The sequence below is a fragment of the Garra rufa genome, chromosome 24 (genome assembly GCF_049309525.1).
Source record: "Garra rufa chromosome 24, GarRuf1.0, whole genome shotgun sequence".
NCBI classification, from domain to species: Eukaryota; Metazoa; Chordata; class Actinopteri; order Cypriniformes; family Cyprinidae; genus Garra; species Garra rufa.
This window is the reverse complement of record NC_133384.1, coordinates 11,026,412-11,170,590: the sequence shown is the minus strand read 5'-3', so window position 1 is coordinate 11,170,590 and position 144,179 is coordinate 11,026,412. Positions and strand designations below refer to the sequence as shown.

At 39.9% G+C, this 144,179-nt stretch overlaps 2 protein-coding genes across 2 annotated transcripts in view; one reads left to right on the top strand and one right to left on the bottom strand.

Moving 5' to 3' along the window:
• The window catches only part of LOC141300202 (cadherin-7), a 159,573-nt gene extending 113,077 nt beyond the window's left edge, over nt 1–46,496 (top strand). The window contains exon 11 of the mRNA XM_073830536.1: nt 45,979–46,496. Coding sequence (XP_073686637.1) covers nt 45,979–46,496 — 518 coding nt within the window. The remainder of the gene's footprint in view (nt 1–45,978) is intronic.
• A 7,710-nt stretch (nt 46,497–54,206) lies between these two features.
• On the bottom strand, nt 54,207–135,451 carry cdh19 (cadherin 19, type 2). Its single transcript, XM_073830439.1, has 12 exons — nt 135,339–135,451; nt 131,635–131,972; nt 118,085–118,379; nt 112,903–113,022; nt 79,784–79,951; nt 77,201–77,388; nt 70,874–71,127; nt 68,781–68,917; nt 63,397–63,518; nt 62,833–62,950; nt 61,538–61,780; nt 54,207–58,018 (listed from the first exon to the last, which is right to left on the bottom strand). Exons 2-12 carry the CDS (start codon nt 131,839–131,841, stop codon nt 57,531–57,533), a joined length of 2,340 nt encoding a protein of 779 aa, XP_073686540.1. The 5' UTR covers nt 131,842–131,972; nt 135,339–135,451; the 3' UTR covers nt 54,207–57,530.
• Nucleotides 135,452–144,179: the final 8,728 nt, after the last annotated feature.

Here is a 144,179-nt window from a genome sequence, read left to right as displayed (position 1 = left end):
TGAGTCGCTGACAGATGCAGAGCCTGAGTGACAACTCGATGAAGCAGGAGTGAATCCACACACGTATTTAATAAATTTAAAGCAGGAGATACACTGACAACATGACGCAATGACACAAAAGGGCAAATAACTTATAAAGGGTAACTAAAGATTGAACACAGGTGATACAGATGACACTAAACAAGGACTAAACCAAATGATCACAGAGACAGGGGGAAACCAGAAGGGAGAAACCAAAACAGAAACAGTGCAAAACCAAGGCAGACAAGGATACGTGTAACATTACTCCCCCCTCCCGGTAGGCGCATCCCGCGCCGTGACAATACTACCGGCGAGGGAGGGTGGGCGCCCTGGAGGCTGATATGGGACCAGGATGACATAAACAGGGAGAGCCTCCAGGGCGGATCAGGGAGACAAGGCAGGTCAGGGGGATCAGGAGGCCCTGGCCAGGTAGACAGTTCACTTGGCCATGGCGGGTCAGGAGGCCACGACCGGGTAGACGTTTCACGTGGCCATGGTGGGTCAGGAGGCCACGGCCGAGCAGACAGTTCTCGTGGCCATGGTGGGTCAGGAGACCACGGCCGAGCAGACAGTTCTCGTGGCCATGGTGGGTCAGGAGACCACGGCCGAGCAGACAGTTCTCGTTGCCATGGTGGGTCACTCTGGCAGAGTGGGCTCTGGAGGAAGTTCTGGAGGGAGCTCTGAAGGAGTGGTCACTGGAGGCTCTGGATGGCTGGGCGGAACCATCGGAGGCTCTGGACAGCTGGGCGGAACCAGTGGAGGCTCTGGACGGCTGGGTGGAACCATTGGAGGCTCTGGACGGCTGGGCAGGACCAGCGGAGATTCTGGACAGAGGACAGGTGCGGAGAACTCCAGAAGGAGCGCCATGTCCATAATATTAATCGCACCGCTCTTGGCCGGATACTCAGGAACAGCAGCCATCTTGGCCGGGAACTCAGGAATAGCGGCCCTCTTGGCCAGGAATTCAGGAATAGCGGCCCTCTTGGCCGGAAACTCAGGAACAGCAGCCATCTTGGCCGGAAACTCAGGAACATCGGCCATCTTGGCCGGAAACTCAGGAACAGCAGCCATCTCAGACGGGAAAACAGGAACAGAGGCCATCTTGGCCGGGAAATCAGGAACAGAGGCCATCTTGGCCGGGAAATCAGGAACAGCGGCCATCTCGGCCGGGAAAACAGGAACAGAGGCCATCTTGCATACTGACTGGGGCGTTGCAGCCATCTTGCATACTGACTGGGGCGTTGCAGCCATCTTGCATACTGACTCGGGCGTTGCAGCCATCTTGCATACTGACTCAGGCGTTGCAGCCATCTTGCATACTGACTCGGGCATTGCAGCCATCTTGCATGCAGACTCAGGCTTTGCCGCCATCTTGCGTGCGGACTCGGGCATTGCAGCCATCTTGCGTGCAGACTCGGGCATTGCAGCCATCTTGCGTGCAGACTCGGGCATTCCAGCCATCTTGCATACTGACTCAGGCGTTGCATCCATCTTGCATACTGACTCTGGTGTTGCAGCCATCTTGCATGCAGACTAAGGCTTTGCCGCCATCTTGCGTGCGGACTCGGGCATTGCAGCCATCTTGCGTGCAGACTCGGGCATTGCAGCCATCTTGCATGCAGACTCGGGCATTGCAGCCATCTTGAGTGCAGTCTCGGGCATTGCAGCCATCTTGCGTGCAGACTCGGGCGTTCCAGCCGTCTTAAGTGCAGACTCGGGCGTTGCTGCCATCTTGCATACTGACTCTGGTGTTGCAGCCATCTTGCATGCAGACTCAGGCTTTGCTGCCATCTTGCGTGCGGACTCGGGCGTTGCAGCCATCTTGCGTGCGGACTCGGGCGTTGCAGCCATCTTGCGCGCAGACTCGGGCGTTGCAGCCATCTTGCGTGCAGACTCGGGCATTGCAGCCATCTTGCGTGCAGACTCGGGCATTCCAGCCATCTTAAGTGCAGACTCGGGCGTTGCTGCCATCTTGCATGTAGGCACCGGCGTGGCGGCAGGTGTCGTCTTCTGTTATGAGTCGCTGACAGATGCAGAGCCTGAGTGACAACTCGATGAAGCAGGAGTGAATCCACACACTTATTCAATAAATTTAAAGTAGGAGATACACTGACAACATAACTTCAAGACGACTCAATGACACAAAAGGGCAAATGACTTATAAAGGGTAACTAAAGATTGAACACAGGTGATACAGATGACACTAAACAAGGACTAAACCAAATGATCACAGAGACAGGGGGAAACCAGAAGGGAGAAACCAAAACAGAAACAGTGCAAAACCAAGGCAGACAAGGATACATGTAACAACATGAGATAATGTATATATTATTGCTTGAATAAAGGTTTAAAAATAGTGCTAGAAATTTTATAATTAAGGAAATTAAAAAGACCTAGGCATTTGAAAAGACAGTGAAATGTGTCAAATAATTCCAAAAAGAAAGAGAAGCATTGGACATAATCAAAATATTTGAGACATTTATTAGGAATACCATTTTTTTTAACAATTAAGATGCTGCATGTGTTTATCCAGTCTAATCGAAGTGTGCGTCTCTCCCCCGACTTTCCCAACAAAAATCACACCCCCTCTCAGAAAATACATAAAGCTGACATTACTGAGCGATATGCGTTTAAAAGTAGCCTATTAAAATGGTACAGTGGCATTGCTCAGTTCAACGTGTTGGGAAATCGGGCATTTTGTCCCACGAAAGCATTTATTCAACAGTTAATAACACTCAACATTCAAAAGGTACATATTATTCAGCCAAAAAAGTGTAGGCCTATGTATTTCATAGAGAAGTGTCTAGTAGCATACCATATAAATTACAAAGGTTTAATTGGCCTCTTTATTTCAAACGACCCGACCGACCGCGACCCGAATATCATTAAAAATATTTTCGGATGACCGCAGGCACCCGCTCATTTTGGATCAACCCGCGCATCACTGGCTCACGTACCTCTGTAATTCGGCACAAATCCAAGTGTTTCCATATTCCCAATGTATTTGAATGATAAACTGTTATTTATAATGTATACTAGGCTTTGTATTGTACGTTCGTATTTCGATGGAAAAAAATATATTCTCTTGTTTTTTTGTTCCAAGCTCTGTTCGTTATGGTAAAACCATGAAAAGTGCATATTTGGAGTAGTTTATTTAATCTAATTTAATTAAAATTATTTTGACTTTTTTCTGCTGTTTTTGTATGCCTCATTTATTAATGTAAACGAACTAGTTCATGTAATTCGTCTGGAGTTCACTGTAATTTGTATTGTGATCGCTAACAACTTCCTTGTTATTATTTCCTCATAATAATAATAATAAAATATGTAAAGATGCGGAAATTGAAAGCATGCATTTCATTTGGCTATATAGTGTGATTAAGTGTGTGTTTTTTGCAAGCGGGTTGCTGCGGGGGCAGGGCAGAGGATCTCACCTCAGTTGTGGTGTTGATGGTGGAGAGAGTGCTGTACATTCACTCCCCCCACCTACAATCCCTGCCGGACCTGAGACTCGAACCCGTAACCTTTGGGTTACAAGTCTGACTCTCTAACCATTAGGCTGCCCCCGTAAAGTGTTTGAAGCGTTTGTGTGTGCAACAGTCACGCAAATGGTTTGCTGGAGCCTAACAGGTTGTGTGATTATGAGGAATGTATGTCGGTATGCAATATTCCCTATTGCTCGCGTGCCAGTGATTATCCATAGATTGCCAACCCCTGGCATACTGTGCCTAGTTACAAAAATGTGACACCAACAACTAGATTTTGTTCCTGTTTGTCTAATAATTCTCAGACATGTTATCCAGCACCAACATTTCTTAATGGGAACTCTGTTGCAGAAACAATCCATTCTACCCTGCATTCCTTATCCTGGATTGATTTAAAAATAGTGGAGAGATCAATTCAACTGATTTAACTCAGTATTATAACAGACATCTGTCTTCTTTTTAGTCTGCCAAAAGTATTGATTAGTTAGAGTTATTTTTTCTTAGTTTGGGTACTAGTAATAATGGGGAAGGGGGAGGATCTGAGCCTCACTTCATTTTAATTATGTACACGTGACACAAAGATAGAAACCTAAACATTTACCCATTTCTTATTGATTGCTCATGATGGATCATTTGCACAATTTAATTACAGCAATTGCTCAGTAAAAAAATATCATGGATGCAAATAAAGATGCAAAATCAATGGCAAGGGAGAGTTTTTGCACAATTTTACATTTAATAAACAAGGTAATAAATGACTGTAGAAGATAAACTGATGGATACAGTTAAGATTAGAGCATTGTTCTTTTTTTAATCTCCATAATCTTGTGTAAATGCATTCCTTACTATCTAGAAGCTTCAGTTTCCACTAAAACATTGCAGTGAAATATTGCTTTCACTGAGTAATATTTCACTCTCCCAGCTGGGACATTGATGGATGGTGGATCATTAGGCATTTGCTGGTTGACATTTGGTTGTTGATTATTTTCAGCTGTAATGTATGAGAAGGGATGTAGCAGAATGAGTGAGATGTCGATGGGGGCTTACAAGAAATGTTACTATAAAAATTCCACAAGAGGCTTTTACTAATTTCTCAATGTCTCTAAAATGCAATTAGATGGATTTGTGTTTCTACTGAGAAAAAAATATGTATGCCTTAGAACTTCTGAATTTCTTATGTGAAAATCAGAAATTCTCTTCCTGTATAGGTGGGTGGTTCTTGATCAAAAAAAGCTGTAGTCCTCATTTCATGTTGCAGGTCTCGCTGCACGAGACTAGTAAATACCAGCGTGCTGCTACTCTGTATCTATCGCACAATTTCACACTTTATGCTCTTTATATTCCATTATTAAATTTTTTTTTTTTTTCTGAACATGAAACATAAAGACAATTATGCTGGTTAAAAGTCTCTTCACATCCCCGATAGCAATCACGAAGTTAAGTGGTCTAGATTTATTCATGAGACAGGTTAGTTTTACCCTGCTGTGTGTGCTTGTCTGAGGAGCCACTGGTACGAAGCTACCATTAGTGAAATTATAACTTTAAGTCAGAATTCCCCTCAAAAATGCAGCCATACAGAGTGTAGTGTTTTCTCTCACACCGTGATCAGTTGGTACAGGGTTTCTCTCACTGGTGTGAGAGTGTAACTGTGGCCATTTGTTAACAGATTTTTGAGCAGGGGAGGGGACATTTGTTTACCTATATTTAACCAAGCAGATCATGTACAAGTTGGGATGTCTAATCCTGTTCCTTTTTGGAGAAACTTGCTCCACAACACCTGTCTGGACGGTTCTAATAATCCTGTACTTTGATTAGCTAGTTCAGGTATGTTTAATTGACACCGGCATTACTTCATATTAATTACTTGTTTACAGTTGAATGTTAACCCTTACCCCTAACCCACTCTGATGGGCTTAAAGCTCCCTCTTTGTTACAACCATCTCTCTACCAGTAGCATGTGTCTGTTTGTCTACTTTGTTTCTCCCATTGTCTCCCCCCGTCGATCTGTCTAGTTTGCTTTAGTCCTTGTTAGCGTAATCTGGTTCACCTGTCTGTCATTATTAGTTAGCCTTTATAAGTCTGTCTTTGTCATGAGTTCCCTGTCGGGTAAAACTGAGTGGTTGTAATGATGCATTTCCAGCAAGGTGTCTGTTGAAAGAGGTTGATGGAAATAGGAAATATAATAATTTTTTTGTAAATGTAAATCAATGGGTTAGGAAGATGGGAGTGGAAAAAGGAGATCTTGCAAAGCATACAAGATGGTTACCTATGCCATACTGGGTAATGCCTGAGTTGAAAATTGAGTTTGCTTTTCTCCATGAAAAAGATAAGACGGAAATGATACCAAAAATAGTTAAATATCTTGATTCAATTAATCCGAACAATATAATCATTTTTACAGATGGGTCTAGAGATCCAGTTAATGGAAGATCTGGGTTTGGGGTGTATGTAGAGAAACTAGGAATGAAAATTGGACGATGTATTTCAAATGGTAGCTCTGTTCTTGCTGCTGAGCTAATGGCAATTCTGTGGGCATTATGGTGGATTGAAGAAGCCAGCCGGAGAGAAGCTCTTATCTGTTCTGACTCTGCAGCAGCCCTGGAAACTTTAAGAGCAGGAAAATCTGAAGCTCGCCCTGATATTGTAAATTACATATTAAGTGTTTTCTTTAGAGTTGGGTTTGCTTGCAATATCACTTTCTGTTGGGTGCCTGGGCATGCTGGGGTGTTAGGGAATGAGCAAGCAGACTACATAGCCAAAGAGAGCCTAGGAACAGAAATAGATATTCATATACCCTTGGGGAGGGTGGATCTGAGGGAAAGGGTTAAAGAATGCTTAATAAAAGAATGGCAGAAAGGATGGGAAAAGGAAATCAAGGGTAGACTCAGGCTGCATCCGAAATGGCATACTTAATGAGTAGGTACTTAATTTCAATAAGTAGGTACTTAACAAGCGCTAAAAGAGTACCTACTCTACAGCCAAATCTCATTGAGTATGAATGCGATCCGCCATGATGACGTTATCATGTGATCTACGACGTTAAAACAAGAGCAACAATTTAAAAGATATGAGCGACAGGTTTAATTTATCTATTTGTATATATTATGATGTTGATCAAATTTCTCAATTTGTGGTCTTCTAGAAGAAACAGATACCTTTATGATTGTAGTACGTTTTTAGGCTATAACCCAGTTTAATCCTTAAAGATGTTATTTTTTATTACGAAAACCTAAAATCGTAACCACTTGAATATGTTTTTAATTTATTTATGTGCAAAATTGTTTATCCACGTGCAAAACTGGCTCGAAATCTCCTTTGTTTTCCTCTTTTTATTGTTGGATTTCTCTTGTTTCATCCCCGAGGATTATAAATAGCAAAAAACAACACATGCAATTTTAATGCATTATGATTAAATGAATATTACGATAATTTAAAGATATTTAATCTTTTTTTTCACGTGTAGAGAATCACATATACGCAAACCCTTTACAGTTTTTTCTGTCATTATGATTTTTTACTGATAAAACAGCCTACTATCTTTTCCTGCGGTTGTATGTACTTATAAGTTCTGCAGTGATAATAAAATAAAATAAAGGCGACAGATGCACAGAACACCCAATGGCATCACGACAACCCTACCTAGTACGTTGCCCTCCTTGTTTGCAATGTTTGCAATATCTGCACAAAGGAGACGTCAATCAGCTGCTGGAAGATCATGTCTTTGGAGAAGACTTTTGATTTTACACTCGAAAGATTTAAGTATTACTTAGAAATTAAAGATGACCTCGGAATGCATTGCTAGACAACACCAACTCTTATGAACAATAATACTGATAAATGCTAACCACTAATTAATTATATTTTTAGTCAAATGAACTACATGCATTTTTTAATACACCATATGCATGACATATTCATGACTATGCAGTCAATGTGAATACATCTCAATTCACAGTCAAGTAATGAATTAATGCTATATTTTATTAACTGACAACAAGAAACATGAATACATTTGTAAAAGAATAAATAAAAGTAACCTTGATGTTAAATAAATACAAGTCAAAGACACATTAAACAAAGCTTTATTCAAAGTAATTGTTCTGACAATCATGTGTTCACAGCCTGTAAATAACAACTGCCATCAACAGCTGTGCCAATTGACCATATGCACGGATTACTTCCTTGTTCAGTCAAGCCAGCTAAGTCATTTCCGGTCAACTGTACTCTGCCGTAATATGAGCATACTTTGTTCGTTTTCTCTACATAATCGATTCGCAATAGGTGAAAAGTGTTGTTTGTCTTAAGAGGACCAAACATCCATGTATACCGTTTCAAGAATGACAAATGCCAGTTTAAAAAAAATTGGAGTAAATCGCGGCTAAATATGCGCGAGTCATTGCTATGATTGACAGTAATAACCGGACCAAACAGCTGACAAACTGATGTCAAAAAAGAGCTTAAATGATTCAGACTTAATTCAGATAACAAAACTACAGCAGTAACAAATTTGTGTTGGTTAAATATAGGCTATTTGATAGATTTTACAGTTCAAGATAAAACTTAAAAGATGTAGTTGTTCAATTTAAGAAAATATTTCAAATTCCTATCGATTCATAATTAGTGCATTTTTTTAAATTATTATAGCCTACCATAAATATTTAACGTATTTGTAGTGAACTATATATTAGTATTTACATAATTCACCCTTATAGGCTGTTTGTGTGTGAGCTTAATGACTTTCTGCACTTGCTATACTATAAAAGTAAAAGGTAAAAGTACTACAATTTATTATACTAGTATTTTATAATAAATCGAAAGCAAGACGTCTTGAAAAATATAGGGAGACAGCTGCATAATAAATAAATCCTCTGCTGCCATCTATTGGTTATATGGGGTAATTCCATATTAATTTAGCCAAAAATAGACGGTGTTTTCCGTGAAAAGTCATTTTTTCCGATGCCCTTTTTATGAATGAAAAGTGAGTCCTTGAAATACATTTTATTTCACAGCTGTGGAGTTAGAAAATAATAAAGGCTTTGAAATATTGCAAGATTTTAAAAATGTGTTCATGACTATGAAGGCAAGTTAGTGATTATCAAGAATACGATTAAAATGTCCTTGAAGAGAAATATGATAGCTAGCTAACGTTAGCTTAAACAAGTTATGATAGTGTTTAGCTGTCAGCATTTAAATGTACAACTATGCATATAGGGTAAGTAACGTTATGGTATTGCCAGGCTCCGCATTTAAATTGTTGTTAAATAATATGAAACTGAATGTTCATGCCGCTAACATTGTTTATAATTGCAATTATAATTTTTCTCAGTTTCTGATAAGAACGAGGCACTAGATCAGTCTCAAGAGTGTCCACCTAATATATAGCACATATAAAATGAGCTTCAGCGGAAGTTTACGAGCTGGCTTATCTTTATGCGGAAGTTCTAAAGAACGCTCCGTGCATAAGGTCAATTCTGCAGCTTTATTCTGATGAAGCAGCTGACCACCGTGTCCACCTTCACCTGTCTCTGCCGTCCATCACGTCCTGTCCCTGTAACATCTAGAAAACGTTCAAGTCACCTCTGTGATTCATGTGCTCAACACTGCATTTTATCCAACACAAATGCTCCTCTATTTATCTATTTATTTATATTAATAAAGAGCGTTTATTTACATTCCATTCATATAAAGTAAACAGTGTTGACAACAGTGAATTCTACTGTAACAGCACACAACACTCATATGTCTATTACGTGCTCATCAGCAATTCTTTTTGAACTTTTTCCTGTCACATATTAAATAGACATTTAACAATCATCTTTAAGATGTATGTGGTTTATGTACATTCACTTTGGAAATATACGTGTGTTTACTGGATCTCCCCTGTTTGCTATACATATAAAACATGTTTTTACAGAACAATCACAAATATACTATACTGTTACACCTTAAGCGATTTAACAGTTTGTTCTACGCGATTGTGACACAAGGAACAGCGTAAGGTTACTCACTTTTGAAAACACCCTTGTTGCTGTTCTCCATCACGTTTGATGATGACGTATTGATCTCCCGCGGGCTTCTGGGATAGAAAAGTAGAAAAGTATCCCTCGATCGGTACTTCGAAATCCGGGCGGGACGCAGTAGGCATCCGGGGATCTCTCGCTTACTCTTTTGTGGTTACTCTTCTCACGTACCCATTTCGCCTACTATATAGTAGGTAAGTAGGCATATTCGAACGATATTTAGGTATACGCACACCTGAATCTCGCGAGAAATAGTGCTTCATCCAGGTAAATCTCGCCTACTCTTTTGTGGTTTTTGAGATTTCATGCATACTTTTTCTTCGCCTACTGCTTTTTGCCTACTAAATAGTATGGAAATATGCGATTTCGGATGCAGCCACTATTTTTCTATTCAACCAAAAGTTAGGAAAAAATGTTTTTGTACCTTTCCGTCCCGTAGCAGATTGAGGGTGGGACATTGTGGGTTAAATTATTTTTTGCATATTATAGGAAAGCACATTTCTGGTCTATGTGAATGTGGGAATATGGAAACAATAGGCCATGTTTTTTTTTAGAATGCAGGAAGTATAATGTAGAAAGGAGAACACTTTTTTGTAAATTGTCAGAACTTGGACTTAAAGTCTTTTCTGTTGTTACTTTATTTGGACACAGTGACAAGCATAAACAGATCTCTGATGCAGTCATCCAGTTCTTGCATGATACAGGACTGTATATAAGAATTTAGTTTAAGTTGACCTGTGGAGGGCAGTAATACGCCCAGTAGCGTCTACACTGCCGGAAAGAGAAGAAGAAGAAGAAGAGTTCCCTGTCGGTCTTTATTGTTGTATAAGTTTCAGTGTGTGTGGATGTCTCTCTGTGCTCCGGCCTGTTCTACTGAAAGATCTTTAAATATACTATTTGTTTCGTACGTCGTATCCTGTCTTCCATCCAGCACCAGCAACTGTAACAATCATAGGGGTATCAATTTAAGTGCTATATATCTGTAAAGGTTCTCTATAGCACCTTTGTCATGGCACTATGTAGACCCATAAGAGGAACCCCATTCTCCTTCTTTGATTTTAGATATGTTACTCCACTCTCATATGTTTACCACAATGGCAATAACTAAACTAGAGACTAAGAGAGAGTTAGAGAACCTTTAAAGGGGTCATCCGGTGCCACATGCACTTTTACAAGCTGTTTGAACTGAAATGTGTCTAGAATGACAAAGATCCACCCAGTAGTTTTCTTTTAATTAAAGGTGCCATAGAATGGAAAACTGAATTTACCTTGGCATAGTTAAATAATAATAACAGTTCAGTACATGGACATGACATACCATGAGTCTCAAACACCATCGTTTCCTCCTTCTTATATAAATCTATATAAATATTTGCAAAAGACCACCGAAAAATAGGTCAATTCCAACATAACAGACTGTTACGCAACATCCCCGAGATCGTTAATAGTTACGCCTCCAACATTTGCATCACCCAATCATCACTAACAATAGTACATCAGTTAAACAAGGCAAGCCACTAAAGGGACACTGTTAGCTTAAAGGTTGTATCAGCGATTTCTAGCCTAAAACATAAGTGTCAATTTCAGCTTACCTTTCTTCAGGATCCGCTCGCTGCCTGCCCCATAAATTGTCTGTGAAAAAACCGCGTCTCTCTGGTCAGCCTAGGGTCCGAGATATGCCAAAAAAACAATCGGCACTACCAACCTTTCCACACAAAAACAAACAGTGTTCCAACCAATCAGCGTCAGGGATTTGGTGTTGTGGACTTTCGCTCCGCCTCCCTCACATCCCTGCACCAGTAGGAAAGTCCACAACACCAAACCCCTGACGCTGATTGGTTGGAACACTGTTTGGTTATCTGTGGTGTGTTGATAGCGCCGATTGTTTTTTTTGGCATATCTCGGACCCTAGGCTGACCAGAGAGACGCGGTTTTTTCACAGACAATTTATGGGGCAGGCAGCGAGCGGATCGTGATGAAAGGTAAGCTGAAATCGACACTTTATGTTTTAGGCTAGAAATCGCTGATACAACCTTTAATGCTAGCGCAAGCCTGTTACATTGCAATACATAGGATTTCACTTCCCACATAAACAGAGAGATGACTGCGCTGATGATGGCCAATGATTTACAGATCTTGAGAATCACTGAAGAGCAGCTCAACTTGTGTGGTAGGAAGCACTCCCTCTGCATTGTAACTTTACACAGAGCACATGCGATCACAGTAATCATACTAAAATATCCGCGATTCAAAACGGCAGATTCAACAAAACGCATATTAAAAGCGGTTTGAGCTCCTAATTAAAACTATATTTTTATCCATGTGCGAGCTATTGAGCTCTGTGAAACAGCCAATCAGAGTGGAGCTCATTAATATTCATGAGGCTTCCAAATAACAGAGCATTTCATTCTAGGGGCAAATCCTAGGTTGTAAATGGACCTGTAAAACCATTTCTGGAGATTTTATGCCCTTTCCTATGCCATATACCTTCTATGTAGATATCAGAGAACAATTAAAATATTCTCTCAATGCATTCTATGGCACCTTTAATTAAAATAATTTGTCTCTTCTCATATCGAGCCGTTCTCAGATGCCTGTCGTTGTGGCGTAACACCAACAGAGGCAGCTCCTGCAATAGTTGATAGACAGCAGTGTTTTAGCATAGACCCGCCCTGAGTGAGAAGTAAACTGACAGCACTGAGGGAATGTGACCGCCGATCTATCTAAATGGGTTCATGTTTACTCGAATCATTTCTCACCATACTGCTTTATAAACGAGGGTCAGTACAAAGCTGAGCTTTGTAACGCTGGATAGTTTAAAACGGTGTCTGTTAATGATTAAGATGTAACCTTAACGCAATACCTGCAAAAGTGTTTACAGCCCGCAAATGGATATGAGTGAAGACTATAACACTCACATTTATGTATTTCAATATAAGGATTCGCATTCGTCTCTTTACCACAGTAAACACACTGCGTTCGTCTCCACAGTAAACACACCGCATTCGTCTCTTTACCACAGTAAACACAGTGCGTTCGTCTCTTTACCACAGCAAACACACCGCATTCATCTCTTTACCACAGTAAACACAGTAAACACACCGCATTCGTCTCTTTACCACAGTAAACACACCGCATTCGTCTCTTTACCACAGTAAACACACCGCATTCGTCTCTTTACCACAGTAAACACACCATGTTCTTCTCTTTACCACAGTAAACACACCACGTTCGTCTCTTTACCACAGTAAACACACTGCGTTTGTCTCCACAGTAAACACACCGCATTCGTCTCTTTACCACAGTAAACACACCGCATTCGTCTCTTTACCACAGTAAACACAGTAAACACACCGCATTCGTATCTTCACCACAGCAAACACACTGCGTTTGTCTCCACAGTAAACACACCGCATTCGTCTCTTTACCACAGTAAACACAGTAAACACACCATGTTCTTCTCTTTACCACAGTAAACACACCGCATTCGTCTCTTTACCACAGTAAACACACCACGTTCGTCTCTTTACCACAGTAAACACACTTCGTTTGTCTCCACAGTAAACACACCGCATTCGTCTCTTTACCACAGTAAACACACCGCATTCGTCTCTTTACCACAGTAAACACAGTAAACACACCACATTCGTCTCTTTACCACAGTAAACACAGTAAACACACCGCATTCGTCTCTTTACCACAGTAAACACACCATGTTCGTCTCTTTACCACAGTAAACACACCATGTTCGTCTCTTTACCACAGTAAACACACCGCATTCGTCTCTTTACAACAGTAAACACAGTAAACACACCGCATTCGTATCTTCACCACAGCAAACACACTGCGTTTGTCTCCACAGTAAACACACCGCATTCGTCTCTTTACCACAGTAAACACAGTAAACACACCACGTTTGTCTCTTTACCACAGTAAACACACTTCGTTTGTCTCCACAGTAAACACACCGCATTCGTCTCTTTACCACAGTAAACACACCGCATTCGTCTCTTTACCACAGTAAACACACCGCATTCGTCTCTTTACCACAGTAAACACAGTAAACACACCGCATTCGTCTCTTTACCACAGTAAACACACCATGTTCGTCTCTTTACCGCAGTAAACACACCGCATTCGTCTCTTTACCACAGCAAACACACCGCATTCGTCTCTTTACCACAGTAAACACACCATGTTCGTCTCTTTACCACAGTAAACACACCGCATTCGTCTCTTTACCACAGTAAACACACCGCATTCGTCTCTTTACCACAGTAAACACAGTAAACACACCACGTTCGTCTCTTTACCACAGTAAACACACTTCGTTTGTCTCCACAGTAAACACACCGCATTCATCTCTTTACCACAGTAAACACACCGCATTCGTCTCTTTACCACAGTAAACACAGTAAACACACCGCATTCGTATCTTCACCACAGCAAACACACTGCGTTTGTCTCCACAGTAAACACACCGCATTCGTCTCTTTACCACAGTAAACACAGTAAACACACCATGTTCTTCTCTTTACCACAGTAAACACACCGCATTCGTCTCTTTACCACAGTAAACACAGTAAACACACCACGTTCGTCTCTTTACCACAGTAAACACACTTCGTTTGTCTCCAGAGTAAACACACCGCATTCGTCTCTTTACCACAGTAAACACACCGCATTCGTCTCTTTACCACAGTAAACACAGTAAACACACCACATTCGTCTCTTTACCACAGTAAACACAGTAAACACACCGCATTCGTCTCTTTACCACAGTAAACACACCATGTCCGTCTCTTTACCACAGTAAACACACCATGTTCGTCTCTTTACCACAGTAAACACACCGCATTCGTCTCTTTACCACAGTAAACACACCGCATTCGTCTCTTTACCACAGTAAACACACCACATTCGTCTCTTTACCACAGTAAACACACCATTCGTCTCTTTACCACAGTAAACACACCATATTCGTCTCTTTACCACAGTAAACACACCACATTCGTCTCTTTACCACAGTAAACACACCGCATTCGTCTCTTTACAACAGTAAACACAGTAAACACACCGCATTCGTATCTTCACCACATTAAACACACTGCGTTTGTCTCCACAGTAAACACACCGCATTCGTCTCTTTACCACAGTAAACACAGTAAACACACCACGTTTGTCTCTTTACCACAGTAAACACACTTCGTTTGTCTCCACAGTAAACACACCGCATTCGTCTCTTTACCACAGTAAACACACCGCATTCGTCTCTTCACCACAGTAAACACACCGCATTCGTCTCTTTACCACAGTAAACACAGTAAACACACCGCATTCGTCTCTTTACCACAGTAAACACACCATGTTCGTCTCTTTACCACAGTAAACACACCGCATTCGTCTCTTTACCACAGTAAACACAGTAAACACACCGCATTCGTATCTTCACCACAGCAAACACACTGCGTTTGTCTCCACAGTAAACACACCGCATTCGTCTCTTTACCACAGTAAACACAGTAAACACACCACGTTTGTCTCTTTACCACAGTAAACACACTTCGTTTGTCTCCACAGTAAACACACCGCATTCGTCTCTTTACCACAGTAAACACACCGCATTCGTCTCTTTACCACAGTAAACACACCGCATTCGTCTCTTTACCACAGTAAACACAGTAAACACACCGCATTTGTCTCTTTACCACAGTAAACACACCATGTTCGTCTCTTTACCACAGTAAACACACCGCATTCGTCTCTTTACCACAGTAAACACACCGCATTCGTCTCTTTACCACAGTAAACACAGTAAACACACCGCATTCGTATCTTCACCACAGCAAACACACTGCGTTTGACTCCACAGTAAACACACCGCATTCGTCTCTTTACCACAGTAAACACAGTAAACACACCATGTTCTTCTCGTTTGTCTCCACAGTAAACACACCGCATTCGTCTCTTTACCACAGTAAACACAGTAAACACACCACGTTCGTCTCTTTACCACAGTAAACACACTTCGTTTGTCTCCACAGTAAACACACCGCATTCATCTCTTTACCACAGTAAACACACCACATTCGTCTCTTTACCACAGTAAACACAGTAAACACACCGCATTCGTCTCTTTACCACAGTAAACACACCATGTCCGTCTCTTTACCACAGTAAACACACCATGTTCGTCTCTTTACCACAGTAAACACACCGCATTCGTCTCTTTACCACAGTAAACACACCGCATTCGTCTCTTTACCACAGTAAACACAGTAAACACACCACATTTGTCTCTTTACCACAGTAAACACAGTAAACACACCGCATTCGTCTCTTTACCACAGTAAACACACCATGTTCGTCTCTTTACCACAGTAAACACACCATGTTCGTCTCTTTACCACAGTAAACACACCGCATTCGTCTCTTTACCACAGTAAACAAACCGCATTCTTCTCTTTACAACAGTAAACACAGTAAACACACCGCATTCGTATCTTCACCACATTAAACACACTGCGTTTGTCTCCACAGTAAACACACCGCATTCGTCTCTTTACCACAGTAAACACAGTAAACACACCACGTTTGTCTCTTTACCACAGTAAACACACTTCGTTTGTCTCCACAGTAAACACACCGCATTCGTCTCTTTACCACAGTAAACACACCGCATTCGTCTCTTTACCACAGTAAACACAGTAAACACACCGCATTCGTCTCTTTACCACAGTAAACACACCATGTTCGTCTCTTTACCACAGTAAACACACCGCATTCGTCTCTTTACCACAGTAAACACACCGCATTCGTCTCTTTACCACAGTAAACACAGTAAACACACCACGTTCGTCTCTTTACCACAGTAAACACACTTCGTTTGTCTCCACAGTAAACACACCGCATTCGTCTCTTTACCACAGTAAACACACCGCATTCGTCTCTTTACCACAGTAAACACAGTAAACACACCGCATTCGTATCTTCACCACAGCAAACACACTGCGTTTGTCTCCACAGTAAACACACCGCATTCGTCTCTTTACCACAGTAAACACAGTAAACACACCACGTTCGTCTCTTTACCACAGTAAACACACTTCGTTTGTCTCCACAGTAAACACACCGCATTCGTCTCTTTACCACAGTAAACACACCGCATTCGTCTCTTTACCACAGTAAACACAGTAAACACACCACATTTGTCTCTTTACCACAGTAAACACAGTAAACACACCACATTTGTCTCTTTACCACAGTAAACACAGTAAACACACCGCATTCGTCTCTTTACCACAGTAAACACACCATGTTCGTCTCTTTACCACAGTAAACACACCATGTTCGTCTCTTTACCACAGTAAACACACCGCATTCGTCTCTTTACCACAGTAAACACACCGCATTCGTCTCTTTACCACAGTAAACACAGTAAACACACCGCATTCGTCTCTTTACCACAGTAAACACACCATGTTCGTCTCTTTACCACAGTAAACACACCGCATTCGTCTCTTTACCACAGTAAACACACCATGTTCGTCTCTTTACCACAGTAAACACAGTAAACACACCACGTTCGTCTCTTTACCACAGTAAACACACTTCGTTTGTCTCCACAGTAAACACACCGCATTCGTCTCTTTACCACAGTAAACACACCGCATTCGTCTCTTTACCACAGTAAACACACCGCATTCGTCTCTTTACCACAGTAAACACAGTAAACACACCACGTTCGTCTCTTTACCACAGTAAACACACTTCGTTTGTCTCCACAGTAAACAGACCGCATTCGTCTCTTTACCACAGTAAACACACCGCATTCGTCTCTTTACCACAGTAAACACACCGCATTCGTCTCTTTACCACAGTAAACACAGTAAACACACCGCATTCGTCTCTTTACCACAGTAAACACACCATGTTCGTCTCTTTACCACAGTAAACACACCGCGTTCGTCTCTTTACCACAGTAAACACACCGCATTCGTCTCTTTACCACAGTAAACACACCACGTTCGTCTCTTTACCACAGTAAACACACTTCGTTTGTCTCCACAGTAAACACACCGCATTCGTCTCTTTACCACAGTAAACACACCGCATTCGTCTCTTTACCACAGTAAACACAGTAAACACACCGCATTCGTCTCTTTACCACAGTAAACACACCATGTTCGTCTCTTTACCACAGTAAACACACCGAATTCGTCTCTTTACCACAGTAAACACACCGCATTCGTCTCTTTACCACAGTAAACACAGTAAACACACCACGTTCGTCTCTTTACCACAGTAAACACACCGCATTCGTCTCTTTACCACAGTAAACACAGTAAACACACCGCATTCGTATCTTCACCACAGCAAACACACTGCGTTTGACTCCACAGTAAACACACCGCATTCGTCTCTTTACCACAGTAAACACAGTAAACACACCATGTTCTTCTCGTTTGTCTCCACAGTAAACACACCGCATTCGTCTCTTTACCACAGTAAACACAGTAAACACACCACGTTCGTCTCTTTACCACAGTAAACACACTTCGTTTGTCTCCACAGTAAACACACCGCATTCATCTCTTTACCACAGTAAACACACCACATTCGTCTCTTTACCACAGTAAACACAGTAAACACACCGCATTCGTCTCTTTACCACAGTAAACACACCATGTCCGTCTCTTTACCACAGTAAACACACCATGTTCGTCTCTTTACCACAGTAAACACACCGCATTCGTCTCTTTACCACAGTAAACACACCGCATTCGTCTCTTTACCACAGTAAACACAGTAAACACACCACATTTGTCTCTTTACCACAGTAAACACAGTAAACACACCGCATTCGTCTCTTTACCACAGTAAACACACCATGTTCGTCTCTTTACCACAGTAAACACACCATGTTCGTCTCTTTACCACAGTAAACACACCGCATTCGTCTCTTTACCACAGTAAACAAACCGCATTCTTCTCTTTACAACAGTAAACACAGTAAACACACCGCATTCGTATCTTCACCACATTAAACACACTGCGTTTGTCTCCACAGTAAACACACCGCATTCGTCTCTTTACCACAGTAAACACAGTAAACACACCACGTTTGTCTCTTTACCACAGTAAACACACTTCGTTTGTCTCCACAGTAAACACACCGCATTCGTCTCTTTACCACAGTAAACACACCGCATTCGTCTCTTTACCACAGTAAACACAGTAAACACACCGCATTCGTCTCTTTACCACAGTAAACACACCATGTTCGTCTCTTTACCACAGTAAACACACCGCATTCGTCTCTTTACCACAGTAAACACACCGCATTCGTCTCTTTAGCACAGTAAACACAGTAAACACACCACGTTCGTCTCTTTACCACAGTAAACACACTTCGTTTGTCTCCACAGTAAACACACCGCATTCGTCTCTTTACCACAGTAAACACACCGCATTCGTCTCTTTACCACAGTAAACACAGTAAACACACCGCATTCGTATCTTCACCACAGCAAACACACTGCGTTTGTCTCCACAGTAAACACACCGCATTCGTCTCTTTACCACAGTAAACACAGTAAACACACCACGTTCGTCTCTTTACCACAGTAAACACACTTCGTTTGTCTCCACAGTAAACACACCGCATTCGTCTCTTTACCACAGTAAACACACCGCATTCGTCTCTTTACCACAGTAAACACAGTAAACACACCACATTTGTCTCTTTACCACAGTAAACACAGTAAACACACCACATTTGTCTCTTTACCACAGTAAACACAGTAAACACACCGCATTCGTCTCTTTACCACAGTAAACACACCATGTTCGTCTCTTTACCACAGTAAACACACCATGTTCGTCTCTTTACCACAGTAAACACACCGCATTCGTCTCTTTACTACAGTAAACACACCGCATTCGTCTCTTTACCACAGTAAACACAGTAAACACACCGCATTCGTCTCTTTACCACAGTAAACACACCATGTTCGTCTCTTTACCACAGTAAACACACCGCATTCGTCTCTTTACCACAGTAAACACACCATGTTCGTCTCTTTACCACAGTAAACACAGTAAACACACCACGTTCGTCTCTTTACCACAGTAAACACACTTCGTTTGTCTCCACAGTAAACACACCGCATTCGTCTCTTTACCACAGTAAACACACCGCATTCGTCTCTTTACCACAGTAAACACACCGCATTCGTCTCTTTACCACAGTAAACACAGTAAACACACCACGTTCGTCTCTTTACCACAGTAAACACACTTCGTTTGTCTCCACAGTAAACAGACCGCATTCGTCTCTTTACCACAGTAAACACACCGCATTCGTCTCTTTACCACAGTAAACACACCGCATTCGTCTCTTTACCACAGTAAACACAGTAAACACACCGCATTCGTCTCTTTACCACAGTAAACACACCATGTTCGTCTCTTTACCACAGTAAACACACCGCGTTCGTCTCTTTACCACAGTAAACACACCGCATTCGTCTCTTTACCACAGTAAACACACCACGTTCGTCTCTTTACCACAGTAAACACACTTCGTTTGTCTCCACAGTAAACACACCGCATTCGTCTCTTTACCACAGTAAACACACCGCATTCGTCTCTTTACCACAGTAAACACAGTAAACACACCGCATTCGTCTCTTTACCACAGTAAACACACCATGTTCGTCTCTTTACCACAGTAAACACACCGAATTCGTCTCTTTACCACAGTAAACACACCGCATTCGTCTCTTTACCACAGTAAACACACCGCATTCGTCACTTTACCACAGTAAACACAGTAAACACACCGCATTCGTATCTTCACCACAGCAAACACACTGCATTTGTCTCCACAGTAAACACACCGCATTCTTCTCTTTACCACAGTAAACACAGTAAACACACCACGTTCGTCTCTTTACCACAGTAAACACACTTTGTTTGTCTCCACAGTAAACACACCGCATTTGTCTCTTTACCACAGTAAACACACCGCATTCGTCTCTTTACCACAGTAAACACACCGCATTCGTCTCTTTACCACAGTAAACACACCATGTTCATCTCTTTACCACAGTAAACACACCGCATTCGTCTCTTTACCACAGTAAACACACCGCATTCGTCTCTTTACCACAGTAAACACACTGCATTCGTCTCTTTACCACAGTAAACACACCGCATTTGTCTCTTTACCACAGTAAACACACCGCATTCGTCTCTTTACCACAGTAAACACAGTAAACACACCACGTTCATCTTTTTACCACAGTAAACACACTGCGTTTGTCTCCGCAGTAAACACACCGCATTCGTCTCTTTACCACAGTAAACACACCGCGTTCGTCTCTTTACCACAGTAAACACACCGCATTCGTCCTTTTTACCACAGTAAACACATCGCATTCGTCTCTTTACCACAGTAAACACACCGCATTCGTATCTTTACCACAGTAAACACACTGCGTTTGTCTCCACAGTAAACACACCGCATTTGTCTCTTTACCACAGTAAACACAGTAAACACACCATGTTCTTCTCTTTACCACAGTAAACACACCGCATTCGTCTCTTTACCACAGTAAACACACCGCATTCGTCTCTTTACCACAGTGAACACACCATGTTCTTCTCTTTACCACAGTAAACACACCGCATTCGTCTCTTTACCACAGTAAACACACCATGTTCTTCTCTTTACCACAGTAAACACACCGCATTCGTCTCTTTACCACAGTAAACACAGTAAACACACCACGTTCGTCTCTTTACCACAATAAACACACTTCGTTTGTCTCCACAGTAAACACACCGCATTCGTCTCTTTACCACAGTAAACACAGTAAACACACCGCATTTGTCTCTTTACCACAGTAAATACAGTAAACACACCGCATTCGTCTCTTTACCACAGTAAACACACCATGTTCGTCTCTTTACCACAGTAAACACACCGCATTCGTCTCTTTACCACAGTAAACACACCGCATTCGTCTCTTTACCACAGTAAACACACTGCGTTTGTCTCCACAGTAAACACACCACATTCGTCTCTTTACCACAGTAAACACAGTAAACACACCATGTTCTTCTCTTTACCACAGTAAACACATCGCGTTCGTCTCTTTACCACAGTAAACACACTGCATTCGTCTCTTTACCACAGTAAACACATCTCGTTTTTCTCTTTACCACAGTAAACACATCTCGTTCGTCTCTTTACCACAGTAAACACATCTCGTTCTTCTCTTTACCACAGTAAACACAGTAAACACACCACGTTCTTCTCTTTACTACAGTAAACACATCTCGTTCTTCTCTTTACCACAGTAAACACACCACGTTCTTCTCTTTACCACAGTAAACACATCTCGTTCTTCTCTTTACCACAGTAAACACACCACGTTATTCTCTTTACTACAGTAAACACATCTCGTTCTTCTCTTTACCACAGTAAACACATCTCGTTCTTCTCTTTACCACAGTAAACACACCACATTCTTCTCTTTACCACAGTAAACACATCTCGTTCTTCTCTTTACCACAGTAAACACCGTAAACACACGACGTTCGTCTCTTTACCACAGTAAACGCATCGCGTTCATCTCTTTACCACAGTAAACGCATCGCGTTCATCTCTTTACCACAGTAAGCACATCTCGTTCTTCTCTTTACCACAGTAAGCACATCTCGTTCTTCTCTTTACCACAGTAAACACAGTAAACACATCTCGCTCTTCTCTTTACCACAGTAAGCACATCTCGTTCTTCTCTTTACCACAGTAAACACACCGCATTCGTCTCTTTACCACAGTAAACACACCATGTTCTTCTCTTTACCACAGTAAACACACCGCATTCGTCTCTTTACCACAGTAAACACAGTAAACACACCACGTTCGTCTCTTTACCACAATAAACACACTTCGTTTGTCTCCACAGTAAACACACCGCATTCGTCTCTTTACCACAGTAAACACACCGCATTCGTCTCTTTACCACAGTAAACACAGTAAACACACCGCATTTGTCTCTTTACCACAGTAAATACAGTAAACACACCGCATCGTCTCTTTACCACAGTAAACACACCATGTTCGTCTCTTTACCACAGTAAACACACCGCATTCGTCTCTTTACCACAGTAAACACACCGCATTCGTCTCTTTACCACAGTAAACACACTGCGTTTGTCTCCACAGTAAATACACCGCATTCGTCTCTTTACCACAGTAAACACACTGCGTTTGTCTCCACAGTAAACACAGTAAACACACCATGTTCTTCTCTTTACCACAGTAAACACATCGCGTTCGTCTCTTTACCACAGTAAACACACTGCATTCGTCTCTTTACCACAGTAAACACATCTCGTTCTTCTCTTTACCACAGTAAACACATCTCGTTCGTCTCTTTACCACAGTAAACACATCTCGTTCTTCTCTTTACCACAGTAAACACAGTAAACACACCACGTTCTTCTCTTTACTACAGTAAACACATCTCGTTCTTCTCTTTACCACAGTAAACACACCACGTTCTTCTCTTTACCACAGTAAACACATCTCGTTCTTCTCTTTACCACAATAAACACACTTCGTTTGTCTCCACAGTAAACACACCGCATTCGTCTCTTTACCACAGTAAACACACCGCATTCGTCTCTTTACCACAGTAAACACAGTAAACACACCATGTTCGTCTCTTTACCACAGTAAACACACCGCATTCGTCTCTTTACCACAGTAAACACACCGCATTCGTCTCTTTACCACAGTAAACACACTGCGTTTGTCTCCACAGTAAACACACCGCATTCGTCTCTTTACCACAGTAAACACACTGCGTTTGTCTCCACAGTAAACACACCACATTCGTCTCTTTACCACAGTAAACACAGTAAACACACCATGTTCTTCTCTTTACCACAGTAAACACATCGCGTTCGTCTCTTTACCACAGTAAACACACTGCATTCGTCTCTTTACCACAGTAAACACATCTCGTTCTTCTCTTTACCACAGTAAACACATCTCGTTCGTCTCTTTACCACAGTAAACACATCTCGTTCTTCTCTTTACCACAGTAAACACAGTAAACACACCACGTTCTTCTCTTTACTACAGTAAACACATCTCGTTCTTCTCTTTACCACAGTAAACACACCACGTTCTTCTCTTTACCACAGTAAACACATCTCGTTCTTCTCTTTACCACAGTAAACACACCACGTTATTCTCTTTACTACAGTAAACACATCTCGTTCTTCTCTTTACCACAGTAAACACATCTCGTTCTTCTCTTTACCACAGTAAACACACCACATTCTTCTCTTTACCACAGTAAACACATCTCGTTCTTCTCTTTACCACAGTAAACACATCTCATTCTTCTCTTTACCACAGTAAACACCGTAAACACACCACGTTCGTCTCTTTACCACAGTAAACACATCTCGTTCTTCTCTTTACCACAGTAAACACAGTAAACACACCACATTCTTCTCTTTACCACAGTAAACACATCTCGTTCTTCTCTTTACCACAGTAAACACAGTAAACACACCACGTTCTTCTCTTTACCACAGTAAACACACCACGTTCTTCTCTTTACCACAGTAAACACACCGCGTTCATCTCTTTACCACAGTAAACACACCACATTCTTCTCTTTACCACAGTAAACACCGTAAACACACCACGTTCTTCTCTTTACTACAGTAAACACATCTCGTTCTTCTCTTTACCACAGTAAACACACCACGTTCTTCTCTTTACCACAGTAAACACATCTCGTTCTTCTCTTTACCACAGTAAACACATCTCATTCTTCTCTTTACCACAGTAAACACCGTAAACACACCACGTTCGTCTCTTTACCACAGTAAACACATCCCGTTCTTCTCTTTACCACAGTAAACACACCACGTCCGTCTCTTTTCCACAGTAAACACATCTCGTTCTTCTCTTTACCACAGTAAACACATCGCGTTCATCTCTTTATCACAGTAAACACATCTCGTTCTTCTCTTTACCACAGTAAACACATTGCGTTCATCTCTTTACCACAGTAAACACACCACATTCTTCTCTTTACCACAGTAAACACACCACATTCTTCTCTTTACCACAGTAAACACACCACGTTTGTCTCTTTACCACAGTAAACACACCGCGTTCATCTCTTTACCACAGTAAACACATCGCGTTCATCTCTTTACCACAGTAAACACATTGCGTTCATCTCTTTATCACAGTAAACACATCTCGTTCTTCTCTTTATCACAGTAAACACATCTCGTTCTTCTCTTTACCACAGTAAACACATCGCGTTCATCTCTTTACCACAGTAAATACATTGCGTTCATCTCTTTACCACAGTAAACATATCTCGTTCTTCTCTTTACCACAGTAAACACAGTAAACACATCTCGTTCTTCTCTTTACCACAGTAAACACCGTAAACACACCACGTTCGTCTCTTTACCACAGTAAACACATCGCGTCCATCTCTTTACCACAGTAAACACATCTCGTTCTTCTCTTTACCACAGTAAACACATCTCGTTCTTCTCTTTACCACAGTAAACACACCACGTTCTTCTCTTTACCACAGTAAACACACCACGTTCTTCTCTTTACCACAGTAAACACACCGCGTTCATCTCTTTACCACAGTAAACACATCTTGTTCTTCTCTTTACCACAGTAAACACATCTCGTTCTTCTCTTTACCACAGTAAACACCGTAAACACACGACGTTCGTCTCTTTACCACAGTAAACGCATCGCGTTCATCTCTTTACCACAGTAAACGCATCGCGTTCATCTCTTTACCACAGTAAGCACATCTCGTTCTTCTCTTTACCACAGTAAACACAGTAAACACATCTCGCTCTTCTCTTTACCACAGTAAGCACATCTCGTTCTTCTCTTTACCACAGTAAACACACCATGTTCATCTCTTTACCACAGTAAACACACCACGTTCTTCTCTTTACCACAGTAAACACACCGTGTTCATCTCTTTACCACAGTAAACACAGTAAACACATCTCGTTCTTCTCTTTACCACAGTAAGCACATCTCGTTCTTCTCTTTACCACAGTAAACACAGTAAACATCTCGCTCTTCTCTTTAACACAGTAAGCACATCTCGTTCTTCTCTTTACCACCGTAAACACACCACGTTCGTCTCTTTACCACAGTAAACACACCACATTCTTCTCTTTACCACAGTAAACACACCACGTTCGTCTCTTTACCACAGTAAACACACCGCGTTCATCTCTTTACCACAGTAAACACATCTCGTTCTTCTCTTTACCACAGTAAACACATCTCGTTCTTCTCTTTATCACAGTAAACACATCTCGTTCTTCTCTTTACCACAGTAAACACATCGCGTTCATCTCTTTACCACAGTAAATACATTGCGTTCATCTCTTTACCACAGTAAACATATCTCGTTCTTCTCTTTACCACAGTAAACACAGTAAACACATCTCGTTCTTCTCTTTACCACAGTAAACACCGTAAACACACCACGTTCGTCTCTTTACCACAGTAAACACATCGCGTCCATCTCTTTACCACAGTAAACACATCTCGTTCTTCTCTTTACCACAGTAAACACACCACGTTCTTCTCTTTACCACAGTAAACACACCACGTTCTTCTCTTTACCACAGTAAACACACCGCGTTCATCTCTTTACCACAGTAAACACACCGCGTTCATCTCTTTACCACAGTAAACACATCTTGTTCTTCTCTTTACCACAGTAAACACATCTCGTTCTTCTCTTTACCACAGTAAACGCATCGCGTTCATCTCTTTACCACAGTAAACGTATCGCGTTCATCTCTTTACCACAGTAAGCACATCTCGTTCTTCTCTTTACCACAGTAAGCACATCTCGTTCTTCTCTTTACCACAGTAAACACAGTAAACACATCTCGCTCTTCTCTTTACCACAGTAAGCACATCTCGTTCTTCTCTTTACCACAGTAAACACACCATGTTCATCTCTTTACCACAGTAAACACACCACATTCTTCTCTTTACCACAGTAAACACACCGTGTTCATCTCTTTACCACAGTAAACACACCACGTTCTTCTCTTTACCACAGTAAACACACCGTGTTCATCTCTTTACCACAGTAAACACAGTAAACACATCTCGTTCGTCTCTTTACCACAGTAAACACATCTCGTTCTTCTCTTTACCACAGTAAACACAGTAAACACACCACATTCTTCTCTTTACCACAGTAAACACATCTCGTTCTTCTCTTTACCACAGTAAACACAGTAAACACACCACGTTCTTCTCTTTACCACAGTAAACACACCACGTTCTTCTCTTTACCACAGTAAACACACCGCGTTCATCTCTTTACCACAGTAAACACACCACATTCTTCTCTTTACCACAGTAAACACCGTAAACACACCACGTTCTTCTCTTTACTACAGTAAACACATCTCGTTCTTCTCTTTACCACAGTAAACACACCACGTTCTTCTCTTTACCACAGTAAACACATCTCGTTCTTCTCTTTACCACAGTAAACACATCTCATTCTTCTCTTTACCACAGTAAACACCGTAAACACACCACGTTCGTCTCTTTACCACAGTAAACACATCCCGTTCTTCTCTTTACCACAGTAAACACACCACGTCCGTCTCTTTTCCACAGTAAACACATCTCGTTCTTCTCTTTACCACAGTAAACACATCGCGTTCATCTCTTTATCACAGTAAACACATCTCGTTCTTCTCTTTACCACAGTAAACACATTGCGTTCATCTCTTTACCACAGTAAACACACCACATTCTTCTCTTTACCACAGTAAACACACCACATTCTTCTCTTTACCACAGTAAACACACCACGTTTGTCTCTTTACCACAGTAAACACACCGCGTTCATCTCTTTACCACAGTAAACACATCGCGTTCATCTCTTTACCACAGTAAACACATTGCGTTCATCTCTTTATCACAGTAAACACATCTCGTTCTTCTCTTTATCACAGTAAACACATCTCGTTCTTCTCTTTACCACAGTAAACACATCGCGTTCATCTCTTTACCACAGTAAATACATTGCGTTCATCTCTTTACCACAGTAAACATATCTCGTTCTTCTCTTTACCACAGTAAACACAGTAAACACATCTCGTTCTTCTCTTTACCACAGTAAACACCGTAAACACACCACGTTCGTCTCTTTACCACAGTAAACACATCGCGTCCATCTCTTTACCACAGTAAACACATCTCGTTCTTCTCTTTACCACAGTAAACACATCTCGTTCTTCTCTTTACCACAGTAAACACACCACGTTCTTCTCTTTACCACAGTAAACACACCACGTTCTTCTCTTTACCACAGTAAACACACCGCGTTCATCTCTTTACCACAGTAAACACATCTTGTTCTTCTCTTTACCACAGTAAACACATCTCGTTCTTCTCTTTACCACAGTAAACACCGTAAACACACGACGTTCGTCTCTTTACCACAGTAAACGCATCGCGTTCATCTCTTTACCACAGTAAACGCATCGCGTTCATCTCTTTACCACAGTAAGCACATCTCGTTCTTCTCTTTACCACAGTAAGCACATCTCGTTCTTCTCTTTACCACAGTAAACACAGTAAACACATCTCGCTCTTCTCTTTACCACAGTAAGCACATCTCGTTCTTCTCTTTACCACAGTAAACACACCACGTTCTTCTCTTTACCACAGTAAACACACCACGTTCTTCTCTTTACCACAGTAAACACACCGCGTTCATCTCTTTACCACAGTAAACACACCGCGTTCATCTCTTTACCACAGTAAACACATCTTGTTCTTCTCTTTACCACAGTAAACACATCTCGTTCTTCTCTTTACCACAGTAAACGCATCGCGTTCATCTCTTTACCACAGTAAACGTATCGCGTTCATCTCTTTACCACAGTAAGCACATCTCGTTCTTCTCTTTACCACAGTAAGCACATCTCGTTCTTCTCTTTACCACAGTAAACACAGTAAACACATCTCGCTCTTCTCTTTACCACAGTAAGCACATCTCGTTCTTCTCTTTACCACAGTAAACACACCATGTTCATCTCTTTACCACAGTAAACACACCACATTCTTCTCTTTACCACAGTAAACACACCGTGTTCATCTCTTTACCACAGTAAACACACCACGTTCTTCTCTTTACCACAGTAAACACACCGTGTTCATCTCTTTACCACAGTAAACACAGTAAACACATCTCGTTCTTCTCTTTACCACAGTAAACACACCACGTTCTTCTCTTTACCACAGTAAACACATCTCGTTCTTCTCTTTACCACAATAAACACACTTCGTTTGTCTCCACAGTAAACACACCGCATTCGTCTCTTTACCACAGTAAACACACCGCATTCGTCTCTTTACCACAGTAAACACAGTAAACACACCATGTTCGTCTCTTTACCACAGTAAACACACCGCATTCGTCTCTTTACCACAGTAAACACACCGCATTCGTCTCTTTACCACAGTAAACACACTGCGTTTGTCTCCACAGTAAACACACCGCATTCGTCTCTTTACCACAGTAAACACACTGCGTTTGTCTCCACAGTAAACACACCACATTCGTCTCTTTACCACAGTAAACACAGTAAACACACCATGTTCTTCTCTTTACCACAGTAAACACATCGCGTTCGTCTCTTTACCACAGTAAACACACTGCATTCGTCTCTTTACCACAGTAAACACATCTCGTTCTTCTCTTTACCACAGTAAACACATCTCGTTCGTCTCTTTACCACAGTAAACACATCTCGTTCTTCTCTTTACCACAGTAAACACAGTAAACACACCACGTTCTTCTCTTTACTACAGTAAACACATCTCGTTCTTCTCTTTACCACAGTAAACACACCACGTTCTTCTCTTTACCACAGTAAACACATCTCGTTCTTCTCTTTACCACAGTAAACACACCACGTTATTCTCTTTACTACAGTAAACACATCTCGTTCTTCTCTTTACCACAGTAAACACATCTCGTTCTTCTCTTTACCACAGTAAACACACCACATTCTTCTCTTTACCACAGTAAACACATCTCGTTCTTCTCTTTACCACAGTAAACACATCTCATTCTTCTCTTTACCACAGTAAACACCGTAAACACACCACGTTCGTCTCTTTACCACAGTAAACACATCTCGTTCTTCTCTTTACCACAGTAAACACAGTAAACACACCACATTCTTCTCTTTACCACAGTAAACACATCTCGTTCTTCTCTTTACCACAGTAAACACAGTAAACACACCACGTTCTTCTCTTTACCACAGTAAACACACCACGTTCTTCTCTTTACCACAGTAAACACACCGCGTTCATCTCTTTACCACAGTAAACACACCACATTCTTCTCTTTACCACAGTAAACACCGTAAACACACCACGTTCTTCTCTTTACTACAGTAAACACATCTCGTTCTTCTCTTTACCACAGTAAACACACCACGTTCTTCTCTTTACCACAGTAAACACATCTCGTTCTTCTCTTTACCACAGTAAACACATCTCATTCTTCTCTTTACCACAGTAAACACCGTAAACACACCACGTTCGTCTCTTTACCACAGTAAACACATCCCGTTCTTCTCTTTACCACAGTAAACACACCACGTCCGTCTCTTTTCCACAGTAAACACATCTCGTTCTTCTCTTTACCACAGTAAACACATCGCGTTCATCTCTTTATCACAGTAAACACATCTCGTTCTTCTCTTTACCACAGTAAACACATTGCGTTCATCTCTTTACCACAGTAAACACACCACATTCTTCTCTTTACCACAGTAAACACACCACATTCTTCTCTTTACCACAGTAAACACACCACGTTTGTCTCTTTACCACAGTAAACACACCGCGTTCATCTCTTTACCACAGTAAACACATCGCGTTCATCTCTTTACCACAGTAAACACATTGCGTTCATCTCTTTATCACAGTAAACACATCTCGTTCTTCTCTTTATCACAGTAAACACATCTCGTTCTTCTCTTTACCACAGTAAACACATCGCGTTCATCTCTTTACCACAGTAAATACATTGCGTTCATCTCTTTACCACAGTAAACATATCTCGTTCTTCTCTTTACCACAGTAAACACAGTAAACACATCTCGTTCTTCTCTTTACCACAGTAAACACCGTAAACACACCACGTTCGTCTCTTTACCACAGTAAACACATCGCGTCCATCTCTTTACCACAGTAAACACATCTCGTTCTTCTCTTTACCACAGTAAACACATCTCGTTCTTCTCTTTACCACAGTAAACACACCACGTTCTTCTCTTTACCACAGTAAACACACCACGTTCTTCTCTTTACCACAGTAAACACACCGCGTTCATCTCTTTACCACAGTAAACACATCTTGTTCTTCTCTTTACCACAGTAAACACATCTCGTTCTTCTCTTTACCACAGTAAACACCGTAAACACACGACGTTCGTCTCTTTACCACAGTAAACGCATCGCGTTCATCTCTTTACCACAGTAAACGCATCGCGTTCATCTCTTTACCACAGTAAGCACATCTCGTTCTTCTCTTTACCACAGTAAACACAGTAAACACATCTCGCTCTTCTCTTTACCACAGTAAGCACATCTCGTTCTTCTCTTTACCACAGTAAACACACCATGTTCATCTCTTTACCACAGTAAACACACCACGTTCTTCTCTTTACCACAGTAAACACACCGTGTTCATCTCTTTACCACAGTAAACACAGTAAACACATCTCGTTCTTCTCTTTACCACAGTAAGCACATCTCGTTCTTCTCTTTACCACAGTAAACACAGTAAACATCTCGCTCTTCTCTTTAACACAGTAAGCACATCTCGTTCTTCTCTTTACCACCGTAAACACACCACGTTCGTCTCTTTACCACAGTAAACACACCACATTCTTCTCTTTACCACAGTAAACACACCACGTTCGTCTCTTTACCACAGTAAACACACCGCGTTCATCTCTTTACCACAGTAAACACATCTCGTTCTTCTCTTTACCACAGTAAACACATCTCGTTCTTCTCTTTATCACAGTAAACACATCTCGTTCTTCTCTTTACCACAGTAAACACATCGCGTTCATCTCTTTACCACAGTAAATACATTGCGTTCATCTCTTTACCACAGTAAACATATCTCGTTCTTCTCTTTACCACAGTAAACACAGTAAACACATCTCGTTCTTCTCTTTACCACAGTAAACACCGTAAACACACCACGTTCGTCTCTTTACCACAGTAAACACATCGCGTCCATCTCTTTACCACAGTAAACACATCTCGTTCTTCTCTTTACCACAGTAAACACACCACGTTCTTCTCTTTACCACAGTAAACACACCACGTTCTTCTCTTTACCACAGTAAACACACCGCGTTCATCTCTTTACCACAGTAAACACACCGCGTTCATCTCTTTACCACAGTAAACACATCTTGTTCTTCTCTTTACCACAGTAAACACATCTCGTTCTTCTCTTTACCACAGTAAACGCATCGCGTTCATCTCTTTACCACAGTAAACGTATCGCGTTCATCTCTTTACCACAGTAAGCACATCTCGTTCTTCTCTTTACCACAGTAAGCACATCTCGTTCTTCTCTTTACCACAGTAAACACAGTAAACACATCTCGCTCTTCTCTTTACCACAGTAAGCACATCTCGTTCTTCTCTTTACCACAGTAAACACACCATGTTCATCTCTTTACCACAGTAAACACACCACATTCTTCTCTTTACCACAGTAAACACACCGTGTTCATCTCTTTACCACAGTAAACACACCACGTTCTTCTCTTTACCACAGTAAACACACCGTGTTCATCTCTTTACCACAGTAAACACAGTAAACACATCTCGTTCGTCTCTTTACCACAGTAAACACATCTCGTTCTTCTCTTTACCACAGTAAACACAGTAAACACACCACATTCTTCTCTTTACCACAGTAAACACATCTCGTTCTTCTCTTTACCACAGTAAACACAGTAAACACACCACGTTCTTCTCTTTACCACAGTAAACACACCACGTTCTTCTCTTTACCACAGTAAACACACCGCGTTCATCTCTTTACCACAGTAAACACACCACATTCTTCTCTTTACCACAGTAAACACCGTAAACACACCACGTTCTTCTCTTTACTACAGTAAACACATCTCGTTCTTCTCTTTACCACAGTAAACACACCACGTTCTTCTCTTTACCACAGTAAACACATCTCGTTCTTCTCTTTACCACAGTAAACACATCTCATTCTTCTCTTTACCACAGTAAACACCGTAAACACACCACGTTCGTCTCTTTACCACAGTAAACACATCCCGTTCTTCTCTTTACCACAGTAAACACACCACGCCCGTCTCTTTTCCACAGTAAACACATCTCGTTCTTCTCTTTACCACAGTAAACACATCGCGTTCATCTCTTTATCACAGTAAACACATCTCGTTCTTCTCTTTACCACAGTAAACACATTGCGTTCATCTCTTTACCACAGTAAACACACCACATTCTTCTCTTTACCACAGTAAACACACCACATTCTTCTCTTTACCACAGTAAACACACCACGTTTGTCTCTTTACCACAGTAAACACACCGCGTTCATCTCTTTACCACAGTAAACACATCGCGTTCATCTCTTTACCACAGTAAACACATTGCGTTCATCTCTTTATCACAGTAAACACATCTCGTTCTTCTCTTTATCACAGTAAACACATCTCGTTCTTCTCTTTACCACAGTAAACACATCGCGTTCATCTCTTTACCACAGTAAATACATTGCGTTCATCTCTTTACCACAGTAAACATATCTCGTTCTTCTCTTTACCACAGTAAACACAGTAAACACATCTCGTTCTTCTCTTTACCACAGTAAACACCGTAAACACACCACGTTCGTCTCTTTACCACAGTAAACACATCGCGTCCATCTCTTTACCACAGTAAACACATCTCGTTCTTCTCTTTACCACAGTAAACACATCTCGTTCTTCTCTTTACCACAGTAAACACACCACGTTCTTCTCTTTACCACAGTAAACACACCACGTTCTTCTCTTTACCACAGTAAACACACCGCGTTCATCTCTTTACCACAGTAAACACATCTTGTTCTTCTCTTTACCACATCTCGTTCTTCTCTTTACCACAGTAAACACCGTAAACACACGACGTTCGTCTCTTTACCACAGTAAACGCATCGCGTTCATCTCTTTACCACAGTAAACGCATCGCGTTCATCTCTTTACCACAGTAAGCACATCTCGTTCTTCTCTTTACCACAGTAAGCACATCTCGTTCTTCTCTTTACCACAGTAAACACAGTAAACACATCTCGCTCTTCTCTTTACCACAGTAAGCACATCTCGTTCTTCTCTTTACCACAGTAAACACACCATGTTCATCTCTTTACCACAGTAAACACACCACGTTCTTCTCTTTACCACAGTAAACACACCGTGTTCATCTCTTTACCACAGTAAACACAGTAAACACATCTCGTTCTTCTCTTTACCACAGTAAGCACATCTCGTTCTTCTCTTTACCACAGTAAACACAGTAAACATCTCGCTCTTCTCTTTAACACAGTAAGCACATCTCGTTCTTCTCTTTACCACCGTAAACACACCACGTTCGTCTCTTTACCACAGTAAACACACCACATTCTTCTCTTTACCACAGTAAACACACCACGTTCGTCTCTTTACCACAGTAAACACACCGCGTTCATCTCTTTACCACAGTAAACACATCTCGTTCTTCTCTTTACCACAGTAAACACATCTCGTTCTTCTCTTTATCACAGTAAACACATCTCGTTCTTCTCTTTACCACAGTAAACACATCGCGTTCATCTCTTTACCACAGTAAATACATTGCGTTCATCTCTTTACCACAGTAAACATATCTCGTTCTTCTCTTTACCACAGTAAACACAGTAAACACATCTCGTTCTTCTCTTTACCATAGTAAACACCGTAAACACACCACGTTCGTCTCTTTACCACAGTAAACACATCGCGTCCATCTCTTTACCACAGTAAACACATCTCGTTCTTCTCTTTACCACAGTAAACACACCACGTTCTTCTCTTTACCACAGTAAACACACCACGTTCTTCTCTTTACCACAGTAAACACACCGCGTTCATCTCTTTACCACAGTAAACACACCGCGTTCATCTCTTTACCACAGTAAACACATCTTGTTCTTCTCTTTACCACAGTAAACACATCTCGTTCTTCTCTTTACCACAGTAAACGCATCGCGTTCATCTCTTTACCACAGTAAACGTATCGCGTTCATCTCTTTACCACAGTAAGCACATCTCGTTCTTCTCTTTACCACAGTAAGCACATCTCGTTCTTCTCTTTACCACAGTAAACACAGTAAACACATCTCGCTCTTCTCTTTACCACAGTAAGCACATCTCGTTCTTCTCTTTACCACAGTAAACACACCATGTTCATCTCTTTACCACAGTAAACACACCACATTCTTCTCTTTACCACAGTAAACACACCGTGTTCATCTCTTTACCACAGTAAACACACCACGTTCTTCTCTTTACCACAGTAAACACACCGTGTTCATCTCTTTACCACAGTAAACACAGTAAACACATCTCGTTCTTCTCTTTACCACAGTAAGCACATCTCGTTCTTCTCTTTACCACAGTAAACACAGTAAACACATCTCGTTCTTCTCTTTACCACAGTAAGCATATCTCGTTCTTCTCTTTACCACCGTAAACACACCACGTTCGTCTCTTTACCACAGTAAACACATCTCGTTCTTCTCTTTACCACAGTAAACACAGTAAACACATCTCGCTCTTCTCTTTAACACAGTAAGCACATCTCGTTCTTCTCTTTACCACCGTAAACACACCACGTTCGTCTCTTTACCACAGTAAACGCATCGCGTTCATCTCTTTACCACAGTAAGCACATCTCGTTCTTCTCTTTACCACAGTAAGCACATCTCGTTCTTCTCTTTACCACAGTAAACACAGTAAACACATCTCGCTCTTCTCTTTACCACAGTAAGCACATCTCGTTCTTCTCTTTACCACAGTAAACACACCATGTTCATCTCTTTACCACAGTAAACACACCACGTTCTTCTCTTTACCACAGTAAACACACCGTGTTCATCTCTTTACCACAGTAAACACAGTAAACACATCTCGTTCTTCTCTTTACCACAGTAAGCACATCTCGTTCTTCTCTTTACCACAGTAAACACAGTAAACATCTCGCTCTTCTCTTTAACACAGTAAGCACATCTCGTTCTTCTCTTTACCACCGTAAACACACCACGTTCGTCTCTTTACCACAGTAAACACACCACATTCTTCTCTTTACCACAGTAAACACACCACGTTCGTCTCTTTACCACAGTAAACACACCGCGTTCATCTCTTTACCACAGTAAACACATCTCGTTCTTCTCTTTACCACAGTAAACACATTGCGTTCATCTCTTTATCACAGTAAACCCATCTCGTTCTTCTCTTTATCACAGTAAACACATCTCGTTCTTCTCTTTACCACAGTAAACACATCGCGTTCATCTCTTTACCACAGTAAATACATTGCGTTCATCTCTTTACCACAGTAAACATATCTCGTTCTTCTCTTTACCACAGTAAACACAGTAAACACATCTCGTTCTTCTCTTTACCACAGTAAACACCGTAAACACACCACGTTCGTCTCTTTACCACAGTAAACACATCGCGTCCATCTCTTTATCACAGTAAACACATCTCGTTCTTCTCTTTACCACAGTAAACACACCACGTTCTTCTCTTTACCACAGTAAACACACCACGTTCTTCTCTTTACCACAGTAAACACACCGCGTTCATCTCTTTACCACAGTAAACAAACCGCGTTCATCTCTTTACCACAGTAAACACATCTTGTTCTTCTCTTTACCACAGTAAACACATCTCGTTCTTCTCTTTACCACAGTAAACACCGTAAACACACCACGTTCGTCTCTTTACCACAGTAAACGCATCGCGTTCATCTCTTTACCACAGTAAACGTATCGCGTTCATCTCTTTACCACAGTAAGCACATCTCGTTCTTCTCTTTACCACAGTAAGCACATCTCGTTCTTCTCTTTACCACAGTAAACACAGTAAACACATCTCGCTCTTCTCTTTACCACAGTAAGCACATCTCGTTCTTCTCTTTACCACAGTAAACACACCATGTTCATCTCTTTACCACAGTAAACACACCACATTCTTCTCTTTACCACAGTAAACACACCGTGTTCATCTCTTTACCACAGTAAACACAGTAAACACATCTTGTTCTTCTCTTTACCACAGTAAGCACATCTCGTTCTTCTCTTTACCACAGTAAACATAGTAAACACATCTCGTTCTTCTCTTTACCACAGTAAGCATATCTCGTTCTTCTCTTTACCACCGTAAACACACCACGTTCGTCTCTTTACCACAGTAAACACATCTCGTTCTTCTCTTTACCACAGTAAACACAGTAAACACATCTCGCTCTTCTCTTTAACACAGTAAGCACATCTCGTTCTTCTCTTTACCACCGTAAACACACCACGTTCGTCTCTTTACCACAGTAAACACATCGCGTTCATCTCTTTACCACAGTAAACACAGTAAACACATCTCATTCTTCTCTTTACCAGAGTAAGCACATCTCGTTCTTCTCTTTACCACAGTAAACACATCTCGTTCTTCTCTTTACCACAGTAAGCACATCTCGTTCTTCTCTTTACCACAGTAAACACCGTAAACACACCACGTTCGTCTCTTTACCACAGTAAACACATCGCGTTCATCTCTTTACCATAGTAAACACAGTAAACACACCGCTTTCTTATCCCTCTCAGTACTCTACCCTGCCAGGACATATAAAGATAAATCAAAGTGACATTAAGTTTACTAACCTATTCAAACACCTCCAGTATAAGCCGTAATTGCCGAACTTTTTTGCAGGTGTCATCTTGTTTCGGTTCCAACTCCGGTTTTTAAATTAAATTTTAAATGGATGGGGTTGTACAGTGTCTTCAAAGCCCCCCAAGTGCCATTTCCCCCCGAACTATACAACTATAGCCCCAACTGTTGTCTAGGCAACACCCCGTGTGCTATATAATGACACGCCCCACAGAACTGAGGGGCGGGGTGAGCAGAGGTTTATGGAATAAAATCACTGTCAAAAATAATCGTACGTAATTCAAAGCATTTGTGTGTAATTTTAATTTACTCGTGCGTAATTTAAAACTATTGTATGCAATTATGTTTTTTGTCAGAATTGGATTCCAAAATCTACGGCCACGACAGTTTACACATACGAGATTTTCTGTGTTTGTTAGAATACAACTCCAAAATTTACGACTATGACAGTTCACAGACACAACACTTGTTTTCACAACACCTGTGTTACAAGCACGACATGCGAATTACGACCACGAAGTACGGTGTGCGAAATGACTGTCAAAAATACGTCATCACGTTCACAGGCATTACTGTCCGAATGAAGATTAATCGATTCCCCGAGCCGCGCATGCGCCCCATCACCGTTTTAAACCATAGATATGTATTCATGGGTACCAAAGACGTCACTTCCGCTATGCTCGCCGCCATATTTGTGTCCGATATGACAACAGACACAGGGCATCTAAATGAGATTTAATAATAAATTGAAATAAGAAATTACTTTTTACTACTACTTCCCACACTGTGTATTTGACTTGATTGTATGTTTAGGACAAAAAGTGTAAATTATTGTGAACGTAGTCGCTCGATGAAGGCTTTAAGACCTTGAAGAATCCTGGTCACTTCTTCACAGCGAACGGGACTCGCGTTGACGGCACTAATTCCCTCAGTCCGCGCTTAGATTTCGGCAAATTAGTTTTGGCGAATGCAAAAAAAAAATGTGATTATTGAGCATAAGCCCAACATCCAGCAAGCCAAGAAAACATAGAATTTACCTGAGGGAAGACGTCTTTCACGTCTTGTGTATTCCTAAACCTGGATCTCATTATTGAAGCACAAATTCAAGCACCAAAAGCATGAGATTTCTTTATTTAAAATATGCATTTGTATTCATTCAAGCTATATGGCTGCAATAACATTTTAGTTTAGTTTATTACACCACTTGTGCAGCCAGTCACAATTCACAATGGTACCATTTACTCGGGACGATGGTTTGTGTGTAAAATTTTTAAAGTAATTGTACATAAATAGTTTTAGCAAAACAAATATGATTATTTTTGAGAACCTTTTTACATGTATATACTTTACTGCAGGCGTTGCAATGACGAACGCTATGTAGTACAATAGTTTAGCGTTTATTATTTAATTTTCATAATTCACTAAACACCGCATAATCTAAAACACCTTCAACTATAAAACACTCTTGCTCTTAAGCCAAATACACACTGAAACAAAATTTACGGCATCTGGATGTACTGTAAGTCACTATTCTCTGCATTAGCACTGTTTTGAACTTGCTGTTCAATTGCTTTCTTGTTTACTACATCTTTGGACTCACGAGTTGATCGGTTCAAAATGATGTAATCGCAAAAAAATGCTTCTTTTAATTTTAAGGCATTATTTTGGTTATAATGTACTGATTCACAATCTTATTCAATAATTAATTATTATTCCACTACTCTTGTTGTGCCGAAAAAAACACCCTTGCTGTGAAAAGCACCTGCGTGAATGACACCGGTACACTAAAGGCTATACTGTATGCATACCGACCCACTTCAAGCACTGCTGAGATCGAATAAAACTGTAACTAGTTTTTTTTCTGATGATTGTTGTTTCAGCTAACAGAATAACAGATCCCGGGCATATTGTATCCTTGTTCTGAACATTCTGGGAGTTTTGTTGATCTTCCTCTGGTAGTTGTGGCTGCTGTGACCATAGACTGAAATAGGTAGCGCGGACACAAAAATGGCGGCGATAAAGCACAGTGACGTCACGTGGTCCCTATGGATACTGACTAGATGTCGCCTCTGACGCTGCTGTCCATAGGAACGATGCGGGGGATTCTTGGGTCGGGGGAAGCCGCGTTCACTCTGCATTAGTTAACATTGGCAGAGAACTATCAACGATTAAAATCACCTTAATTTGCTTAATTTTCAACCGATTTTCAAGCCGTTTGGTTTATTATAAATGTCAGACATATATTTATGATAGAACATAGATTAATTAATTAATTTACTTATATGATATAAGTAAAATAATTAATTAATCTATGTTATATCATATACAATACAATACTTAGACACACCTACATAACTAATTAATTAGTTCTACAATGCACAAAACAATTACAAGGATGCTGATAGTGATATGAAAAAACATGAATAATATAAAATAAAGTATATATAAAAAATAAATAAATAGATAAATAATAGAGCAAATTTTAAATTAATAAAGGCATGAGTTAAACAAAGCGAAAAATAATAATAATTATGGACTCCCTGACCAACAGACCTCAGAATGTTAAGATGGGAAACCTGACATCTGCATCTAGGCAGAAATTAAATAATCATAAATCGTCCAAATCTCAAATGTTTTTTTTTTTTTGTTTTTTTTAGTTTTTTGGTTTGTTCCAACTGACAGACATTTATTTATGATCGAGTCCAGAGAAAATTTAAGCTTTTGATATTAATCTACTTGAAAACTAGGTGTAAGTTTATTATTCTTCCACTTCAGTGAACTTAAAATGAACTATTGTTACATAGTCTACTGCACACAAAATGGCTACAATGGTGTGATATCCATACTTAAACATATATATTAATTAAAACATTTGAGAAAATTTAAGCTTTTGATATTAATCTACTTGAAAACTAGGTGTAAGTTTATTATTCTTCCACTTCAGTGAACTTAAAATGAACTATTGTTACATAGTCTACTGCACACAAAATGGCTACAATGGTGTGATATCCATACTTAAACATATATATTAATTAAAACATTTGAATTGTACTGGTTTATTTTGTACATCAGCAAGCCTGCAATACAATGACCCAGCCTAAAATGGTTATATAACACAAAAACAAACATAACATGCGTACGTAGTGTGAAAAACATCTTCCAGTATTTACAACAGCTTATTAAATGATTAGGCTACAGTATATAACACAGGTTAACCATTCTTTGAAAACATCCAGTTCATGAAAATATCTACTACAGTTTAAATGATTACAGTGTATAGGACAGGTCAAGCATTCTTAAAACTAAGTGTTTAGTATCCCTGCAACAACACTACCTTACACAGTTTCTTCCTCAGACTTTTTGCTCTGCAGTTGCAAAGTATGAACCTTTGCCACATGGTGTTGTCTCAACTTATGAAAGGTACAGACAACCAGTGAAATTAAGTTAAAGTAGTGGATGTCTATGCCATCTTGAGTGTCAACAATGTGATCACAAAGACCAAATATGTCCTTAGACCCTACTTCTGCTTTCACAACTCTGTTTAACAGAGACACTGGGCACTGATGGGCTGCTGAGTTGATGTTAGAGGCCCGTCGGATGCAGTGCTCAGCCGAGCGGATCACCTTAACGGTACCTTGAATTGGTATTACTAGGCCTCCGTTGTTTCTGAGGGTGAGCAGATGGTAGTTATCACCAAAAGATGGTATGGTCGAAACTACCAAACTACTACGACATACATTGCATGCAAGTTTTCTCATGACTTGCCTAACTACAAATCCCGCAATGTAAACAAGTGCGTTTTCAGTTAGGCACCCAAAGCTTGTTGCTAAATAACTGTGGTCCAACACAACACCAGAGATTGGCTGAAAGGGAGAGGATGCAATGTTGTCATCGTCGTCCTCAGCTGGCACCACAGATGACATGTCGACAGCTGACAGACACATGGTGCTGCCTGTCTTCCCCGGAGCAATGCCACAGCGGACCATAATGCGCCGGAAATAATTCTGGAAGTGAGCAACAGTTGGATTGTTGTTCCATCCACCTGAAATTAAAAGGGTAAGAATATTCCAGGTAAGTATTTCAGACAAGTGTTTTTTTTAACAGCTGTATCCAGTACGTGTGGAAGGTGTGTGAATGCGTGTCTTGATTATGTGTGTTTTTGTAGAATTCTGTTTGTTTTCTCTCAACAACATTGCTCACTTCAATCTCAGCTCCTACCTGAGGCCCTGATGGAGTTGAAAAACTATTCCAAATGGTCTTGGCTAAAGCGGTATGTGCACATATCACTGTCCCTCAAGTAGCTCTGGTATCATCATGGTGAAGGAGTTGATGTTGATAACAAAACCGGTCACAGATAGATACCTTAAAATAAAGAAAAGAGACTTCAATATTCCAACATTGACTATATGAAACCATAAACTTAGTCTGTTAATATTTACTTTAAATATTGTAAATAGCATTGCATTATTTGAACTGGAACATACCAGGTTAAGTGAGACAAATTAAATGGGAAAATGATATAAATGTAATGTCAGGTCAGAGTGAGTTTTAGTGACTGAAGCTCTTACCACTCCTACCCCAACAAACCTCCTTTTAGTCAGTGTGATGCCTTGTTAAAATGTCATTCAGTGCATGTGAAATCTCTACTCATTTATCCAAGTTTTCCCTTTAATTTCTCACCCATCTGAGCATGCAAAATGTAGGCTTTGCAATGTGACCTTGTTGAGAACATTTGTAATAAAGTCACAAGAACATTCAGTAGAAGGACAGAAGCCAGAGAAAGATAGCAAAGAGGTAGACCTACTGATGTGGAATGTGTCAGGTTCTCAGAGACTTTGCTTGGGCAAAAAATCCTAAAAAATGTCCCTCAATTAATAAGAAAACCATGCTGAAGTGTAGTGAAATACATGGAGACTGTTTTTCTAGGCTTTATAGACAGATGAGTTGAGAGTGGCTCTTGAAGGACCAGCACCACATCCTCTTGTAGCACTCTTTCCAGTTTGTCCTCCAGAATCTGGCAGTAAGTTTTAGTCCATCTCCTATCCTGAAATGTCTGTCTTGCAGAGATGGACCAAAATGAACTCTTAAAACTTACTGCCAGATTCTGGAAAATATATTTTTGAAAGAGTGCTACAAGAGGATGTGGTGCTGGTCCTTCAAGAGACTAAATGGTTCCTGATGGTTTCATATCTAATTCTTAACATTAATTCTTACTTTTTTTTTTTTTTGCAATTAACATGCATTTTTTCTCATCCACCTGTTTTTTCTGACAATGCAGATGCAACAAGCGTTTTTCTGTCCAGTGTTCATGCCTTAACTTTGCAAATTCCAGTATTGCATTAGTATTGCATCCTTCTCATGGGCATTAAATAGTTTTTGACTTTTCAGTCTGAGGTAAATCTCTTTTTTGGCTCATTTTATCTGTAAAAGAAAATGTGCCTAATAATTCTGCACACCTGAATATAAGGAGTTTTTCCACTTACAGCCTTCATGGACAATTATATATCACTCATAAATAACGAATAGTAGTTATTAAGATTTACGTGGTTTGGAATTGGTCAAATGTGCTTGAAAAAAAAATATGACCACAATATCAACGTGCCTAATAATTATGCAGACAGTGTATATTCCAGTGAACAATGATATTACATGACCTATGTATTACAGTGTATGTACACAGCTGTTAGTAAGTCAACACTGAAAATTGCTAATTCTTTAATGTAGGCCTACCTCATCACGCTACAGGCTGCAGTAACCTACTAAACATCTATATTCTTGAAGCACAGGGCTCGCAAAATTTCAAAATCTCTGGTAGCCCTTAGGGCAGGTACTCTTCAGATTTTTGTAGCCCGAAAAGTAATTTAACTAGCTCAAATAAAAAAATAAAAAAGACAATTTTCTTTTTAAACATAGAAAATCAGATAGGAGTCTAAACGTCAATCAAAAATGTTTTCAATACACAAATATAAACAAATATCAAGGAAGGAATTTTATTTCACTATTTAGTTGATCTGCAGAATTTTTAAATATCAATTTAAGGCAATTTCTTTATTTTGAAGAGCTGCACAAGTAAAATGAACAGTATGAGTGGGGTTGGACAATGTACAGTAGCATTTTAAGCCATAAAATTACATGATTTATAATTCAGATACAGGTTCACACAAAAACAAAATATCTTATACAATGGCATTTCAGCCTTTATACCATTTAAAAGGGATAAATTAAGAATATAATTTGTTATATTTATTCAAAACATAAATATTACTGTCTTAATTGTTTATATTTTTAGATGGCACATTAACTTCTTTCACATTAACTCTGTCACAAGGGGGCGCTTTAGGATCGCTGAAATATTACGGTTTCCCTAGTAACGGCTGTATACAAAGCAGCATTAACGCTGTTTTATCAGGCATGAAATGAAAATGTCAACGACAAGTTTCTGAGGACAGTCGGTTCCCTTCAGATACATTGATATAAAGACATCCGTGTGGCGATTTGACTTTGAAACGTGCGTATGTTTTTTATTGAATGATATCATTGCCTTTTGAAGTTTTATCCAGCCCTATCGCGATTCTCGTCTTTCTGTCATCAACTGTAAGAACCCTTAATATTATAATTAAGATTTTTATTTTACTATTTAACATATTTAAAACTTTTAATGGCCTTAAAATTGATACAACTAAATTGAGGAGTTTTTAAGGACCTGCAGGAGCCCTCTACTTTAAGATAGCCCGTCGGGCAGTCCGGTCAAACATTTTGGTAGCCCGACTGGAAAACACAATAGCCCCGGGACGTCGGGCTAGCGATTTTGCGAGCCCTGAAGCACCTACATCTAACGTTACTCTGTGAGCTAATCTTACTTACTATATTTAACCTGTCTCTGTAATATATCGCCTCACTGGTATTAGTGATAACTAACACTTAAACATGTCCGAATTTGGAAGAAAAAAACAACTTACCTGAGACGATGAGTGCGCACCTGGTTGCTGGTCCGCCATTTTTGCACCACTGGTTTAAAATGGTGATGGGGCGCATGCGCGGCTCGGGGAATCGATTAATCTTCATTCGGATAGTAATGCCTGTGAACGTGATGACGTATTTTTGACAGTCATTTCGCACACCGTACTTCGTGGTCGTAATTCGCATGTCGTGCTTGTAACACAGGTGTTGTGAAAACAAGTGTTGTGTCTGTGAACTGTCATAGTCGTAAATTTTGGAGTTGTATTCTAACAAACACAGAAAATCTCGTATGTGTAAACTGTCGTGGCCGTAGATTTTGGAATCCAATTCTGACAAAAAACATAATTGCATACAATAGTTTTAAATTACGCACGAGTAAATTAAAATTACACACAAATGCTTTGAATTACGTACGATTATTTTTGACAGTGATTTTATTCCATAGAGGTTCATATCATTTAAAAGGCCAGGTACTGATATCGCTTGTTGAGAACAGAGGCATTTTTTACCAGGTAAAATGAGTGTTGTTTTTTTACACTACCATAGATAATTTTTAATCAAAGTGTATTACAAACTTTTCATTTGGACCCTAAAGCATCATATTAACTTGTGGAAAATGGGCATTGGATGACCCCTTTAAAAAATATATATATACAGGGGCTTAACAGTTTCATTGTATGGCAGTGGTGTGATATAGTCCCTCAACCCTCAACCACCCCAAAGAACTGCTGAAGAACCATTTTTTTGTGTGTAGATGTGGTCAATAGGACTTTTGTGAAATGTCTTTATACACTTTTTTTTTTATTAAAGCCACACAACTTGTGTTCATGACCTGTCAAAACTGGTCTGAATCATCACTCAGTAATGATTATAAAGAAAAAAAGATTTATTGGTTCCATTCTTTTATAATGTACTGATAACAATGCTAAAACTGATTCATCGTGTGCCTTATATTGTACCATCAAAGTTCATTGCAAGAAAAGTGGGTATAAAAGTCTACAGACCCTGTTAAAATTCCATCTTTCTAAGATGTATAAGTGGATCCAAGTAAAATCTTGCCAGATCTTTTTCAACATTTAATGTAATATTGAATAATAAAATTTATGCAACAAGCAAATACAAACTTTATAGGAAAATAAAAAATAAAAGAAATCCTGATTTCACAAGTGTGCATATCCCTCAACAAATATTTGGTTGAAACACTTTTTGCTTTAAATACAGCAGCCAGTCTATCAACTTGGCACTTGTTTCCAAATATTTTACTACCCATTTTTAGCCCATGAACCAGAGAAAAAAAATCCTAAATATTTTATCACTGCAGTTGTGGACTCTTTGTATTGGTGCAATCATTGAACCTTCATGCAGCATGTTTGTATCTCTTTTAGTGCTGATCCTGTTGATCGTGGCAATGCGACGCAGACGGAAAACACCTCTTTTCCTTGAGGACGAGCGTGATGTGAGGGAGAATATTGTTCGGTATGATGATGAAGGAGGAGGTGAAGAAGATACAGAAGCTTTCGATATGGTCACCCTGCGTAATCTGAATATCGTGCGTGAAGCAAAGGTCCAGGATGTCAGTCCGAAAACAGCCTCTGTCTACCCATACTCAACTTCAGCTACCTCTAGGACATCTTATAAAACACTTCCTGACAATAATGTCTTTCAAGAGTTTATCTGGAACAGGCTGAAAGTAACTGATGTGGATCCCTCAGCACCACCGTATGATTCACTACAGACATACGCGTTTGAGGGAAATGGCTCTGTAGCAGATTCTCTAAGCACGCTGGAATCGCCCAGTTCAGATTCAGAGCAGAGTTATGACTACCTCAGCAACTGGGGCCCGCGCTTCAAAAAATTGGCAGACCTATACGGCAATCTTGAAGGAAGCAGTATTTTCTCCTAGCCTTTCCTATCATGGAGAACTTTGGCCTATACATATTTGATGATGCAACAACTGTTATTGTACTAAATGCATAAAGACAATGTGTAAGGTCTGCATTTTGTTTGTTGGTTTCATCAGATTCATCAGAAAAACTCCAAAGAAACAAAATCGTGTTACCAGAGTTTAACCATAAGGTTCCTCAGATTTGGCCATGACCCTGCAAAGTTCCAACCTTAATCAAAGACACCTGAACAAGCTCATTAAGATCTTCAGATTGCAAACGCTCTATCAGATCCAAACGGCAAACGGTGTTAAAATAGTTCCGTAGTACTACGGAAAATGATAAGACTATATGCACCCGAAATCTAAGTTGGACAGACAGTCATTTACTTTTTCTAAAATGTTCAAACATCGGTGTTCAGGGCAAGGGCTGTCCAGCAGAGCCAGTAACTGTATCTGCAGTAATCTCAAAATGATCTGTATCTGTATTGAAATAAAACCATAAATGGGATAGGCTTAAACCAAATAAAGTCAAATCACATGAGCCAGTTTTAATTATAAATGTGTTCCCTTAATTTTAATTAAAATTCCCTTAATTAATCTTCTCTTCTATTTTTAATTTGATATGCCTGGTATAGCCTTTTTTATTGTATTACATTTTTAACTTTTCTTTAAATATCTTCTAATTAAAACAATAATGCAAAGTGTTAAATGTAAGGAAAAATAAATGTCCTTATATCCCGACAATCATCCACAACTTCATGTCTGCTAACCGGCTTTGGGAAAGAGTGAAACAGAGTAACATTGTATATCATAATGTACAAGATTTCAAACATTTAAATAGATAGTAAATAGTAAAAATGTGTATGATATATTACTCTTGATATAGCTATGAGAGAGACAAAGAGCCAGCATTCATTAGTTTTATTTTATTTTTAGACTTACACTCATTTACTCATTTGAAAGATTTCTGTAAATATGGTGCTTTCCCTTGCTCACCTGTTATTCATCAATCACGAGGAGGGACTGTCTCTGCTGAATATTTCCTCTATTATGCGGTAGAATTCATTATTTGTTTTGAAGCCATTATCCATGCCTTTCTAATAAGGTATTCAGCTTTGAGCATATCCCCAACCAGGACCCTGTGAGTGTGGACACCACAGCGTACACCATGAGCTTATTTTACAAGTGTAATATTCATGCTATAAAAGTGCTCATAAATTACTGATGAGATTATATTCTCAACTGAAACTGAGTGGAGGCTTGGACCAGTAAACAGTATTTAATACCTCAAGAATTACCAAGAGAGTTATTTAAAGATACAGACTTAACAAAGAAAATTACGGATAGGTAAGTTTGATGAGGGTTTAAACTAAACTCTGCGGTGCATGCCCTCCAGGGATGCCACTGAGGAAAGCTTGTATACCTGTATGTAAGACACATTTAGGATATAGTCATAATGAAGTAAACAACAAGACCTACAAGATCTACATCTTATAATTCCACCTGGTTAAAGGTCAGATATTTCCAGATGTTTGCTTAAATTTGTTTTTGAGAGTTTCAGAGAAATATTTGTGGAAGGGTTTTTGTAAACCTCAGCTTGTCAGTGTTTACTTTTAAGCGTTCATTTTGTGACATGCAGTGTCAGTATAGCTCAAAACAAGCAATTAATTATTATTTTGTAAATGTATTATTGTATTCAATTGTATTCGGTGACACGAGTTCAAATCCTGTCTTGTGGTCCTTTACTGATCCCGCTCCCCACTCTCTCCATTCATTGCTTTCCTGTCTACTCTATACTGTTGTGTCCAGTTAAATGCATATAAAAGCCCCGAAATACATTTTAAAAGGTTCGTTTAACATCCATGATATTAAACAAAGTCACTGTTTATAAAGATGTACATTACACTGAAACCCATCCATATAATAAAGTGAAAGTGCGCGCACAGGTCTGTGTAATGCTAAGAGTTTTGTTGAAAATCTTAAGTATACAAATGAATGCAGTTTATATACATGTATGTTTTTTTTTACTGGTGATAAATATCACAGTCAAAGCAGACATGAGTCAGAGTCCCTGAGAATCCTAGTATCCCAGAAAACGTATATCCTTGTTTAACTGCTAGAACAACAAACTTTTTGAAGATGAAAAAAAAGTTTGAAGGATGTTTTTTTAAAGCCTATTTAGTAAACAATAAAAAGGATTTTCAAAACCCTCTTGAATGCCAGCTATTCTTTTGACCAACGGTTGAGAGAAGTCATCTTTTGGAATTTTGTGTTCTCAGGTTTAGGAAGATCATGTCTGATCGGAAGGGTCAAATCTTTGTGTTTTGGTAAATAGAAGACTGTTTCTTATTTCTTCTTAGTCAAGCTTTACAGTTGAATGGCAGACAGGAGTAAAAGCTGTGGGTCAATTATCCAGAGAGAGAGAGAGAGAGAGAGTCATAATGTGCCACTGAGTCCAGGCTCATTCCTCCACAGTTCTGACTCCTATTCCTAGAGTTTTTTTTTTTTTTTTCTTGAATAATAGCATTAAATGTAATGCAGCTATAAACAGTATATATATAAATACAGTGCTCATAAATAGCTGTATTTTATTTTGTCAGATTTTATATGATTTTACATAAAATTTTATATGAAGCGACTTGCAGTTGTTATATTGCGCATATCCCTTGATTTGTTCCCTAAAATTTCAACCTATGCTGTTGCTACCACTACTGCTCTACTTTTTCAGATACAGGAAGACAATTATTTTTATGTGTGCATTTATTGTTATAATGGTGGTCTGGTAAACATAAAGCAGTAGTGTAGCAGAAAGAAGCTGGCAATAAACTTTAAAATCCACCTTGAAAAGATTTATTTTGGGATAATGACTGGCTGGTTGGATATTGTCTTGTTAATAACATGGCAATTTACTAACTAAACAAAATAAATAAATGTACATGAAAAGGTAATACAGTAGTAATTAATTTCAAATAATAGAAAACCCTTTCTTAAAAAACATGATCAACTGATAGAGGTTTTAATATGGTCAATGCATAGACAGTGTCAGGGTGGCTTATGTCTGATAAAATTTAAATGCCAGCAAAATAGATAAACATATTCCATCATAATTTTCTCAAAATTGGCTAAAATCTTGAAGATTCATTAGCAAGGGTGTCAGTAGAAATGCCAGTAATCTCGAAATGTCCAAAACTAACTGTGAATTCAGCCCTTTCACAAAGTGTTGTTACAACCAAGGATGTGTTCTTTTTTTCTCTCTCCTCTTTTTTTTCTCTCTGACTTCCCGAAAGCAGGAGGTAATAACTGCCACCTGACCCCAATGATTGGCTGGTTGCTGTGATTAGAAGATGAATGGAAGCATTGGGAATCCAGCACCGGTTCAATGAGTCAGGATAATTTAATGTGCACAATTATACTTATTTAGCCCTTAATGCCGATCATGGATCAAACCACCATGGCAAACAGCGAATATATTTGTGCTGTTTAATGCATTCGAGCCATGTTTTCCCCAGTGCATTACAGACTTGTCACCGTTATATTCTTCACCTGTAAATGTTAGCAGGTCATGCAAATATACCTATTTTGCTTTCAGGAGTGGGAGAGGCTTACGTGAGTGAACGAGCTCTGCTGGACGCATGCACACTTAACAGACGGAGTTCATAGGAGTGAAATAATTTTGAGTAAATTATACATAAAATATTTGTTGTTGGACATTAAATGTAGAAATTTAAACCTTCATATAAGTGTATTTGTATGATTGCAGTAACTGTAAATCAAATGTAAGCTACCTAATCCAGCCCTAATTACTAGGTCAAATGTTTCCATTAGGTCTGTTTTCCATTCTTTATTTTCATTTTTAATTTAGTGATTTTTAACTTTTATTTAGTGTTTTTAGCTATTTTAGATTGTAATGTTTTAATGTTCTACTAATATCCATGAAGGTACTGTCAGGGAAGCAGACGGACAGCAAGGTAAGTAAAGGTAAGTGAGTTTATTTAATAACAGCAGTGCAAAGACGTGTAGCAGGTTGGTGGATCAGGTGAGTGATGGCGTTCACAGACAGGTTTCTTTGGATGCGTTGACTGGTGATCTTTAATAGTTCTCTTTCTTTGCAGGATGGATGGATGACAGACATCAACGGCCACGCTTGAAGTGGCGACTGACCAGAAGGCTTATGGCACACACTCACGCACTTTGAAGATCAGGACTGGCTTACGGCACGATCGTCCTCGGCGATGGGATCTGCACAGAAGACTGAAGAAGATCAGACACAGGTGAGTAGAAACAGGTAAATATCTTTTACCGAAGGTTTCGTAGATAATGGGTGCTTTTCAATATCCCTCCTCGTTTCCTCGCTCCTCCGTCCTCCATCCTATGACCCGGAAACCTATCGAGCTCAGCCATCTTGTAGGACATCTCAATTCTTTAATTGGACCATGAGGAGGCAAGGATCGAGGAGTGAGGAGGCTTCCAGAGGAGTCTTGAGCGAGGATACGCGGGTGTATCCTATGCGGAAGTGTTTTATCGACTAAACGTGACGCACTCCTCCCCCTTCAGATATGTCATAATAATTTACATTTATATTTTACCTTTGCAGTGTAAATAATGTCATATATTTAAACAGGGCATCTTGCTTTGTTGATAATTATTATGAATGCCTTAAATAACTAACTTTAACAACATATGGGCAGATCCCTTTAGCGCAGCTGATGACGCTTTGAAGTGACGCTTGAGTGGCCAAGAATATTCCAATGTTCCTCCTTTGATTCCTCCATCCTCATTTCCTTTCCTTAAATCCTTCCTTCATATCCTAGGGGGGTGGAGCTAAGATGCGAGGAAAGGAAGCAAGGAAAGGAAACGAGGAAGCTAAAATAAGAAATGAAAAGCACCCAATGGCTTGTGAAGAGAGTAGCGTTCGCTGTGGAAAGCTCTCACTTGAGTCCGCTTGGTAACGACGAGCCCGGACCCAGAGTGGAGTGAGTGGAGTGCTTTTCAAGGGATTGTGTTAATGGAGGACAGGTGCTGGTGATTAGAAGTCAGGTGCTCGTGATCGTTGGTATGATTGAGAGTGAAGAGCCTGGCCAAACCGTGACAGGTACAGCTGTCATAAAATCAAAGAGAAAGGCTGCATGGCTAGAAACTGCTAATCACCTGAATGCACAGGTAACAACTACTGTAGGTTAAAATGTTTTCATATGTCTTAAAAAATGTCATTCAATTGTGGGCACATTACACTAAATACAGTCGTTGTTGCCTATATTTTTTATATATTTGAGTTATTTAAATTGCATTTCCTGTATCATTTTATTTTTGGACTGATAATAAAGTCAAATAGTTGTATGTGAGAGTTTTCTATCATAAGTTGCCAAAGTGACAGAGCTTGAGCTATTGTAAACTTGCTTTATGAAACCAAATCAAGTGACAATAAGGCAGACTAACTGAAATAAGCCTGGCTTATTCGGTGAACTTGTTTTATGAAACAGCCCTGCGGAGTTGGCAGACTAAGGCACACTTTTTTAATTAATATTCTAAATGAGGCTAAAGGCAATAGTAAAAGGGTATGGCAAACTATTAATAAATTGACAAAAAAGACATTAAATCATGTAATACATTTTTAGAATTGAATTTTAATTACAGATGTATTTAATAATTACTTCGTTGACTCAGTTCAAAATTTGAGTGACAAATTTGGAATAAGGTTCTGTAATGATGAGATGTGAGACGGTCGGATCCATTTGCAAGGTATAATAATAATCAAGGTCATACAGGCAGGGGTCAAAAAACAGCGTCAAACACAACGTAGAGAAAGCTAATTGTAAACAGAGGCCGGGCAGAGAGTCGAGGCAGGCACAGAGCAAAAAACTGAGTAAATCCAAAGAGCAGGCAGGGTCGAAAAGTCAGGCAGCGATCAATCGGGAAACGTAATAAAAATCTGGGTAAGCAACAGAGAAACACTCTTTGTATGTCAGCTAGGCAAAACAATACCAGGCAGTGTGAACTAGGAAGTCCTAGGCTTAAATAGGGTGTCTGAGTGGGGGTAATAGGTGCAAAGGGTGATGGGAGATGTAGTCCGTGGTGACATGTAAGCGTCTGTGTGGTGTAAGAGTGACATCTGGTGGTGAATGGATGGAAGGCCACGAGCAGGGTTCGTAACAGATATAAAGAAATGAATTTAGTGAATTTAGCAAATTTCTAATGCCAAAGATGCAGATGGTTTAGACTGTAACTTTTAAATAATAATAGTGATAATTTTCTAGTACCAATTAGTAAATCTATATTTCCGAAATGTTGGAAAACAGGGTTAGTTACCCTAGTTTTCAAGACAGGTGATCCAAATAATGTGGCAAATTATAGGCCGATTTCAATTCTGACAGTAGTGTCTAAAATAGTAGAAAAAGTAGTAACTGAGCAAATTGTGATTTTTTTTTAAATATACAAAATAATTTATGCAATTTGGGTTTTGTAAACAGCATTCGACAGAAACTGCTCTATCTTTTTTATTGAGCAAATTTGACCAACATTAGATAAGGGTGGGTGCTATGTTCCTTGATTTACAAAAGGCATTCAACACACTAAATCATAATATCTTATCTAAATTATCATACTTTATTTTTTGGAAAATACAATAAAATGGATTGAGTCTTGCAGTGTACCCACATTAAAACATATCTTCTTTAAGAAATTGTACTGCAGGAGTTCCTCAACCCTAGGGCCCTCACTCTTCAGTTTGACACACTGAACAGACTAGAACTTAAGTAGACAGACCAATTGTCAGGATTCTTGTCTAGTTTGTCTTGTTTTTCCTAGTGTTTTCCTTCTGTGTTTTCTTTTTTTTTCTAAATAAATATCAGTGTTTCATTTACTCCGGTTTGTACTGCTTCATCTCCACTCCTCAACCTGCTAACTGTGACACCAATGAGGGACTAATGAGTAAATTAACTAGACACGGGTGAACTGACTGACACAATCAAGTGAGACAGAAACTAGGTCAAAGGAACACGTGCGATGAATGAAAATAAGTCCATGTGATGGTGACATCTTAACAGGACACAGGTAAACATCAATTGATAATCAGTAACAATTGAAATCAACAAAACAAAAGGACATAAGAACTAAACGCATTGAAAATGTATTTTGGAAAACTGCATCCATGTGAAATTAAAGGATTAAAATTGAAAATTATATATTAGAATTATATCTAGTACAACATTATAGATACCTTTAATTACAATAATCTTAACTAATCAAAACTCATTTGTAAATATCAAAAAATAAGTAAAATTCAATAATAGGTCAACAGAAGTATGACTACTTAAAATAGCATTCTCAATATCTTTAATGCCAATTACAGTAAGTCAAATTGCATGATATCTGGAACTGGACAGGGGAATTCATTATAAAATGACTTGTCGTATGTCTGTGGATTATTACAACAAAGAGTATTTTTGTTTCCTAATTGCCCTTCATGTTTCAAGGCACTTTAGGGAGTTTTAATTTTCTGAATGAGTAATTGCCAAAAGAGATATGTTAATGTCAAGACTTGACAAGACCTAAGGGATAGAGTGTCATCTCAGCAGACAGAAAGATGCTGCTGAGGATTCACCACATAAATTAATTCTGACACAACAGTCCTCAATTCTGTTTGATTTTAAAATAGTCTCATCTGTAGTGTTTGTCATGCAAGAAAGAGAAAAAAGTGAGGGAGCAAATGCAAATAAACTGAGACAGAAGTTTAAAATCATTTTTATTCACCACAGGTTTGTTAGAGATATCGGAGGGGTTCAACATGCAAGCTACAAAATAAATAACTTCATTAATTAATTAATTAAAATTTTTACAATATCAATTACAGTATCATTTTTTACATTGGTAGTTCATTAATAGTTGTAGGTTACATCATAAAATCATCACAAAAGCTTCTCTTAACATCTCAAACTGTGCTGTGTCCCTATATAACTGCAACATAATCTGATGACCAAATTTATGCTGTGGCAGCTGAAAAAGTGAAATTCCTGGATTTGTTGCCACAATGTAACTTTCTGACATTGTAAGTAATTGCAATGTCAACATTGTAGATCAATAGTTGTGTGTTTGTAAAATCTTAAATTACTATATTAAAAGAGAAACAGCAAGCACAATAAGACAAAATTTTTGCTGTAGAAATCTGTCTTAATTGTAACCGTGTCAGTCAGTAATTGCAACATGGCAAATACTATTAAAGGTATTAATGTTTACAATATTAACAGATAATATTAAACATATGTACATGAATGAAAGGATTCAATATGTAAAAATTGTAAACATATGCTATGCTATCATTTTAGCTAAGAGACAGATGATCAAGGAAAGATATTAAATCATGTCAGAAGCATAAATACTAACAAAAGTAATTCAGATTCACTATGGGTAATGTTACATGACCAATCTGGTGAAGTCATTTTTTTTTTTTTTTTTTTTTTTTTTTTTATGTAACTGAAACAGTTATGTCAGACAGCATCTTCTCCAGCATCTTGAATCCCGGCTGTCATTTCAGTATTGGCAGGATTTTGAGATTACATGAGATGTAGTCTTATGTCATCGAAGGTGCAACTGCACGTTTGCTTAGGGGTTTGTAAGATCAGTACTGGTACCCCAGTATATTTTAACCCCTAAAACTAACCCTCACAAAAAAAGCATCATTTGGACTCATTTTAGGGAAAAGAGAGAGCAACAGAGCAACAGAGTAGAACTGTATGTGTTCTGTGTTGCATGTAAGTGCTGTCTATGTCAACATGATAAACAAATGCACGCATGCCACCCACTTGCTGCAGCCCAGGCATGTCTAATGATGACAAATACATAAACTGACGACCACGTCCCCACCCCCACATTATCTTGAAACATTTACTGTTATTTGTTATGTTTAGCATATGACTACGCTCTTCTTATTTTTTTTTTTCATTTCATCTAAATATCAACATTCGTAACTATAACAAACTTTTTTGATTTGTGTAAAACATGAATACTTATGACAACTGACACTCTCTCACATATGGCCTTTCTAACATAAAGGGTCTAAACATGTTAAATCAGTGTATTATTTTATGTGAACTAATGTGCAGTCTACAAACACTAGCACACAAAAGTCTTGCAAAAAATGTTTAGCATGTGTTTTATAGTTTATTCGGTGACTTGATTTTTCAAATGTGTACATACAGTACATGCTGCTCATATATTGATGTAGCACAGTTGTATCAGACTTTAGCCGTTCAAATGAAGAAACTGAAATAAGCACATGTACCCAGAAGTTGCATAAGTGCTTTTGTACTGCACTGCACTGGAGCTTTTCATACTGCAGTTTGCAATCAAAGATAATTCATATTTACCCTATATATTTATTCTATCAAATCTGATATGTCTGAAATATCTGTTGTACTACTAAACAATTGCAGAATACATTCCAAAGAAACAATAGGTCTCATTCACTAAACATGCGTACGCGCAAAAGAGTGAGTGAAACCTACGTATAAACATTTTCACTAACAAATCGTGATTCACTAAAAATAAAATTATTATAAATTTAGGATAAAATATAGGAACAACTGAAAGTACACGTACGCAAAAATGACACTCAGTTTTAATAATCTCTGTCTCTATTTATTTATTTTTTTAGGTAAAGTGCATGTTTCATCTTAGGATAATAGTTATATACTACATGCACATAATTACGATAAAAAGTACATTTAATTAAACAATTATTTATACGTTGAAAGCGTAAGTAAAGCTCTTTTTGTCATGACTCTGGGCTCAGGTTCCCCTGGCGGCGGTGCCCGCGGACGTTTTTCCGGAGTCCGGTCACGCCCTGCCTGAGCTCCCAAGCCCAACGCTGGTCTCGCCCAGCCTGGGTCTGTTGAAAGGGTGTTTTATTATGTAGGAATTAGTTTTGAAGGCTACAAACTTGCCATTGCTCAAAAATCTGGTGAGAGCACGTCTGTAGACAATTTCATATGGGGTTGCATGTAGTACCTTTTGACAAGAGTGACGAAAGGCTGTAAGGATAGCATCAGTTGTGTAGTGGAGGCTATACGCAGGTATATGGCGTATTCTCACTTCTTTATCAGTTGCTTATACCCACTTCTAAATTCCCTCTGATGCGCATCATTCAGTATTGTCCTGCAGTAGCCAAAATCATGACAGTCCACCAAATCCAGTCATATGTGAATAAATGCAAATATACTCTAAAAACATGTGAGAGCATGTCAGGGAGGCGCGCAAAGTGGTAAAATAATAATTATTATTGATAACTGATTTGAATCAGTCCATAATAATAAAAACAATAATTTTTTAAGATCAAAAAATGATTAAACCTGTGAACCACTGTAAACAATTTAGTCTAAGGTTTCAATAAACGAATGTGTTTAAATAGTAAGTTCACTTTTTTTTTTTTAATTTTTAAAGTGAATAATATACCAAAAGTTGCAGTAAAAGGTCTACACTCACATTCACTTATTTGTTTTTAGATGTTACAAATTATTGCTGGATTTAAGAATGTCATTGGAATTCTTCAGTGTTCATTTTAATGCTGCATCCAGTAGCCTAATTAGCCTAATACTATGAATTGCTGAGAGCATTCAAATCCAGTCATTTCATTACTGGACAGTGATAGAAGTGTGTTTATTCTTATTCTGTATGAAATAGGTGGAAAAGAGAGATAACATTTAAAATGGTCAAAAAATCTGTACATAGAAATGAAACAGTTTATCCCTAACAGGTTTAAGAGATCTCGAGGAGTCAGAGGCAAAAAATAATTCCATCTCACACAGTTTCAGAGTTATTAACAAAAATATAGATTTGATTATTATCATAATACCACCACACAAAGATGATGCGTGTATGTTCACCTGAATGTTGGTGTGATATAGGGCTATTATACTAAGTTTAGTGCCTCTGCAATACACATTCTCTGATTCCCATGAAGTTTGAGGAGTATTAGTAGTAGCAGAAGAAGAAGAAGGAAAATAGGGTTCAAGAACCTAGTTTGCTCTGCCACATTAGAATCCTTTTGTTACCCTTAGGTCAGAATGAAGTCTCGTCAGCTGTTGCTCCCAACCAGGGTGACAGCCGCAGGAGATGCAGCCCCACATCACGAGTTTGACTCATGGAAGGGTCAAATGTGGCAGATTCCAGTGAGCTGAGTGAGCCTGTTACAGATCCTGTTCCTTCAAAGGCATATGTGTGCAGACAGTCAAAAGGTGGAACGTATGGATCTTCATCTGCCTCAGCCAGCCGGTCCATAATAAACTGCTGAAAGACAGTGTCTTCTGGTCCAATAAGGTGAGAGTGACGCAGAGACATACGGATACTGGTGGTGACCTCCTCTCTACAGAGCTTGCGCTCCCGCCGACGTGGGTGCCGGAGAGGAACTCTTTGGCTGGACTCTGTTTCTGGGATGGCAAAACTCGGGATTTTCTCTGAGAACTCCACCGTTTCCAACTCTTGCGTTGCCATTTTCTCCTGCTGTAATTTCTTGTACTTTCGCACAGTTAGCATTAGTGTGGACAGCACTGCAGAGCAAGCCAGAGAGAGAACAGGTTTTACTACACTTTTAAACCAGATATATCATTAAAATCTTACCAGGGTCAGGTCCATAACTTCATTAAAAACTCCACAACATCTATAGTAAGCTTGCCAACCAAAGGAAGTCCTCTTTTGTTTTGTTTTTTAGGAACATTACAAACACTCCCTATTTCTTTATATCACATATGCTACTTGAGATTTAAAGTAAACCATTTGTGACAACTGAAATACAAAAAGTGCTGCATCATCATAGTGTGTGTCTGCCTAAAAAAATGTGAATAATTTTACAGGAATAGATTCAAGAAAAAATTTGCAGTGGACTTAAGTTTTTCTTTCCTCACTCTCCGCTGCCACCACGCATACAGTGTTTTACAGCTGGATGTTTGTTCTGTAGGCAAAAACGCTGACGAGGCCGGGGGAGGCATGCAGGCACAGAGAATTTTGTGGAGATATCCTGATGTGGTGCAGTTTGCATAAGAAGAGTTTTGGGTTAGTGCATGGGGTTTATACATGTAATAGAAACATCTGAAACAGAAGATGATACCCCTGCATTATTGGGCATTTTTCAACTTGACAGTGACTTTATACATTCTCCCAAACTGAAAGTCCTGCAGTGTGCATTACTCTCTGTCAAACATCAAGGCAATCAAGAAGATTGTTCTCGGAGATTTAAACAAGATAGATGTGACAATTTGTTGTGAACTTCTACACTCAATGCAAGTAGTATCAGAGCAGTATGTTTAAAGTGATCACAGACAACATACTAGGATTACACATTTGTTGAATTCATGCAAGATTTCAGCAACCCAGTAAAACCCAGCAACCTAGTAAAAAAATGTGTGAAATTTGGTGGAGGATCAGTGATGATTTAAGTGTGCTTCAGCATGAACCAAAACAAATAAAGGGTAATCCTTAAAGAAACATTCTTCCTTCTGCTCTAAAAATCTTCCCTGAATCTGACGATTGGTTTGTCCAGCAGACCAATGCTCCATGCCACACAACCAGGTTCATCAAGGTGTGCATGGTAGAACACTACATCAAGACAATCTCATGACCAGCACATTTTTCAAACCTTAATCCAACTGAAAACCTCTGCAATGTGATCAATAGGAAGAACGATTTGACATCAAACAAAGCAAGCTTATTGAATTCTTTTGTGCAAGGTGTGGCAAAAAAGTCACACCGCAGAAATGTGAGAGACAGAATTCAGAGTTTTAGTCTACAGAGGCTAAAATTAAGACAGTAAAATATGGGAAATGTCAAATTGCGAAGCTGGTGAATTCAGAAAGGAGGTAGAGCAGGATTCAAAAGAAATTGAATAGTATATTCAATAAACAACAGCAAACACAGAGGTATATACACATAAGTTAACAGGCTTAACAAGAGACAGGTGGAGGTGATTAGCTGTCATAGTGATTGACAAGGATGGCTATAGTAACAAACAAGGGAACTATGAAAAAAAAAACAAGGCAGCACAGGTAACAATGCAATCAGGAACAAGGGCAGCTGTGGCCAAATGGTTAGAGAGTCAGTAAACCGAAGGTCATGAGTTTGAGTCTCAGTGCCGGCAGGAGTTGTAGGTGGGGTGAGTGAATGAACGGAGCTTTCTTTCACCCTCAATACCCATGGCTGAAGTGCCCTTGAGCAAGGCACTGAACCCCCCAACTGCTCCCCGGGCGCTGGAGCAAATTACTCTGGTTGTGTGTTCACGGTGTGTGTTTATGACTCACTGCTGTGTGTGTGCACTTGAATGGGTTAAATACAGAGCACTAGTTCCATGTTTGGGTTACCAAGAGAGCAAAACAGGGAAACACAAGACAGGGCTGTAACAGATTCCCCCTCCCTCAAGGAGCAGATTCCAGACACTCCACAACAAAATACAAACTTTAAGTCCAGCAGGCAGAGGGAATGACCAGAGTGGAGCAGTCAAAGTGGGTGGCCAGGGTGGAGGCAGAGCGGAGCTGGCCGAGTCCGTAGATCAGGCAGAGCTGGAGACCAGGGCTTGGCCACCAGAGAAGGAGACCAGGGTGGAGCAGGCAGAACTGGAGACCAGGGTTTGCCCGGTAGAGCACAAGGCAGAGCTGGTGAACGAAGCAGAGCCAGCAGAGCAGGCAAAACCAAAGACCACCAAGGCAGAGCAGATTACCTCCACAGCAGAACAGATGGGGCTAAAGATCCCCTCAGTGGAGCAGATGACCAACACAGCAGAGCAGATGAAGTTGAAGACAGGACAGGGCGGAATTTAGAGATGGCCTTTTTTGGCCATAACGGGGCAGATAAAGAGCACAAAGACAGCCTCCTTGACCATAATAGAGTAGGCTGACAGCTCAGTGATTGCTTCTCTGGTCGTGACACCACTGCAGGCAAAGATCTCTGGAGTAGATGCCACTGCCTCTGGAGAAGCTGAAGCGAACTGCTGTCACTTCGGGAGGAGCTGAAGAGCAGTCTGTGGCCCAAACATACAACATGGTGGCCACCATCAAAGATAGCGTCAGACATGATGGGATGAGGCTCTGAAATGGCAGCGATGATGGGACAAGACTCTAGAATGGCAGCCAATGGCTGGTGATTGGTTAAGTTGGCAATCTCAGAAAGGAGTTAGAGCTGGATACAAATGCAGTTGGGTAGCTTATTCAATAAAAGACAAACATGCACACAGCCAAGCACAAAAATAAAATGGAGTAGATTCACAAAAAAACAAAAATGACCCAAAAAACATAGAAACAGAACTGAAGAAAATCCAACACAGCCACACTGGACATCACCTAATAAAGAACATGAGCAAAAAGAGGGGTCTATAATACACAAGTTAACCAGGGCTAACAAGGGACAGATGGAGGTGATTAGCTGCCATGGTGATTATTAAGGGTAACAAACAAGGGGAAAGGTATAGAGAGGTATACTGTACAAGGTAGCACAAGGAACAAGGCTAACAGGAGCTGAACACAGAAAGCAAAAACATTACAAAACAAGAGGACAAGACAGAACACAAATATTGCCCCACTATTTAAAAACAAAAGTAAGCAATAATGTATAGTCAGCTGGTCATTAACAGAAAATGATGTCTGACAGAGTGATCAGGATAATGTCCGACTTTAAGGATAAATGCTCATTATGTTGCACTCAGTACTGCACATATGCAAATTTTATATGCAATCTCATTTACATATAATTTATCATTAGCATTCTAACACTTGATTAAGCATCAGTGTTATTATATTAGTGTGAGGTCACACTGGTTTATCAGTATATTGATTATGAGAGCTTATTAGATTGTCTTGTGTTCTGACATACTTGCCTGCTTGGAGTGTAGAGAATATTCCCTCATTAACACAAGAGCTCTGCTAGAAAAGAGAGTCTTGTAATTCAGTTCTGATGCAACCACATATGTATCCCACAATCTATCGGAAATGGAGAAATCTATCTAGGGCTACATAAATACCAATTTAAAATAAGCCACTTTAAAAAAAAAGATGTTCTTAATGCCACCTCCCATAATGACTCACCTGCAAGTGTGATGAGGCAAACAAACAGGCCCAGTAAAATCTGCATGTGGACGTCCGGAGGGACCTCCACTCCATCCGATGGGCACTGACCAGTAGGCTGACATGCACACACCCTGATGGTAAGTGTGGTGGTACTGGACAGAATGGGGGAACCACTGTCTCTGATTACCACAGGAAGACGGTATTGTGTGCGATCATGTTGGGTGAAGGTGCTCCGCCGTGCCAGAATGCTAGCTGTGTTATCTGTGAAAGTTAATTATATATATATATATATATATTATATATATCAGAGGTTGCATTAGACTTTAACAAGGGAGAAAAAAAACTGTCATAATTTATTATTACCCGTCATTTTAAGTTTCATATTTTAATTAAAATAACACATTTAAATGCTTTTATTTTTGTACATATTTGCATTATTAATTATGAACCTACAGGACGATATAGACCCTTTTAGTTGCGACGTCACAATTACGTCACAGCGCTAGCTGAAGGCAAAACAAAGGAAAAATTGGGAGTGACCAATTCAAACCAGCACAGATTCGGCTTCATAAGGAGCTTAAAATAGCATCTTGTTGTGATGTTGGATTCCAAAATCGACATAGTACAGGCTTCAGTTTGAAGTTTTATTGCATACCTGCTGCCTTAACTAGACAAAAAGCCGACGACAGCTATTAAACACAATAAAACGAGAGCATTGGACAGAAATGAATATTTGCAGTGCACACTTCTTAAATAAAGTGTGATAAACCTGTGATTATTATTTGTTTTTTTTTCTGGATATTTTGATAAATAAAACAAGTTAAAAAGAACAGTATTTATTTAAAATATCCATCTTTTCTAACAATGTAAATCTATGCTATCACTTTTAAAAAATTGAACACATCTTTGGTGAATAAAAGTATTAATTTCTTTCAAAAAATGAAAGAATTTATATTGTTACAAAATATTTCCATTTTAAATAAACACTGTTCTTTTCAACTTTTTATTTGTTAAAGAATCCTGGGAAAAAAATCACAGGTTCCAACAAAATATTAAGCAGCACAACTGTTTTCAACATTGATAATAAATCAGCATATTAGAATGATTTCTGAAGGATCATGTGACACTGAAGACTGGAGTAATGATGCTATTATGCTTATTCTAAATTTAAATAATATGTCACAATATTAGAGTTTTTTCTGGATTTTTGATCAAATAAATGCAGCCTTGATTAGCGTAAGAAACGTCTTTACAAACCATAAAAAATCTTACTGATCCCAAACTTTTGAGCGGCAGATCATGTTGTGACAAACCTTGGTTGTCTCTGATGGTGAAGTTGGGGTTGATGTGTTTGTCTGAGATCATGGAGAAATAGAAATGGTGGCCGTCTACAGGATCATCTGCATCAGTGGCACTGATCAACTCAATTAGCTTTAAATGAGACATACAGAGAACACACAATTTACCTACATTTATTAGGAGTTCAAACTCAGTTAGATCCTTGCCAGCAGGACATACTTTGACCATTATGTTTGTACATATACCTAGTGAATGTTAAAATGTTGGTTTTATGTAAAAAAAAAAAAAAAAAAAAAAAAACTAATTTAGATACAGAATATGGACTTTACCAGAGAGAATAAACTCTGTATGTGTGTCCGTACATGTGCAATATACCAGTGCAGCCTAACCAGGACCAGGCCCCTGTTAGCTGTTTATTTTTCTGTGATTTCTTTACTTCACTGAACTAAACTGGTATTTGTAACTAAAAGGGGTGTGCAAAATGAGCGAGCAATGCTCATTAGAGACAGAGAAAGCTCTATAATGTCACAACTGATGAGAAATGAGAAAGATTTCAACTTTGTCTTTGTGTGTTTTACCTCTCCTGCCTGTGTGTCCTCACACACATAGGGCTGATAGTCTTGTGACAGGATGGGCATGTTGTCATTGATGTCCAGGACTGTGATGTGCAAAGACACTGAGGAGGACAGCTGCTCATCACCTAAACGATGCAATAAAATATATGTTTATTCTTTTTGCCCATTGGTTATTCTTCTTAAGAGCTAAGGGAGCTTACCAACTTTGGATAAATAATACATGCTCTCCTCTTAGACAAGAGTGAATAAAAGCAGAACAAAATGAAAGAAAGGTAAGCTTCAGGTCTCTTTTGACATAAAAAATGTGTTTGACAATAAATGATTTGTGTTAAAAAGAAAAATTGTAATAATAAGACCTTGTAGTCTTAGACGTGTAATTTTGTAACCTTGTCACTGTGTAACAGGGTTAACTGTTACTCGTTCCTACTCCCCACTAGGGGGCGCTGAAGGTTAATAACCTCAAGTATTTAACCAGGTAGCAGAGTAGAGTAGTGATGGGATTTATGGCTCTTTGAGGGGAACCGGGGCTGTGTCCAAATTCAGGGTCTACATCCTTCGGAGGACTCATTTGAAGGATGTTACGTCACAGCGCCGCGACGAAGGCTGTCCAAATTCATAGGATCCTTCAAATGCGGCCCACAAATACGTCCTCCTTTTCCCCGAATTTGAAGGATGGGTCTGGTGGATCCTTTCCCGTCCTACCTATCCCACAATTCTTTTCGGCAGAGGCTTCCAGAATTTTCAAATAATGGCGGACGAAGCAAGCGGTAGTAATAATGGAAGTTTAAAAAAAACTGGCGTTTCAAAAAAAATTTTTTTTACAGCGGTTGTCTAGTAAGCCCTTTGGTTTTAGCGTTAAGCTTTTTTTTTTTTTTTTTTTACATTTGTATGTAAATATGTTAAAAAACATCACTTTCGTAAACAGCTTCTTTCTTACTGCCTGTGTGAATATCCCCTTACACACAGCTAATTTCTTGTTAGTGATTGAAGATGTTTTTAACGCTTTTAGGGATGAAAGAGCAGTTATTTTGTTTTGTGCAGTACAGATAACCTTACTTCTTGCTTAGCGCTGTCACGGTTGCTAGGCGACAGGATATGAGCAACGGGGAAGGAGGGAACTGAAAGAAGTGTAGGCTGTCCAAATTCACTGACACCTACTTTCAGGTTTTGCGGTCTTCGGAGGACCCCTCCTCCTTCAACCTGGTAGGAAGGATCCTAAGAAGGATGCAGACCCTGAATTTGGACACAGCCCGGATCTTGGCGATCCGTTCCTTTCAAAGAGCCATTCAAAAGAACGGCTCTTTTGGCTCTTTTTAAATATTTAGTCAGTTTTAAGAAGCCAGTTTGGGGGCATCTCAGTTTATCCTGGAAATAATCACTGGGAGAAATAATTAGGTGAGATTTGTATCACACACCAATATCTGAGTTTGAATTATTCTGAAATATTGATTATTACCTCATTTGTCATGTGTGGACAATATTCCATAGGGTTGCACAACATCCCTCTGCTTAGACAGTGGCATCACTATTTTGGATTTACCTTTAGTACAAAGTGTGTTGCTGCGTCCCAATTCGCATACTTATAGTATGTCCTTAAAGTATGTACTCTTTTTGTGAAGAAAAAGTACATACTTTTGAGTATGTAGCAGAAAAGTAGGCAAGCTTTGGGACATACTACTTCGTCTGTTGCTTAGTTACCTAAATCCTGTCACTGTTTAAACTGCCCTGTCAGTTAATATCATCTACATTTCGCTTAATTTGATTTCCTACCGTATTAGAGAAAAATGAAGAGGCACATTCTTATACAAGTCTTTTATGCCGAGAACTTTGCTCGTGTTTGCATAATGATGCATTTAAAAGTTAATGACCAAACCTATCATTATAAAAGTTCATAATGTTGCTGCACATGAAATATACCATGGATAACATTATTTAAATATTTTTATTAGGTTACACATTGATTAGTTATCTCAAAAACCCCTTTCTCTACCTGTCCGTTGGTAGCGAGTATCCGCCATGTTTGTAGTTTTTTTAAACAATTTTTATGCGTGTTTGTAGTTCTAATCGGATCCTCGTTCACCGCGCAATGTGTTGTGGGCAATATTAGCCGTTAGAGTGTGCATTGATCCGCACTTCGAATTCTTAAGTTAAGTAGTAGACCATCCGGGAATAATTTGTGTGCATCTGTGTGAAACACGCATAGGAAAAAAGAACGACAGAAAGAACGGCTCCCCCCCAGCCGCGACTCGGCTCCCATCGTTCATGTTTATGAGCCGTTCAAAAGAATCGGTTCGTTCGCGAACGTCACAACTCTAGAGTAGAGGTAGTTAGATTTGTTTGGAAGAGGGAAGCATGGTAGTGCCCTATTTCCTCTGCAAATTTCATGTGGAGTCCTGATTGAGAAACTTTGTTTCCATTTCAATCATGTAAGTTTTGTTCTTCCTTTTTGTTCTTGTGTGTATTTAAAGTATTTGATCTCAATGTTTTCTTTATTTGTTGATTTGTATAATTTGAAGTGTAGGCTTTTCAGTTAATGTTAAGTTTTGTTCTTTTGTAGATGGACTTTTTAAATGATACTTTGTTTCTGGGTTTAAAACCGCATGAAAGGCAAAGGCTTTACTGTCATGGATGTCAAGAAAACCTTTCCCAATGGATTATTTGTGCTGCAGTTGCTTTGTGGATTATCTTGAGTCCTGAATATAAGTATTGACTAAGTGGACCATTGTTTGGGACTGTCTGAAAAACCTTTTTTTTGTTTTCTTTGTCGTCTCATTTGAAGATACAGGATTTTGGATAGGGAATACCATCTGGGACAATTTTTGTTCATTTTCTGTATGTGTGTTTTCACAGTAATTGATGTGTATCTCTGAAACTCTGATAATTTATAATTATTCTACTTATTTTGTTTCTTTTGTTGGTGATTAATTTACGTTCTTCAATTCATGGGTTGTATATGTAGATGTGTGAGTTTGTATTGTTGGTTTTTGATCAATGATTGACGTTTGAAACTTATAGCATTATAAAAAGGTCTGAGAAAACCTGATCTAAGCCTTTGTATTTGTGATTATATGCTGGGAAGCCTAAACTAAGAAGTCTTTTAGTTGGTGGGGCCCTCCTCATTTTTTTTTTTTTTTTTATATATGGTTACGAGCCTCTATTGTGGCCAGTGGTCATAACTGAATCATGTGAGGCAGTACATAAGGGAGAGAATGGGCTCTTGCTATAGAAAATAGATTGAGATTTGTTATTCTCATTAGCGCTAAACCCAACTACATGCAAAGAACACTGTTTGACTCTCTGAATCATTACACTAGGTAAGGAGGTGCAACGATGATTCCAATTGCATTTTTTTTTACATTTAGTTTTTTTTTTTTTTTTTTTTTTGTAGTAAAACTATGTTTTTTTTGTAAGGGCTGGGTACAAAAACATTCATTATCCATGTGTTGTCTTTATTTTGAGTGCACGTGTTGAGTGTGCTCGTCTCGCATCTTTGTTGGTTCTTGTGTTGTTGTGTTTGTAACACATGGCTCGTGAGTGTTCTCTTTGGCCTTGTGCTGTTGTGTTGTCTTGTGTGAACATGCAGATCATGGGTTCTCATTGGTGTGTGTTCTGGTTGTTTTATGTGAGCATGTGGCTTTGCTTAGTTTCTATGTACCATGAGCTCCCCTGCCTATTTGTCTTGACTCTGCCCTTCATGTTTACAGATCATTGGTTCATCTGCCCCACCTGTTACCTCTTTTAATTGCTTCCCTCTTTATTCTCCCAGTGTTTTAAGTTTATGTGTCTACTTAGTTAGTCTTGTCCTCCTGCTGCTGCTCCCTTACTGGGTAGTTTTGTTTGTTTTTGTTTTATTTTATAAAAAAAAAGTGATTAGGATACAACCAATGGCAAAAAGTATGGAATCACCACACTTAGATATTCACTGAACTGTTTTGCTTCATAGCAAATAAACAAATCACAGATATGACTTTTTTTATTATCCAACATCCTTGTTGAAACATACCTCAAGCAAATGAAATTAAACTAGTTTAATTAATGGAAATTTATTTCCTATGCCAAGTAGAGGGAAAAAAAATGGAATCAGTTTGTAATTTGCATTTCTGAAACAAATATCTAAATAGATCTAAAATGCTGATTAGTCAGCAGTTAAAAAAGAGGTTCTTACAGACCTGTGACATAACTGTAAGAAACTGGCTGAATGAAATTAGATTTACATATAGAAAAGGCAAATGAAAACCAACATTAACACCTAAACAGAAGAAAACAAGATTAGAGAGGCTAAAGAGAAGCAGTCATAGATTGTGGATGATTAGATAAAAGAGATTTTCAGTAATGAATAACAAATCTGCAATGGAAAAGGAGATGATGCGGGAACTTTTGTCTGGTGCTATTCTAATGAGGTGTATGAAGATGACTGCCTGAAGAAAACAATCAAATTTCCCAACTCATTTATAATATGGGGTTGCATGTCAGGTAAAAGAGCAGGGGAAATGGTGATCCTTACCTCAACAGTCAATTCACAGGTGTACATTGGACACTTTTCCATCAAAAGAACAGTAGTTTGGTGATGTTAGCATGACAAGATACCTTGCCATAGAGCAAGAGTGTTAAAGCTTTTCCTCAGGAAAGGCATATCAACTCAATTACATGGCCAGCAAACAGTCTAGATCCTAATCCGACTGAAAGTGTGTTGGGGAAATTGAAAAATAAAAATGGTTCATGAAAAGGCTCCATCTTGCAAACCGCTATTCAAGAAAGACCAGCTTAATGAAGAATATTGTTTTTCATTAGTGAAGTCCATGCCCCAAATAATTCAGGCTGTCATAAAAGCCAGTAGCAACAAAGTACTACTTGTGTTTTTTGGTTGATGATTCAATCATTTTTTTGCCAACATTGAATGATTCCTTAATTTTTTCCTGTACTTGTATGGACATTAAATTTTCCATTAATTAAAAGAGTTTAATCACATTTGTGTGAGGTATGTTTAAAATAATCAGAATGTTGAATTATTGAACAAAAATAATGTTGTGTGTTATCTGTGATTCGTTTAGGCTATTTGCTATGAAATAAAAATTTTGGGTCTTCTAAGTGTGGTGATTCCATAATTTTTGCCAGGGGTTGCAGTTTTGGACTGGTTTTGTTTAGCAGACCTGGCTACCTTGACCACAAACCTGAAGTTAACTAGATACTGGTGTGACACATGAGGGCAAATTCAATGGTACAAGATAGACAAAGACAGGAAACGAAGTGCAGTGCAAAACCAAGAGGACAACAACTCAAAACTCAAACCCAGAACAGATGTTACATCTGTACTGTATATTCAAATCAGTCATCATATGCCTGTGTTAGTCAGTAGTTGATGCATGTTAGTAAAAAAATGTGCTCACTGATCTCTCTTGCGTCGATGGTCAAGTTGTACCAGGCTGCTGTTTCTCGATCCAAAAGGTTGGCCACATACATGGTCCCATTACTGGGATCAATTCTGAACATCTGTCGTGTGTCGCTGCTCTTTGAAATGCTGTATCTGTTCAAGGGGGAGAAAATGTTATCTGGAGCTATTTTTCTTATATTTTTTTTCCTAATGTTTGTTACCATGTGCAGATTTCAATAATGCACAAACAGCAGGTAAATTAAACAATCATGGACTGTATGGCCAAGCACATAGATGGTATGGCAAACATAATGTATTCTGTTCTGTAGATTCAGAAACTTTTGGTCTGTTTCTCCAGATTGCTACAAATTTAACAACAACTTTACAACACTGTACAACACATCCAACTAAGGAAATGGGAAATAGTGTCAACAACTTCTTCAATCTGGAATTAATAATTTCAGTTATAATTACAACTTCAATATCTACTATAAATTACCTCTACAAAAGATTGTATAGCAGTGTTATACAGTATAAAATACAATGTGAATAATAATTATAAGCTTATTTTGTTATTATTATTTTTTTAATTATTATATTTTCAATGTTTTGGGGTTAAAACATTGGTTTTGGGGCCTTTTTGACTAAAATAGTGGGGTCAGTTTGACCTACAGTCACCAAACTTGGTTCATATCTTGTTGTCATTAAGCTGGAAAACTTTCAAAATCTCAGCCATTATCTCTGCCAATGAGGAACATAATCCTTTTGTAATGTAATGTGGATTTTTTTTTTCTAATTGCAGTACTCATTTTAACAGACTTACAACATTAACATTATGCCAAGACATTAAATATGCTGACTTTCAATATCTCACACAATGTTGCAATGAAAGGGAAACCATTTCATATCTTCTAAATGCATAGTCTGATTTAAATCAACTAGTTTGATCATAGATCACATGGATGCGGCAGTAGTTGTGATTCACATAGTGCCTCCAACTGGCAGAAAGAAGTATGGCACATAAAATGACTTTAACATAGTCCTCTTGGTGGCCTCTTAGTTACTGATCATCGCCGCTTGCAGCAATAAATCAAAGGTCTGTTTCTCAATTAATTCTTGTTAAGAATAAACTGTGCAAAAATGTAGACCTTAATTATCTGATGTACTTATGTATTAATCATATGGTGAGGCAAGAGTTTACTTTATAGAAATAGTATCTTCTAATTAGTAGAAGCAAGAAAGATGTGTATATAAGATTGCTGTCACTAGTAATAAGCAGGACTAGTGAATAGATTGTTACTAATAAGTCAAACAATGTTATTGTAGCACAGCTTAAGCATGGTATCGTCTGGCCCCAGCTGTGTTCTAGTTTTCAGACTGTTTTTTTTAATAACCTTTGTTTTATTAATGCTCTTATCCACATTTACTTGCACATCTGCAAAATGTGGATGCCAACATTGCTTCTGTGATTACATTTCCATGTAGTTCTCTATAGACAGAAGGGTTTTACTTTATTAAGATTGTCCCTCTTGAACATTCTGTTGTCAATTAGTAACATTGCACTTACGTATCTACTAACTCTCATAAGAGTGTTAGTAGAGTATTAGTAGACTCGTGGGGTTAGGGTTAGAATAAATTGACATGTACTTGCAACATTACCTATAGTCAGCAGAATTTATCTTGGGAGACCACACCAGTAAAGAGTTAGGAGATATTAAGCAGACTTATACTAATACTCTAATGAGAGTTAGTTGACATGTAGATACAATGTTACTTATTGTCAACAAAATGTTCAAAAGGCACCACCAAAATTAATATTACTGTCAGAAGGCTTGAATATCACAAGCAAAAGCAGGTGTTGTGTTACGTCAATAGGTGGGCTTTGGGCAGTTGAGGGTTGTAGGATGTTATACCCATGGCTTTTTTGATCTGGACATTGCAGTCCTGCCCCTTAGGTATATCACTAATTGAGCTAGAAGAACAGTTCAAACAAACTAAGCAATGTTTTGAAAGCACTATAGAGTCACAGTGATTATTCTCAGATGTACTGTTATTGTCATTCTAATCTGAAATGAGAAAGGAGGGAAGGTGAAAAAAAGGAAAAATTACCTTATTGGGTTGTTGGTGGTGTCAGTGTCTTTAGCGTAGACTGTACCAACTTGAGTGCCTATTTGGGCACTCTCTAGAACTTTCCAGTTATAAGGTGTTTCATAAAAGATGGGTGGTTCATCCACATTTGTCACAGTGATTTTGAGTGTTGTCCTGTCACGAAACTCATATGCACTCAAAAAACGTGTGTCTATGTTTTCATTGATAGCCTCTACAGCAATGACGAACCGCCTCTTGCTCTCATAATCCAGTGGCTACAGAGACAAGAGAACACTTTCATAAAACTGTTGTCCAGTGATTGCCAGTGTTAATAGATTTAAATGTAATTAAAATTTAATTATTAATTAAAATATTTAACTAAAAATATTAATAATTTAGTATAAATAGACATTAATATAATTGTGTCTTGGATTTGTTTCTGAGAACATTATGCTCAACATTTGTGAAACACTGTCATTAATATTCAGAAAAAAAACTTAGATGGTGATGATTACATATGGATACAGTCAAACCAAAATTTATTCAGACACCTTCAACATTTCTCACATTATCACAGATTATTTACTATAGTCTAGTAAATGGTAATAAAATACGACAAGAACAAATTCAACTTAATAACGTCTAGGTTATGAAGGTAGCCCTCGTTCCCTGAAGGAGGGAACGGAGACGTTACATTGGGATCTCGCTTGAGAGACCGATCATCTCTGAGCCTTATTAAAAAGGCCAATTGAAAATTGGCGAGTGGATGTGCACCACTCAGTCAGGCTTTTGCTGAAGAGCGGGGAGAGCCCAGCGTCAGCGCAATGCCAGGGGCGTCGCAGGGGAATGTAACGTCTCCGTTCCCTCCTTCAGGGAACGAGGGTTACCTTTCGTAACCTAGACGTTCCCCTTCAGTCGAATCACTTCGACGTTACATTGGGAACTTAGACCCATGGAAAAGGCCACGACCCTGACGCCGCGTTACGCACAACGCCACGTGCCGGCAGGTCTTCCCAGACGTGTCCGCAGGTGGTCATTGTAACGTAACCTTCCCAACGCCCTGAGGCCCAATAAGGGGGGCCTACAGGGATGCCAATTGTATTGAAGCATGGGTTGGGGGGGAGCACATGGAATTCGTATATGTGGAAATGAGAATAATTCAATATATCCATAAGGCTTCTTAGGGATACACGAGGGAAACAGCGGTCTCCTCCGCTGGAAAATATTGAAAAGTATAGCCACAACCTGCGGGGCGAAGGAGACCCAGGCAGGATCACAGTCAAGGACTACTCCACATCTAGCCCTGACTGCGGGGCATGGAGGACCCAGGGTTCACCGGAGGGAACATTCTGGGAGAGAGCGCACGGATCCACGTGGGAATGGCGCAGCAAGCCGACACCAGCCGTCCTCCCGCTCGCCTGAAGTCTTATGTTAAGACACGGGAGGATACGGCCTCTGCGCGGAGGTTGTAGAACCTAGCGAAGGTATTAGGTGTCGCCCAGCCCGCAGCTCTACAGATATCTGCTAGTGAGGCGCCATGAGCCAACGCATAGGATGAAGCAACACTCCTAGTGGAGTGGGCATGAACACCTAGGGAGAGCCATGCCCCTTGATATAGATAAGACAGGGAGATGGCATCTACCACCCAATGAGCCAACCTCAGTTTGGGGACAGCATTCCCTTTCTGCTGAACCCCGAAGCAGATAAGCTGCTCGGTGCGCCTGAAGTGCCGAGTGATTTCATTTTCACATTTATAGACACAACATCGCAAGGCTGGGTCTGCCTCCTTCAGGGCAGAGCTTGCAGGTTCACAACCTGATCGCGGAAAGGCGTGGTGGGGAACCTTGGGCACAATAACCGGGCCGGGGTCTCAGGTTGTAACGTGAGAGTCGCCGGGCCCGATTTCTAGACACGCTTCGCTGACAGAGAAAGGTTGTAGGTCTCCTACCCTCTTGATGGAAGCCAGGGCAGTCAGGAGCGCTGTCTTAATGACAGGAATTCTAGCTCGATTGAGGCCAGTGGCTCAAATGGAGCACCCCGCGGCCCTGAAGGGTGACGGGGGGGTCCCAAAAGGGTATGAGGTGCGGTCTGGGCACCTCTGAGGGACCTCACGACCAGTGGGTGCTTACCTACTTTGCTCCATCTACTGCATGTGATATGCGGCTAAGCGGCGGCATATATTCCGAGAGTCGAGGGGACAGCCTGCGCTCCAACTGTCCTGCAGGAAAGGAAGCACTACTGCAATCGTGTATCTCTGTGCCTCTAAGCGAGAGGAATGCCAGCAAATAGACCTCATCTCAGTGCGTAAGCCTGCCTGTGTAAAGGGAGCACAGTACTGAGTGATAGTTTGTATCATGGCCTGTGGAAGGCCGGAGAGGTCTACGGTGTCAAACCGTGCCCTTACAGGGAGGGACTGCCGCGAGGGAATGGTTACTAAGACCTAAGTCCGGGTGGGCCATCCTTGTAGCGCAACCTACAGACTTACTCCTCGTCCTCCCTGGAATCGCACAGAGTCTGCGCAAGGAGGCTCGCTGGGGAAGGGCGTACTTGGGCCCCGGAGGTCAGCTGTGTGCCAGTGTTACTCTGGCAATGGGAGGAATCGGAAGGGCGAGCGGATGTGGCTGGGCCTTGCCGATATAACTCCAACTAGCTGCGTCACGGGGTGGAGTCGCCATTCTGCAGGTGGGTGGACTGCCGTGGGAACCGACCGGCTGCACGGTTGAGTTTCCCTGCTTCAAGTGAATGGCAAGTAGCAAAATCTGCCACGTTGGACTCCATGGGAGCAGATGGGGAGGAGCTGTAAGCCTCTGTCGTACATGGCAACCCAACCCGTGGTAAGCCACGGGCTGACTTGTCGGCAATACTGCGGGAAAACGCCAGTCCGGAGTGAGCCGAGATGCCATGCCCATCATGGGACTCGATCGTGCTGAAGCGGTCTCACATGAAACAAGCTTAGCGGCAAGCGGCTAGAGCTGTCATGTGCCCCAGGAGCCTCTGATTTTGAGAGGACCGCTGTATTGTGCCTGATTAGCTCAGGGACTACAGCACTGACTGCGCGCTCTTGGTAGCAAGGTGGGCCGTCTTGTGGACCGAGTCGGGCTCCCGACCGAGGAAAAGGATTCCCTCGGTTGGCCTGAAGGACCAGATGGCGGGGGTGCCGAAGCACCAGGTCCCTGTATTCGCACAACGGAACTCACGAGTGGGCTGGTAAAGCACCAGTCGAAGAGACGGTTGAAGGCGCGAATTCCTGTCTGCCGAAGAGGGGACAGGTGAGCTCCCATGGCCTAAAGAAGGCAGGAAGGAGGGGGACTGGCCAAATGGAAGCACCTCGCGCTGAAGCGCTCGATCCCCGGGGCAGACTGCAGAAGGGGTGTGCGCTGGGGAAAGATCGAGACGCGACAACGGGTGCCCTTCAGGCAGATGGCTGCGACCCAGCCCTGGAGCATGTGTGCCGACAGCCTAAGAAGGGATTGGAACAGAGCTCCATCCAGGGCGGATGTTAACCCACCACTCTAACTGGACACGTGAAGTCGGGACTCTTGTCAAATCCTGACCTCGTCCCGGCTGGAGGGACAGGCTGGATCACGTCCTTCGCCAGTAGGAACGCGACCTCCGCAGGCAGAACAGAGGCAGGCCTGCCGAATAAAGATTGTAAGGGGTACCTCTGAGTCTGGGCAGACGCCTGGAGCCGGGCCGTACCGTCCGTATCAACCAGCGTAGTGGTATCAAGGGAACGTTGACCGACGTGACCGTGGTGGGGCAGCTTAGGGAAAGACAGGGAAGGAGACAAAACCCAGAAGGATGAACGTCCTGGAGAAGTGTCTAACTGCACTAAGCAGTGCTTACCTTCTTCCCTGGTTCCCGCGCTGGCGACATCCGGTTCCGAGGAGTGGAAGTGCTGCTCAGGAAGGAAACTCGGGGCCGGGGCCCCGGAGGTGAGAAAGTCAGGTCTTTCTGTGATTTCAATGAACGGCTAACGGAGAGTCTTCCTGAGAGGCGAGTGGCGTCCCTTTCCAACGGGCAGCTTGACGTCGGGCTGCGAGTCCTGGATCGTGTGGCTCAGCAGGGGACGGAGCTGGTTTCGGAGCAGGCAGACGCGGGGGCCCAGGCGGCGGAATGGTAACTTCGCGGCGGGGCAGGATATGTTGGATGGCCTCCGTCTGCCTCTGAACCGTGGAGAACTATTTTCCTCCTGTGAAGCGCCAAAGGAGACGCCCAGCCCAAATGGCGGGGAGGGCGTACTGCTCTGGCATCTCGACGGGGGTATGCTGATGGGCGGAAGATCGCAGGCTTTTGGGGCCGGCGGTACGTTTGACGCCGCTGAGCGAAATCCTTCACGGTGTCGCCGAATAGGCCGCTCTGGGAGATGGGAGAGTCGAGAAAGCGAACTTTGTCGGCCTCCGCCATCTGGGCCAGAGTCAGCCATAGGTGGCGTTCCTGGACCACGCAGGTGGATATCACCTGACCAAGGGAATGCGCCATGAACTTAGTGGCCCGAAGGGCGAAGTCAAATAGTTCTTCAAATACCCCCTGGTCAGGACCACTCTCGTGCAGGTCTTTAAGTGCCTGCGCCTGGTACACTTGCAGTGTTGCCATGGCATGCAGGGCGGTGGCAGCGTGTCCAGCGGCGCGGAAGGCCCGGCCCATGAGGGCGGAAGAAAATCCACGCCCTGGATGGGAGACGCGGAGGGCCCTGCCAGGTGGCCGCGCCCAAAGGTGCAGCGCGATAGCGCGCTCGACCCGGGGGACCGCCACGTACCCCTTGGCTGCCCCGCCATCGAGAGTGGCGAGGGGAGAGGAGCTGGAGCGCGCTCCAAATGAATAGGGATCGCTCCACGATTTTGTCAGCTCCTCATGCATGTCCGGAAAGAACGGGACCGAGGGGAGCGCGGCGCTGCCGCTGGTGCCCTCCCCAGGAACCAATCGTCCAGCCTAGAAGGATCGGCCGGAGGCTCTTGGGGAACCTCCAAACCGATCCCCCCCGGCTGCCCGGAGAAGCATAGCCGACAGTTCGACATCAACCTCCGGAGGGGCAGCGACCGCGGGTGGGCGCTGTGCCGCGGGAAGAGATGTCACCGTCTGACTCTCCCTCTGATGCTGTGACAGACATCTCATCCTCTGCAAGAGCACCGAAGGAGACGCTCGGCCCGCCAGGCGGGGAAGCGTACTGCTGCGGAAACTCAACGGGACCACGCTGAGACAGAGAAGTCTGCAGGGCTTTTTGAGCCGGCGGAACGTTCTCTACCATAATTTGAATGTCCCCCCCGGGCCTCACCGTGGTGGCCGAAGCGCATTGGCGGCTCAACGGCTGACTGCAGGAGGGAGGCGGGGGAAGCCAGCTCGCGAACGAGCGGCAGGACTTCAGCGTGGCCATGGTCATGCTTTCACCATGTGGGCATGAACCATTCGTGAACGCCGCCCCAGCGTGCTCAAAGCCTAAACACGTGAGGCAGCGTTCATGTTCGTCTGCTGAGGAGAGGAAACTACCACACCCAGAAATGCACGGCCGAAAATATATTCTGAAAAGAACGTCTGAAACGGCCGCTAGAAATTGCTCTTTTGTGATCCTGGTTGCCCAGGGAGGCGCCGCGGGGGCTACTGTGCACTCGCCGGGGCTGCTCGCTGGAAATGCAAAGGCTTTATATGGCCGTGAAAACGGCCACCCACAGGATCACGCTGGCGGCTGCCAAACAATGCTCATTCTGTGAAACACTCTTTTAGTTTTGGCAGCGCACCAGCAGGAGGGAGCATGAACTCTGAAGAACTCTTCTTAGTAGTAGCAGTCAAGAGGACCGAGGCTCGATCCATCGGCTCTGAAGCAAAAAGTCTGACTGAGTGGTGCGCCGCCATCTTATATACCCGTATGTACGGGGGCGTGGCCGGCGCGCACGTCCACTCGCCAATTTTCAATTGGCCTTTTTAATAAGGCTCAGAGATGATCAGTCTCTCAAGCGAGATCCCAATGTAACGTCAAAGTGATTCAACTGAAGGGGAATGTCAGATTATGTTGATTGAGAGGTATGCAATAAATTAAGTTCAATTTCTGTCAGCTGTTAATTTTAAGTACACAATTAGATAATACCAATTTAGGTCAACCAATTACCAAGCAATGCTCAATTTTGTGTGGTGTAAAAAGGTTGCATTGGCAATCAAAAAAAAAATCATAAGCAAATGTGGTCAGGTCAAAGTGTCTGAATAATTTTTGGGTATAATATGTCACAGTTTACTTTATTTTGCTATTCTCACTTATTTCAATGAACTATAGTGTTCTGCACCAACTAGTAAAAATTATATCTGGTGTCTAAATAATTTTTGGTTTGACTGTATATCTGTATTGTACTGTAAGACCTGAGCCAGTATGACAATCCCCTCTTGAGTGTCAGGGTCCGTCTGAATTGTGAAGGTGCTGCTTTCCTCAAGATCTTCTAAGCTGTAGTTCATTTTAGCGTTCAGACCAACATCCCCATCATCTGCCATTATTCTTCCCACTGTAGTGCCCACTGGGGCTGACTCTGATATAGCAAATGTGTACAAATCTGGACATAAAGAGGAAAAGGGGGAAAACACTTTCAAAAGCATTAATGTGCTTGAGGAAACAGAAACAGGAACAAAAGACTATATAATGCAATACTAAAAAATTACTGAATGCTAATAATAAAGTAAAATGTCATTACTCACACATCCATATGGATTTTTGACATGGTCTGATTTTTCTGTTGACCTCTATGAATTTTGTGCAATGCTAACTATATTTCCTGTCCTCTTCCCCTAACCTAACATTTCCAATCACAACATTTTAAGATGTTATTTAACATAATTTATTAAGCTGTTTGTGGGGACGATTGGCTGCGCTGTGGTTCTGTGACCATCTCTGGAGCACCACAACTTGGAACCTTTCTTCCTCTTTCTGTCATCCCAGACCCTTTTTAATTGGAGCAGGGTCACAGAGGGATTTGTTAATTCATCTGGGCTAAAAATGACTGAATATCACATCATGGGCTATATAATTACTATTTTTGTGTTTGTCCATTTAAAAAGTACTGGGCTGTGTTCTCCGATAACATTGTCTCTTAGCACGCTAAGAAGATTCAAAAGGTACACCTTAACTACAGGTATACCTTTCCTACGTGTTTTCTCCGAACTATACTTTAGGATGTTGCTTAAGGTAAACCTTCTTAAGTGCGACCTTAGCAGGTGCTGTCCATGGTGGAGGTGCTGAATAGGTTGATATCGATGCCTCGATGATCGATTGTGCGCTCTTTCCTTCACAGCGGTATAGGTAAAGTATTGAGAAAACAATGTTCTTTATAAAGAAACGTTTTATAAATAGTATAAACTGCATTTAGTTAAGTGAGTGTCTCACTGCTCATTAAAATATGTACATGCAGAAATAATATGTGTATGTATTTATAATTTAGCAAGTGAGCAATCCCACACCCTCATGGCCATACCTGTGTTAATGTTCTCCACAACGTATGCTGATTACCCACTAGCGGTATCAAATTATTGGCGCAAATCGCCACACTGTATATAAATAACACTACTTTGCAATAGCGTGTAATGCATACGCCAAAGTCCAATTTTGCGTGCATATGATACGCCAATCCTTCCCATTAACTTCAATGGAGAGAGGATGCGTACAAATACCACGCATCATCTTTTATATAGATGATATGTATATATATATATAAATATATATATATATATATATATGGTAATTGTACTCATCCTCTCTCCATTGAAGTTAATGGGAAGGATTGGCTTATCATATGCACGCAAAATTGGATTTTGGCGTATGCATTACACGCTATTGCGCTCCGTGGATGGAGCCGTCTTTGTTTTAAAACAAGTTCTCGCTGTCTCACTGCCATAGCTATAAAGTTTGTGTAAACTCATCTTTCTTTATATAGACTCCTAAGCCTTTTCTGTCAAATGGTTCACCAGCTGATGTGCCTTGAGATAGTAATTAAAAAAGCTAACAACCATTAGTGTACGGAAACTTTATTAATGAAAACACTTCCACTGGGTGTAGGCCATTAAGTATTTTATGTATAAAATATTAAAGTAAAGAAAAAATGTTATTTTAATACTAAATAAGATTTTATATTAAATGTTCATATAAAATTTTCTATGTGTAATTAAACTGCGAAGTAAAAAAGCTTTTTGCGTAGTGGTGGCCACTAGCGATATGAACCGTCAGCAGCTATAAGGTATAGCTAAGAGCGCTCCAGACCAACCTTACGAACGTATGACTTACAGAAGGTATACTTAACTAAGAAGGTTTCGGAAAACACGTATTAACGATGAGGTACTTCTTAAGGTACAACTTAAGAACGACGTAGCGTTAAGGTTGTTTTTGGAGAACGCAGCCCAGATCTATTCCCACATAATCTTGTCACTAGCATGGGCAGAGAATACACGGGGGATATGTGTCAAGTGCAAATCTGTTCACATAGAGGTTTGCAGGGGACAGTGTGAAAAAACTGTCTACTTTTTATTCGTATCCAAATAAAACTGATATTTTATTTGTATCTAAAATAAGAAGATTGTGAACATTACGGAGCACTACACACTCTCATGCAGTGTATGCTTCATTCACGCTCGAAGCCGGAGTATGAATGAAAAAGTGTAGTATATAAACAAACTATGAATATGTTATTAGCAAAAACATGTAGGAAAAAATATTGTTAATTTAATTAATATTAGTAATAAAGGGTAATTGTCGTCATCATCATCACCCTGACCTGGTCTGAAAATGCTCTATAATACAAAGCACCTATCTATAAACATCATTAAGTTGTTGTGAGTAGCTTCTTCTGGAATCTGTGATGTGCTAAATTAATTAATTAATTATTTAACTAGTTACACTTTTAACATAATTCATCTGTTTTATTGACTGAAATATGTAATGGTCATGTTTTTGATTCTCACTGTGCTGGAAAGTGGGTCCATTGTCATTGACATCCATCAGGCTGATGGTCACAGTGGTTGTGGCGCTGTAGCCTCCAGTAAGTCCAAGCATATCCTTCACTTGAACCACAACAAGATATGTCTCTCTGGCTTCTCTGTCCATATTAGGCCATGATGTCACAATTATACCTGTGTGGGAGAGAAAGAAAAAGAATAGCAAAACGAGATGGAACCCTTCCCACCAGCAGTGATTTATTGTTCACCTGCTGCAACATGCTACTAAGTCTGTCTCCCCCATTTAACAGTAATACATTTGGTGAATTATCATTGCCTTGATGCAGGGGTCCTCAGCCCAGTTCCTGGAGGTCTACCATCCTACAAAGTTCAGCTCCAACCCTGACCAAACACACCTGAACCAGCTAATTATTCTCTTAGGTAGCACTTGATAATTACAGACAGCTGTGTTGGAGCAGGGCTGGAACTAAAGTCTGCAGGTTGGTAGATCTCCAGGAACAGGGTTGGGCACCCCTGGCTTATTTTACATTACTATTGAATAACATTATATAGGTTATTGTCACGGTGCGTACAGGAACGGGCAACACAACGATGAGTAAAATGCAAAGTCTTTAATAAATCCTCAGGTATGGTAACAACAGCAGACAAAGAGACTGGAACACAGGAGATAACGTATGGAACACTTGATGTAACATTGTTGCTGGACAAAGAAACAGGGAAAACAAACCAACTTATAAAGGGTGGCTAATTGACAAAGACGGGTGTGACTGATGACACTGATTAACGGAAGGAAGTCTAAACATGGGCATAGGGGAAACCGGGCTCTGGAGAGTGCTCAGGATGACACTGGAGGGCGCTCGGGAGGCACCGGCACTAGAGGGTGCTCGGGGTGAGCGGCCTCTGGACGGCGCTCGGGAGCCACAAAGGAAACAGAACAGTCCAGGGAGGTGATGACGGAGCCAAGGAGGAGACAGGAGGGATCTGGAGCAGGTGGAGCCAGGCAAGACCCAGGCCACAGTCATGATGGAGACCCATGGTGGAGCCGACAGAGGGAGGAGCCATGGTGGAGGAAGGGCTGACGACCCCAGGGGGCAGACTGATGGAGGCGGAGCAGGTGGTGGTGGAGCCCGAGGCTAGACAGAGAGCCGAAGATCCTGGGCAACACCGAAGATCCGGAGGGCCAAGGCAGAGCCCAAGGCTCTGATGACCGAGGTGGAGATCTGGAGGTCCGGGGCGGAGCCGGAGCAACAGAGGACTGAGGCTCTGCCAGAGGGAGGGAGGAGCCTGACGGAGCTAGTGGGACGGTGCTATGAGGTGCAGCCGGAGAAATAGAGTCGTGAGGCGAATGCAGGACAACGACCGATCGGGGCGGAGCTGGAGGGACGACGGGCGACGGTGGAGACGAGGAAGCTGAGAGCTGTGGTGGAGCCGCAGGGTCGGAGGGCCAAGGCGGAGTTCTGGACTCTGAGGCTGGAGGCGGAGATGAGGGATCCTCCAGCCATGACGCCGATGGAAACTGGCAGACCCACGGCAAACCCACCACACAGATGGTGGGCTGAGGGTGAGCAGAGGGGCTGCCAGCGGACAGCGGCAGTGTGGCCGATCCATCATGGCAGACAGAAATAGGCACAAGAGGGAGGGTGGGTGGGAAATCCTAGTAGGCAGACAGTTCAGGGTAGAAAGGAATTTTAGTTTCAATATCTTCAGTGAAATCAAGTATTTTTCCCCCAGAGTCCTGCATTTGCTCACACTCAGTGGGTGTGGCCTTCCATAGTCACCTTTCGCTCCACATTAACTCCTACCATCACGGGCGCTGTAGCTGGCTCTCGCACCTGGTCGGACGTAACAGCCTCAAACTCCATGGTGATCGTTAGCTCTGTCGCTCCCATTGGCGATGGCTCGTTAGTTGCGTTGGCAGCTGGCTTGGGCCCCGCATGTCGGGGTGATGGTGGGCTGAGCTCTGGGTCTGGAGTGGGGCTGGTGTCATACTCTGTGGTCAATGAAGCTCTGCTGGACACCAGCACCCACTCTACATACCCGGTGAAATTTCCCCGAGGACCATCTCTGGACAACCTGCACTCGGTGTTCAGGCTGTGGTCTTGTAGAACGTGCAGAGGCAGTAGTACGGATTGTGGGTACGTAGAGCGATCTCCACAAAAAGTCTTGTATTGTCCTCAAGAGAAAGGTTCCTCTGCTCTAGCATTAGGAGGAGGACAGCAGGGTTATCCATAAGGAAAAAAATAAAGACTGTGTTAGTCGGACTTTCTGTAAGCACGTCTAGGAGTATATGCAACACAGAGATATAATAAAAAAAAGTCTTTAATAAATCCACAGGGAGAAACAGGCAATAAGAACAGGAGCACATACATGCATACATGTAGCAACGTCAAAGTCCAACAGCTAACTCAAAACACAGACAAACTTATAAAGGGAGAGCAGATTACAAAGACAGGTGAAGGCAATGTTGTTAATTAATGGGAGAAACCAATATAAACAGATCAACAGAGGGAGACAATGGGAGAGAAACCAATACACACAGAATGACGTTTATGTAACACACACACACACACACACACACACACACACACACACACACACACACACACACACACATACACATATATATATATATATATATATATATATATATATATATATATATATATATATATATTAGGGATGCTTATATTGACCGTTTAACCGTTAACCGACCATAAGAATTTTAACCGATTATTACTATCAGTTATACGGTTTAAAAGTTTTTTTTTTTTTTTATATATATATAGTTTTTTTTTTTTTTTTTTTTTACGTTTGCAGCATGGTGAAAGAAAAAAATAATGCTATATGTAAGTTATCTGTTTACTCACAGGCGCGTGTGGACGTGCAGTGTGGCTGTATCACTGATCTATATAGATCAGTGGGCTGTACAGGCATTTTTCGCTGAGCAAACACCTGCTTCACCTTCACTTAGTTAACTGATGTAGTATATGCAACGCAATGGCAAGTGGCGATATTGGGTTATCAGAGAGTGAATCCGTGAGTGAATGTATTCAAATTCTGAATGGATTATAGTCTAGAAAGTGCGCAATAGGCGCGCCTGTTACAATCACTGGAAAGTTGTCACTCATTCTGTTCATCGCAATCCCACAAAGTTAATAAAAAGTAATAAAATAACCTTTACACTGCACAATTAATCTCTTTTTTACATCATATCAACACTTTCTTTGTTTTAATGAGAGAGTTCGCGAACGTGTAGAATTCAGAAGAACTGAAACCGGCACTTTGGGTGGTGAATGGATTGTAATTTAGCCGCCTCCGATTGGCCACAGCGATCATCAAATGTCTGTGATTGGCTATTGCTGAACGCTGTAAAACCACGCGTCTCCACATGCATATGACAGTGGATTGAGAACTCCCGGACTGCAAATTGAAAGTTTTTTTTGTGATGGTGTTTTTGTCGCGGATCTAACAGTTAACAGGCAGCGTTCCAGTCTATCCGTACAGCATGTCGACATGTTAAAAACTAGGCACACTGAGGTATAGGCTGGCCTGCTATATATGTTTATGTCCGACGGGAAGAACAAGACCGGTACCGTTCTTCAAAACGCATAGAAGGATTCAGTGTGTTTTAGTTTTGTCTTAATTAGATAGTTATTAAATTTATATATATTTAGTGTAGGCCTATTTATTTTATTCTTTTTTATATATTTTATATTGAATTTCTCCGTTCTCAGAAGCGCACATGATGCGTGATAATTTGAGTGTATGTGAATGCAATTTTTGTTGTTGCTCTGTATGCTGCTGTTTGCACGTTGAAATAAAACATTTGCTTGTATTTTTTATGTAAAACAGATACTCGTGCATTCTATTTTTAAACTAATTTATTATTTTAATTTTATCAGTTAACGGTTAATGTTCGAATAACGAGCAGCGGTCGTCGGTCAGGAAAATTAACCAAAATGAGCATCCCTAATATATATATATATATATATATATCCTAGTCGATCCTAGCCCACGCTTCCCCAAGTCCTTCAAAGCTCCATCATAGTCCTCAGCCCAGTACCGCCGGCTGCCGCCCACCGCTCAAGCCCGCCAGTCACCGCCCAGCGGCCAGTACAGCCGGCCTCAGAGTCCCCGGCCAAGAGGGCCTCCACGCCTTAGTCCCCGGCCAAGAGGGCCGCCACGCCTGAGCCCCCGGCCAAGAGGGCCGCCACGCCTGAGCCCCCGGCCAAGAGGGCCGCCACGCCTGAGCCCCCGGCCAAGATGGCCAACACGCCTGAACTTCCCAAGCTCGCTGATCCCCCATGGCTTCTTTTCTGGCCTCTTGGTCGTTAGTTTAAAACACAAAAACTTAAATTTAACAAACAAAAAATGTTCCAAATATATTTGTAAATTAACTTTATGAAGAAATGATGAGAAATATAACCACTTATTAAAAACTAAAAGTGAGCTATTTTAATGGCTGCAAGAGCAATTGTGTATTTGGGAAAGAGAGAAAGGAAAAAAAGACACAGGCTCCAGACAGACTCGGGACGGTAATTCTGAGAAGCTGTTGGACAAGGGCTGGGCTAGGTTGTTATGATTTTTTGCAACAAATGTTTGTTTAACATTTAATATTCTTATTTGGGCTACTTTCTTATTAAACTATTATTTATTTGATATTTATTTGGTCTTTCTCTTATTCTTTATTTATGAAGCACTTTTACACAACTGCCAGTTGATCTAAAGTGCTGTACATTATATATAAAACTCAACAGGTACAAGAACACAGAGCAACATAAGCACAAGAACAACAATACAGTTAACATGGCTAGGTAAAAGCAGCCGACAAAAGATATTTTTTAAGCAAGTATTTTTAAGCAAGTATGTTCCATAGGCTAGGACCGGCGACAGCAAAGGCTTGATCATTCTATGGAACCTCGATCTAGGAACAGAGAGGAGACCAAGATTACTGGATCTTAGAGACCTATTGGGTTTATGAATAGAGATAACCTCTGAAAGATATGCTGGTGCTAGGTTGTGAAGAGATTTAAAAACAAATGTTTACCGGTAACCAGTTCAATGCAATCAGAAGGGGTAAGATATGATCGAACCTGCGTTTGCCTGTCAGCTTCCTTGCAGCTGCATTTTGGACCATCTGTAAACGCATTATAGAGGAATGACTTATACCATAATATAGTGAATTGCAATAGTCTAAATGGGATAAAACAAATAAGTGAATAATCTGTTCAAACCGTTTTACAGAAAGTAAAGATCTGATTTTCGATAAATGTCGTAAGTGAAAAAAACTTGTTCTGACCACTGCGCAAATTTGTAGGAGGAGAGATGACCAAACTGAAGAGCACAGTCTTTATTTGACTTTAAACCAAACAAAATTATTTCTGTTTTGTTCTCATTTAACACTAAAAGATTCTGTTTTAACCATGTTTGTAATTCATTTAGCAGTGATGGGCAAGCTACTAGGAAAATGTAGTGAGCTAAGTTAACAGTTACTCATTAAACTAGATAAAAAGTTTGTTAGCAAACTTTAAGTTGGCTTGAGAAAGCCTAGCCAGTAAGTTTTAAGTAGTTTTAAAAGCTTTTAGTTTAAAGAAAGTTTAAAGGTTTTCAGTTTGAAATAGTTTTAGTTTGATTAATAAAGTTTGAAGATAGATAGGCTAGATAGATATAAATAGTTTGAAAATAGATAGATTTATAGATATAAATAGTTAGAAGATATAAATAGTTTGAATGTGAATAGATGCTAAGGTGTTGCTATGCGGTTGCTAAGGTACCCAGGGTGGTTGCTAAGGTGTTGCTATGCGGTTGCTATGCGGTTGCTAGCATTATTTAAGCAAGACTAGCAAGTCGTTAATATGATTTTTAGCATGACTAGCAAGTCGCTAGCATGATTTTAGCACGACTAGCAAGTCGCTAGCATTATTTTAGCATGACTAGCAAGTCGCTAGCATGATTTAAGCATTATTTTAGCATGACTAGCAAGTCGCTAGCATGATTTTAGCATGACTAGCAAAGTCGCTAGCATGATTCTAGCATAACTAGCAAGTCGCTAGCATGATATTAGCATGACTAGCAAGTCGCTAGCATGATTTTAGCAAGACTAGCAAGCCGCTAGCATTATTTAAGCAAGACTAGCAAGTCGCTAACATGATTTTTAGCATGACTAGCAAGTCGCTAGCATGATTTTACCATGACTACCAAGTCGCTAGCATGATTTTAGCACGACTAGCAAGTCGCTAGCATGAATTTAGCATTATTTTAGCATGACTAGCAAAGTCGCTAGCATGATTCTAGCATGACAAGCAAGTCGCTAGCATGATATTAGCATGACTAGCAAGTCGCTAGCATGATTTTAGCAAGACTAGCAAGTCGCTAGCATTATTTAAGCAAGACTAGCAAGTCGCTAACATGATTTTTAGCATGACTAGCAAGTCACTAGCATGATTTTAGCACGACTAGCAAGTCGCTAGCATGATTTTAGCACGACTAGCAAGTCGCTAGCATGATTTTAGCATGATTTTAGCATGACTAGCAAAGTCGCTAGCATGATTTTAGCACGACTATCAAGTCGCTAGCATGATTTTAGCATGACTAGCAAGTCGCTAGCATGATTTTAGCACGACTAGCAAGTCGCTAGCATGATTTTAGCATTATTTTAGCATGACTAGCAAGTCGCTAGCATGATTTTAGCATGACTAGCAAGTCGCTAGCATGATTTTAGCATGATTTTAGCATGACTAGCAAAGTCGCTAGCATGATTTTAGCACGACTATCAAGTCGCTAGCATGATTTTAGCATTATTTTAGCATGACTAGCAAGTCGCTAGCATGATTTTAGCATGACTAGCAAGTCGCTAACATGATTTTAGCATTATTTTAGCATGACTAGCAAGTCGCTAGCATTATTTTAGCATGACTAGCAAGTCACTAGCATGATTTTAGCATGACTAGCAAGTCGCTAGCATGATTTTAGCATTATTTTAGCATGACTAGCAAGTCGCTAGCATGATTTTAGCATGACTACCAAGTCGCTAGCATGATTTTAGCAAGACTAGTAAGTCGCTAGCATGATTTTAGCTAGACTAGTAAGTCGCTAGCATGATTTTAGCTAGACTAGCAAGTCGCTAACATGATTTTAGCAAGACTAGCAAGTCGCTAGCATTATTTAAGCAAGACTAGCAAGTCGCTAACATGATTTTTAGCATGACTAGCAAGTCGCTAGCATGATTTTACCATGACTAACAAGTCGCTAGCACGATTTTAGCATGACTAGCAAGTCGCTAGCATTATTTTAGCACGACTAGCAAGTCGCTAGCATGAATTTAGCATTATTTTAGCATGACTAGCAAAGTCGCTAGCATGATTCTAGCATGACAAGCAAGTCGCTAGCACGATATTAGCATGACTAGCAAGTCGCTAGCATGATTTTAGCAAGACTAGCAAGTCGCTAACATGATTTTTAGCATGACTAGCAAGTCGCTAGTATGATTTTAGCACGACTAGCAAGTCGCTAGCATGATTTTAGCACGACTAGCAAGTCGCTTGCATGAATTTAGCATTATTTTAGCATGACTAGCAAAGTCGCTAGCATGATTCTAGCATGACTAGCAAGTCGCTAGCATGATTTTAGCATGACTAGCAAGTCGCTAGCATGATTTTAGCACGACTAGCAAGTCGTTAGCATGATTTTAGCATGACTAGCAAGTCGCTAGCATGATTTTAGCATTATTTTAGCATGACTAGCAAGTCGATAGCATTATTTTAGCATGACTAGCAAGTCGCTAACATGATTTTAGCATGACTAGCAAGTCGCTACCATGATTTTAGCACGACTAGCAAGTCGCTAGCATGATTTTAGCACGACTAGCAAGTCGACTAGCAAGTCGCTAGCATGATTCTGGCATGACTAGCAAGTCGCTAGTATGATTTTAGCATTACTAGCAAGTCGCTAACATGATTTTAGCACGACTAGTGAGATAGATAGATTGATAGATAAATAAGGTTTGAAGATAGATAGATAGATAGATAGATAGATAGATAAGGTTTGAATATAGATAGATAGATAGATAGATAGATAGATAGATAGATAGATAGACAGACAGACAGATAGATAGATAGATAGATAGATAGATAGATAGATAGATAGATAGATAGATAGATAGATAAGGTTTGAAGATAGATAGATAAGGTTTGAATATAGATAGATAGATAGATAGATAGATAGATAGATAGATAGATAGATAAGGTTTGAATATAGATAGATGGATAGATAGATAGATAGATAGATAGATAGATAGATAGATAGATAGATAGATAGATAGATAAGGTTGATAGATAGATAGATAGATAGATACATAGATAGATAGATAGATAAGGTTTGAAGATAGATAAGGTTTAATAAGGTTTTATAAGGTTTATAGATAGATAGATAGATAGATAGATAAGGTTTATAGATAGATAGATAGATAGATAGATAGATAGATAGATAGATAGATAGATTAAAGCTTAATTGAGTATCAATGGCTTCTAGCAATTTACATTAAACATAGTTCAAACAGACATGGACTTTTGGTCAATGAAAGTCTATGGGACCTTTTTATGATTTTTAATATTAATTTTTAAGAAAACCATAACTCAAAACAGTCTGAAAAGATATAGCACACTAAGTCTGAACAGTATGAAGATCTGACCCGAGTTTGGAGTATGTAGCTTGAACGGTCTAGGAGGAGATAGTGTCTAAATATTTTCCGCTCAGAAAAATAAGAATAACTAGATAAAAAGTTTGTTAGCAAACTTTAAGTTGGCTTGAGAAAGCCTAGCCAGTAAGTTTTAAGTAGTTTTAAAAGCTTTTAGTTTAAAGAAAGTTTAAAGGTTTTCCGTTTGAAATAGTTTTAGTTTGATTGATAAAGTTTGAAGATAGATAGGCTAGATAGATATAAATAGTTTGAAAATAGATAGATTTATAGATATAAATAGTTAGAGGATATAAATAGTTTGAATGTGAATAGATGCTAAGGTGTTGCTATGTGGTTGTTAAGGTACCCAGGGTGGTTGCTAAGGTGTTGCTATGCGGTTGCTAGCATGATTTTAGCACGACTAGCAAGTCGCTAGCATGATTCTAGCATGACTAGCAAGTCTCTAGCATGATTTTAGCATTACTAGCAAGTCGCTAGCATGATTTTAGCAAGACTAGCAAGTCGCTAGCATGATTTTAGCATTATTTTAGCATAACTAGCAAAGTCGCTAGCATGATTCTAGCATGACTAGCAAGTCGCTAGCATGATTTTAGCATGACTAGCAAGTCGTTAGCATGATTTTATCATTATTTTAGCATGACTAGCAAAGTCGCTAGCATGATTCTAGCATGACTAGCAAGTCGCTAGCATGATTTTAGCATTATTTTAGCATGACTAGCAAGTCGCTAGCATTATTTAAGCAAGACTAGCAAGTCGCTAACATGATTTTTAGCATGACTAGCAAGTCGCTAGCATGACTTTAGCATGACTACCAAGTCGCTAGCATGATTTTAGCATGACTAGCAAGTCGCTAGCATGATTTTAGCATTATTTTAGCATGACTAGCAAGTCTCTAGCATGATTTTAGCAAGACTAGCAAGTCTCTAGCATTATTTAAGCAAGACTAGCAAGTCGCTAACATGATTTTTAGCATGACTAGCAAGTCGCTAGCATGATTTTACCATGACTAACAAGTCGCTAGCATGATTTAAGCATGACTAGCGAGTCGCTAGCATGATTCTAGCATGACTAGCAAGTCGCTAGCATGATTTTAGCACGACTAACAAGTCGCTAGCATGATTTTAGCACGACTAGCAAGTCACTAGCATGATTTTAGCATTATTTTAGCATAACTAGCAAAGTCGCTAGCATGATTCTAGCACGACTTGATTGATGAATTTTTAAGGCCACACTCTTAAAAATAATGGTTCCTCTGAAGGTTTACTTGATAATTCTGTCACTTTAGCCCACCTTAGATGTTCCATACCATGGTTCAAAACCAAAAAAATCTGTATGAACACGCCAGTGGGGGCAATCGAACTTCGGTTTGGACCAGGCAATTGAGCCAAGTGTGAAATCACTAACGCACTTTTAAAAATAAAAGGTTCTTTTTTGGCATCGATGGTTCCGTGAAGAACCTTGAACATCCATGGAACCTTTCAAATGCAGAAAAAGTTAAATGACCTTCAACGTGGTTCCTGAAATGTTTCTTGGGGAACCAAAAATGGTTCTTCCATGCCATCCCTGCAAATTTTTTAAGAGTGTAGCTGACAAATAGTTACAGAGTCAGTCGAATGTCTAAAGCTGAAGGGTTACTTGATAATGCTCTAGGAGAACCACTTTAGCCCACTTTAGATGTTCCATACCATGGTTCAAAACCAAAAAAATCAGTATGAACACACCAGTGGAGGCTGTAAAATATGGGAGCAATTGCACTCGGGTTTTGACCAGGAAATTGAACCAAGTGTAAAATCAAAATTGGCATTGATGGTTCCATGAAGAACCTTGAACATCCATGGAACCTTTCAAATGCAGGAAAAGTTAAATGACCTTCAACGTGGTTCCTTAAGGTTTCTTGGGGAACCAAAAATGGTTCTTCCATGCCATCCCTGCAAATTTTTTAAGAGTGTAGCTGACAAATAGTTACAGAGTCAGTCGAATGTCTAAAGCTGAAGGGTTACTTGATAATGCTCTAGGAGAACCACTTTAGCCCACCTTAGATGTTCCATACCATGGTTCAAAACCAAAAAAATCTGTATGAACACGCCAGTGGGGGCAATCGAACTTCGGTTTGGACCAGGCAATTGAGCCAAGTGTGAAATCACTAACACACTTTTAAAAATAAAGGTTCCTTTTTGGCATCGATGGTTCCGTGAAGAACCTTGAACATCCATGGAACCTTTCAAATGCAGGAAAAGTTAAATGACCTTCAACGTGGTTCCTGAAGGGTTTCTTGGGGAACCAAAAATGATTCTTCCATGCCATCACTGCAAATTTTTTAAGAGTGTAGCTGACAAATAGTTACAGAGTCAGTCGAATGTCTAAAGCTGAAGGGTTACTTGATAATGCTCTAGGAGAACCACTTTAGTGCACCTTAGATGTTCCATACCATGGTTCAAAACCAAAAAAATCAGTATGAACACACCAGTGGAGGCTGTAAAATATGGGAGCAATTGCACTCAGGTTTTGACCAGGAAATTGAACCAAGTGTAAAATCAAAATTGGCATTGATGGTTCCATGAAGAACCTTGAACATCCATGGAACCTTTCAAATGCAGGAAAAGTTCTTTAGATTTTTTAAATGACCTTCAAAGTGGTTCCTTAAGAACTGCTACTGAAAGGTTCTTGGGAGAACCAAAAACACCCCTTTAGGACCTTTATTTTTTAAGAGTGTAGTTGAAATATAGTTAATTATAGTCCGTAGAAGTTTAACCTGAACACTCTGGAAATGAAATGCAAGTCGCTAGCATGATTTTAGCATTATTTTAGCAAGACTAGCAAGTCTCTAGCATGATTTTAGCAAGACTAGCAAGTCGCTAGCATTATTTAAGCAAGACTAGCAAGTCGCTAACATGATTTTTAGCATGACTAACAAGTCGCTAGCATGATTTTAGCAAGACTAGCAAGTCGCTAGCATTATTTAAGCAAGACTAGCAAGTCGCTAGCATGATTTTACCATGACTAACAAGTCGCTAGCATGATTTTACCATGACTAACAAGTCGCTAGCATGATTTAAGCATGACTAGCGAGTCGCTAGCATGATTTTAGCATGACTAGCAAGTCGCTAGCATGATTTTAGCACGACTAACAAGTCGCTAGCATGATTTTAGCACGACTAGCAAGTCGCTAGCATGATTTTAGCATTATTTTAGCATAACTAGCAAAGTCGCTAGCATGATTCTAGCATGACTAGCAAGTCGCTAGCATGATTTTAGCACGACTAACAAGTCGCTAGCATGATTTTAGCACGACTAACAAGTCGCTAGCATGATTTTAGCATGACTAGCAAGTCGCTAGCATGATTTTAGCACGACTAACAAGTCGCTAGCATGATTTTAGCACGACTAGCAAGTCGCTAGCATGATTTTAGCATTATTTTAGCATAACTAGCAAAGTCGCTAGCATGATTCTAGCATGACTAGCAAGTCGCTAGCATGATTTTAGCACGACTAGCAAGTCGCTAGCATGATTTTAGCATTATTTTAGCATAACTAGCAAAGTCGCTAGCATGATTTTAGCATGACTAGCAAGTCGCTAGCATGATTTTAGCACGACTAACAAGTCGCTAGCATGATTTTAGCACGACTAACAAGTCGCTAGCATGATTTTAGCACGACTAGCAAGTCGCTAGCATGATTTTAGCATTATTTTAGCATAACTAGCAAAGTCGCTAGCATGATTCTAGCATGACTAGCAAGTCGCTAGCATTATTTTAGCATGACTAGCAAGTCGCTAGCATGATTTTCCTTAAGAACTGTTACTGAAAGGTTCTTGGGAGAACCAAAAACACCCCTTTAGGACCTTTATTTTTTAAGAGTGTAGTTGAAATATAGTAGCACAGTTAATTATAGTCCGTAGAAGTGTTAACCTGAACACTCTGGAAATGAAATGTCCACAACATTTGCTCGAGCTCCTTGGACAGAGACACCACTCAGCCTGGTGCAGAGGAAATCTGTCTGGAAGACTGGAGAGGACTGTGGAGCTCAGCTTGGCTGGTTAATGGACACCTTGTTGTTGATCCAGTATCCACACTGCCCGGCTTTGAGCCAAGATGCTCTGAGTACCTCGTGCATAAGTGGGAAACAAGCCTATTCAGAGACTTCAGTGCCAGACTCTGAGTGCTACATGTAGAACTCCTGTTTGACCACTCTTCTGGTGGATAGGGTAAGAATTGAAGGAATTAAGTGCACATGCATCAGCGTCAGGTGGGTTATTGATGACGGGGTCAGCGGGACGTCTTGTCCGTGAGAGGATCTGCAGCCTGAGGGCGAGTCTGACTGACTATCCGCACCGGCAGGAGGGCGGTAAGAACATTAGCCATTAAACAGGTCGCTTTGAACACTGTCTGGAGACCCAGGGATCAGCCGGAGCTCAGCACCATGAGGCCTGAAATGATCTTCTACTGATTGAGCCCCGCAGGTTTCCTCTGGGGGCATTTTGAGCCGCTGGAGAGAGCCAAGCTGGATGGGTGCATTAGGACTTATGTTCAGACTGGTGTTAAAGGTGCAACACTTTAATTTGACATGAAACTTGATTATTTGCTGACAGTATGTCAGTATTTCATTATGATTTCTGCAATGACGGAACCGCAAATTCCAGTCATAAAAACTGAATTTACTGTATATTGCAGAATGCTACCAAATTTGACATATTTTGGATGAATAAATCCAAAGTAGGTCAATTCATGTACATCAAAGCGCAATATAGTCTTAGTTTCTGTGAATATAAATTTTTTCTGAAAAATAAATAAATGAATTTAAGAAAAAAAAAATACTAATGCTAATTTCTCAGGGCTTTAAAGTGTAATTGCTGTTCAACTTTGAATAAGTTGCTATATATTGTTGTAAGTTTTATGATTCTAATTTTAAATAGACATGCTTTTTGATGACTACCATTAAAACAGAGGCTAGAAAAATTTTTATAAAAAAAAACAATCCAGAAAAATTAAAATGGAAAAAAGCGGAATTTGTTAAAAAAAAAAAAATGTATGGAATTTGGGAAAAAAATAAAATGTCCAAACAATATTACGCCCCTAAATCAAAACAAAAAACAAGGAGGAAACAATCAATTAGATTTTGTTTAAAGAAAATTAAGCCTATTTTTAATTATTTTTTAATTATAATTATGTTTGAGTATTTATGTAATTTTGATGCTGAATTTACTTTTTTTTTTTTTTTTTAAACGAAGAGGGACATTTTTATCTTGTTATCTCACAATAGATTGAGAAAACAGCGAGTTGTGCCCAGCAATTTTTTTATATGTGACCCTGGACCACAAAACCAGTCATAATGTTAAATTTTACAAAACTGAGATTTATACATCATATGAAAGCTCAGTAAATAAGCTTTCTATTGATGTATGGTTTGTTAGGATAGGACAATATTTGGCTGAGATACATCTATTTGAAAATCTGGAATCTGAGGATGCAAAAAATCAAAATACTGAGAAAATCACCTTTAAAGTTGTCCAAATTAAGTTCTTAACAATGCATATTACTAATCAAAAATTAAGTTTTGAAATCTTCATGGAACATGATCTTTACTTAATTTCCTAATGATTTTGGCATAAAAGAAAAATCAATAATTTTGACCCATGCAATGTGTTTTTGGCTATTGCTACAAATATACCCCAGCGACTTAAGACTGGTTTTGTGCTCCAGGGTCACATATTAAGTAGCACAGGTATATTTGTAGCAAAAGCCAACAATACATTGTTTGGGACAAAATGATACATTTTTCTTTTATGCCAAAAATCATTAGGAAATTAAGATCATGTTCCATGAATATATTTTGTAAATTTCCTACCAAAAATACATCAAAACCTAATTTTTGATCAGTAATATGCATTGCCAAGAACTTCAAAGGCGATTTTCTTGCACCCTCAGATTCCAGATTTATTAATTCATCCAGATGATGTATAAATCTCAATTTCGAAATTTGACCCTTACGACTGGTTTTGTGGTCCAGGGTAAAATAGCAAGCGTCTCAGATCAATGGAAAAATACTGATAATGCCAGTCTCAGTGGAAATTTTTACTAGAAATCTTTATTTTTCCAAGTTTTTGTTGGATTCACCCTGGTGTGATCACAACACTAGCTTTCAAGGCTTGCAGCCTAAATATTAAATGAATCAACTAGGCCGAAAATGGTTGTGCTTTAGCGCCATTTGCAATAAAAGCTGTGTTTCTGAAATAGTCCGGCCAGTAGGGCGTGTTAATATTTGAAGGAATTCTGACACAAATCTTGGTGAAACTCAACAGGTCATCACCCTGAAGTCTAATGACATCGGTGGGCAATAAAACACGTGGGTGGAAGGGTCTGAGGTCAGTGGAACTAATCGAGCGGAGCTCTGGAGATGCTCCTGCTCAAACGGATGAGAGTGGCTGGGTGCTGCTTTATGGGTCTGGGAGGATTAGAGCTGTAACACCACCTATTGGGCTCACCCTGGAGCCAAGAAGAAGGATGGAGACTCCAAGCAGAGGCCGTGACCTCTCCCTCTACGCCACGCTGTTTCAAGAGGTAACCGCTAACCGCTCTGACCCCCGAACAGCGGCCAGGGGACGATAGGAGCAGCGGCTGATAACATTCTCCCCAGCTTCGACAGGAAACAAGAGGGGGGCGTTTAGTCAGATCCTCACCGGGATAAAAGATTTATCTGGCTGAATGTGGAAATGCCCCGAGCTGCTGGCTCTCCTGAGGCTGAAACGCTCCGCGATCAATCAAGAGGCTCTGGCAGGTACAGGACGAGAGAGACAGATCTGATCAGGAAGCATTCACGCTTGCCATGAGCTCTCTGCCGAAAAAAAGACTGACGAGCCGGCGAGACTACTGGAATCATTTACTTTAAACTGGTTAGAAGCAGTGTTGTTTTTGACAACCATCTTAGATTTAGTCTTAGTCTTAGTCTTTTGGACTAAAATGCTTCTTAGTTTTAGTCAAATTTTAGTCACTTCTATATGTGACAGTTTTAGTCCAATTTTAGTCGACGAAAAGTCAAAAAGGTTTTAGTCTAGTTTTAGTCGACGAAAAGTCAAGAAGGTTTTAGTCTAGTTTTAGTCGACGAAAAGTCAAAAAGGTTTTAGTCTAGTTTTAGTCGACGAAAAGTCAAAAAGGTTTTAGTCTAGTTTTAGTCGACGAAAAGTCAAAAAGGTTTTAGTCTAGTTTTAGTCGACGAAAAGTCAAAAAGGTTTTAGTCTAGTTTTAGTCGACGAAAAGTCAAAAAGGTTTAAGTCTAGTTTTAGTTGACGAAAAGTCAAAAAGGTTTTAGTCTAGTTTTAGTCGACGAAAAGTCAAAAAGGTTTTAGTCTAGTTTTAGTCGACGAAAAGTCAAAAAGGTTTTAGTTTAGTTTTAGTCGACGAAAAGTCAAAAAGGTTTAAGTCTAGTTTTAGTTGACGAAAAGTCAAAAAGGTTTTAGTCTAGTTTTAGTCGACGAAAAGTCAAAAAGGTTTTAGTCTAGTTTTAGTCGACGAAAAGTCAAAAAGGTTTTAGTCTAGTTTTAGTCGACGAAAAGTCAAAAAGGTTTAAGTCTAGTTTTAGTCGACGAAAAGTCAAAAAGGTTTTAGTCTAGATTTAGTCGACGAAAAGTCAAAAAGGTTTTAGTCCAGTTTTAGTCGACGAAAAGTCAAAAAGGTTTTAGTCTAGTTTTAGTCGACGAAAAGTCAAAAAGGTTTTAGTCTAGATTTAGTCGACGAAAAGTCAAAAAGGTTTTAGTCTAGTTTTAGTCGACGAAAAGTCAAAAAGGTTTAAGTCTAGTTTTAGTCGACGAAAAGTCAAAAAGGTTTTAGTCTAGATTTAGTCGACGAAAAGTCAAAAAGGTTTTAGTCCAGTTTTAGTCGACGAAAAGTCAAAAAGGTTTTAGTCTAGATTTAGTCGACGAAAAGTCAAAAAGGTTTTAGTCTAGATTTAGTCGTTGAAAAGTCAAAAAGGTTTTAGTCCAGTTTTAGTCGACGAAAAGTCAAAAAGGTTTTAGTCCAGTTTTAGTCGACGAAAAGTCAAAAAGGTTTTAGTTTAGTTTTAGTCGACGAAAAGTCAAAAAGGTTTTAGTCTAGTTTTAGTCGTTGAAAAGTCAAAAAGGTTTTAGTCCAGTTTTAGTCGTTGAAAAGTCAAAAAGGTTTTAGTCCAGTTTTAGTCGACGAAAAGTCAAAAAGGTTTTAGTTTAGTTTTAGTCGACGAAAAGTCAAAAAGGTTTAAGTCTAGTTTTAGTTGACGAAAAGTCAAAAAGGTTTTAGTCTAGTTTTAGTCGACGAAAAGTCAAAAAGGTTTTAGTCTAGTTTTAGTCGACGAAAAGTCAAAAAGGTTTTAGTCTAGTTTTAGTCGACGAAAAGTCAAAAAGGTTTAAGTCTAGTTTTAGTCGACGAAAAGTCAAAAAGGTTTTAGTCTAGATTTAGTCGACGAAAAGTCAAAAAGGTTTTAGTCCAGTTTTAGTCGACGAAAAGTCAAAAAGGTTTTAGTCTAGTTTTAGTCGACGAAAAGTCAAAAAGGTTTTAGTCTAGATTTAGTCGACGAAAAGTCAAAAAGGTTTTAGTCTAGTTTTAGTCGACGAAAAGTCAAAAAGGTTTAAGTCTAGTTTTAGTCGACGAAAAGTCAAAAAGGTTTTAGTCTAGTTTTAGTCGACGAAAAGTCAAAAAGGTTTTAGTCGACGAAAAGTCAAAAAGGTTTTAGTCCAGTTTTAGTCGACGAAAAGTCAAAAAGGTTTTAGTCTAGTTTTAGTCGACGAAAAGTCAAAAAGGTTTTAGTTTAGTTTTAGTCGACGAAAAGTCAAAAAGGTTTTAGTCTAGATTTAGTCGACGAAAAGTCAAAAAGGTTTTAGTCTAGTTTTAGTCGACGAAAAGTCAAAAAGGTTTTAGTCTAGTTTTAGTCGACGAAAAGTCAAAAAGGTTTTAGTCTAGATTTAGTCGACGAAAAGTCAAAAAGGTTTTAGTCTAGTTTTAGTCGACGAAAAGTCAAAAAGGTTTTAGTCTAGTTTTAGTCGACGAAAAGTCAAAAAGGTTTTAGTCTAGATTTAGTTGACGAAAAGTCAAAAAGGTTTTAGTCTAGTTTTAGTCGACGAAAAGTCAAAAAGGTTTTAGTCTAGTTTTAGTCAACGAAAAGTCAAAAAGGTTTTAGTCCAATTTTAGTTGACGAAAAGTCAAAAAGGTTTTAGTCCAGTTTTAGTCGACGAAAAGTCAAAAAGGTTTTAGTCTAGTTTTAGTCGACGAAAAGTCAAAAAGGTTTTAGTCTAGTTTTAGTCGACGAAAAGTCAAAAAGGTTTTAGTCTAGTTTTAGTCGACGAAAAGTCAAAAAGGTTTTAGTCTAGTTTTAGTTGACGAAAAGTCAAAAAGGTTTTAGTCTAGATTTAGTCGACGAAAAGTCAAAAAGGTTTTAGTCTAGATTTAGTCGACGAAAAGTCAAAAAGGTTTTAGTCTAGTTTTAGTCGACGAAAAGTCAAAAAGGTTTTAGTCTAGTTTTAGTCGACGAAAAGTCAAAAAGGTTTTAGTTTAGTTTTAGTCAAAAAAAGGGAAAAAGTAGTCTTTTAACAAATTATTGTAGGTCAGTAAGTATTTTGCTGTTGGTTCCACAAGAGAAAATAATAGTTGAATTTATAAAAAGTTTACATCCCAGTACTGTGTTGTTCTCTGAATGATCCACAGCTGTGTTTTATTGTTTAGTGATAGTTGTTCATGAGTTTCTTGTTTGTCCTGAACAGTTAAACTGCCTGCCGTTCTTCAGGAAAAAACTTCAAATTCTTTGGTTTTTCCAGCATTTTTGTGCATTTGAAGCCTTTCCAGCAATGACTGTATGATTTAGAGATGCATCTTTTCACACTGAGGACAACTGAGGGACTCATATGCAACTATTACAGAAGATTCAAACACTCACTGATGCTCCAGAAGGAAAAACATGCATTAAGAGCCGGGGGTGAAAACTTTTGAACAGAATGAAGATGTGTGCATTTTTCTTATTTGTGACCCTGGACCACAAAACCAGTCATAAGGTAAAATTTTACAAAACTGAGATATATACATCATATGAAAGCTCAGTAAATAAGCTTTCTATTGATGTATGGTTTGTTAGGATAGGACAATATTTGGTCGAGATACATCTATTTGAAAATCTGGAATCTGAGGGTGCAAAAAAATCAAAATATTGAGAAAATCACCTTTAAAGTTGTCCAAATTAGGTTCTTAGCAATGCATATTACTAATCAAAAATTACATTTTGATAGGTTTACAGTAGGAATTTTACAAACAATCTTCATGGAACATGATCTTTACTTAATTTCCTAATGATTTTTTGGCATAAAAGAAAAATCAATAATTTTGACCCATGCAATGTATTTTTGGCTATTGCTACAAACATACCCCAGCGACTTAAGACTGGTTTTGTGCTCCAGGGTCACATTTTGCCTAAATATTGTCTTTTTTTCATTTAGTACTGCCCTTTAGAAGCTACGAAAACACGTGTTTTCTCAGAAAACAAAACAAGTTAAATCGACCCTGATCTTCAAATTCTTCCCCCAGTCTTAATGCATGCTTTTTTCCTTCTGGAGCATCAGTGAGTGTTACGAAAACACGTCTTTTCTCAGAAAACAAAATAAGTTAAATTCATAAAGTTAACGTCCCCCTTGATTCTTAATCCTGTGTTGTTCTCTGAATGATCCACAGCTGTGTTTTACTTAGTGATAGTTGTTCATGAGTCCCTTGTTTGTCCTGAACAGTTCAACTGCCTGCTGTTCGTCTATCCTTTCGTTTTCAAGCATTTCTGTGCATTTGAACCCCTTCCAACAATGACTGAATGATTCTGTTTCAGAAGCTCAAAAAACAAGTCTTTTCTCAGAAAACAAAAGTTAAATTTACCCTGATCTTCAAATTGCAAATTCTTAATGCATGTTTTTTCCTTCTGGAGCATCAGTGAGTGTTTGAACCTTCTGTAATAGTTGCGTATGAGTCCCTCAGTTGTCCCTCAGATGCATCTCAAAATCACACAGTCATTGTTGGTGAAAAGGTTCCTCTAGATGGAGTGAAAAATTAGATTGCATTATGCATTTTGTTAGAACAAGCAGAACTAGATAAAAAAGTTCGTCAAGACAAACTTTGAAGTTGGCTTGAGAAAGTCTGACCAGATAGTTTAAAATAGTTTTAAAAGTTTGTAAAAGTTTTAAAAGTTTGACTGTTTTCAGTCTGAAATAGTTTGAAGTTTTCAGCAGTTTTAAGCTTGAAGATAGATAGATAGATGCTAGGGTGTTCAGGGTGGTTGCTAAGGTGTTGCTAGGGTACCTGGGGTGGTTGCTAAGGTGTTGATATGCGGTTGCTAAGGTACCCATGGTGGTTGCTAAGGTGTTACTATGCGGTTGCTAAGGTACCCGAGGTGGTTGCTAGGGTGTTGCTATGCGGTTGCTAAGGTACTCAGAAAACAAAATAAGTTAAATCGACCCTGATCTATTGCTATGTGGTTGCTATGGTACCCGGGGTGGTTGCTAAGGTGTTGCTATGTGGTTGCTATGGTGCCTGGGGTGGTTGCTAGGGTGTTGCTATGCGGTTGCTAAGGTACTCGGGGTGGTTGCTAAGGTGATGCTATGCTGTTGCTATGGTGCCTGGGATTGTTGCTAGGGTGTTGCTATGTGGTTGCTAAGGTGTTGCTATGCGGTTGCTATGGTGCCTGTGGTGGTTGCTAGGGTGTTGCTATGTGGTTGCTAAGGTACCCGGGGTGGTTGCTAGGGTGTTGCTGAGTGGTTGCTAAGGTACCCGGGGTGGTTGCTAAGGTGTTGCTATGTGGTTGCTATGGTGCCTGGGGTGGTTGCTAGGGTGTTGCTATGCGGTTGCTAAGGTACTCGGGTGGTTGCTAAGGTGTTGCTATGCAGTTGCTATGGTGCCTGGGATTGTTGCTAGGGTGTTGCTATGTGGTTGCTAAGGTACTCGGGGTGGCTGCTAAGGTGTTGCTATGCGGTTGCTATGGTGCCTGTGGTGGTTGCTAGGGTGTTGCTATGCGGTTGCTATGATGCCTGGGGTGGTTGCTAAGGTGTTGCTATGCGGTTGCTAAGGTGCCTGTGGTGGTTGCTAGGGTGTTGCTATGTGGTTACTAGGGTACCCAGGGTGTTTACTAGCATGTTTTTAGCATGATGTTAGCATAATTTTAACATGACTAGCAAGTCACTAGCATGATTTTAGCATTACTAGCAAGTCGCTAGCATGATTTTAGAATGACTAGCATGTCACTAGCACGATTCTAGCATGACTAGCAAGTTACTAGCATGATTTTAGCATGACTAGCAAGTCGCTAGCATGATTTGAGCATGATCAGCATACTGTTAGCATGACTTAGATAGAAAGATAGATGAGCTTGAATGAGTTTGAATGGATTAGAAGTATAGTTCATAGAAGGGAAGCCTGATTGAGTCTCAAAGGATTCTGGCAGTTTAAATTTGAATTTTGACAGTTGGAGTTTGAAAAGTCTTGGCTCATTTGAACATTCCGTCAATGTTAGTCAATGGGATTTTTCCCAGTTTTAATCGGCATTTTTACGAAAACCGTAAGTCCGATCAGTTAGGAAAGATATAGCAACTCGAGTCAGACCAGACTGAAGATATGGACTGAGTTTGGAGTTTGTAGAGTTAAAGCTCTAGGAGGAGATACAGTCAGAAAATTTTGGATAGGATGAAAATAGAATATCAGTAAGTTGGCTTTCTCAAGCCAACTTAATAATAAGTTTAAATAGGATTTCAGTAAGTTGGCTTTCCCAAGCCAACTTAATTAAGCTCAACTACACTAAAGCTACAGCCTTGGGTAATGTAGCAAGCTAAGCTACAGCATCATGGCAAAAGTAGTTCACTACATCTAAGCTATTTTATAAATTTCATTTTTCTATTGAACCAACATCATACCAAGTCAATGCTCTCTCAGTGATCAATTAAATTGTCAGTCATACAGGCATACAAGTTCAGTTTAATGGTTTATTCAACCACTCTTCCAAACCAATTTGGCAACAAAAATCAGTATCATGTACAGGGCTGGATTTATCTCATATTTTGGGGGGTTGAATTCTTTCTTGAAAAAAAAAATTAAAAAAATTAAAAATGGCACCAGTTTCAGAATATTAAACGAATAAAACAGGGAAAACATGAAATTCCACAACAAATCCTTTAACTTTAACCTTATTCAGAAAAAAACAATGATGAAATAAATAAATTTGCCTAAACAATCCAAAACAAATTAAATGCGAAACTGAAAGTAAAGTTGGGCTTATGCAGACTACCTCTCTTGCCACAAATACAAATGATCCATTTCTGCAATGTATTTGAAGCAAAATTATTATGCATTGGGTAAGCTTTGTACTTCATGCACGTCAACGGAAAATATAATGATGAGCAAAAATGTGCCACAGGACCGGTGGTCATGCTGAACTGCATGTAATACACACTATTTAAATTCACTAGTGTAACTTTTGGGTGACTGTGTTTTATTTTTCAAATGAACAGGCTGCAGTGATAGTGTGCGCGTAATAAGACACCGGCGCGATCAAACAGCTGAATAGCATATTCTGTCATTTTGGTCACAGTAAAGGCATAATTCGATACTGCAAAGTCCAAAGCAGTTTGAAGTATCACGAATATTAGCAAAGATTATTATAATTTGTTTGTTTTTGCTAAGAACGAACCGAAACATTTTGCCTTTCAACAGTCCTCAATGAAGCAGCCCCTCCTAACTTTACTTTCATGAGTGTCTGCAGAGCTGTCAAGAGAGGTGGTGGTGTAGCTGGTGTTTTTAAAGATGTTTATCAATGCAAGCAAGTGTCATTTGGTCAGTACATGTCTTTTGAATATCTAGGGATTGTACTGAAAGGTCCCCCACGCATTCTATTTATCATTATTTACAGGCCCCCAAAATACTGTCCAGTCTTTGTTGATGAGTTCACAGAACTGCTATCAATGATTTGTTCAGAGTTTGACTGTTTTGCTATTGCAGGGGATTTTAATGTTCACATAGAAAATGCAGAAATCAAAACCACAAAAGAAATTATAACGGTTTTGAACACTTTTGACCTGATTCAGCATGTGCATGGGCCTACACACAATCGTGGACACACTCTTGATTTACTCATCAGTAAGGGTCTAAACATTTCATCCACTGTTATCAAGGATGTAGCACTATCTGATCACTTCTGTATTTTCTTTGATATATTGATCTCTGCTACCACTGAATCTAGATCTGTCTCTGTCAGAAAGAGATGCATTAATGATAACACTAGTGTGCTATTTATGAAGGCTATATCTTCAATGCCAAGCATTTCTGCAGACTCTGTTGATCTTCTCCTGGAGTCCTTCGACTCAAAAGTTAAGAATGTCTTTGATGACATCACACCTGTAAAAATCAGAATTTTCTGGCAAACAGAAATCGCCATGGAGAAAATCAACAGCAGTACAGAGTATGAAAAGACAATGCTGAGCGGATGTGGCGAAAGACGAAACTCGAAATTCACTATAGCATCTATAAAGACAGCCTTCATGCTTTCAATGCTGAACTAGGTAAAGCTAGACAAATGTTCTTCTCAAACCTTATAAACAGGAACTTAAACAACACTCGCACTCTTTTTGCTACAGTTGAGAGACTAACAAACCCCCCTAGTCAAATCCCTAGTGAACTGCTCTCCGACAGCAAGTGCGATGATTTTGCTTCCTTCTTCTCTGAGAAGATCAATAATATCAGAAAGACAATTAGCTTACCCTCAAGTCATGAAGAGGTCAGACAGATTCGACCGCAATTTCAAAAAGAAGTCATTATGTCTACTTTTGAAGCAATCGATAGCAACATTTTGGAAGAAATAGTACAGCACCTCAAATCATCAACCTGCCACCTTGACACACTTCCCACATCTTTTTTCAAAAGTGTGCTTAACTGTTTAGAAGCAGATCTCTTAGAAGTGGTGAACACCTCACTTCTTTCTGGGACTTTTCCAAACTCCCTGAAAACTGCAGTTGTTAAGCCCCTTCTGAAAAAGAAAAATCTTGATAACACCATATTGAGCAACTATAGACCAATATCAAATCTTCCTTTCATAGGTAAGATTATTGAAAAGGTTGTTTTCAATCAGCTGAATCACTACATAAACTCAAATGGATACCTGGACCATTTCCAATCTGGCTTCAGACAACATCATAGCACAGAGACAGCGCTCATAAAGATAATAAATGATATTCGCCTAAATTCAGATTCTGGCAAAATATCAGTGCTGGTATTACTAGATCTCAGTGCTGCGTTCGACATAGTCGATCATAACATTCTTTTAGATAGACTGGAAAACTGGGTCGGGCTTTCTGGGATGGTTCTCAAATGGTTCAGGTCATACTTAGAAGGGAGAGGTTATTACGTAAGTATAGGAGAGCATAAGTCTAAGTGGACGTCCATGACATGCGGAGTCCCACAAGGCTCAATTCTGGCGCCGCTATTGTTCAGCCTGTATATGCTCCCACTAAGTCAAATAATGAGAAAGAACCAAATAGCATATCACAGCTATGCAGATGATACCCAGATTTACCTAGCCTTATCGCCAAATGACTACAGCCCCATTGACTCCCTCTGCCAATGCATTGATGAAATTAACAGTTGGATGTGCCAAAACTTTTTACAGTTAACTCCCTGAGGCCGGCTGTATCGCCGGCGATACGAGCTCATTTTTTTTTAGATCAGCGCAAAAGACACTAAAAATGCTCTGTCGGTTTTAGTCATACAAATTAGAGATATACATCATTGGAAACTGTAGAGTGTGTACTTTTATTTGTGCACACTCACAAGAACAGCAGAAAGTTGTGCTTTTTTATTTAGAATAAAGAAAACAAACAGGGTGATTTCTGTTTTCTCCGTCTCCGCGAACTGCTTTTAGAAATGCGTCACTTAAATCATTTAAACTCGGTGAATACTCAGCACACAAACAGAAAAGTGATATCTACTGAAAGCTTGAGATGTATGCTTTTAAACGAAGTAAGTTTGATCAAAAACAAATAATCTGTGATAAATTAATCTATATGAAACCAAGGAGATGTCTAGTCTATCCAGTTCCAACTAATTATCTCTAATGTGACCGCGCCCACTAGCGAAATTCCTTTAGATATGCAAATTAGCCATGTGCTGCAAGCGCGGCAAGGACCGGAGTATCTGTACGCGAGGAAACTCCCACATCACCGAAACAAAGCAACATGACTTCAAGTTCATCTTGGTTACAGTTTGTTTCTGAATGAAGATATGCTGTGAGGAATAAGACTTATATTTACCACGATCACAAGAAGGACGCGATGCAACGCAAACCCAGCAGGAGGAGACATTTACATGAGTAAGTCTTACTTTCATTTTCCTACTAGCTTTCGCTGTTATTTACTGTGACAAAACGTGTACACATTTTACTAGTTAGACTTATTCCAAACTAAAATTCCTGACTTTATCAAATGAAACATTATGAAGTACGTTTGATTGCATTGCATCTCTCACGATGCCAGGATATTTATAATGTTCTAGAAAAACTATGTGATTATGACTGTGAGATGCATTTATGACGATATGTTTATGACTGTAGAATCATACTTATTTATTTATTTATTTTATTGTATAACAGTAGGGTGTAAAAGTAATATGTGTGCTTACACTGTATGTATGTTTACATCACGTTTATTAGTAATATAGTGCTAAACGATAATTATTAGTTTCTCAGATATTACATGTCCTTTTTTACATTAGTACAAATGCTAGAATCTATGACTATATACTATATACCAGTTATTCCCCTGTAAAGGGAAGTGTGTCCAAACCTTTGCCTGGTAGTGTATGTGTGTGTATTTATTTATTATAGATGCTCCTAATATGAATAGGCTCACAGATGTTTTGCTTTTGTTGTTTTTAGTGCTCAGAAACCTGCTCAACAGATGAATCTTGCTGTCCTTTCCTTGAGTCTCTTCAAACTGTTTTCCTCTGAGAGCGCTGTACAAACTTCAGATGATACAGATAAAAATACAGTACAAATACAGATATTTAAAGTGCACACACTTTAATATCAGGTAAGATTTACTTGTTTTATTTGTTGAACTGAATTCAGAAAAAGTTTTCAGAAATGCCACAAAGTCTGTGCACATCTGTGTGGTTAGATGAGGGAGCTCAATATTGTGTCTTTGACCTTCATTATGTATGTTTTGATTATACTGTGTTGTAAATAAAATACAAATAATCTAAAAAATGATTTTTTTGAATCTTCTCACATTGTTTCTTCTTCTGCTAGTCAAGTCAGTCATTGATGGGGCCATTAGGGAGGGCTCTTTTGTCTTTCAGGTGTGAATTGCTAAATATTCATGGGCCATTGCCACACCTATGAATAATCCCTTTCGATCACAAAACATGTTTTAGAAAATTTACATCAATATATTGTTTTTTCTGAACGAGTGAACGAGATGATTTTCACATCATTTGGTTGATAAAATTCTAGCCTACGACATCCAATTATCAAAAGTCTTGTAAAGAAATGTCCTATATGTGCTTCATGGCCTTATTTCAGTGACTTCAAAACTTTAGTTTTTCACTAACCACGCATAAACGTAGTTTTCTCAAAAACACAACCATGTACATTAATGTTGCTTACATATTATTGTAGCCCAATATGTGCTGATTACAATGTAATCAGACTTTAGCCATTAAAATGTTTTTAAGATACTGAAAAAACAACAAATGTCAGGGCATGTCAAACTTCTTCAGGGCCTCAAAACACCCTCAGGCCCCAGAGGGTTAAACAAGGAGAAAACAGAAGTCATTGCATTTGGAAACAAAGATGAAGTTCATAAGGTAAATGCGTACCTTGACGCTAGGGGTCAAAAAAAAAAAAATCAAGTCAAGAATCTGGGTGTGATTCTGGAGTCAGACCTCAGTTTCAGTAGCCATGTCAAAGCAGTAACTAAATCAGCATACTATCATCTTAAAAACATTGCAAGAATTAGATGTTTTGTTTCCCGTCAAGATTTGGAGAAACTTGTTCATGCCTTTATCAGCAGCAGGGTGGACTATTATAATGGTCTCCTCACCGGCCTTCCCAAGAAGACCATTAGACAGCTGCAGCTCATACAGAACGCTGCTGCCAGGATTCTGACTAGAACCAAAAAATCAGAGCATATTACACCAGTCCTCAGGTCCCTACACTGGCTTCCAGTTATGTTTAGGATAGATTTTAAAGTACTTTTACTTGTTTATAAAGCACTCAATGACCTAGGACCTACATACATTGCAGATATGCTCACTGAATATAAACCTAACAGACAACTCAGATCACTAGGTTCGAGTCAGTTAGTAATATCAAGGGTTCACACAAAACAAGGGGAATCCGCTTTTAGCTATTATGCCGCCCGCAGTTGGAATCAGCTTCCAGAAGAGATCAGATGTGCTAATACATTAGCCACATTTAAATGCAGACTCAAAACTCATCTGTTCAGTTGTGCATTTATTGAATGAGCACTGTGCTACGTCCGAACAGATTGCATTATTTTATGTATAATCATTTTACTGTATTAATTAATTTGAAATCATTTTCTTTTTTTTAAAATCATCTTAAATGTTCTTAATTTTGTTTTTATTGTGATTATTATTTTAAATTTTTATGATTTTTATGCTATTGTGATTTTAATTCCTTTTTATGTACAGCACTTTGAATTACCATTGTGTATGAAATGTGCTATATAAATAAACTTGCCTTGCCTTGCCTTTCGCCATGAATTTGACACCCACACCCACCCACTCCCCATCTCCTACTTCTGAGTTTGAGATCTTCCCAGAACACTAGCCTGCTTCAAAGACTAAAATCAAGGCGCCCATCACTAGTTCTAATACCACGTTTTGCATTGCAGATTATACAGTTTTCTGTTGCTATGTGGGCGATCAGTTTTTTTCTGACATTTAGCTAAAATATAAAGTGTGATGAGTCGGCTGCCTCCCCCCTAAATATCATCACCACCCCGTCCCTTATTCGCCGCCTTTCTTCAGGCTCCCGATGGGAGTGGGTGTGTATGGGAGAGGAGGGACGCGGAAACATCCCGGGCTGGCGGCGTGTGATGAGGAACACGTGAATGGAATAAAGCCTCATCACCGCCGCTGTTTAATTGCTGAGCGCGCCTCTCCTCAGTAGACCGGTCTCTCCCCCGTGCATGCACGCTGGTGTCCTTGCGGGTCCAGGAAGGGGTGAAGAGGGAACCAGCGCCGCCTGATGACAGCTGCTGGACCCGCGGTCCGGCCGAGAACCGCACCATTGACGGCCGACGGGCCAGGATGCCGGGCCGAATTCACCCCAGGAAGCACCGCGGATGCGCAGCAGGAGGTTGAAGCCGCAGGAGATGCCGCCGCCCCCAGCGCCCCAGTCCCAAGCGGGGGAGCGTGTGCGGCCGCCGGACTCCGCCCCTTTCCTGGACCCTTCCCTACCCAACACTGCCCTCCTTCACGGAACCCCAGCACTCAAGGACACCAGATTCCCCTGTTTATTTTGGACACTGTTATCTCCCCTTTGGACACTTTTCCTTTAATTTTCTGTTTAATAAAAGCCTCTCCGAGGCCTGACGCCACACCCACTGTGTCTGTCGTTCGTCCCTCCCGCCACAAAAGATTCAGCGCTGCACATAAGCAATTTGGTTGTTTCGACAACAAATGCTAGACTAAGACACACTTTTCTCATCTCCTCGAATGCAAAAAAAAACCATTAGCCTTTATAAATACAGAAAACTGCAAACACGCTGAGATGCTTCAAACTGCGCGTCGCACTTCATTCACGAGAGAGGCGGGAGGAATAATACGGTTTGACTGACAGTTTAACAAGCCAATGGCGTCACAAGGTTTAGTGGCGGTGGTGCCGCTTACTGACCCAGCATCAGTGATCCGTAGCAGTTATAGTTCCGATTTGAGCTTAAAGTATAGAAAAATATATAGCTTGTAGCTTTTGTTGACGCTACAGCGCTACTTGATCAAAATAATAGCTTAGCTACTGAAAAGCTATTTGATTCAGAAAACAGCGACACTACCACCACGCTACTGAGAAATGTAGTTAAGCTAGTAGCGTCACTACTTGTAGCAAAACTACTGCCCAACACTGTCATTTAGACAGTCCAACAGAGTATCATCCGTGTACAGGTGAAAAGACACTCCATATTTCTCAAAAATAGCACCCATCTGTAACATAAATATAGAGCATAGAACTGTGGCAAGAATTGAGCCCTGTGACATCCCACAAGCGAGTGGATGAGAGGATGAACTATGATGTCCAATAGAAACAATAAAACTTCTGTTGGTCAAAAACTATTTCAACACCTTGTCATGCAACTTAACACAGCTCTCCAACCTAGAAATCAAAATATTGTGGTCGACCATATCAAATGCAAATGGTGTTTTGTAGGCTGCTTGTTCACTGAAGGAAATAAATAAAATTTTTGAGAGCCATAGCCGTTCAGGGAGCTCAGGGAGCCATGGCGGGTCTGGGAGTTCGGGAGGCCATGGCGGATCCGAAAGCTCAGGAGACCTTGGCGGATCAGGGAGCTCAGGAGACCCTGGTAGATCAGACAGTTCAAAGGGCCATGGTGGGTCAGGGAGCTCCGGAAGCCATGACAGATCAGAGGGCCATGGCGGAGCAGACAGTTTGGAGGGCCATGATGAATTAAGGAGCTCTGGAGGAACGGGTTCTGGAGGGAGCTCTGAAGGACATAGTGGGTCAGGGATCTCGGGAGGCCATGGCAGATCAGCCAGTTCAGAGAACCATGGTGGAGCAGACAATTCAGTGGGCCATGGCGGATCCAGGTGCTCTGGAGTAGCGGGCTCTGGAGGGAGCTCTTGAGGAGCGGGCTCTGGACAGTGCTCTGGGCGAGCAGGCTCTGGAAGGCGCTCTGGGCGGCACTCTGGGTGACTGGGGGACTCTGGAGGTATGGACGTCACCAGTGGAGACTCTGGAAGAGCAGGCTCTGGGCAAGCGGTCACTGGAGGGCACTCTGGAGGCGTGGTCACTGGAGGGTGCTTGGGAGGCACGGACACTGGAGGACGCTCTGGGGGCGCGGACACAGGTGGGCTGGGCGAGACCAGCGGAGACTCTGGGAGGCTGGGTGAGACCAGCGGAGACTCTGGGAGGCTGGGTGAGACCAGCGGAGACTCTGGGAGGCTGGGTGAGACCAGCGGAGACTTAGGTGCAGTGGCCATCTTGTCCGGGGACTCAGGAGAGACCGCCATCTTGGCCTGGGATTCTGGTGAGGCCAGCATCTTGGCCTGTGGCTCAGTCTTGGCTGGGGACTCAAGCGTGGTGGCCATCTTGGCCAGGGACTCAGGTGTGGCGACCATCTTGGCCGGGGACTCAGGCGTGGCGGCTAGCTTGTGAATCTTGTGAGCTGACTCTGGAAGAGCAGCCATCTTGTGAGCAGACTCTGGAAGGGCGGCCTTCTTGTGAGCAGACTCTGGCGTGACGGCCATCTTGGGTGCAGACTCTGAGGTGCCGTCCATCTTGTCCGGGGATTCTAAGGCCTGCTGTACTGAGCGCTCTGCGGCGGCCGGCGGGCGTGAGTGTGGGGCGGAGGCTGGTGGGCTTGAGCGTAGGGCGGAGGCCGGCGGGCTTGAGAAATGACATGGAGGAGTATCGCAAACGAATCGTCTCATCATTCAGCCCCATCAGAAACACGGCGCCGAGAGAGGCATCGGGCCAGCCCATCTGATGGGACAGCTCGATGAATTCCTCCACATAATGTTCCAACTCCCGCTCGCCTTGCCGCAGTCCCCACAGCTTTGCCTCAGCCCGGTTCATCTTCTGTAAAGGTCCAGTCTTCTGCCACATACACATACGGGAAGAGGAGCCAGAGGAAAAACACGGAGAACTGGGAGTACAAAAAAACACTATTTAATGAAAACAAACAAGCAAACAAACAAACACAAAGTAGCTAGAGGCCAAGCAAAACAAAACCAAGAGGGAGCAAACGCAAAGTAACATTAAGACTGGACAAGGGGAAAATGGAAGACAAGGACTATTTATACACTAGAAAAGGGGAGCGGTAACTAAACAAGACAGCTGTGCACAATTAGGGATAATGAGGGTGAAGTACAAATATGGGCAAAAGGAGGGAACCAAATCAAACTAAACAGTAGGGGGAGACAAGGAAGAACCAAAAACACTGGAACAAATAGGGGAAAAAACACTAGGAAAACATACAACACAGAATACAATCCTGACAGCAGCATGTTTGTTTGTTTTTCTTTTTTTCCCCCAGCTCGCTAGGGTTAGGGTTCAGGGTTTTTGTGTTTGGTTGTGTTATGACTATTTGCAGTCCGTTTCTATTTTTGCTGTGTTTTTCTTTATTTGGTTGTGTTGTACAATAAGTATCTGCAACACATGTTCTATTAAACTGATGAAATAGTTTATTTATAATTTGCAGGTGGTTTTTTGTTTGTTTGTTTTTCATTTGCAGCACATTAAGCTCTCTCGTTCACTGTAAATATCTGTATTTTGAAATGTACACTCTACTTAAATAGAGACCCTTTTATCTTTGAAGGAGGGTCTTTTATAGACATTTAACCAACTGTATTAATGTGTATAAGTTTTGACTGTTACAATTTTAAATCTTAACCATGCTAAAGCAGACTTTCTTTCTTTCAGGCATGCATGATTTTTTATCTTCAACTTAGAGAAGTGTCAGTGTTATGGTGTTTCCATTGTGACACAGCCACAAAACAGGGAAATAATATTCAAATAATTTCAAATAATGTTGTGATAATTATTTGTTTTGTTATTTGTATTTGTATATTACTTTGTGGGTGGGGGAAGTTGATAGATTGAATTGGAATGAAGGACTTTTATTGTAGATGGGCAGCCATTTTGATTGCACATGGTGTGATGGGGAGCATGCGTTGGGAGACTGGCAAACAAAGGGGCTGGGAAGTACCATGCTCTCACGGGGCCTGCACCATGGATTAAAGTTTTACCTGGCACATTGATTTAAGGATTGCCTGATTGTTGTCAAAGTCTATTTTTCAGTGAACAAGGACGTTTTCTCTGTCTGGGATCATTTGTGGATTATTTTTCCCTTTTTCTGTGGCATGGCTGGGGGAATCCAAGAATCCCCTAAGAAGATAATATGGGTGAGACTGTTTTTTTGTTTGTTTGTTTGTATGTATGTTTTTTGCACTTGACTTTTTTGACTGATGGGAGTTTTGGACTGCTTCTTCGTTGTGGACTCTGATTGACTGCATTTGCCTATGCGTGTATTCATTGGACCATGTTTGCTTGAAGTATGTCTATGAATACATGCACTGCTCAATAAGAGTCTTATGTTTCGTACATGCTTTTTAGAATTCATGATTGGTAAGGTGTCTGAAATAGGATTTCCTTTAAAAGAACCCTTTGGTAACAAGACGTGGAGTAAGAGAAATTGTTGTTGAATTTGTTACACCATGTTTTACCTTTTGTCTTTGTTCCTGAGTTTCCTTTTATGTTATTGTTCTTTTACTGTTCTTGTTCAGTTAATTGATTCTGATCTCTTGTCTTGGTAATCATACTGTGTAGTTAAGTTTTTAGTAGAAACTTTCTACTTATTCGTTCCTTTTCGTCCGGTCTTACATCTATATACTTGATTACATTTGTTTGCTTGCTCCTCGATGTTGGATATTCCCTGTGATTTCGTTATTAAAGACTGTTAAAGCTTTTGGTGACAATGGCAAGCATTAGGTTTTTCAGCAAATTTGAGTAGCTACTCTGTGTGATCGTACCAGACAGGCTAGCCTTGGGCACTGTGCATTGATGAGCCTTGGGGCACCCATGACCCTGACAGCGTGACCCAACCATGAAGCATGGATTAGCATTACTTTGCTGCCTCATGTACGACATTATTAGTATATAATTGGTCAGGTGTCTTATGGGCAGCTACAGGAAATGTTTGGTGAAGAGTTCACCAAGGGTTCACTTACTTTATCCACTCTATTCTGTAAATGATTACTCAATTTATTCTTTAAAAATGTCTAAAAAGCAATCATTTGTACCTTAAGAACCGGGTCCAGAGACACAAGAAATTGAAAGAGAAGCACATGGGAAGAAAACAACGCAAAGGCCATGTGCTACATAAGTGTGACATGACCCTGCCACAAAATATTTCAAAACAAACAACCAGCCCGAAGTGTCAATACTTTGAAACAGGTGTCCTAGCAAAGCAACCACAGGTCTAGTTCATCACATCACTATGGATATGTTTCACAATACTTCATTGTGACACAGCGACTTTATAGTCATTACTATACAGTACTATATTATATTTGATTTTGTCATTATTTTACATAAATGCCATTTAGTTTTATATTTGTCTGTAATGCACTGAGATTCAGATCACTTTTTGTGTGACTGCTTAAAGCATATAGGTTATAGCCAAGCATAGGCAATTTTTCACCTGTTTTGGGTTCCACTAAGAAGTAGGGCTCCCCTTCCAGAATGGAATAGATGAGTTTAGCATTGTTCCCAAACATAGGGTCATCAGCATCTGTGGCCGTCACCTGGATAACCGTGGTTCCTGTAGAGGAGAGAGAAGGGTTAATAAGCAAACACTGGTTTATTTACAAATATTAATGTATTACTCTCATGGAATCTGCAGTTGTATGTATTTCTCGTATTTACAAATAACCCTTTAATGAGTCTGTTCTTTATTTATTCCATTGAGTGTCACTACGACTGCTCCTCACTGTCTTCTGTCCTATCTCTTCTTTGCTGCCTTTGAGTGTTTTTGCTACTGTTGGTAGGTAAAACATGTTGCCAAACATCTTATATTACAGTTTTTTTACGATTGTTTACACTCTAAAATAAACATTTCCACACAATTTGCAAAATTCTACTCCAAGGAGCAAAACACCGCCACAGATTTGCACAACACTACACACAATGTCTGCTTCAATCTTTTTGCAAAACATTACACACAGTGATTTGTAAAGCTCTACACACATTTCGACACCTTAGACATAGATAAGGATTGTGAGGTTACTTCCTTGTCATTACAAAGCCCCGGATTGCCAATGACCACACTAATGAACAAATTGGATAAACACATCCACAAGGTGTGGAAGCACACATGTGCTAATTTGAAAACGCAGCACTCAGGAGTGCTATAAAAGGCAGCAGGTGAGTTCACCTGTATTCATCAAAAATGATGTGGATGAAATCTTATGGCCTGATCCAGCCAGACGGAGAGATGACCCTGCTGAAAAAACCAGCATATGCTTCTTAGCTATGTTTTGGAGCTGGTTTATGCTGTTTTTTTGCTGGTCTATGCTGGTCCTTTGCTAGTTTATGCTGGTCCTTTGCTGGTTTATGCTGGTCCTTTGCTGGTTTGTGCTGGTCATGTTGCTGGTCAAGGACCAGCATAAACCAGCAAAGACCAGCATTAACCAGCAAAAGAAGGAGCAAAGGACCATCATAAACCAGCTAAAACCAGCATCCCAGCACTAAAACATACCTAACCAGCATATGCTGTTTTATTCAGCAGGGGAGGAATAGTTACAGTAGTTGTGTTGCTTTTTTTTTTCAGAGTCAAACTGTATGTACTTCATGCAGTAATTTTTATTTGTCTACAGATGTTATTTGTTTCATTGATTTCATTGTTGGTTGATTACTGTAACTGATTATGGTAAGAAATACTGTATTTATTGAATTGAAATAAATACTTGAAATATTCAGTCTGCAGCATCAGTGTTGTGCAGTGTTTGGTAAGTTTATACTAGGCCTATTTGTGTTCATTCTCTCTATATCTCAAACTAATCATGAAGAATGTTGTATGTCACTATTTTGTTTTGTCACCGAAATGATCCCTTACATAACAATGTCTGCCCAAAAATCTAGCAAATGCTATTTCCTAAAATTAGTTATTTTTACAAATGTGTTTTTTATTTATCACAGCAGTGTGAAACTGTGTGCAATAGTGTCTGATCATTGAGGACTGTGTTGGTTAAATGAAAACTAATAGCGTTTCCACAAATATGTGCATATGTTTTGACTGAAATGTGTATGTTTTGACTGAAGTGTGTCATTTTGCAAACAATCTAGGAATTTGGCAAATTGAGTGTGATATTTGGATAATTGTGATTATATTTTGAAAAAAAGAACCCGGTTTTCAAAATTGTGTGTAAACAATTGAAAAAAACTGTAAAATCATATTATTAAAGTAAACTAAAGCTAAAATTCAATTCAAGTTTACAGGTAAGGGTGCTTTTTGTACCTTTAAAAAAACTGACCACATTGTCTATTGACAGACATTGTCTGACAATTACATAGTCAGTGACAAAGTTAGTGTTGACATTTCAGTTCTGACATCTCATAAATGATCTAATACATAATCTTCAGCTATCTATATAAACTGATAAAAAAAAAAAAAAAAAAAAAAAAAAAACAGCAACCAGACACAATCAGGTATATATTCAGAGTTCTGTCATGAATCTCTGGATGGTCAAACTCAATCTGACATAATGGCATCATTATCACGTAGCACAGCTTTGTAGGCATTCATGGGGTTCACCATATTTAGCTGCATAACCTCAATGCCACATAGTGCTGGGCGATATGGGCAAAAAAAGATAATATGGTTTTTAGGTATTTGTATGAAAAAACAACAGTCTAAATACATTTAGTATTGATGCACAAATACCTTAATCACAAAAAACTATTCCATTACTCCTTTTTAGAGGTGACGTGAGGCCAAGTATGGTGATCCATACTCGGAATTTGTGCTTTGCATTGAGTGTGTGAACACACACCCGGAGCAGTGGGCAGCCACATTGCTATTGTTGCGGTGCCCGGGGAACAGTTGGGGGTTCGGTGCCTTGCTCAAGGGACTCACCTTAGTCGTGGTATTGAGGGTGGAGAGAGAGTGCTGTACATTCACTCCCCCCACCTACAATCCCTGCCGGACCTGACACTCGAACCCGCAACCTTTGGGTTACTACAATAAATCCGTTGGAAATTATTACAGTGTTTCTACCATTTGTCAGCAGTGTTTCATCAGGGTTTATCGCCCAGCCCTAATGCCACATTATGATGTTTTAAAAAACAAAATTCTAAGTGTGAACTCGTGAACAAGTGGATCACACCCAGTTTTTGTCCTGATGGATGGTGTGAATCAAACAGCAGATACTTGACTGTATGACTCAGTTTATGGTCACAATCTAAGAAAGGTTTGTTGTCACAAATATCCTCTTTAGTGAATTTGATATTTGTGCCCACTGAATTAATGAGCTCAGAAAACAAATCAATTTCACCTTTCTTTATCTTCACCCATATATCATCCACATATCTGAACCAGTGGCTTGGGACCTCCCCACTATCTGTGGCCTAAGCATTTCATTTAACCTCCTCCATGTACAAATCATTGGGGAACCCATTGCTCATCCATGCTTCTGTTGATAAAACTCATCTTTGTACTTGAAATGCATGGTCTTCAAACACTTCCAGCAGCTTACTTATCTTTTCTGGACTCAGTTGTGTTCTCTTACCCAGAGTGTGGTACTGACTCAATCTCTCGTTTACAGTTTCAATCCCCTGGGCTGTCAGCACACATGTAAATAATGATGTAACACTAAACGATATAGCCTCATCTGATTCCAAGGTGAGTCCTTCGATTTTTGTCAACAAAATCCTTAAAGTTCTGCATATGCCGTTCCGCCTTACCCACCAAAGGTTTCAAAACCATGGCCAGATATTTAGCCACACTGTAAGTAACTGAATAAATACTACTCACTACCGGTTTGAGTGGAACATCCTCCTTATGTATTTTTGGTAATCCGTATATACAAGAAGTGTTTTCACCAGGGTACAATTTCTGATCTATGGGATTGTTGCTTCTTCAAAGACTGTAAACAACTGATGACTTTCTTCTTTAATTTCACCATATGTTTTGCTTTTATTGAGAAGCTAAAGTACCTTTTCATGATAATCCTCTGTATTCAAAACTGCTGTACATCTCCCCCTTATGTGCTGGAAGGATTGTGATGTTATGATCTTTACTCAGTGAAGTTACAGCTCGTTTCTCATGTTTACTCCGATTAGGAAATGGTGGCTTGGCACTAGACAAAGTCAAGTACATTTTTGTGTGAAGCTGTTTGGCCTCCGCTTCTGGAATGTTGCATGAAGAGAATGGGGTGCTCCACCCAGAGAAGAGGAGGGGCACCATCATGAGCAGTAACACCATCTACTCTAGCATATATCACACATTTAACCAAGTAGTCACATAACCTCTATAGGTCTGTTGATCATGTGACTTTTGTGAATTATATTTGCCAGAGTTACTTCCTGTTTTTACAACTGATGAAGGTGTTTGTATACACACCAAAACAACTTGTTGATTATTTTATGGTCCAGTGATTTTAATACAAATGGATTTTTTTTATGAATGTTTTAACACCTGGATGATTTAGTTATGAAACTTTTAATGCTTCTAATGGCTACTATACAAATAGAGAACTAGAAGCTAAAGTTAGTGAACTAACTTTGATGTTGGCTTGGCAAAGCCGGCCTGGACAGCCTTGGGGCAAACGAGCCAGAGTACTTGTGTGTCTGGCGTTCTTAAACCCCACTGGAGAGAAAAAAAAAACCCTGTTTTAAAACAGTTTTCTATGGACTCTTGCCATTTTATATACTAATAAAAAAGCCTACTAGGCTAAAGTGAAAGCTTCAACAGAGTTAGCTAACTGGATGCAAAATAAGTCATGTGTTTTATTGTTTTCCCTGTTTTTTTGTTTTGTTTTTTATTTAATTATTTGTTACATTCGGTTATGTCAAATATGTTGTCAATACCATTAAAATTAAGATTAAAATTGAAATGGTCTATCAGTATTTAGGAGATTACAGTTTTTTCATACTATATTGGGAATGATTAAAGTTTATGAAAATGCAATGAATTTATATGCATTTTTATGCATGTAAATGAAACATTTTCAAAGTCTGAACTGAGATCTTGAAGTTTTGTTATCCTGTAGCTCTCTCGTGTGGAAAACATTAGCATTATGACCTTCATCTCTGAACCACATTAAGATTAAATGGCCAATATTTTTTATAATGATTACAAATGTTTAATGATAAGTTTACCTATAATATAATATTAATGTTACATTAAGCAGTAATGATTGATTATGGGACTTGTTAAATGGTATATAACAATTAGAATATATAAACAATATAATAATGAAAAAAGTTTAACAGTTATTGTTTTCATTTTTGTTTTGTTGCAACAGAGCCATATTCTATTTCAGCATAAAAAATCTTGCAAAGCAGATTTTTTTTAAATTATTATTATTATATATATATATATATATATTTTTTTTTTTTTTTTTTTACGGAGCTATAGGTTGTGTATTGACATTTTGGAACAGAAAGGACTCTCCCAAAACTGCTGCAATAAAGTTGCAATCAACAAAATTATCTAGGATGTTGTTAGGTGTTCCACAATTCTATTCACATGTCAAATATCAACCAAGCTTTCTGTAAAGATTTGGTTGTGAGTCCTGAACATTGAAAGTGGTTACTCCAATTATTTTGTTGTCTCTCTTTTTTAGTTTTTGTCCAAAAAATATAAAACTCAAAAGTCAACGCACCTGTGGGACACATCTCTGGGATGCTGGATACATAGGGCTCATTAATGAATTCTGGAGCGTTGTCATTGATGTCCTGAACTTTAATGATAAACTCAGACTCCGGTTCAACAGGCTGTTTGGAGCTGCGGTTGATGGCCTGGGCTTGTAGTATATAGAAGGGTTTCAGCTCACGGTCCAGACGTTGTGATAAGTAAATATCACCTGTGTACTCATCAATTTTGAAGATTTCACCAGCTCCTTCACCAGAGAGGATGTACTTGATGGTAAAGTCCCCTGTATCATAATCTGATTTCAGCTGAATGAAAAAAAAACAGGATTTAAAGGAGATTTTGCTAGATAGATCAGCTATACAGTAGTCCACATTTGAAGTGGATCAAAAATGTTATTCAAAGTTGTCCTTAGAGAAGAATGGGTATTGTTTTGGTTTTAGGACAGTTTTGATGGAAGATTTTGATCCACTTCAAATGTTGACTAGTATATATCTCTGTAAATCATTTTATATCAACTAAACCAGGGATTCCCAGTGGGGGGTAGATAAGTAGGTTCCAAAGGGTATGTGAAAACATTTTATATTAGGACATGGGTCAGAAATTAATAACAGCGTATGGCAAAAATACCAGCAACATTATTAAAAATGCCTCAAAATGCAAGAAATGGTGGCACATTTTAGTTTAGTTTATGTACAGCTTCAAAGTGTTTATACCATTTAACCCTCTAGTGCAGTGGTTCTCAATCCTGGTCCTGGGGGACCCCTGCTCTGCACATTTTGCATGTCTCCCTTATTTAACACACCTGATTGAGATCATCAACTCATTAGGAGAGAGATCCATGAACTGAACTAACAAGCTGAAGATCTCAATCAGGTGTGTTAAATAAGGGAGACATGCAAAATGTGCAGAGCAGTGGTCCCCCAGGACCAGGATTGAGAACCACTGCTCTAGTGCTCTTCGGTAATTTTTGTTTTGTTTTTTTACCTCGGAATGGTACGAAATTTGATTCTGATTTTGGCACTTTCTATGTAAACACAAACACACAAAAAACAAACTAAATCATGCTAATGATTTAAAAAGGTTACACAGTCCTGAAAATTTGTCTCCATCAACCGATGTACAACACATTAAAAATACAGCCAGAAGAAGCACTACGTCAGCATTGGTTGCTAAATGCCATTGGCTCTTGTGTGTCTTGTGACCATTTCCATCATGCTAAAGTTAAGTAGTATATTTTGAACGAGATATGTGTCACGCCTCAGACAGAAACAGACGAATAACGACGTAGAAAAACAAAAAGTCTTTAATAATCCAAAGGGAACACAGGAAACACAGGAACACAGGGTGGTAAACAATAACGTCCGACAAGGCATGATGGTAAACACACACATTAAATAGACAGACTGATTAACACTAGAGATCGACCGATATATCGATTTACCAATATTTTTCACGATATTTAAGCATTTTAGCATAATCGGTTATCGGTTTTGTAATATCGGGTTCACCGATAAACGCCGCCATCTTGTGGGTGTTTTGAGAATTACGCGCATGATCGCCATTGCAGCATGGCGTCTGAGGGGAAACAACAACTGCGTGCACAGGTCAAGTATACTTACTTGCTTTGCTATATTTAGTAAACTATATTTAACCTAGCAGCTATTAATGCACAAATTAGATGTGTTACATAAATGACTGATATGTAGTTTATGCAGCTTGGCTCTAAGAAATAAAGACGAACTCACAGAGTCACGCAAGATAATCTCTCAAATCCTGTCACAATAAAGATGTAACTTTGCCTGAATTAAATAATATACAGCCATGAATAGAGCAGTAAAAAACAGGCCTTAAATCTAAGCCCTGGCCCAAAACGCACAGGCTGCCCTTGTCCAACAGCTTCTCAAAAGTTTTGGCCAGAGTCTGACCCGAAGCCTGTCTTTTTTTTCCCACCAAACAGCTAATACTGTTACGTCCATTAAAATAGACAAGATTTGTATTTGATAGAAAGTTTGTTTTTTCGTTTCGTTTTTTTTTTTTTTTATCAGAATAATTTAGAGAAATGTTTGGAGTTTTATTTTGTTTTTTTGTTTTTTAAATATACGTTTTTGTTTTTTAAGACGTGACATCAATATCTAAGCGGTATGTGGTCCACAGTGACTTTACTCAATTTAACCTTTATCAAATCAACACTTGACTAGTCTACAGTACAATACAATCCCCAGATATAAACAAACATCAATATTTCAAAATGTTAGATTTCTAGTTTATTATCACCATCTCAGAACAAAGGCATTTCGAACAAAAATAGAGAGCAGGGCAGCTCTGCTGCGCAAAACCGGAACATGCAAAGTCGCAGTGGTAAAGTAAACGAATAATGAACAAATATATAAGAATAAATAATAATATAGAAAACTTCAAAAACACAACTTTTCCTCGTGGCTGGAAATCTCTATGCGGCGCAGAGTATGTGAGCGGAGTGGAGCGGCAACAATTTCCCCTCCGCGCTCCTTGCATTTAATAATTGCTGTGCTCCCGCTCCACTCCTCGCTCACTGATATCAGAAACACCGCTCCGTGTCAAAAAAAAAATCAGTATGTTTGAAATGTAACAGTCCTGTTAATAAAATAGAATAAAATAAGATAACAGGAGAGCTTCAAACACTGTGTGCAATCTTATTTGTTCCTACCACATGCCAAGCTAATAATTGTCAGCATTAAAAGAGTATAATTGCTGTTTTTTTGCAGTGCAAAGTTTGTAATGAAAATAACAATGCGTTTTCATCAGTTATTTTACCTACAAATCGCTGCATTTATTACAGATTTCTGCTCATTCGAAATCGGATACTATTACATTTGTTTTAATGCATTATTGACAGAGCGATTGCGTGTAAATAAGTGTTACCTGTTTAAATGATGCTTTCACCTGGAAATATTCAGTATCTATAAGGAACAAACCAATTCCTTGTAAACTATAATTTACTGCTCATCCATTGCCGTCATCATCATAGCATTTACATTATTTCTGATCTGAGTGATCCATCTCTATCAAGCTAGCTAAACATGTTTAACATATGAATTCCTGCTTAATATGCAGTTATATTATGGACTGTTGGCATGAATTGTAGGCTACTCATGATGGAGCGGTGGTGGAGCGCTCTTGGAGCGAGTGAAAACCACGACGACCCGACTTTTAAAAAAAATCTGCTTCTCTCTCCATTCAAAATCACACCGCTGCTATCCGCGCTCCACTCACATACTCTGCTATGCGCGAGTTAGGCATCAAATGCGCTCATTAGTAGTCTCGTGAAGTCGGAGTCACGAATGCTAAGATAAACCGTCATGTTCCAATAATGACGTAACTTGCCTGAATTAAATACAGCCACTAATGAGCGTCTATATGCTCATCATTCGTCTCGTGAAGTCGCTTCCATTTTGCTGTTTACTCACCGGGTTGATGCTCATGAAATGCTCCAGCACAGCAACCGCATATAACTTTTTACAAGATACACTAAAACCCCCCGAATTATATTAACATTTACTATATAACCATCATTCTGCTAATAAACATCTTCTAAATAAATATAACTAAGAAATTTAATGCGCTTTGTCAGCATGCATTTCATAATCTAATCGTAATCTTTTTTCAAAAACGTAATTGTGATATAACATTTCAGAAATGCAATAAAAACGATGTTTTGTTTGTTATATTTTAATATTTCAGAATATTACTCTAATATTAAATTATTATTATTAATTATTTTTACTCTAATTAAATTATTATTCACTCTTTAGCCTATAAACAGCTTTATAAACCTAATAAAACTGTAGTTTAAAATGAAGTTACATTTCTGCAAAGTTGATATGAGCTCCTGTGCTTGAAGACAGACATTCTATTTTGCTTATTGGTAATGTTGAGTGTTGCTTCTCATGCTTTTCATAAAATATTTTTATTGTTGTAATATGTATATTAAATTTAACTTGAAAGACTGCTAACATTCAACACTTTTTTTTAAGATGACCAAAATAAAAAATAAATAGTAAAGTGAAGTATGCTGCCCTACAAAGGCAAAAGACCTTAACTCACTAGAGTGTGGAACTGAGAAAAATGACTTTAAAGATTTTTTGTTGTCCAGCCAAATTAATTATAGCTAGGACACTGTAAATCTGGCAATTAGATGTTTTAATAATGCAATTTATCTTCATAAAAAAATCTTGAGCTCAAACTTGACTTTTGACCCCTATTTTTAAGTTACTGTCCTCTGCCTTTGAATTGTATGCAAAAAGTGAGACGTCGTCCCAAGGCAAAGAGCAGTAACTTCCACACTATCAGTATTCAGTTGCTGATTACCATTTACAAAATCATTAGTAACAACTGTATAAAATCTATAGAGATCATGGCATTTATTTTGGATGACTGATAATTACTTATAGCAATCTACTTATTGCTATCCTGTGTTTTGGTTGCATTCTGGTGACGTTATTAATACATTAGACATGAAACAATACTTTGTGGTAAAGAGTATTTTTAATTGGTGTGCATTAACTAACAGGTCGACTGCAGATAGGTCACAGTGAATTACATTAATAAATACAAGATTTTCTAAAGAGTAAAGATCTTCATATTACTAATGAATAAACAATGTATATAATAAAATTTATTTAAAATGTATTTAATACTGCAAGGATATAACAAATCATGTACAAGTAATTAAGTGAACTTTGGAATCCAGTAGGTGGTGCTAAGTCACTGTTTTAAGTGAGACATCGAGTCATTTTTTAACACAGCAAATCGCTGTATTTATGAATGGCTAAATGAATAATTGACTCACGATTTGTTCAGAGCCACAGATTCATTCACAAAAATAGCCTAGCTTATAGGAAGTTGATTGTGAACACCAGCAGACAGGAATAATGCTTCAGAATTCTTGTGGATTGTTGTGGATTAAACATCTCTGATGACATTCACTGCCATGGATTTTATTTGGTTACAAGAAAAGGTAGGATATGGCTTTAATTGTGAAGTTCACTGATTTTATGTGATCATGCTACATGCTATGCTGTCACGGCATTCGTGTCGACTAACGTTAGTTGGTAGCCCTAGACTGTTGAATGAAAATGAGTCATGAAAATAAAAACTTATTGCTGGCAATTTATCTAGTCTTTGCTTGTTTACAGTGCTTTATATGGTGCAGATTGGTATCATATAGTTATGCTATAGGCAGCTAGCAAGCTAAGTGAAGTACATTGCGATCTAATTCTTTTGAATGCATCTTTTGCATTATACAATTTCTTACCTTGAGCTTGATGTCTGCTTGATTAAAAACAACCACTCAACAATATCTTTTATGCAGGTATAGTGTGTGTGAGAAGTGCTTCAGTGACAGAGTTATGACGGTAACGTTAGACAAGCAACATCGTAACTTGAACGCGGCAAACTTTATTGAATGGTACGGTAGTACCATAACTTAATTACAGCGTTTCAAACAAAGCCAAAGAGTGCTAACATGTGTTACGGTGTTCTAACTTCGTTTCTCTAGGGCTTTTGGAAGTTACTGTTAAGACAACGCATTATTGTCTCGAAAAAACAATGAAACTGACTCAAGAGACTTATCCACATGATAAAGGATGTGTTGAATATTCTAAAAATATCAATAACTCATTTTCGACCAAAATCGAAGTTACGGTCTTTTGCCTTTGCATGGCAGTATGGACTTCACTCACTTGAAGATTTTATTTTTGAACAAAAACACTTTAGTAACAGTGCACTTCTTGTAATTTTTGCACTTTCAGAACCCTCTATTTATTGGTGTATAAATAAGAGTTTTGATTTGTATGCAAGGAGGACTGTTAAAAATAAAACGGTTTGTTCTGTTCAGTGGTGGTGTAATCATTGTGTCAAAAACAGAAGTATAATAGTAAATAAATATCGGTTATGAATATCGATTATCGGGCACATAAACATGCAAATAATTGGTATCGGTACTAAAAAATCCATATCGGTCGATCTCTAACACACACAGGTGCAGGTGTTACGGTTTAGCTGGTTACGTGTTATCTGGTGACCAACTTCCTGATTCAGGTCCTCCGCGCCAGATGTGATGGACCGAACGCTGCAGATGCGCCGATTTTGAAAGCACAAACTGACGTGATATTAAGCTGTCTAAAAAACGCACGCTTGCTCATTACATGTTTTTGATATTCTTGTAAAGATGCCAAATTATTGGTATGATCGCCCGTAGCAGCTGAAATACTGAAAATAAACAAAGTCAGTTTGGCACGGGTTTCGAACACGCGATAAAAATAGTCACTATATGAAGCGACAGTAACGAACGCACTGAGCTACCGAGCTGCTTTAATTTTTGGATACAAATCAGGATTTTATTCTCGGCGTGATATGCAGCTGGCTGAATCAAAGAAATGTGCCCGTGTTAACTTGTGACCTGTGTTTACCTGTTATGAAAATGAACATTATATTAAAAGTATATTACAATTTATGGTTTGTGATGTTAAAGTACATTTCATGGAATCCCAGATAACTGTAAATTTGAGGCTACTGCGGTTTAATTACAAACACTATCGTTAAACTATTTACTATAGTAAAAACATGGTATATTTTCTTCAGAGACTAGCTAATGTCTTGTATGATGAATTAATAAAAAATGACGTTATTTACACGTTTTTGCCGTTTTTCTTGTATAAATACTTTGGAAAGTGACTTAAATAGATATGATTTTGTTATAATCAAATGAGATTTTCTAGTGACAAGTAATATTTGTAAGCAGATTTTTAACTGGAAATAACTTCAATTTATTGCAACAGCAAAATTTGATTTTGGCTAGCAAACAAGTTCACACAGGCAACACAGGGTCACAAGTTAACACAGGCAAATTCAAAGAATCATAGACTGAAGCTACCTTATGCCACAGTGTAAATGGGGGTTAATACATATACCAGTTTGGTTAAATAACTCGCTGTGATTGCATCTGCCATATAATACTATGTGCAGTCTATCACATATAGGTTAAAATCCTGTGTCAAGCTTGGTACCACAGTGAGTTATAGTGAAAAAAGACAATGTTTTCCTTTAAAAATATATAAGATATCTTTATGAAGACATGCATGAAGCTTAAATATACTGTGGACTAAGCATCATAGTAATTTTCATTGTGCCCACTTTAAGAATTTTTTTTGTTTTGTTTGTTTTTTTTTTCATTCAAGGGAAGCTTGTGTTGACTGTAGCTTGCATGCATTTTGTGGCACTGTACCATTTAAGTCTATCTTTAAAACAAAAAGTGAATTTAGTGAATTTTTACATAAGTGGGTCTAACTCAACATTGCCAAATGTGATTTGTATGCAATAAAAAAGTCAGGGAATTAACAAATCACTAAATTGGTTAAAATCATAATTTGCATAAAATGTTTTTCCTTTTTTTATTTGACTTTAAACCTGAAAGTGGGCTTAAAGTGTACATGGGCTTAATGGGTACATTTACCCAAGCATTTACATGCAGCTTGTTGTCTACAGAAAAGGCTATATTTTATATACTGTTTACTTAAAAAAAAAAAAAAAAAGCTATCGAACGCAAATCACAATTTAACACGTTTACAAAGTAACATTTATAAGTAGCGTTTCAATTAGAATTTACATTTCATTCAATCAAAAAATCAAGTCACATATTCCCAAAGTATTTATACTAGAAAAACAATGCGGAAATAAGGTCAGGTTTTATATTAATTAAATGAGCTTGTCTCTGAAGAAAATGTATCATCTTTTTACTATAGTAAATAGTTTAACGGTAGCGTTTTCTAATGAAACCACAGTAGACAGACATTTACAGTTCTCTGGGACTCCATGAAACGTACTTTATCATCATAAACCATAAATTGTAATATACTTTTACTATAATATTCGTTTTCATAACAGTAAACACAGGTCACAAGTTCACACGGGTACATTTCTTTGATTCAGCCAGCTGTATATCATGCCGAGAATAAAATTCTGACTTGAATCCAAAAATCCTTGACTAAACTGAAGCAGCTTGGTAGCTCAGTGCGTTCATTACTGACGCTTTACAGCACGACTACTTTTATCGCGTGTTCGAAACCCGTGCCAAACAGATATATTTGTTTAATTTCCGTATTTCAGGTTGTACGCTACGAGCAATCATGCCAATAATTTGTCATCTTTACAAGAATATGAAAAACATGTAATGAGCAAGTGTGCGTTTATTAGACAGTTTAACATCACGTCAGTTTGTGCTTTCAAAATCGGCAAATCTGCAGCGTTCGGTCCATCGACATCTGGCGCGGAGGACCTGAATCAGGAAGTTGGTCACCAGATAACACGGTAACCAGTTAATCCGTAACACAGGCAATGACGGAGAAACCAAAATACACAAAACAGCGAAGGAGAATGATGGGTGAAACCAACTCAAAAGTCCAGGTGTGTGACAGTATCTCCCCCTCCCGGAAGGCGTGTCCTCACGCCAATAAACAGAGAAAACAATATACACAGTCTAGGTGGGGGCTTCGGCGGAGGACGGACTCCCGAGGGCAAATAATGGAGTCCAGGGTGGTGACGGAATAATCCAGGGAGGTGATGACAGAGGGAGAAGCCCAGGAGGAGACTGGAGGGATCTGAAGCAGGAGGAGCCAGGTAAGACCCAGACCGCAGCCATGATGGAACCCTACGGTGGAGCCAATGGAGGGAGTAGCCATGGTGGAGCAAGGCTGACGACTCCAGGGGGCCAACCGACAGAGGTGGAGCTGGTGGCGGTGGAGCCCGAGGCGGAGACGGAGAGCCGATGATCCTGGGCGACACCGAGGATCCGGAGGGCCAAGGCGGAACCCAAGGCTTTGGCGACCAAGGCGAAGGCGGAGATCCAGAGCTCCACGGCAGAGCCGGAGTGACAGAAGACCGAGGCTGTGTCCGCGGGAGGGAGGAGGTACACAAAGCTGGGGGGACGGAGCGACAAGGCGCAGCCGGAGGAGTACAGTCCCGAGGCGAAGGTGGAGCGACAACTGACCGGGGCGGAGCCTGAGGGATGATGGAGCCCGGTGGAGCTGGTGGACCGACGGTGGAGACGACGGAGCTGATAGCCGGGGTGGAGCCACAGGGTCGGAGGGCCGAGGCGGAGTCCTGGACTCTGAGGCTGGAGGCGAAGATGAGGGATCCTCTAGCCATGACACCAATGGAGACTGGCAGACCTGCGGCGAACCCACTGCACAGATGGCCGGAGTGGAACCGGCGAGATACTCCATGGAACAGGTGGGGAATGAGGATCGGTTTCTCACCAGTGTCCACTCCACAAACATGGCGAAATTGGATTGAGGTCCATCCATTGACCACGGCGCTCTGCATGACGCGTTTAGGCTTGCGTCATAAAATGCACAGAGCGCGCCATCCGGGTAGCTGGTGGTGTGAGCTACAAGCTGGAACATGATGGTACAACCCTCGAGCGGTAAGTCCCCCTGCTTCAGCTGAAGGAGGATGAATTCTGGACGAATTAGAGGATTCATGGTGAACACAATGGAAACAAAAGACTGAAAACAGATTGATAAACAACACTGTTGGGAAACGCAGGAAAACTGTTTCGGTCGGACGTTCTGTCATGCCTCAGACAGGAACAGACGAACAATGACGTAGAAAAAACAAAGTCTTTAATAGTCCAAAGGGAACACAGGAAACACAGGAACACAGGGTGGTAAACAACAACGTCCGACAAGGTTTGATGGTAAACACACACATTAAATAGACAGACTGATTAACACACACAGGTGCAAGCAATGTGGGAGAAACCAAAATACACAAAACAGCGGGAGAGAATGATGGGTGAAACCAACTCAAAAGTCCAGGGGTGTGACAATATTACTGCATTAATGGAGTGGCACAATTTTCCGCCATTAAATCAATATGTTTCACACGGAGTAGCACCACACACCTTTTGATTGCTGAGGATTAGAAATGTGATATTGTCTTCTTGTCTTATAGGTAATAGAAAAGTTGAGGGTGGATAGGAACCAGGAGTCAGAGTTCTCAGGACAAGGAGACTAGAAATCTACACAGAGGTAGGTAGTCACAAGTATGTAGCACATTCAATGTTTAGCCAGTCCTAGTCATAGACCAGACAACAAAGGTGTGATGTGTGGGTTTATATCAAGGTTAGAAGGTCAAATAATTGATCTGCCAGTCAAATGGCAGATTCCTTCATCTGGTCCATGGATATGCCACATTGATGGAATTGACAATTCTATGCCTCGAGAAACAAATTGCACCCACGTAGCTTCTTCAGGACCTCTGTAACATGACGCAGATGTTTGTCCAAACTCTGGGAGTAGATGAGGATGTCATCGATGTAGACCAGCATAAACTTGTAGAGAAACTCCTGAGGCACCTCATGCATGTAATCCTGAAATATGGAGAGTGCAGTAGACCAGCCCATATGGCCCCATACAATAATCCAATAGTAGTGGCCTGTAGAGGTCACAAAAGCTTTTTTCCAGTCATCATCCTCGCATTTCTGGATGAGGCTGTAGGCGTTACGGAAGTCCTGCTTCATAAAGATATGAAGAGCCTCGAAGATGTTCCAGACTTGCTGTGACGAGAAAAGAGGTAATGCAACTTAATGGTGATCTTTCTCAAGCCTCCGTTCTTTTTAGCAAGAAAGCGGGACCCCTCAATTTCACCAGCAATGTAAAAATTGAAAAAAAAATATATATATTTCACGAAACGGCCCGACGAGGCACGATCAAGCCACAGAAGTGACACTGGAAATGTGACTGGCCCTGACACGCACTAGCATGATTGCTTGTGGCCCGAAATTGCAAACGCTAATGAAACAGTTCATTAGCACAGATGCAGTAATGACAGAAAGCAGACGATTGAAAGATCACATCCAGAGAAGCACTGAAGATTCCAGATAATTGAGTTGCACCGCACACATACCTTGTGATAACTGTGATATTGTCTTCTTGTTACAGGTAATGGAGAAGATAAATGAGTATGGGAACCAGGAGTCAAAGATCTCAGAAGAAGGAGCCTGAAGATCTACACTGAGGTAGGTAATCACAGGTAAGAAGCACATTCATTGTTTAGGCAGTCCTAGTTGTAGACCGGACAAAGATGATGGGTGCAGGTTTTTTAACATGGGTGACAGATAATTGATGATGGTCCAGGTGGGAATGGTTAGAGTTCTGAGGAAGGTGAATGGTGAGATGAAGGGAAGGTGGAACCTGGATTCCATGACAGCGAGGAGCACCAGAGGGTTAATCTTAGTTTGGTTTACCTTGTTTCAAAATTATATAAAAATGGGTAAAACATTGCTTACGTTCTTTACTGAAATAATTGCCAACATCTTTTCTCAAACTCACAATAATAATATTAAATATAGCTGCAAGCAGCAATTACGGGGCCAAGCACTCAAAGCGGAAAATGAGGAGCTAAGGATGGCAAGAATAGCAGACCAACTGCAACAATAAGTAAAATAAAGCAATTTTAAGATGATTTTAGTCAAAACGACAGAAAAATGATGTAGAACGCCTACTGATATGATTTAATAGCTTATTACTTTTGACCAACAGGTTGCGCTGTTATCAGATCGATGTGGTGTGTTTAGTGTGAGGTGACAAACGTACACACAAAGTTTGGTGTCATTATGTCAAAGTTTTCCAAAGATAAAGCCTCAGAGTCATTTTCACATCAAGCCTAAAATTTATAGAGGCACTGTACAAAAACGGTTTCATCTATCAACATGAAATCCATAAATTTTTGTCAGCACAGTCTGAAGATGATCTGACTCGATTTTGGTGAAAATCGGACGAACGGTCTAGGACTAGTTTGAAAAAGTAGATTTTCAACATAAATAAAAATGGCGGACAGGAAGTTTGGCCAACTGTGGAATAATTGGTATCTATGTTGTCGGCATGACCCAAGGAATATTTTGAGACCAGTTTCATTACAATAGGCTAATGCTATCTACAGTTATTAGCATTTTTGATCATTTTAAAACTAATGGTTAATGAATGCTTCATTACTCTTGACCAATAGGTGGCGCTGTTACCAAATTAATGTGATGTAATCAGTGTGAGGTGGTAATGCCTCATACCAAATTTGGTGCAAATATCTCAAAGCTTTGCAGAGATACAGCTTCCGATGTGCATTGGCATCTTTCCAGCAAATTCGTTGATGCGTGAAATGAAAACGGTTTCGAATATCGACACAAAATCCATAACTACTTGTCAGCGTGGTCTGAAGATGATCCGAGTCAAATTTGGTGAAAATCTGACTAACGGTCTAGGAGGAGTTCGAAAAAGTAGGCTTTCTACATTCATTAAAATGGCGAACAGGAAGTTAGGCCAATTTTGGCATAATTGGTATCAATGTTCTCGGCCTGACCCAAGGAACATTTTGAGATCACTTTTATTACAATAAGCCATTTTTTACAGAAGTTATTAGCATTTTTCAAAATTTCGTTATAACTTTTGACCACAAGGTGGCGCTGGCCCCAAAATTTTTATGTACATTCAGGGCATGGTGCCGAACATTTTTGTAATTATTGTCGAAACGATACGGTAATCCGTTCTCAAGATACAGCATTTTAAAGCTAAATTCAAAATGGCCGACACCCAAAATGGCTGACATGGGAAAATTGAATATGGTTCGACTCGGAATGCTCCTCTGAATCTAACGGGACGAGTTTCGAGATTTTTGGCCAAATCACTAAGAAGTTATAAGCAAATATAGCCAATTTTCATATCTCCTGACCACTAGGTGGCACTGTGATGAAACACCGAATGTAGCCTCAGGTCATGCTTGTCATAACACACACCAAGTTTGGTCTCAATATTCCAAAGCGTTACGGAGATATGGCCTCACTTCCATTTTTGGACGCTTTTCGTACAATCAATTAGCGCATTATTCAAGAACGGTTTGTCCAATCAACTTGAATTCCATAAATTTTTGCCTGCATGGTCTGAAGATGATCTGAGCCATTTTTGGTGAAAATCCGACAAACCGTCTAGGACGAGTTCGAAAAAGTAGGTTTTACAAACAATTAATTACAGAAAAAAAACTAATCCTTACGATTTTTGAAATGTGGTGTTCATTCGACTCGGCATGACCCAAGGATTCAGAGAAAATTGGAATTTTTGGCTTACGGTTCAAAAGTTATTAGCAAAAAGAAAGTGAAAGTTTGGACAAGTGGTGGCGCTAGAGAGTTTGAGATAGAGACTCCAAACTTACTATAGTTAATGTTGAGACTGCCCTCTATCAGTGTGCCCAATTATACAACTTTCCCGCAAGCGGTTCTATGGGCTGCCATAGACTTGCGGCGGAAGAATAATAATAATAAGAAACAGAACGAAAACAATAGGTGCCTACGCACCTTCGGTGCTTGGCCCCTAATTATTTCAATATTTTATTATTGCAATCTAATATCATAAAATACTAAAAGTGGTATTTATTATTATTAATATTATTATTTTATTTGGTGTTAAATAAAATAGCTGTTACTGTCAGTCTGACACAGAATTAAGGAGCTTAAGGAGATAATTCAAGTTATACCTGACCAATCTTCCTTGGTGTTGGGTCTTCTTCTTCAACAAATATCTGGCTCCAAATCCAGCCTCGTCTCACTCTCAGTTGGGACCCACGAGAGATTTTACTTGAGCGGATCTCATGCTGTTTTTTGGAGATTATAAAGTCACCCCCTAGCCAGCCAGGCATGATGGAGATCATGAGAAGCACATGAAGAGCAGAACAGTTGTCCATTGTTGAGAAGTTCTTTGAAACAGTGTTTCATTTAATCTTAGGGCTGGATATCATGGTGACGATGCCATGGGAGGAGATGGACTCAAACAGGACATGTGGCAATACTCCATTTGAAGGAAATGATGACTTTTCTGTTATTGGGAAACAGGAAAGAGATTGTTAGAGTGATTTTTAGGGTTGTGGTGAACGTGAGCTGAATTATTTGATAGACTGAACTTTTGGGGTCAATCTGGGGCACAAATAATCTATTAGAGTGAGAATTCTGGGTAATCATAAGACCAAGTTTGATCTGTTTTTATTTTCTGCTCTGATTTTGAGGAACAGTATTTCTAAAAGGTTTAAGCATGTATTTATATTTTATTTATTATAATGTGTATAACAGAGCTTATAATACTCTTATTGGCAGTTATAACCATACTCAACCAAAATTCTTAATTACCAAAAATTCAAGGGGTAGACCTTTTTTTGTGCATGGATAAACAATTTATAATAAACACTATAATATTCCATTAAAATAAGAAGGAAAACATAGAACTGTCAGCTGTGATTCCATGGGGATATTACTGAATTCTTAACCAAATCCATGAAGTCTGGCCTTTTCTTGACAGCTGACTATGTGATGAAGTTGCAAGTTTTTATACATACTTTTTCAACAGTCAGGTTTGTCTTTAAAAAATCTGGGCCCGTATTCTTAAAGCTTCTAAGAATCCTCTCAGAAAGCTCCTAATTTATCTTAAAAATTCCTACGTAGAAGTCTTAGCTTAAGAGTGATTCAGGACCAATCTAAGAGCAACTCTGAGCAAAGAAAAGACAAAACCTTTTTATCTTAGTGTGGAGGCGGGGTTGACCTCCTGTGTTCCTGCCTACCGGCCTCCAGGCGCCCAGCCTCCCCTTTAGATGTTATACGGCGCGAGACGCACCTTTTTGGAGAGGGGGGTATTGTCAGGATCATGGACTAGTATTCTGTGTTTTCCTAGTGTTTTTTCCCCCCTGTTGTTCTATTGTTTTGGTTTATTCCTGTCTCCTTCTTTTGTTCAGTTTGCCTTGGTTTCCCCTTATGCCCATATTTGGACTTCCCCCTCGTTACCTTGATTGTGTACACCTGTCTTGTTAAGTTGCCACTCCCCTTTGCTTCTGTTTAAAGTTTCTGTTGTTTGTTCCTCATTCCCCTTGTCCGGTCTTAAAGTTACATCGAGTTGTTGAATTCCTGGTTTTCTGTTTATTGTTTTAATAAATATGTGTTTGTTTATACTCCTGGCTTCTGCGAGTTTCCCTCTGGCTCCACACCCCCAGCAACCGTGACATACGGGCCCTGAACTAATATTTTCCCCTAACTAAAATTATGTCTTAGAATATATTTTAGGCAGATAAAAGTCACAATAGCTTCTCACTCAGGCTGTTAGCTGCTATTTTACCAAAAATTGTACTTACATCTTGCAAATCAAAGGCAGGCATCCAAGGTTAGCAAAAAAGCACAACACAGCAACATACTGGTGAGAAACCAAGGCTGTTTTCTTTAACTACATGTCAATGGATGAGAGGCTTTAGTACACTGAATTAAGTATGCTGGGTTTTGTTTGTTTGTTTGTTTGTTTGTTTATCAAAAACAGCTTATCACTTAGTGACATGAAGTGACAGCCTGTCAACTAATCTTTAATGTGCTTGCCAAGAAATATTTATAATAAATGATTATAAATTATGATTATAATTATAACAGACGTGACTGGCAGTTTTATGACATGAAGGATTCCATTTGCTGTATTACTCCTGTTGAAAATGTTGGACTTTCTTCCCAGGTGGAGCTGTGGAGTTTGGAATCTCCTTTTATAATTAAGTCTGACACAAGTCACTGACATTTGTCATTACTGCTGCAAATATATGCTGTAAAGTACTTAGCTTGTCAATTTCTGACTACAGGTGGAAAAGATGATCTGTGCATAATGATATTCTATTACAGACCATTTCCTCAAAGAGAGCTAATATTTGTTTATGATAATAGTGATTTAAAACATTTTTTTTTTCAGGATACTGTATTTTAAAGATAATTAAGTAAAATCAAGATAAGCAGATCTTTATTGGACAGGGTTTAAACTATTTTTTAGAATTAAAAATTTTAAAAGGCGTTTCTTATGCTTACCGAGGCTAAATGATTTTAATAACAATAGTCTAAAAATTTTAAATATTATGACATTTGAATTAAAGTTTTTTTTTTAGTATTATTTAATATATTTTAAAATGTAATTTATTACTGCGATGCAAAGCTGAATTTTCAGCATTACTCCAGTTGCCAGTGTTGCATGATCCTTCAGAATCTATTCAAATTTGATTTCTAATGATATCCGTATTCATAATATTTGTCCATGCTACGTATGTCACACCCCCATTGGACTGTTTGTGTTGATTTCGCCCTTTTGTGCCCATATATGGTTTTCCTGTTCCTGTCTTCATCAAGTCATTATTAGTTAATCACCATCACCATTTTGTGTATCATTATCTACCCTTTGTAGTACCCTATACAGTTCACAGTTGTTTGTCCGGACACAAGGTTATGTTCGTGTGTGTCTTCCAGCCCTCTATTTGTGAATTTGCTTATTGTGAATATTATTGAAAGATTTGTCATTGCATTTAGTCTTTGTGCACCTCCTTCTACACGCGATTGTTACAACATATGCCTTTTCAAGTAACATTAACGTTAACAAATGTTATGTTGGGATTACTATTTGTATATGTCATGTTTACTGTGTGTGTCTTTAAAGATGGATTCTGGATCTCTGATTTGTAAAAAAAAAAAAAAAAACATGATGAAAAGACAAAATAAACCTCTCAGAGTTAAATGCATTCTATTGCTTTATGCTGAAGCACAATGCCATTTTGACTTTTATCACATCTTTGCATCACTCACGTTATAAATCCAAAATGCTTTTCCCAGTCAGCTAGCTCTACTGAAAACATATAGACTTATATTTATATATTTTAATGTTTAGTATTTTAAACTGAGAAGACACAACTGAAAATTGTCAAACTTAATTCCTATCCTATCATACTGTCAAATCTTCAGCATACTTTAATTAGTCATTAGGGGAATCATCATGTTGTGATGTGTTGTTTGTTTGTTATGCATCATGGGCAATGACACCCTGTGTTTTTCAAGTGTAACTACATTTAAAAAAAGACATTTTTGCATTTAAAACTCTTTTTAAAGGTAATATGGGAAAAAAGTTCACATTTTGAGTACATTAAATAGAATAATTGCATTTTTTAAGCATTTAATAACTGTTTTTTTATATTTAGATGTGTTTATGTGAAATAATATTAAACTATATGAGTTTAAGTATCTGTTAATGAGTTTAAAGTAACACATACAATCCAGATGTTTATCAATATGTAATGGTGATGTTTTTGAACAAAGTGTCAAGTATATAGACATATTCAAAAAGCATCTGAATACTAATTCTAAAGTCCTTGTAAATTTTCAGATTTAATAGGTTAAAGCTCACCTGTATCTCTGAACAATATCAGCAACTCTCTCCAAATCCCCATCAGGCTTTCCTCAGTAGTTAACACAATTTTGATAACTGTTAACTGGTCACCTACTGCAGTGCTAATATTCACTGCTCTCAAAATGGTTTGTCCCTCCAATGACCACCTCCCATTTCTCCCCCATTTGTCTTTTTTCCTCATACATTCTGGAGGAGAGCAAACAGTACTTGTATTGTCAGAGCACAGTGACACACACACACCATTCTTCTTCATGCAAACAGCCTAGACCAGTGGCTACACATCTCAAACCTCTGTTTCCAACAATACAGCATTTATTAGCTTTATCCCGCTGCAGACCAGCAGTACATTCATCTGAGTGTGAAAAGTTCCAGAGACTGAAAGGAAGAATGTTTCTGACATTTAAATGGCCCATGAGCCCCTTTTTCCTTATTAACCCACAAGTATTATGACACCACGTTCAAAAACATGAACGAACATACCAAAACATTCTTTTTTTTTTTCTTTATAATAAGTTAAACAACAAGTTTTACATTTGATGAACATAAGATTATTGAGTCCCTGAATGGGAAGGTGGGTGGTGGGGGTAAATAATTAATATATCATCTAAGTGGATGCTGCACACTGGTGGTGGTTGAGGAGAGATCCCCCATATGATTGTAAAAAGCTTTGGGTGTACGGCAATACACAATGAAAGTGCTATATAAATGCCTCATTCATTCATTTATTCATTCATTCATTAATGATTAACCACCATTAATGATTAACCAATCATTAACAGCTTATATAAATATTATTAATATTTTTTGTCTTGTCCCCATTATCGTTTGGAAAACCTAATTCTAAGATAAGTTTATTCAATATCGTAATGTGGGGTTTGGGTTTTGTTTCTTGTTCATTGTTTTCATGTCTTTTATTTTGATATTTTTCCTTGTCATGGTTCCTGTCATGTGATTCCCTTGCCCTCATGTTAACCAGCTATTGGTTTCTTTGTTCAATAGGTGTGTTCGAATTGAACCACAGCTGCAGACGGCAGTCAACGAGATCAGCCGGTTGCAGTCAGGGGCGGAGTTGAAAACGGAAACGTGAAGTCGGACAATTTCTGCTCTCGGTAGTGACGATGTGTTTGTGTACTCTATCGCAGATGAAGTGAATAAAATGCAATATTTTTCAAATACATAGACGTTTCAGAAACGTTTTCATGAGCAACAGAAAGACTTTTAATATACTGCTTACCACAGCGCCATCTGTTCAAGAATAAAGTTCAACATAATCATATACTATTTAAATACTAATACAGTGGGGGTATACACCGCGTTCCAAATTATTATGCAAATTGTATGTAAGTGTCATAAACACACAGTTTTTTGTTTTTCAATTAAACTCATGGATGGTATTGTGTCTCATGGCTCTTTGGATCACTGAAATGAATCTCAGACACCTGTGATAAATAGTTTGCCAAATGAGCCCAATTAAAGGAAAAGTACTTAAGAAGGATGTTCCACATTATTAAGCAGGCCACAGGTTTCAAGCAATTATGGGAAAGAAAAAGGTCTCTCTGCTGCCGAAAAGCGTCAAATAGTGCAATGCTTTGGACAAGGTATGAAAACATTTAGATATTTCACGAAAACGTAAGCGTGATCATTGTACTGTGAAGAGATTTGAGGCTGATTCAGAGCACAGACAGGTTCGTGCAGGTAAAGGCAGAATGAGGAAGGTTTCTGCCAGACAAATTCATCAGATTAAGAGAGCAGCTACTAAAATGCCATCACAAAGTAGCAAACAGGTTTTTAAAGCTGCTGGTGCCTCTTGAGTCCCGCGAACATCAAGGTGTAGGATCCTCCAGAGGCTTGCAGTTGTGCATAAACCTACTATTCGGCCACTCCTAACTAATGCTCACAAGCAGAAACGGTTGCAGTGGGCCCCAGACATACATGAAGACTCATTTTCAAACAGTCTTGTTTACTGATGAGTGTTGTGCATCTTTGGATGGTCCAGATAGATGGAGTAGTGGATGGAACATGTCCCAACAAGGCTGCGACCACAACAAGGAGGTGGGGTTTTTGGCCGGAATCATAGGGAGAGAGCTGGTTGGCCCCTTTAGGATCCCTAAAGGTATTAAAATGACCTCAGCAAAGTATGTCGAGTTTTTGACTTACTACTTTCTTTCATGGTACAAAAAGAAGAACTGTGCCTTCCGTAGCAAAATCATCTTCATGCATGACAATGCACCATCTCATGCTGCAAATAATACTTCTGTGTCATTGGCTGCTATCTGCATAAAAGACGAGAAACTCATGGTGTGGCCACCATCCTCCCCTGACCTCAACCAGATTGAGAACCTTTGGAGCATCCTCAAGCAAAAGATCTATGAGGGTGGGAGGCAGTTCACATCAAAACAGCAGCTCTGTGAGGCTATTCTGGCATCCTGCAAACAAACTCAATCAGAAACTCTCCAAAAACTCAAAAATTCAATGGATGCAAGAATTGTGATAGCGATATCAAAGAAGGGGTCCTATGGTAAGATGTAACTTGCCCAGTTAGGATGTTTTTGATTGAAATAGATTTAGATTTCAGTAAATATGACCACCTAATGCTGCAAATTCAGCAAATGCCCATTTTCAGTTCTTTACAACCTATACAATGTTTTAACTCTGTTGTGCATAATAATGTGGAACAGTGCATTTTCAGTTTTTTATTTTTGAAATAAATATTGTTATCATTAGGAGGTTTGTTCAATAAAATTCGAATTATACCCTAATGGTTGATGACTTAAAAATTATACTGACTGTCATTTGCATTGACTAATTATGAAAACCAGAGAAAGATATCATTTGCATAATAATTTGGAACGCGGTGTATATATATATATATATATATATATATGCTTTATCCATGTTTTATGATAAACGTGACTTAATATAACATTGTGACTACAGTAAAAGCTTTTGCTGTTCTAACAGATGTTGTGGCCATTATTGGAATAAAAAAAAGTTAGAATAAACCCGAAACACACGTGATTTATGTCATGCCGTGAATCTGGCCAATCATGAAACAGCTGTGTCGTCATCAGAGGTCTTGCAGTCGCTCTAAATAAACTGCAGCGGCTGAGTTAGCCGGATGGTCTCGAATCGCTATCGCGGTACTTTGATGCCACTCATGACAGTCACCTGCTGTCGGTGCCATCTCAAGTCGGACAACATTTCTAACCGGCATGCGCTTTTTCAAGTCAGAATTTGATCAATCTGTGCACCGACAGAGGCGGAGCAGGTGGTGGTAGAGCCCGAGGTGGAGACGGAAAGCCGATGGTCATGGGTGACACCGAGGATCCAGAGGGCCAAGGTGGAGCCCAAGGCTCTGGCGACCAAAGTGAAGACGGAGATTCCAGGGTCCACGGCGGAGTCAGAGCGACAGAGGGCCGAGGCTGTTCCCACGGGAGGGAGAAGGTCCACAGAGCCGGTGGGACAGAGCAACGAGGCACAGCCGGAGGAGTGAAGTCCAGAGGCGAAGGTGGGGCGACGACTGACCAGGGCAGAGCCGGAGGGACGGTGGAGCTGGTGGACTGACGGGCGACGGTGGAGACGAGGGAGCTGAGAGAAGGGGTGGAACCGCAGGGTCGGAGGGCCGAGGCGGAGTCCAGGACTCAGAGGCTGAAGGTGGAGATAAGAGATCTTCCAGCCATAACGCCGATGGTGATTGGCAGACCCGCAGGGAACTCACCACACAGATGATGAGCTGAGGGTAGGAGTAATATGACTGTAAGACTCAGGTAAGAAGGGGAGGGTGGGTGGGAAATTACAGTCCATGATTATATTCCCCAGATCCATATTTTGCTCACCCTCAGCGGTGGTGCAGTGGTTGATGTTGTTCTCACGCTCCACTGACATCTCCGCCGTCACGGTTATAGTGGCCGGCTCTCGCACCTGATCAGACGGTCCATGCAGCTCTGTCGGGGTGGCTGGCTGGGTTCTGGGTCTGGAGTGGTACTGGCGAGATTCTCCATGGAACAGATAGGGAACGAGGGTCTGTTTCTCACCAGTGTCCACTCCACAAACGCGGCGAAATTCGCTCGAGGGCCGTCCTCAGACGACTGGCGCTCTGCATGACGCGTTGAGGCTTGCGTCATAGAATGCACAGAGCGCGTCGTCCGGAAACGAGAAAAAAAAACGGGGTCTTTCTGTCACGATTCAGACAGGAACAGACGAACAACGACTTAAAATAACGAACAGTTTAATAAAAATCCAGGAGAACAACGGGAAACACAGGAGCACGGGGAAGTAACATTAAAGACTGACAAGCAACAAAGCAAAGACACAAACTTATAAAGACACAATGATTGGGATACACAGGTGTGCGAAATTAGGCAGGAACCAAAACACATAGAACAGCGGGGGAGATGGGAGAAACCAAACTAAATAGTCCAGGGGTGTGACAACTTTAGTCTTATTGAAGAGCAGTGTTGATTTAGGACAGGAGTTCTCAACTCTGGCCCTCGAAGTCCATTTTCCTACAGAGTTTAGCTCCAACTCTAATCAAACACACAAGCTAATCAAGTTCTTCATCATTACTAGAAAGTTACAGGCAGGTAAGTTTGATCAAGGTTGGAGGTAAATTCTGATTTAGGATTTCCACAAATTCTTCCCCTGTGCCTTCCCATACCCCCCACACATCATCTAAATACCTCCAGTAATGTGTTGGTACTTTCCTGCATTTGCATACGCAGGAGCGAATCTGTTGCCCATGGCAGTGCCTTTGATTTGCAGATAAAATCTCCCATCAAACTCAAAGTCATTCTTAGTCAGACTTAGCTCCAGTAATCTTACAATTGCTGCTTCTGGTCTATTCTCATCTGGGTATCTCTCAAAGCATCTTTTTACTACGGCCAAACCCTTTTTCGTCTCAGTATTAGTGTACACTCTCTCAATGTCCATGGAAAAGAGCTTAACCCCCTTTCCTAGTTTTAATCCCTTTACCTTCTCTAAGAAATCATAAGTATCTTTAATATAAAGATAGGGCTAGCCGTGGCCTAATGGTTAGAGAGTCAGACTTGTAACCCAAAGGTGTTACTGAGGTGAATCCCTTGAGCAAGGCACCCTAACCCTAACCTTCGGGGACTTGACAGTTCTTAGGTTCCTAACCCGAATTTACAGTGAATGGTCTTCTTATTACATTTACATTTACATTTACATTTATTCATTTAGCAGACGCTTTTATCCAAAGCGACTTACAATTGGGAATACAACAAATGATTCATCCTAAGGAGGCAGATCGACATAGGAAGTGCTCAAAAATACCATATGTCAGGCGTTGTCAGATGAGTACGGGCTAGAAAGGGAAGATCAGGAAAGAGAGGAGAAGAATTTTTTTTTTTTTTTTTTATTGAGTCAGATAGTGTCGAAAAAGATGGGTTTTCAGCAGTCGCTTGAAGACAGTAATGGAGTCAGCGTTTCGGATGGGGGTGGGAAGATCATTCCACCAGGCAGGGACATTGAAGGAGAATGTTTTGGAAAGTGATTTCGTGCCTCTCTGTGGTGGTACAATAAGGTGTCTTTCACTAGAGGATCTCAGACTTCTGGAGGGAGTGTAGATGCGTAGCAGTGAATGGAGGTGGGCCGGTGATGAGCCGGTGGCTGTCCTATAGGCCAGCATCAGTGTCTTGAATTTGATGCGTGCTGTAACCGGTAGCCAGTGCAGGGATATGAAGAGAGGTGTGACATGGGCCTTCTTGGGCTCATTGAAGACGAGCCGTGCTGCTGCATTCTGAATCATTTGTAGAGGCCTGATTGTACATGCTGGAAGACCAGCTAAAAGAGCAATGCAGTAGTCCAGCCTGGAAATGACCAGGGCCTGGACGAGGAGTTGTGCAGCATGCTCTGTTAGGAAGGGCCTGATCTTTCTGATGTTGTGCAATGCAAACCTGCAGGATCGAGCAGTTTTAGCTATGTGTTCTTTAAAAGTCAATTGGTCATCAAAGATTACACCAAGATTTCTGGCTGAAGTCGATGGGGTAATTGTTGATGAACCTAACTGGATGGAGAAGTCATGTTGTAAAGTTGGAGTGCCGGGAAAGACAAGGAGCTCAGTTTTAGCTAGATTGAGCTGAAGATGGTGTTCCTTCATCCATGCAGAGATATCCGCCAGGCAGCCAGAGATCCTTGCAGCTACTGATGGATCATCTGGTTTGAAAGAAAGATAGAGCTGTGTGTCATCAGCATAGCAATGCTAGGAGAAGCCATGTGCCTGTATTAGAGCCCTGCACGGGCCTTAAATCTAAGCCCTAGCCCGGCTCTGGCCCGAGACGCACAGGCTGTAGCCCGGCCCGTGTCCGACAGCTTATCAAAAAATTTGGCCCGAGTCCGACCCGAAGCCCGTCTTTTTTTCCGCCAAACAGCTTATACAGCCATTAAAATAGACCAGATTCGTATTTAATAGAAAGTTTATGTTTTTTCGTTTCGGTTTTTTTATCAGAACAATTTAGAGAAATGTTTGGAGTTTTTTGTTTGTTTGTTTGTTTTTTAAATGTAAGTTAGTTTTTTAAGTGACATCGATATCCAAGCGGTAGGCTATGTGGTCCACAGTGAGTTTACTCAATTTAACCTATATATCAAATCAACACTTGACTAGTCTACAATGCAATTCACAGATATAATACAAACATAAATATATCACAATGTTAGATTTAAAGTTTATTATCACCATCTCAGAACAAAGGCATTTCGAACAGGGCAGGCAGCTCTGCTGCGCAAAACCGGAACATACAAAGTCGCAGTGGTAAAGTAAACGAATATTGAACAAATATATAAAGAATAAATATTAATATAGAAAACTTCAAAAACACAACTTTACCACGTGGCTGAAAATCTCTATGCGGTATGTGAGCACAGTGGAGCGGCAACAATTTCCCCCGCGCTCCTTGCATTTAATAATCCAGCTCCACTCCTCGCTCACTGATATCAGAAAGACCGCTCCGCGTCAAAAAAAATAAAATAAAAAATTAGGTATGTTTGAAATGTAACAGTCCTGTTCATAAAATATAATTAAATAAAATAACAGGAGAGTTTCAAACATAGTGTGCAATATTTGTTCCGACCACAGCTAATAATTGTCAGCATTAAAAGAGTATTGCTGCTTTATCCAGTGCAAAATTTGTAATGATAATAATACGTTTTCGTCAGTTATTTTACCTACAGATCACATTATTTCTGATTTGAGTGATCCATCTCTATCAAGCTAAACATGTTTAACATATGATTTCCTGCTTAATATGCAGTTATATTACGGACCATTGGCATGAATTGTACTCATGATGGAGCGGTGGTGGAGCGCTCTTGAAGAGAGTGAAAACCATGACGCTCCGACTTTTAAAAAAATCCGCTCCTTCCTCCATTCAAAATCACACCGCTCCACTCCGCGCTCCGCTCATACTCTGCTATGCGCGAGACATCACTGGCGCTTCCGGGGACGCACGCATTAAATCTTAAAAATTAAGTTTTTTTTTCTAAAGCAGGCCCGAAGCCCGATATGTGTGCAAGTTATGACGTGAAAATTGGCCCGAAGCCCGGCCCTAGGGGCAAAAAAAAGTCGGGCCCCGACGGGCTCGGGCTCAAATGCAGGGCTCTAGCCTGTATGATGGGGCCCAGAGATGTGGTATATATGGAGAAGAGGAGGGGTCCAAGAACTGATCCCTGAGGAACCCCAGTGACCAGTTGATGAGTTTTGGAAACCTCCCCTCCCCAGGCCACTCTGAAAGACCTGCCAGAGAGATAGGATTTGAACCAGCGGAGTGAAGTCCCTGTGATGCCCAACGATGAGAGGGTAGACAGAAGGATCTGGTGATTTACCATGTCAAATGCTGCAGAAAGGTCCAGTAAGATGAGTACTGATGATTTGGAATCAGCTTTTGCAATCCGCAGGGCTTCAGTGACAGACAGTAGTGCCGTCTCAGTTGAATGGCCACTCTTGAACCCTGACTGGTTAGCATCCAATAGGTTGTTCTGTGAGAGAAATAAAGAAAGCTGGTTGAAAACAGCTCGTTCCAATGTTTTTGCTATGAACGGAAGGAGAGAGACAGGTCTATAGTTGTCTATGAGTGAAGTGTTAAGTGTAGGTTTTTTGAGCAGTGGGGTTACCCGGGCCTGCTTAAATGTAGTGGGGAAAGTGCCTGTGAGAAGAGATGTGTTGATGATGTGTGTGAGCGCCGGTAGGATTGTAGGGGAGATTGCTTGGATAAGGTGTGAGGGGATGGGGTCTAAAGGACATGTCGTCGGATGGCTGGAGAGGAGAAGTTTGGTTACTTCTGCCTCAGAATGGGGATGGAAGGAGAAGAGGGGAGTTTCAACCGTGGGTGTGGTCAGTTTTAGTTCCTGTATATGTGGAGCTGAGAACTTATTACTGATAGATGTAGTTTTGTCTGTAAAAAATGTGGCAAAATCATCAGCTGTTATAGAAGTGGTGGGAGGTGGTGGAGGGGGACAGAGCAGTGAATTAAAAGTTTTGAAAAGGTTGCGTGTGTCCGGAGCATTGTTGATCTTGTTGTGGAAGTATGAAGATTTGGCAGTATGGACTTGGGTAGAGAAAGATGAAAGCAGAGACTGATACATACTCAGGTCAGATGGATCCTTAGATTTGTGCCATTTTCTCCGTGCTGGCCTGGAGGAGAGAGGGCATATATCATCTAGGCAAGAAGTAAGAGTGGAACATAACGTGTCGGTTGCTGCATTAGTATCCAGGGATGTGAAGTGGGTAGGAGAGGGAAGAGAGGAGGATATTGATGAAGAAAGATGGGAGGGTGAGAGAGAGCGTAGGTTTCGTCTAAAAGTAACAGGTAGGGGGATGGGGGT

Bases quoted from the DNA above. Each gene is read 5' to 3' on its own strand.
- cdh19 (XM_073830439.1), bottom strand. From the start codon at position 131,841: ATGGACAACTGTTCTGCTCTTCATGTGCTTCTCATGATCTCCATCATG. The intron at 113,023-118,084 runs GTGCGTTGACTT...TCTCCTCTACAG, and splicing joins CCCAGAGATGTGTCCCACAG to GAACCACGGTTATCCAGGTG. The intron at 62,951-63,396 runs GTAAAACACACA...TCTCATTTAAAG, and splicing joins AGGACACACAGGCAGGAGAG to CTAATTGAGTTGATCAGTGC.